Raw genomic sequence first — 144,179 nt, 5'->3', positions numbered from 1 at the left:
GAGCGGCTCTCCACATGCTAACATCTTAGAACTGAATGTGTGTCGAAGCCTTCATGCATGTAGCATGTTGGGAACAGCGTTTCATGGTGAGGGGAGCTATATAACTTACATATATAAGGGGAAGACCTCACTCCAACAGGCTTTCCCTGCGCAAACTGCCTTTATTTCGAAATTGGCTCTTGCTGAGAAATCTTGGTAAGTGTTCCTAGGTGTAACCATGCCCATTATGCTTGATGAAAGAGCGGCTCTACACTTGTTCACATCTCAGAAATGAATGTGTGTTGAAGCCATCATTCATGTAGTGTGTTGGGAACACAGAGATTCGTGGTGAGAAGAACTATGTAAATTACATGTCTATGATGAAGCACTCGCTCGAACTGGGTATTCCAGCGCATACTGCCTTTATTTCGAAACTGGGTTCTCAGAAGACCTGTGGTCTCCACTGCAGGTCTGTCTCCAAGCCCAGGGCCAGCATGGTGACTCTGCTCCCCCTGTCTATTCTGGAGGTCTAGGTGTCCTCCATGGCCTTTCCACCATTGTTTCTTTTGGAAACACCCCGCAGATGAAATGGGCCTGAGAACAGGAGAGCTGGATGCCAACAGCCAGTGCCCAGTGTGTGGCTCCTGGGAGGGGCATCTCCTCTCCGTGGGCTCTGATCTCCCCTCCTCTATCCCGCATATGCACCCCTCTCCTCCTGCATTTCCCGATTGATCCCTGGATAATAGTCCATACCAGGAATGACCTGGGAGAGGTTTTATGAGTCTTTAAGGGAAAAAAAAAAAAAAGAAATCTTTAGACAAATTACTGAAAGTAACTTCCAGCTTTCCCGGGAAAGTCCTCTTTCCAATGTTTAAGGCTAGTTGACAAAGTGTCAAATTGCCTAACCACTCACATCTGAGCAAGTGCTACCTCTCTCTCCAGCTCCCCGCAGCATCCACCTGTGGCAACTTGGCCTCAAGAGGGCAAGAAAGCTCTTTCCCCACGCCAGCGCCAGCCTGGCTTTGGAGGCAGTGGAGGCTGAAAGGGCCCCGCCCTGAGGTTTGGGGGGCCTCCAGCCACAGCCAGAGGAGCGGGGGTTTTCAGAGTGGCCCAGCAGGGAAACCAGGCAAGGCCACCTGGCCCAAGTCTTCCCTGCCCAGAGAGCCCTATGAACTGCTTTGGGCCCCACTCCCCATTTGGGCCCCCTGCAAAAAGGTACCACGGAATCCACACCTGAGAAGGCAGAAGGACGGCCCTTTGGCCTGGGGTCCCAGCAGGTGTATCCTGAGATACCTGTGGCCACATATCTTCCTTGTCTCTCCAGGACAGTGAAGGGTCTGTGCTGAGCACCTTGGTGCTCAGGAACATGGGAACAACTCTAAACTCTGAAGAAGGACAGAGAGGCTCTTTCTGGAAGCAAGGATTCCAGGGAGACGCCTTGCCCAGAACTGGGGGACTGTGTCCTGAGTAGACCCCTGGGAGGCAGTGTGGGGCTGTGGGGTCCTCTTCAGACAAGGGAGCAGGTGTGCTTTTCGGGGGTGGGGTCCTGCTTTGTCCAGGCGTGTCCTTGTGTAAGACTCATTTACAAACACCTCCCAGTCCACCTAGGGGTAGCCCCAGGGGTGGGGGTAGAGGAGGAGAGTGAGGGGTGCAGACTTAAGGCCCCCTGAACCACCCAGGGAGCCAAGGGTCAGTGGGAACATCTTGGGAGTCTAGTGCAGGGGTGGAGGACGAGCACTAAGAACATGCCAAGTCATGCAATAAAGTGACCCGTGACCACGAGACACAGGTGGCTGTACACCAAAGGAGGGAGATAGAAATTTAGACCCAGGCGCTGAGAACCTTGAGAGGGGCTGGAGGGTCCCAGGAGCCCTCAGGAGCAGCTGTCCTGGGGGCACAGATATCCCAATACACACATTTCTCATGGATGCTTTTTGGGGTGCATAGTGAGTTACCAGGATCCTGAACTTATTATGGAATCCCACCCCCTTGTTCATCACGGTTCCTGGCAATAAATTGCTGTCATTTGTCCCTGGACATGCATGGGGAAGTTGACTGCTGTGGGGGTCACTGCAGGACTAGAATCTTCTGGTGTGGGCTCTGTGACCACAGAAACCCAGGGGGACTTCTTAACGTGGGTACCTGGAGGCCATGTCTGCAAGGACCACCCTCATGGGATGGCCAAGGAGCCTGTGGTACCCAGGTCACCAAGTGACGAAGTTGTGAGGTTGCCTGGGGTATCCTGGGGGCATGTAGATTTCTGTGGTCTGCACGTGGGCCCAGCACTGCGGGATGGTCTGCACAAAGAGGGGCCTGCCCTCCTGATGTGGCTCCTAACACCTGCAGGGAAACTGCTCCCTGGGCTCCTGGAGGTCCATATTGGAAGTGTCCTGCCAGCCATGTGGGGTCACCTTCCCCTGATGCAGAGGCAGACCTCTCCCCCTTGAGGCCCAGGGGACACCTGGCTCAGGTCCCACCTGTGTGCCCTGGACATGCAGAGCCCCAGAGCTCTGGCACATGTGGTCATGTCGGGGCAGGAAAGGCCCAGGGAAGGGGCTCATTCAGGGACAGAGGCCACTCTGCAGGGATGCTGGACCTGGCAGCGATGCACTGCTTCAGAACTCCCCTGGGCTGGGTTTCCAAGCTGTGGGATGGAAGGGCCTCTCCTTCCTGGGATGCAGTGGGGTGAACTAGATCCATCATCAATGTCATCCCTGAAAATGGAGGCTGCGCTACTTCCATTCTTGGGAATAAAAATCAGGCCCCTCCAGTCCAGGTGACTCAGAAAGTCATTCAGCAATGTTCGGGGCCCCCAGTTTAGGTTTTGAATTAGAGCTGAGCGGCTCAGGAGGCCAGATCCCTGTCCGTGGCTCCAGAAGTAGGCTTTCTGCTGGGGGACAGGATCCTCACAAACACCTGTGTCTTTGTGGGACACTCCCCTCTGACCATCTGGGAGGCAGGGTACAGTTGTGGGAAATCGTGTTTCCATGAGCAGAGGGCCACCAAGTGGTGGGGGCACAGGAGACTGTGAGAATGAGTCCCAAAGCCTTTCTGGAATCAAAAAACTGGCAAATGTGAAAAAGTGCATAATTTGTTTTATTGAACAGTCTGCTTATGTACGTTTGGAGGGCTAGGTTCAAGGACTCTGCATCCCTCCAGGACAATAGCCTCAAGAGAAGAACTAACAGAGCAGAAGGAGATGTGGGGTTTCTCCCAGGAATGAGGCAGAACAGGGATTTCTGCAGATTTGCAAGGAGTCCCCGACCACTGAGCACGGGGTTACAACCCCACGTGACCCCTGTCATGTTTGGCTTGGGCTCTGGGTCTGGCCTGCTCATATATTCTTCCAGCTGAGTTCCAGAAACTCAGAGGGTGGACATAGAGGGGCTGCGTTTGGAACCTAGTGAGGAGGTGGCGGGTCCTTTATCCTGAGTCCCCTCAGCCTAATCACTGTAGCTGAGTTCCAACACCACCCAGGCCCCCAGGGTGGCCGTGGAGGGAGAGCAAGCCTGGCAGGCAACCTTGGGGTCCCACTGCTGTGTCCCTCCCTTGTCTTCATTCCCTTTCACCCTGGAAGGTGTGATTGTCTCGTGTCATGGTGGCCATTGCAGTGTCCCTCCCAGCAATCTCTCTAATCCATCAGGTGGGGTTCCCACCCCCGCTCACCCTTCTCTCTGCATGGATGCAGAAGGACCAGGCCCACCTGAAGTTCTGAGCTTGAGCAGTAAGGTGGAAACAAAGAAACCATCAGAAACAAAGAAGCAAGTGATTGTGGCAAAGCTCCTCACCACAGAGAAGCTGCCCTGAGTGGAAGAGAGGATGTGGGCATGCCCATTTGTTTCCTGTCTCCCAGTGCTCTTAGCTTTCTTATTGCAGACCTGCATGGTTACAACAAAATGATCTGTAAAACTGAAAATATTTACTCTCTCGCTTTTACAGAAAAGACTGACCAACCTCTGGTCCCGGTACCTGGCTAGTGATTGGAGTTCCTTTCCAGTTTGGAAACATCTTGGCAGGCCCAGGTTTGCAAAGGTCTTTAAGAGTAGTTACGGAGTTTTGCTTTTAAACTGTTTTACGGCTGTATATACTTGTGAGATGCGGTTGTGCTGTGTAATTCTGTGCCGGGATTTTCTCAAACTGTTTCTCACTTCTTATACCAGACATTCTTAAATTCCAAGGGGAACTGCATATTAAGGAAGCCATGGAATTTAGGAAAAGGATACAGATCTCATTTCCTTTTAAGCATCGATGTACCTCCATCATGGCAGTATTGGTTATGTGTTATTGATAGGGGAACTAAGTAGTAACTAGATTAATAGAAAATAGGGGATTTTAGGTACACAGGTTCATCTTTTCAACATTTTTTTGGTAATATTTGCAGTTTAAGATGACCATTCCTGAGAAAAAGGCAGCCTCTTAGAATGAAATAGCATTTCCTCTGAACCATACTTAATTTTTATTTTGTAGACAGCAGGAAGGGCAATCACACATCACACATTTGGGGACGTCAAAGAGAAAATGTAACTTTCTGGGAGCGCATTCCCCCATCTCCCCCTGCCCTTTTCACTGTCCCATTCTCCCTGGAAGGCTCTTTCTTATCTACTGCTCATGGCTCCAGTAACTCTTTCTTCCTCCTCGTTCCTCCGCTGGTAAGGTTACTTTTCTACTTTGAACAAGCAAACAAGCCAACAGAAGAGAAATTTCACAAGCAACTCCCAGCACATCCGCTCGCCTTCTGATGTCTGTGACCTCACTCTCGGTGCCCCACCGCTTATTACAAGTGACATCGAAAGCTAGTTCCTCCAAAAGTCCCCGAGGCCCCATCCCTCCCATCTTCTCTGGGTTGTCACTCCCAAAACCATCCTCTCTGTCACTACCTCATCTATTTTGTTCTCCTGCTAGTTGGCTCCCATCAGTATATAAAGGTCCATCCTCTTAAAAGAAACGAACAGCACTCCTTGACCCTAACTCACCCCCACCAATTGCCACCCTGTGTCTTTGCAGCAAATCTTTAAGGAGTTGTTTAAACCCACTGTCTGCATCTTCTCTTGAGCCATCCCTTTTTACACCCACTCTGGCTTTTCGCCTTATCCCTTGCTCTATGGAAACTGCCCTGTCAAGGCCATCAGTGACCCCATGTAGCTAAATATAGTGGTCAATTTTGAGTCCTCATCATGCGTGGCCCCTCAGCAGCATTTGACCCAGCTCGTCCATCCCTCCTACCCCGTGTTCCTGCTTCACTCAACCTCCAGCCCATCGCTCTGTCTGTTTCTGCTTTTGGCCTGCTGGCTGGTCCTTTGCCAATGTCTCCTGTTTTTTTCCCAAACATATACTGTGGGTGTGCCCCAGGGTTGGTTACTGGGCCTCTCCTCTCTCTCTCTGCTATTCCATTGGTGGAAGCAACCCAGCCTTGGAAATTGGCATGCCATCAATTTCTCGATTTCTCCAAAACTCCCTGATTTGCCCTTTCCATCTGGACCTTTATCCCTGAGGCTCACATTCTTTTTCTTTCATTCATCTTGCTTTCACATTCATACATATGTTCTATTATGTAATTACTTTTCCAAATTTTGAATCAGTAAATATATGTATCATGTAAAATGCTCAAATCTGTATTATTTCCACTAAGATGCTTATTCTACCTTAGAACCTTTCTGCATTTCTGTATTTATGTGAATAAAGCAAATAGTGTTTCTACAAGCCTCAGAGTTAAACAGTGTGTTTGTTTGGGGCTATTATGTAATATGAAATAATAATGCATCAACATAGTCCTTTTTCATTTACTTTTATGTAACACCGAGATGAGGTTTTTGCACTGAAAACTGGTTTTATTGAAATTTTACCTACGTTACGGACAGTCAGCTTATGTGAAAGCCATTATTTCTCCCCTTTTCTGATATATTTTCCATTTGGCTATACATAACATATACCTTGGCATGAAACAAAATTCCCAAATCATTCATATAATACAATTAAACATTTAAATTATATTTTTTAAATGTTAAAAAGAAAAAGAAAACAGACTCCTCTATCTATTAGGCATTTCTGTGGCAATATGTATTACATCCCTTAACCATGACATTGAAGAACTGAGCTGATACCAGCCCCTTTCCATCTGCTCAGCCCCACCTTGTCCCATCCCCTGTGGATGGAGAGGACATCCCTCCCATTTTCCAGGTCCAGATTTTGGAACCATGTCCTTTCTCTTTCTTTAACACACAGACAGCAAATCCAGCTTGTTAGAAAATTCTGGATACTCTGTCTTCATTAACCACCTGCTCCCTGCTCCCCGCCCTCCTAAGGGCCACCTTCAGCCCTTCCTGGACACCAATAGCTTCCTGTTTCCATCTTTGCTTTCCTACAATCTCTCATCCACAGCGAGTCAGAGGGAGCCTGTAAAAACATACATTGGGGGGTGGGTGTAGCTCAGTGGTAGGGCACATGCTTAGCATGCATGAGATCCTGGGTTCAATCCCCAGCACCTTCATTAAAATAAATAAATTACCTCCCCCCAGAAAACACAAACACAAAAGCATAAGTTGGACTACATCACTTCTCCCCTCAAAACTCATTAAACGGGTCACCATTTCATTAGGGGCCAAAGTCGTCACAAAGGCCTCAGGATCCGGCATGCTCTGCCTCTCCGCCCACACTCTCCCCATCACTCTGGGGGCCTCTGGCTCCGGCTCTTCCTTCTTCCTCCGGATCTATTCTGCTTCAAGTTCGTTACTCCGTGAGATCTGCCAGGATTGCCTTATTCCCTCCTGCCTGACTCCCACCCCGCCGCCATCACCCGAGTTTGCTCATATCACTCTTTTTTTAAAAATTTTTCCAAACTCTTGCTACCCCCAACATGCTGCCTGTTTCCTCTGCTAAAACTCTGAGCCCCCAGTGATGGGGAGTCATGTCTATTTTGTTGACTGATAAAGCCCGAGAGCCTTGGAAACGGGTCTAGTTAGGAAATTCCCCTACGTAGTAGGAGCTTATACACATTTGCTGAATGAATGTACATGCCCTGGTCCAATCCGATGGAGCACTTCTGTGTTCTGCTCAAAGAATAACTCTCCTTTCCACCTGAGAGGGTGTGACAACTTCCTTGGTGATCAAAGGCAAGAATTTTTTGCTTTATGCTGTTAACCTTAGATGGGGAGACTGGGGGATCTTCATATATATTTTTAAATTTGGTTCACTCTGCAGTTGGTCTTTGGTCTCTGTATAATTTTGAGAAACTCTTTATGAGTGATCATTCTTTCATCAGATTGAACAGGTTCCAGGGGGAAGGACCAAGCCTGTCCCATTGGCCATCCTGTGTATCATGTCCTGGGACCCAGTGGATGCTCAGCATGTAAGTGAACCGACAGGAGTTAGTGAAGAGATGGGAGCATCTCCTTATTGTGGTGGCTGCTCTCTGTCCGATGCCTTGAGATTTGGGGAAGGGTTTACGAGTGCAGAGGGGAGTGGTCATGTCCTCTGTGCTTTTCCTGAGTGCCCTGGCCTTACCCATTCCCCCAGCCCCCTCTGGGCAGCCAAGCTGAGGAGCTGGGCCACCAGGGGTTGTGCTGATCAATAATCCACTTTCACCCCAAGTCCGGGGGGTAGGTACACCTGGTTGTAGACTCTGGAGTCAGGTCCTAGGAGGAATTCCTCACCGAACTATGTTTTTGACTTTTATTTTTCTCTATAACCTCCAGCTGAAGAAGAAGATTGTCTTAGACACATGAACGGTGAGGACGCCTACTGTCCCCTCGGAACCCAGGTGGGTCTGGGAGTCTGCTGTTTGTATAGCCGGTGGGCTCGTGTTGCTTTGGGCATCCCTGTGCCTGAATTCCTGCAGTACACTCGGTGGTAAGGTCGGGGTTGCCTGGCAGGGAGGGAAGCGGGCCGGGAGACTGCACAGCTGGGGAGATGTTAACCTGGGGTGAGCAGTAGCCTGCTGATGCATGACATGTCAGTGCAGGGAATTCTCCACACTCAGAGGGGTTCCCACTCCCGCAGGGGCCCTTTGATCAGGGTGCTGAGTGGTCAGGGTACTGCAGAGGTCCCAGTAGGGATTACGGTGCCTTCAGGCAATGGGAAGTGAGGGGTCCAGTGGCACTTAAATTAACTGTGCACCCAAACCCAGCCCCCACCTCTTTCAGCCCGTTTCTTAATCTGCAAAACTGGAATGATATTAACCATCCCACGGGGTCGTTGATGGGCTGGGACAGACTAGACAGTCAGGAGCTGGAACTCCTCTGTCCCCTGATTGTTTGCCTTCTTTCTGATTATTTGCTCTCACAAGCTCAGTCTCTCTGTCTCTCTCTCTTTCACTTCTAACTTTCTCTCATGCTCTGGTTTCATTTGATTTCCAACCACCGCCCTTCCCCCTCACCAATCCCCAGATGAATGAACTTGATTTCTGTGTGTGAGTTCCAAATTCCCAGGAAAGATGCTCTGTCTCCCTCTGGATCTGTTGTCCAACCCGTCAGTTGTGGCCAGAGGAGTGAGTCCCTCTGGGACCAGCGGAGGGTCTCCGCCCAGCCCCGAGCCACTACTGTGGAGCACATAGCTCTCCGAGGAGGAGGTGCTGGCTGTGACCTTGTGTCAGTCAGTATGAATTTATGTCTCCTCTTGCCCCACCTTCATCCTCCTAAACAAAGATGAAAATTAAACACTCCGGGGATTTGTGTCATGGAACACTCAGGGTGGGGGCTAAGGGGGCTGGAATCTCTGCTGCATTTAAGGGGCTACAGTTAATCCCCAATGACAGCCTGCAAAGGGAACACCACCAGCCCCACCCGGCACTTAGGGTGCTGAGTCTGCGTGATGTTGAGCCAGGCTTCTGACCACAGATCAGGGGTCTGGTCTGACCAGTTAGCCTTTGAAACCAACCAGCTTTGGATTCCTCAATCCCTCCCTGAGGTTTTACTGAACCACCAGCTTCTGCATCTCTGAAGACAGATGATGAGGACCCTTCACGTAAGCCGTTCGCACAGCCCTGTGCAGGCCTTTGTGCTGCACGGTCTGCCCGGCGAGCTGACTGAGGTTGGTATTTTACTGATGTTAGAAATAGTCTGGTTTCCCGATGTACTGTTTCACTGAACAAGCAACAGAAGCCACTTCTCGCTGATAAAAGCAAAAAAGGGACTTAAATCAAAGATACTGGGAGGGTGTGTGGAGTGGCCAGGACCGGAGCCAACCCAGGAGCTGTGGGAGGTGTTAGGGAGCCCCAGGCACCAGGCCGGGTGGGGTGCTCCCAGGCCCCCTGCCACCCCAGAAGGGACCCCCCTCCATCCGACCCTCCACCTCACTCACTGCAGGTTCATGTCCAGGCAGGGCCAGGTCACACTGAAGCCACCAGCACACACCTCAATGGGGGAGCTGGCCCCGTCTCAGCTGAGGGCGTGCCCGGTGTGGGGAGAGGCCCAGTTAGAGGTAGGCGGGTCCCCTACTGTTCCGAATTAAGGTGAAAGTCAGTGCCCATCACTCAGGAGAGCCAGGCTGGTCGGACCTCATTGTGGTGACTATGCCGTCTGAGTTCACTTATTACTTTCTACGTTTGAAGGCCCTGGAGGGAGAAATAGTGAAGGTTCTAGTACTTATTTTGTGTTTCCCACGTACCAGGTGCGGTAAGCAAGCCACTTCAGACAAGGCCCAGAACAACCACCTTAATAGGCCACGGAGCAAGTCGTGCAGTCAGGCCTCTGTGGTCCCGAAACCCGTGTCCCCATCGGCTCCGTAGTTCCCAGTGGAAACTGGGGGGATTTATGGGACTGTGTGCTCCTGTGGGGGCTGGGATGTGTGTGTTTAAATCCACATCTTCAGAAACTCGGCTAGAACCACAGCCACTGATTGCATGGAGGCAGAGGAGGGGAGGCTTCCAGCCTCTGGTCCAGCTCATGTGGAGCTCAGAAGTTGCATCTTCTGTCCTGAAAACAACACCAGATCTGAGGGAGCTGCAAACCCACTGCTCTTCTTAGATCCCAGAAAACTGGGGAAAAGCTGCTCCCAAACCAGAGAGGCAATCGGGCGGGCTTGGAGAGTCACAGCTCCCAGGGCAGAACCTGCTTTTGTAAGAATCCCGGGGGCAGGCAGATTTAACAGGTCCCTGAGGCCAGCGGGAGGCTCAGCGTGGGGAAGTCTGAGTGTGACAACTCCAGGGGGCCAGTCAGAGGGGCCCCATGCTCTTTTTCATGCATTTTACCTCCAGGACTGTGTCCTGTTCTCAGAATGAAGGTCAGAGAAAAACTCCTCATGCTTCCTGCCTGGAAAGGAGAAAGTAACTCTATTGAAATACACCCAGAACATTCTGTTTCATTGGGGGAAGTTGTTTTTGTTTGTTTGTTTTTTTAATGAGAAATTATTTTACCAGAGCCTAACCAACCTGGCGTAAGGGAAATACCTTCTGTGTCACCCAAATTGGGGTGGGGGGAAAGAGACACACTTGTGGAAGTCACAGCTCAGGGCACAGGCTCAATGAGAACTAATCACAGGACTACAGATGCCCTGCTCTGTCCCGCTCCCCCAACACCTTACCTCCATGACAGTAGGGCCTCTGTGTAATGACAGGAATAAAATTAAAAGAAGTAAAGGTCTCAGGAGTGTCTAGGGAAAACCCAAAGACAGCAGGGAGATGAAAACAAGGACACACAGGCGGCTTTAACCTCTCGCACGAATAGCTGTAGCAAACTACACGCAGCCCAGCCCCAGTAGATAAACAGAAAACCTCACAGAAGAAAGTATTTATTTTGGTTCTCTTACCCAGTGCATTCCATGGTGCATCCTCGCCTAGAATTGATTGGAAGCAAGTCCATCTCAGAAGGGACATAACTGAAGAGGGATGGCTTTCCAGACTCTGAAGGGCAGAGAGAGCACCAGCCTGAGTGAGAGCACGCTGAGGGGTGGGGTAGGGGGTGGGCTGCCTTCTTCCCCAAATAAGGAAACTTCCTGAGGCCAGTACAGTGGGAGGGAGGGCCATGAGGTGGAAGCAGCCAGACTTCTTCCTGAGAACTGATGGGATGCCTCCAAGGGAACATTCAGGTGCCCAAAATGGGCCCTGAGGGTGGGAGCCAGTCGGTTTGCTTCAGAGCCCAGGACTGAGGTAGGTGCACAAAATGCCGGTCTTACTTGGCCGGGTCCATTTCACTTCCCCAAGCCCTGTGTAAAACATGAAACGTGGACGGCCTGGTGAGCACAGCTCTGCCCTCAAGACCGGTTTCAACTCCTCTCTTCCCGGAAAACAGCATCTCTGAGCCCATCCTGGATGACCTCACAGAGACCACTCTAGTGGCCCAGGCTAGTGACCAGGAACATGTACCTTCCTGCAGCCAACCACAGACGTCCACTGATGCATCATATACTGGCAAAGATGTGAATTCCTGTGCATTGATCTAACAGCAGAGACTCTGCCACAGGCCCAAGAGGTGGTGTGTGGGACATGCAGGGGTGCAGGAGTGTAGGCAGTGCAAAAGTGTAAGTGGTAGCAGGGGTGCAGGGGCTGTGGAGGGCGCAGGCAGTTCAGGGGATGCGGGGGTGTAGGGGTGCAGAAGTGCCGGGAGTGCAGAAGTGCAGGGAGTGTAGGGGTGCAGGGAGGTGCTCAGGCACTTGGGTAGGATCAGAAGGCAAGTGCACATCCTCGCAGTCAGCGTGACCCTGCGAGGCTGGTGGAATGGTTTGGGGCGGCGGCGGCGGCGGCGGCGGCGGCGGCGGCGGCGGCGGCGGCGGCGGCGGCGGCGGCGGCGGCGGCGGCGGCGGCGGCGGCGGCGGCGGCGGCGGCGGCGGCGGCGGCGGCGGGTGGGAGGCTGCCCGGGCAAGCCGGTCGATTTCCTCTCTTCCCTGCAGCCTGGCCTGGGGGGGTCTTGGCCGCCAGAGATTCGCCAGATGTTGGACTCCAGGTAAGCTTGCTCCTGGGAGGTGGGGTGGTTAGGTCAGGGGGCGGCGGCAGCGGCAGTGGGGCGGAGCGGGGCTGCCCCTGGCGAACTGGTGGAATAGCTGCCTTGTCCCGGCTGCCGGGCGTGGGAGCGGCCTCTGCTGCCCCAGGTCGCTGGACACGCTTGTCCCACTCAGCTTGCTGAGTGCGGAGTGGGAACGGTGCCAAAAAGGTGCGGGACCCACGGGGGTAAGGGGGCTGCCGCGCGGAAGCCGGTCAATTCGCTCCGCTCTCCCCCGCGGCGAGCCTGGGAGCGGCCTCCGCTGTCCTAGAGGCGGGACGCGGGTCTCCAGGTGAGCTTGCTCCTGGGAGGCGGCGGCGGCGGCGCCAGGGGGAGGGGGACCGTTCCAGGTAGCTGCTCCATTTCTTCTCTCCCCCGCGGCCTGGCCTGGGGGCGACCTCTGCCACCGGAGATTTGCCTGAGGTCTGTCTCCAGGAGAGCTTGCTCCTGGGAGATGGGTGCGGTGCGGTCAGGGGGCTGGTAAGGTGATGGCTGCGGGGATAGGGAGGCTGCCCCGGGGGAGCCTGTGGACTAGCTCCCATGTCTGTGTAGCGTGGCCTGCAGGCGGCCTCTGCTGCGCCAGGTCCCGGAACACCCCTGTCCCACTTTGCCTGCTGGGGGCGGGAGGCAGGGTAATCAGGGTGCAGGGGTGGCGGGGGTCGGGGGCCTGCAGCGGGGGAGCGGGCCCATTTGCTCCCATCTTCCCCGCGGCTTGTCCTGGGGGCGGTTTCTGTTGCCCTGGGTTACAAGACACGTGTATCCTAGTCGGCCTGATCCCGGGAGGCGGGCGTGGTACGTTGGGGTTGGTGGCAGCAGTGGCAGGTTTTCCTATGGAGCCAGTCCATTTGCTCCCATTTCCCCCCATGGTTTGTCCTGGGGGCGGTCCCTGTTGTCCCAAGTTCGCCGGACGTCAATCTCCAGGTCAGCCTGCCCCTTAGAGGAGACCACCATGAGGTCAAGGGGCAAAAATGGTGGCTGCTGCGGGGGTAGGGGGCTGCCTTGGGGAGCTGGTGAATTGGCTCCCTTCTCCCCTATGGCCTGGTGTGGGAGTGGCCTCTCCTGCCCTAGGTCACCAGACACACCTGTCCCATTCAGCCTGCTGGGGGAGGGGCGCCCTAGGCGGTGCCTTTAAGGTGCGGGGGGTGGCGACTGCAGAGGTAGAGGACCTGCAGCGCGGGGCCTGTCAATTTGCTCTCCTCTTCCCTGCGGCCAAACCTGGGGGCGTCCTCTGCTGCCCAAGAAGCCGGAGGCCCGTCTCCAGGTCAGCTTGCTCCTGGGAGGCGGGCGCGATGCGGTCGAGGGACAGAGGCAGCTGCCACGGCCAGCATCCCCGCCTAATGGGGCCACTTCTCCTCTCCCCTGACCTGGCCTGGGGACGGCCCCTCCCGCCCAAGTTTCGCCTGACACCCCACACCCGGTCAGGTTGCTCCTGGGAGGTGGGCTCGGTGAGATCAGAGGGTGGAGAGGAGAGGCGGGCTGCCCCTGGCGAACTGGAGGATAAGCTCCTATCTCTCTGGAGGCCTAACATGGGGGCGGCTTCTGCTGCCTCTCATTCCCAGGTCACCCTTCTCCGGGTCATATTGCCCCAGGGGTGCGGTAGGGTGCGGGGGCGGTGCGGTGTTGGTGGGGGTATGGAGCCTGTTGCTTGGGAGCTGGTGGTTTAGCTCCCATCTCTTCCGCAGCTTGGCCTGGGGGCAGCCTCTGTTGCCCCAGGTCGCAAAGCACAGTTTCCCTGACAGCTTAGCCACCGGAGGTGGGCAGGATGTGCTGAGGGGTCGGAGGCAGCTGCCAAGGCAGCGACGAAGGGGGCTGTCCCTGGCCAGCTGGTCAATTTGTTCCCATCTCAACCTTTGCTCCCCCAGTTTCGCAGAACGCCCTTCTCCAGTTTATCCTTCTCCTGGGAGGTGGGCGCAGTGCATGCAGCCCAAGGTCTGGGCTCACCCCTGGGGAGGGGCAGAACTCTCTTGTTCTCCTTTGTCTTTATTATTCAGCCAAGTGGTTACTGGACGCAATTCTTAATCCTGAGAAAGTGTAGGCTGTGTCACGGAAGAGCTGCTGGACAGTGAGTTTTCTGGGTGGATTTTCACATCAGCTGATGCCCCAGGCAGGCAGGAAAGCTATTACTCAGAGCTTCTTAGTCTGGAGTTGGGGGATGTTCCCCCGCCATCCTCACTATGCTTTTTAAAAATGTGTTACTCCCCTGTTTTTCCTAGGTGACATTTTAGGTTATTGGGTCACAGATTGCTGGCACACTCATCCCTATTCTCAAACATCTTTTAAACTTGGGTGAAGTGATAAGTAGGAGAAGATGATTTACTGAAAGGTAAGAATACTTAAATTTGCATTAAAGCTGCATTCTGTCAATCTTTCTCAAATGATTTTTCTCTGATTCTAAATCCACAACCTAGTGAATGTTGTACTCCTTTGTAAATCATTGATCCTCACATTACATTTGTTAAATGGTCAATGAGATTTGTTAATTAGATTATTCCTGAAAGGAAAAGCTCAGGCTTTTGAGAATTCCTTGTCTGATGTCACCCAGGCAGTCACAGTAGAAGACAGAGCTGATATAAAAATCCCTCAGCTGCCTGAACTGCAAAGCTTCTGGGATTACTGATCCCTGAAATGCAGGTGACCCTTGATGATAATCTGGGGGATGGTTTACATGATGAGATTCTTCCAGTCCTGTAAATGGGTTCCGTGGCCCCAGTCCCAGGAGAACTGGTCATAAGGGCCATATCGTGAAGGGTGGGATGGGAAGGCAAGGTGTAAGAGCTGGAATCACTGAGATTCCACACTCGCTAAACACAGACTCCAGAGCCTAATTGTTGTCAGGTTCTGTTCTGAATTTGAGACTGTGTTCATACATGATTCTTGTCCTTCAGGAGTCACTGCCTGGGTGGAAGTAACCTTTACATAGATCTGGGGAGGATGGCAATTAAGTAACCTCCTAGAAGCCAAGTGATTCTCTGATGGTTAGAATGAGTGACAGCCAGTGCTGGAGTGTTCGAGTGGACTTGGTGCTTGCAGAGTTCTCCACCACCTACAGCTAAGGGGATTACCGTGTACTTTTACTTTTTTTTATGGCGTTGCTTTTATTTTTACTTATTATATAAAATTATTTTTTATTGAAGTGTAGTCAATTTACCATGTTAGCTTCAGATGTACAGCAGAGATTCAGTTATAAGCATATGCATATGTATATACATGTCTTTCAGAATGTTTTTAGTACAACTCATTACAAGAAATTGAATATAGTACCCTGTGCTATATAGTAGGTCCTTTTCATTTATTTTATATTTATTAATGTGTATCTGTTAATCCTCCCTTTCCTGCCTGCTAACCACAGTTTGCTTTCTATGTCCATGAGTCTATTTCTAGCAGCACCATTCTTGCTATTAATATATGCTGGTTGGCTGCTTTTGGTTTCAGTAATTCCATCTTATCTGTGGGCATTTTTCTTCTGGTGGGCCTGTGTGTGGTCTGCACACGTGATAATAGAAATCTGTATTTGGGAGAACTCCAGGCCTCGTGTAGTCCCTGGTACAGAGTGCCCACTGAGTTGATGTTTGAACTGGGAAACAAGCACAGTAAATGTTGGAATTTCCACTATGGTTGAGAATTCCAGGTTTCTATAACCTGTTTAGCCCACCTTAATATTGGCTGCACCCATACTGGATAATTTGGTGGAATTTCATGGTATGGTGGTGTAGAGACAGGCCTTTTATGCTTCTTCTCTTTCTTTCTCTAACACTCATTCTCCTGGGCCTCCCAGATCCGCCCCCAGAAGGGCCCAGGGCTGGCTTGGTGCTGCCCTGAGGCGATATTTGTTAATAAGTCCCTTTCCTCATCTCTTCAGAGACTCTGTTTCCTTCTCTGCACAATGAGGGCTTAGACTAGATAAGTGCTTTTCAGTTTCTTTTAAAGCCATGTTTCCTTTGAGAAACAGAAAATGCAAATCTCTCCTCCCATCCCAACCCTTTAGATTTTGACAAGTCCTCCAAGGAGTGACATAGCTCTTTGTGGTAAATTGATGTGCTTGTGATTCCAGGTGGCACAGAAAAGACTCTTCAGAGATTTATTGCAGGGAGTGGGCAGGAAGGGGGCAGTATGTCACACTTTCTAGTGTGAGCACTGGAGCAAAGGCTTGGGTTTAAATACGGTGTCTGAGGTGACCTCTCTCTAATCTTGCACAATGTGATAAACCTCTCTCCCTAGTTTCCTAATGTGTCAAATTGGCGTGATAATATTTTAAGGCTTTTGTGAAACATTATATACATAAGCCATTTGTGTCTCGGTAGATAAAAGACCTGCTAGAGAGTCAGGGATTTCTTTAAAAAAAATATATATATATATTGTCCACAACACTATGTCTGTGTGTATTTTGAAGTTCCTGGAGGGTGAGGGTTGAGTCTAAAGTCCATCATGGGACAGGTGGCCCATGGGTTTGTGTGCCTCAGATTGCCCCCTCCTCCCCAGTCCTCTTCCTCTCAGTCCAGGATGAAGTTCCCTAGTAGATTTACACAGAGGTCTTGTGGGAATGGCTTTTCATTTTATTGTTTCACCAAGGAGAGTTGCCATCATGATCTCTGTGGTCAGATTTTGGTGACCTGAAGGCTATGCAATTGGGGATTTCTATTTAATAAAAAGAAAAAAATTACAAATACAAAGTTAGACCTAGTGTGATTGCATGGGCTATTGAAAGTGGGGACCATTAGCTTTGTTAGCTTCAGGTGCAGTGGCCTCTGACCACGAGGACACTTCCTCGTGCTCTGAAGTTGGAGGGACCAGTGGGTTCAGTGGGAATATATACTGAGTGTATTTCATGGGCTGCACATTGCTTATTTGTACTGTGTGTTCCTTATTTGAGACAGTGAGCTCATTTAACCTCAATAGCCTCTTTAAAAAATTAGACTTTTTATTTTTAGATGTAATGTAGATTCCCATGTAGTTGTAAGAGATAATACGGAGAGGGCCTATGGGCTCTTTGCCCAATTTTCTTTAATAGTTCCATCTTCCAAAGTTGGGGTACTATTAATTCGTGACACACTAACCCTTTTATGTTTGTGTTATTGCCCTCATTTCTATTTATGAATAAACTGGTGTTTAGAGAAGCACACAGGCCTGCCCAGGTCACCCACGTGGTTAGTGTAGAGTCGGGTGGAACGTGGGCTTGGCATTTCCAGGCAGTACCATTATAATGGTCTGTGGCAGGGAGCAGCATTCACTTTGCTTGTTTATTCATTCATTCAACAAACATTTATTGAATAAACTCTGTGGGTCAGATGCTTTCGTAGGGTTATCTGATTCTTCAGCAGTATGGAGAATCAGGTAATGCTTTCTTTTTTTTTTTTAATATGAGAAAAATATCTCTGAGAACTTATAATCTCCCCAAAGGAAAAATAGCTCATAAATGAGGGATAGTACATTTGTACAGTTCCTTCTTCTTATGCAGGTGGTACCCTAGGCATTTTACATTTGCAAACTTCCATAATCCAGATATAGTCTTGTAAGGCAAGGATTTTTTTTTTAATTTTTGTATAGTCAAGTTTACAATGTTGTGTCAATTGCAGGGTGTTATTTTTTTAAAATTTTGAATTGAAAAAATATTTTTTGAGGGGGGTAATTAGGTTTACTTATTTGTTTCATTTTTTAAAATGAGGTACTGAGGATTGAGCCAAGGTCCTCATACATGCTAAGCACGTGCTCTACCACTGAACTGTACCCTCCTCCCCAAAGCAAGTTTTCTTACCCATTATTCTGCACCTTAGGAGTTCAAATAAATTTGAGTTGAAATCCAGATCTTTTGATCCCACTATGGTTCTTTGCATTATATCCTGCTGAGAGGTGGGGAAGCAGTTCCTTTATTCATTCCTTTATTCAGCAGTTTTGAGCACTGACTTTGCATCAGGGCCTGCCTAGGTGCTTGGAATCAGAAAACAAGAAATGACCCTTTTCAGCAGGGGATGGAAGCCTAGACCAAAAGCTGGGTAATGTGATCTGAACTACAGTATCCATGTGCAGACGCTGAGAACAAACTTACCTCCGATTTTCTTGGGCTTCCCTTGCCTTCTGTCTGGTACACACCAGGTTGCTGCAACCCAGTGAGGCCCGAAGCCCACAGCACAGTATGTACATCGGTTCACTCTCCCCTCTCGGCAGGGCCTGCAACATGAGCGCCCCTGACTACGTGCAGTGTGCTGAGGACCACCAGACTCTTCCCGTTGTGGTCCAACCCGTGGGGATCATCTTAGAGGAGAATTTCTTTTGCATCTATAATGGAATCTCCTTGGTGAGCCAGATCAGCCCGTGCGGCTCCCAGTGGGCACCCTGTATCTACTATAGGTATCACTATGCACCCGAGAATGGATGGAGTGACTTCCAGACCCACCGCAATGTCGTGGGCCTTGTCATCATTACCGACTGCCTCTTGGCCAAGACCTTCTAGAAGCTCCACGCCCAGAGGAGCTGTATGGCACCACGCTCTACGACTCTCAGCTCTTTGTCTCTGTGCTGTATGGGGAGGTGGCCGAGCAGCCGCGCGCTGACGTGGCCTTCAATCTACAAGGACTGCAGGGTGGTGGAGAAGAGGATCGAGGACTTCACTGAGTCACTCTTCATCTTGCCCAAGTCCAAGTGCCTGGATGGGGACCCCCAAAATTCTCAGGAGAAGACTCCCTTCCTCTACATCCTGTTTGAGAAGGAGGACTTCGTGGGACTGGACACAGACAGCAGGCAAGTCAACCTGGAGGCCGGGCCACCCTGGCTGTGTGAAAGGTTGCTTCCCTATGTCCTGAATGGGATCAGCATGGAGGAGGGCTGTCTTGTAGCCAAGGCGGGAAAGAGGTGCAGCCCGCCGGTTTTCAGACGTTTAAAAGTGAATCCGCCTTTGTTTCAGAGAGATCCTTTTAGGGTTAGTGTGGACACTTACTCCCCCTTTTCAGCCAGAACACTTGGTGGGACCCCTGGAGTTGCTGTCCAATAGAGTAGCCACAGCCACTGATGCTAGAAGCGCAGGGGAGGAGGCTGGTCTGAGCTGAGATGTGCTGTAGGTCAAATGCACATCAGACGCTGAAACTTGTCTAGTAAAAAGAATTTAAACTATCTTGTTACTTTCTATATTGATTACATGTCAAAATGATAGTGTTTTACATACAGTAGAATAAGTAAGATCTGTTCTTAAAATCAGTTTCTAGTATTTTTTTCTTTTTTTTTTACTTTTTAAACGTGGCAACTGGGAAATGTTATTTACATGACTCTCATTTCATTCCTGTTGGACAGCCTGTCCTTGGACAGTTTCATCCCTTTGCTTATAAATGAGACTCTGAATCCTGAGATGCAGAATGAGGAGTTGGTTGAGCTGGGGGTGGAGCCGGTGTCTCCTGCCTCCCAGGCCCAGCACCAGCAAGGCTCAGGCCCTCTACCCTGCCTGAAAGCCGCCATGCCAAGTTAGGACATCAGAAACACTGACAGGTGCTTCCAAAATAGCTCCTTACAAAGGGAAATGCGTGTCACGGAGAATGGGACAGAGCAGGGAAAAATTCATCCTCACTTTGTCCCTGTGATTAGGTCAAAGGCCCCACTCTGCCTTGGAAGTGCAGATGAGCTCTTCTGGGCTGCCTACCTCCTCACCCTCTACTATGTTTCCCTGTGTATCTTTCAAGTTGTCCCTCGGGCAGAAGAGGGTGAGATGTCTTTGCCGATGAGTGGTCCCCCTTTACTCGGGAGATTGAGGGGAGCTGTGTCCCCCCAGCCTACGGCCTCAGGCCTTGAGTCTGGAGAGCGCTCATGGCGGTACCACAGGTGATGGTTGGAGGACATGGCACGTGCTGCCGGGCCCGCTGTGGAGGGGGTGCTCTGTGATTCTAACGTCAGATTTTACTTTCTGGTTGTTGGTAAGTTGGAGGAGAAGATGCCAGAGAATTGATAAAAAGAAAGTCCACACCAGTCCTGTGAATGACAGGCACAGGGGAACTGTGTCCCACCTGCATGTGGTGCCTGGCGGGCTCTGGATTAATTTTCACTTCCTCCCCGGACATGCCACTGCGGCTTCAGGAAGGGGAGAGGCATGTCGTGGCCATGATCTGTACTTGTCCTCGCAGGGCCCTGTGATCTATGCGCCCGCACTCCCCTTCTGCTCCTTGTAGATGAGCTGGCAGGTTTAGTGGCCTGGGCAAAGCTGAGGGCACAGCTGCCAGCTCCGGCCACTGGCAGGCTGGCTCCGTTCACCTCACCTGTCACCTCCTGCTGAGCCCCCAGGCGTTAGTCAATGTAGGTGCATCGGTGCAACGTAAGCAGGGACCACCTTCTCCCCCTGGACAGACTGGTGAGTGAGCAGTGGAAGCCCGGATTCCTGCCCCAGCCCCCAGGCCAGTGCCTCCTCTTTTGTCATAGGAGACACTGGTGACATTTTTGCTCAGCAACTGTTTGGCTCTGAGACTGCAGACCCACCAGGGAATTCCAGCTTGTTTTTGCCTTTTGAAGTCTGTCCTTGGGATTTGGCGGAGTAGCTGGATGTGTGCTTAGCCAATAGTGGAAGACACTGTCACCATTGTTTACCCAAAACCTCGTGTACCAGGTATGGCTCCAGGCATCGAAATACAGCAGCGCATTAAACCTCCCTCCTTGTGGGTCTGTCTGTTTTGGTACCATAAGGGCTTAGCCAGCATCTGAACGTCAGTGAGTTAACGCGGCCAGTGAGCTTGGGTCAAGCACGTTCTCTTCCAGTCACTTTTACTCCATTGTTGCTTTTACTATTCCACAGTCATTAATTGTTAAAACAATGCTTTGGTGCAGGAGCAGAGCCTAATTCTCCCCTGTTTCTCTTGGTGGGAGTGAGTAAAATTGTCCAGCTTGTAATGCGACCACATTTTGTAGCTCAAAAGTTGTCTACACGCATCTAGGTGAAGTTTTGGTTTGGGGCGCTGACCACGTTGGGTCCCCCGTTAGCGCCGCTCCCCTCAGGCCCCTGCCTTCCCTGGATCAGGAGGTGAGGGTGGGTCTCACCGTCCCCACGTCCCTGTCCTCATCACACTCTCGTAAATTCTTGTAAATGCTCTCAGTTATTTCTGTTCTCGTGTGTTTCTAATTTTCGCTGTTCCTCTTTTCCTTTTTCTCTTATACCACCCTGTGAGCATGTTGTTGGGTCTGAAAATGTGGGCTGTGCACACCCTGCATTGGAAATAGCCAGATCGCCCTCTGTGCTGTCTCCATCGCTTTAAAAAGTAAAAACTTAACAGTTGCCTTGATCCATATATTATCCTAGTCATCTTCTTATTTTCTAGTTTTTTGGAATTTTTGCTCTGTTAGTGCATCATCCACTGGAGTTTGATACCTGTTAAAGTCCTTGCTTTGAGGAACCTGTTTGTTCCTCCTTATATTTGGTGACAAATGCGCTCTTACTAATTTTGTTTATTTGTTTTGAAGAAGTGAGATGCGAATTGATTTAGGCGGTGACTTAGGGATTTTTTTCATGGATTATTTAAAGTTGGAAAGTCAAAATCTGCAGCACCTTGCTTGATTCTGGCTTTTACACAAACGTGCTCGGCACACGGTTCCTGGCTGTCGCTGTGTGACGTGCGTGACGGCGCTTCCTGGCCGGCGGTCACTGGTGAGGAAGTGGCCGGCTCGGGGGTGAGCAGCTGCAGGTGACGCTGTTGGAGGAAGCAGTCACCGGTTTTTTGTTTTTTGTTTTTATTTTTGCATTCACTTTCCCAGTGCCACTTACTTTACTTTGCATTCATAGAGGGGCAGGAGCGGGTCTAAAATACATGCCACTCTTTTGTTCCCTTTATGAGGCTGGTTTTTCTAAGTATCAGGACAACATGGCCTTCTCCTAAGTAGCTGGTTCACTTGGATCTGGTGGACACAGGGACCGCTAAAGGGGACCATAGCTTCCACTCTGCTTCAGCCAGTGGGCATTAAGAGCCGGGTCTGTGGTTTGCCTCAGCAGCCGTGCAGGCCTCCCTGCGCCGGCCTTTACTTTTACCCCTTTTTGGCAGTTAATATCTGACTCTGTGTCTGTTGCAGCTGATTCCACCACTGACGGCCATGTCGTTATTTTGCTGTAGTGAGTCTACAACACCCCTGTCAGTCGTGAAGGGACCTTGCATTCTCACCCCCACCCTGGTTCATCTCACCCAGGGGAAGGGTTTGGCCACCACCGTCATGCTGGCCATGAGGCCTTGTTTCTCCTTTCATGCTCTGGTCCAAATGTGGACACTTCATCCTTCACTGACTTGGTCTCGCTTGAGACAGGCCAGACTTTCTGAAAGAGTCCATCACATTCTGGGGGGCGAACAGAACAGAAGTAAGAGTCGCAAGTAGGAGTCTAGGCTGTCTGAGTTGGCAAATGCAGGCTGGGATCTGTGATGGCCGGGCTGTGCCAAGGAAACAGGCCTTTCCCGTGGCTCCCGAGAGACCAGGGGTCGGAGCGAGAGCAGCCTTGCCTGGGATCCCCCATCCTCATCTGCTCACTGGCAGGAGTGTCAGCTAACTAGGAGCTCCCCCAGACCTCGGGCCCTTCAAAGCTCAGACCATGGGAGATCCTTTAGTCCCTTCTCCTGGTCCTCCTTTGTGAGAATCCAGTGCCTTCTGAGGTGACCGGCGGAAGGAGATGCCTCCTCCTCCAGGGAGCTCCCTTCGGAGGACTGTGACTCAGTGCACCTTGCTATGAGCTTGTGGGTTTCCGTCCGTGGTCCCTGCAGATCCAGACTTGAGACTGGCTTAGCGACAGAAATGACAAGACTGATTCCAGGGCAGGGCCAGTTGGAGGGAACAGTGGAAAATGAATGTGACCTCAAACACCTAGGTGGGTGCTGGGGCTGTTACTAAAATGGGGAGCCTGGGAGGTACCTGCCAGGAATCGAAGTCTAGAGTAAATGGTGGACATAAGGCTTTTTTTTTTTTTTTTGACATAAGGCATTTTTAAGATGCCATTTGTCATCCAAGTTAGGACTTCCAAGAGGCACTCGGGTCTATGAGCCTGGGGCTCAGGTGAAGGAGCCGGACTAGAGATACACGTTGGGATTCGTCATACTTAGCTGGTGTTCAGAGCCGTGCAAGTGGATGAGGTCATCTCAAGAGGTGCAGACTGTGGCTGAGGGGGGGCAGGGCTGTGCCTGGTTTGGAGGAAAGCCCAGACCATGCAGCTTTGGTGTGTCAGTCAGCGGCGTTTGTGTTTTTCAGAGCAATGGCATTTATCCTTAAGGTTCTGGGGGGTGGGCAGGGTCACCCAGGAAGAAATCTGAAGGGAGAGTTGTGGCCAAGTGTGCACGTCTTGGGACGATCCAGAGGCTGCAGGGTCCAGGAGGGGAACCTCCTCAGAAGCTGGAGTCACAGTGGGGAGTTGGGAGAAGGTAGTCACACTCTCCTGTGAGGAAGGGAGGGAGGCCTAGGGAGTCCGCACCCTAGCGGACTCTCTTTCCCATGAACAAAAGGCAATCAGACAGAAGATTTGTGGTGAGAAGGGATGGGCGCTGGGAGAGGAGCCAACCTGGAGAAAGGTGGTTGAACAATTCTGGAATAGTCTCCCTGCAACATAGAGTTAAAAAAACCCAGACTCTTAAGAACATTGATAGTAACTGGGGAGGAGGCAGTTGTTTTTCTGGCCTCCTAAGGGTAAGGTATGTATCCGGGGATACACAGAAGAATTGGGCAGTCTGTTCCGGGGGCTTCACCCTTATCAGAGGGAACAGTGCAAGTTTAAAAGGGGAGAAGGGCAGCGGAGGGAAACTAGCCAGGCGCCGTGCCAGGTACCAGTCTGCCGCCCTTCTTGCGTGTTGCATTCACATCCATGCCTCCCAGGTGGGCGGTGGCAGCCCCGTTTTGCAGATTGGGAAGCCTTCTCAGAGGGGTTAAGGAATTGGTCCGTTTAACGGCTAGTAAATGCTGTAGCAGGATTCAAGCAGGGCCTTTTCAGACTTCAAGGGCATGTTCTCTCTTCTAATTCCGGTACCTCCCCGTTGTATCTGAAATGGTGAAGTGAGTCAGTTTCGGAGCCTTTCAGAGAAAGTACACTTTAAGTGCCTCAGGACTGTTGCACAACGCTAAGTGTTCTTTGATGGTTCGGAAGCACCGCAGTGCTTTTCGCTTCACAGATGTAAGGTCTTTCTCCTTTGATGATGGTGTGGTTGCAAATGTCGTACAGGTGGAAAACCACACTTAGCAGCTTCTGAAGGGAAATTCTCCAGTTCTCCCTTGATCGGCTTTCTTCCGCGGGATGTAACTGTGCTGCAGTGTAGGCCTAAGCTTTCCGTATGGAGTGAGGGTTTGATATCCAAATTTAGCATAAAACAGTCAGATGGAGAAAATCGTAGATGACAATATATTTTGGGGTTTCATTAGACAAGATATACTATCTGTTAATGGCCCATAAAATGAATGAAATTGAGTACAGAACATTGCATTTCTTACTTTCTACTGAGAGCTGTCTTCCTACGTAAGATTCTCTGCTTTGTAACTTCAGCTCAGCCACTACGGCGCCTGTCATTGTGTTGGTGTGGTTGCATTTACACAGTACATGTAATCTGGGATTCCTTAGCCCCAAACACTCCAGTGCAGAATCATAAGCTGTAGCCATCACTTAGTTATACAAATACTCCTAAAACTATATGATACCAAAAAAAATAAATAAAAATAAAAAGATGGAGATTGCCTTCATCAAAGTTCCTTTGGATTTTAACTGCAAAGTGTTGTTGAGCAGCTCTGGTTTCCTTTGGATATGAATATATACATTTCTTTGCATGTAACTTGGATTTTAGACTTGAACACCAAACTCTTGTTTTCCATGAGCCACAAAAATCATAGCCAAATGACACACCTATGAAACATTTTATTCTTTTTATCTGAGACAGAATCCTTTAATTTGGGACTTGGGCTGTGATTTTGCTGTTTGCTCTTCCCACCCCTCTTGTCACCTCACTCCTTTTTCCCACGTGGCCTCCAAGGGGTCATGGTCTCAAAGGAGCAGGTGGACAAATACCAGTTGGTCACCAAGCAGTGCTGCTGTAGAGGGAGCCCAGCCAAGAGCTAAAGGACATTATCAGAGAGGACTTCCTGGAAGAAATTGGCTCTACATTCAGTTCTGAAGACAGAGTAATAGTCAGCTAGGAGAAGGAATCAAGAGGGTGACTCAGGTGGCAGGAGCAGCCCGGGTAGATGCCTGGAGGCTTGTGGGGTGGGGACTCGGGGAGACTGCCCTGTGTGGTCCAGGGTGGTGGGTGCCCCTGCTGGGAAGGACACTGGAGAGGGCCTAGGGGTGTAGGGCTTTGGAGGAGCTTGGTTTTTACTAGAACTGACTCAGAGGAGGCAGTGAAGGGTGTTAGCAGGAAGTGACCCTCAGGAGAGCAGCTCTGCCTGTCCCTTTGAGCACCACCCCGTCATTCATTTATTCATAACACACGCAATTCTGAGTGTCTAGGGGAGTGGGGGTGGACCCACAGTAGTAAGCAAAATGTACTTGCTTCTTGAGAGTTTAGCAGTGTCAGAAGTTGACTTAGTGTAGAATGTTCTAGGAACACAGCAGGGCACATAACCCAAAGTGCGGAGGTTGGAGGGAAGGAAGGCTTCCTTGACAAACAGTCAAAATGAGCCTGGAGGCTAGTGGGAAGTACCAGCAGGTCACGGGGCCCCTGAGGTCACTGTGGACCTGGGTAATGTGGTGGGTCTGGCTGAGCAGGATCGGGGGTGGGGCTAGAACTCTACCCGGGAGCCTCTGAAGTGTTTGAAGTGGGGGTGATGTAATCAAATTTGTGATTTGGGAAGGCTGCCTTGGCTCTGTGTGCGTGTGTGTGTGTGTGTGTGTGTGTGTGTGTGTGTGTGTGTGTGTAGCAGGGAAGAGGGGGAGGGTGCCACCAACTGGGAGGGTCTTTAGAAGACCATTCACAGGCTGGGAGGTGACCAGTGGGAGAGGGGCTTCGGGGCTACTTGGGGACTTCAGGGGCAGTGTGGATGCCGGATTTCCTTATGGGGAGGGCTTTTTAGCGGGGTCGCTCTAGCGGCACCTTGTGGCTGGAAGAAAACAGATGGATGCCGCCAGCTGGACTTTCCTCTTCTCTCCTTCCCTGCCTTGTGTGATGATCCTAGCTCAGCCAACATGTGGAACAGAAGAGCTAAGTTCCAGGGTAGCCCAGGACTTTGTTGAGCTCGTTCGACTGAGATCTGATAGAATATAGGCTTGTGTTGAGATCTGCATGTTCACTTAGCTAGAAACGTCCCGTCTTTTGGGTTTCCATAGGGGTATTAATTCTTGATAAAATTGCTTTCTTGATGAGGGGAAATTTAATGCAACTGCTGTCTTTCTCAAAAAAAAAACTTATCTTTTAAGAAATTTAATATTAAAAAGAATCGGAATATTTAAAAATGATAAAGTAAGGCTTTGGTGTAGTTTCTTTGGTTTTCTGAGTTGATGTGTAGTTAGAGCCTTTGCATTACTTAATAGCACATTCTTGTCAGTATTTAAAGAGCTGTTAGTGAGCGCCCCAGACAGCACTTTTCAAAGCATCGTTAAAGCTTGCTCTGAAATAGTGAAGTCATATAGGTCTTATTTGCAGAAGCCAAACAGTTGGTTTATAATCTGCAGCATAGCTCCCTTTATAAAATAATAATAGGTTCAAAATTAAGAAAGTGGAAGATAATTGATTTTTTTAAAGCTGAAACATAAAGTTTCTTCTGCTAATGTTGCAACTGGAAATTTCAAAAAGAAAAATCCTACTGTAATATCATCTACGTGAAATACATATATGTCTGTCATGTTTGAAAAGTAACTGCGCAGTGGTTTCTGAAGTCAGGATCATTCCAGCTCAGATACTGGCAGTGATGGTTGCTGATTTTCAATGGAAGAGCCTAAATTTGCTTTCTTAGCTTTATTCATTTCTTTTCTTTTCTTTTTCTTTCCTTTCCTTTCTTTTTCTTTTCTTTCCTTTTCTTTTTGTTCTCTCTCTCTCTCTGTCTTTTTTTTTTTCCGGTAGTGACAGGGTTGAGTAGTGCTTTGCCAGCATGATTTTGGGGCAATTTTGGGGCAGATGTCGTGCACCAGCAGTGAGATATTTCCATGCATTTTACTTTCCGGACATCACCAGGGAACATGTGTGGTTTGTGCCTGCAGGCTGGGATGCTACAGGACTCCATGGTCCATCACCGTTATGTCTTGGAGCTGCTCCGGTCAGTGAATGATTTTCTGTCGCTTGGAGGTAATGTGGTCTGATGTAGATGATCAGATGTGTAACTAAAGTACTTTTAATTGAAATAAGAGAAAACCTAGCAAAAATGGCTCTAAAATACAGGATGAGGGAGGAGAATTGGCTGAGCTGCTTGCAGTGGGGAATATTCTCAGGTGACTCCCTCACTGTGTCTCCTGTCACTATCCCCCACAGCCCTGCACGGCAGTCCTACTGAAGCAACCATGCACTTTCTCAGGAACGCACTGAATTTCCTTGTGCCTCTGATTGTTCGCTTTTTTTTTCTGGAAAGCACATCTTGCCCTTTGCTTAAATGCCATCCGTGCTAGCCACCTCTTACACTCATTCTTCTGGACCTTGTCCATATATGGCTGCTGCATGGATGAACAAAATGTAGTATCTCTATTTAGTGGAATATTATTCAGACATAAGAGTGAATAAAAAAGAAAAAATAAATAAAGGGGAATATGAAAAATCCATCTGCTCTGGGAAGTCCACCCTGACTGCTCAACCCGCACTTTTCCCTTTGAAACCCCACCCTTTATACTCCTCTATACACTTTTTGATAGTATTAACCACCTTCAAATACAGTTTAACATTTTCAAAAAAAAAAAAGACATGCTGATACCACTTCAACATGGACGAGCCTTGATAACAGCACGTTAAGTGAAAGGAACCAGACACAAAAGACCACATATTGTTGACTTCAGTGATCTGAAAAGCCCAGAATATGCACATGCAGAGGCAGAGAGCAGGTGATGGTTGCAAGGGGCTGGATTGAGGTGGGTTGGGGAGTGGCTGCTAGTGACAGGGGTGTTCTTTTTGGGCGATGAAGTGTTCTGGATATAGATGGTGTTAAGGGCTGCACAACCGTGAGTGTGCAGAAGACTGCTGAGCGCTGTCTCTGGGAGTGCCTGTGGTTGGGGCGGCTTTATTTTGTTCTCACCCTGCAATGTGAAGTCTCATCTCGTGCTGAGGCCATTCTACTCCTGTGAGTGGTAAGGCTCAGAGACTTTGCAGAGTCATGTTTCTTTTTTCCCCCTTGCTGAGTGTAGGCAAGTAAGGTTTAAGCCTGGGAAAGTGCTCCATCTGCAGAAATGTCTTTTAGTTTTGCCTGGTGTAAAAATCTTGAGAGCTTTTTAATCATTGAGGACAGTCTGTTGGGGGAAACAGCCCGTGAAGCCTGGGTGAGACCGGGAAGAGCCGCGCTTCCCTCCCAGACACGGGTGGGGATTTCAACCCCGTTCAGGCAGTGAAGGGCCCAGACCCGTGAGCGGAGTTGACAGTCGTGAATATTTATGTGTATCCGCTGCTTCATCTTGGATATTAATTTCTAGCTGAGTCATTTTGTGGCGGCAGCCTCATCCTACATCAGGAATTTATAGTATCTGCTCTTTGAGGTGAAGACCTGACAGACTTGATTATTTAAGAGTCTCCCTTGAATTGATATCTCAGATTCCTTTCTCAATCGCAAAACAGCAGAAATACAGAGTCCCTTAATGCCATTGTGACCTGGAACGGGTTTAGTCTCTGTGCCTCAGTGGCCTTATCTGCGGGTGGGGAAGACGATAACAGTGCTTCCCTCAGAAGGGCTGGTGAGGAGAGAGTGAGAAGCACAAATGGAAGACTTACACGAGATGCTCATGAATGACAAAATTTAGTGCTGTCAGCCTGGTGAGGACTCAGGGGCAGATATGTCAGAACAGAGCAGTCCTAGCCGGAGCTCGATCCGCGTTGGTAGATTTTATGATCAGTATAACCACGGTGGGTTATCAGGTAGTTTTAAGACTTGGTAATATGAATTCATGAATAATGTTAAAACACTAGACAATTCAGATTCTGTTTACATAGTTCTCAAGATTTCCTGTGAGAAATGGATATTTTTTCCCCATCTTAAAACTGAGTTGAGTCTCTAAAAAATTCTCTAGTCCTCCATCTTTTTGCTTTAATTCTCCATTTTTTTAAAAAAAATAGTTTTTAAATGGAGTTACTGGGGACTGAACTGAGGGCCTCATGCATGCTGAGAACATACTCTCTCAACTGAGGTATAATCTCCCCCGTAAATTTTTTTAAACTTTACTTTTTTATTATTCAGAGGTTAGAGGTCTCTAATTCTTTTTCTGGAGACTTGTCCATGAACCTGTAAATCTATAATTAATGGACAAAGTTTGGTTTATTAAAAAAATCAATAGAACTTTCTTCAATCCATTCAAAAGGAAATGCTCATTGAGTTAAAATGTTTCTTCTTTATGGTGATTTCTAATTTTTGGTCTAGCTTAACTTATTAAAGTAATCCTCATCATCATAATGACCAAGCTTGCTGTGAGTGGACACCTACCAAAGGCTAAAATGCTTTCTCATGTTTTGCTTCAAAGCAGGTGTTTGCGGGTAGGTATCAGTGTCTCCTTTTTTGCAGCTGAGGGATTGAGAAGTGGGCAGCTTGTCCCAAATCAAACGCAGCTGGTGGTGGCAGGCTCAGGGCTGGAACCCAGGCTGCACAGAATGCATTCTCATTTGCTCCTCTGATCAGCCTCCCGTTGAGTGGCTTCCCGAACTCCTGTGAGTCCATAAATGACCGATTTTGGCGATCTCAGCCTGATGAGGCCTTCAAAGGAGAGACACCAGTGAGAATGTGAGACAGAGTGGCATAAATTAAAATTGTACATTTTCACATATGTTGCATTCTCAGGTAATGACTTAAATAGTTTATGGTTTTTTTATTTTAGTGTTATGTAATCACTAAAAACAAAACATTAAAAATGATTATAGTGCAAAATAGGGGTGGGCTTTGAATGTCCAAGCATTGCTAATGATGTTGCTTGTTTTTCTGTAGTGGTGCTTATTGACAGAATAATTTGCAATGACTGAATTTGTTTTATGTAATCTTAGTATGGAGAAAAATTTGTCAGTGAATATTGAAAGTAAAATCTTTACTCTTTTCTTTCCTGATGATAAAAATTTAAGTTGTTTTCAAGGCTTAAGTATATTTCCTCATTTGTAAAATTTGAGTGATGCCGTTTACCGTGTCTGACTGTGAGAGGTAGACGCCTTGTATACAAAGCATCCAAGAGCTGCTTAGTAAAAATGTGCTGTCAAAATGACAGATAGTTTAGAAGGATCAACTGTGAATACTAAAGAGGGTGGCTTGTTTCTGATGCATATTCAATATGGATATATATGAATATGGCTTAAAGTAATAAAGATTCAGGGTTTTGTGTGTGTGTGTGCGTGCAGTATGAAGTTTTAATGAAATCTGTATCATTCTAGTGAGACAGGGTCTACTTAAATTGACTTAAGCAGACGACCTTGAAGATTATTTACACAGAATGTGTATTGTTACAACTCAGTATTCATGTTGCCGTGTAACTATCTACTCAGACATTTAAATTCATAGGAATCTGACCAGAAGCATTAAGTTTAGAAAAATCCACATTGATCATTTTCAGGGAATAAGCTTCTCTCTTTTGTGATTAAAGAAAGTTTTGATTTATTTTTCTGCACTCTTAATAGGTTTTAAAATATCAAAATATTGATTTGACATGTCAACTTTTTTAATAGAAAAAAGCTCATGCTGTTTTAATATGTAAATAAATGTTTTTGCATTTCAATACACTTGTATGATTTCCTGGCTCTTTGAGAAGTATTTTGCAAGATACTTAGATTACCTACTGTTGGAAAAATACAGACATGGCTTTTATGAATATAGGCCTAGTAGAGGTCTGTTGGTTTTTGCTACAGTGCAAGACATGAGGCCTAGGAGTGCTTTGATGCCGATGGCCAGGAGGACAGATCCCAGATCTGTCTCCCCTCCTTTAAAATGAAGTGGCTGGACTGGATTCTTTCCTCTTCAAGATGAGTTTCCATGAGCCTGTGTCTTTGTATATATTCAGCAGTATTAGCAACATCAGATTAAATACTGAATACCCCTCCCTTTCCCGAAGCGAAGTGCATTATGTGCTACATATGCTTTTAGTTATCTGATTCTTGTTTCTGATCCACAGGCAATTTTTGTGTTGCATCTTTCCCGGCAACCTGGAAGGTCTTTTTAGCCATAGGTGGCGCTGTTGCACCTTCTTACAGTCTTAATATTCCTGTTTGTAAAAGAAGGCTTAAACAACTATTTTGTTTTGATTCCTTTGCTTACTGCTTCAGGATAGCACAGTGTCCACTGTGTCTGTCTACCTGGAAATAATATTCTGCTTATATCTTAGTTTTATTCTATCATCTCGCTGTGAATATTTCAGACTTCCTGTGCAAGCAATGGCAACATCGGACTTTCCTTCCAGTGTTAGAAACCAGTGAGCTGGGATTTTATAAGACAGATAGAAGCGGCCTCTGGAGAACCTTAAAGCTGAAAAGTGTACTGAGTTCCCTAAGTATTGACCCCGCCGCTGTGTGTCAATGGGTGGTAGGAGATTTGGTACATATACGATGGGGTGTAGTGTTTTGACTTGGGTTTGCGTGCACGCTCTGCCACTGAGCCACTTGAGCCTGAGTCAGTTCGTTCTGTATTTTCCCTCGTCTATGAGACGGGGACACTCATTTCTGCTTTGTAGAATTGTGAGAATTAGAAATTATGTAAATTGTTTAGCACAGTGGGTATGTCAAGAGGGCTCATAAACTTAACTGCTGTTTGGTGTGAAGCCATCATTTGATAGTCTTTGGCAATTACTGACAAACAGGAAAATAAGAAAAGCTGGTTTTATGATGAAAGATATTTGAGGAGGTTCCATAGTTCCTATACCCATAATTTAGCATCAGAAGAGTCAGGACTGTTACACAGTCGCCCTGAAACAATATTAAGCCACAAAATTTTTTGTTACTTCATATATGTTGGGGCTTAAGGGACCCAATACTTATACACATGTTGTCTCCAGCAGCCAACTGAGAGATGACAAAGAAGAACAGCAGGCGATAAATATCTCCTTTATTACTGATGAAGCCACGTTCTCCATGAAATTCAGTGCGGTGGGAGAGTCAGTGTCATGACACTATGTCCCAGAATTAGAGACTCACGCAGTCCCAGGTAACTCTGGGCCACAGCGAGCCTTCCCTTGAGAGGATCTGACCCATAATGTACAGGGCTGTCTTGCCATGGAGCTGAGCATCCCGGGTGCTTCCTAAGGGTGGCCAACACTGGAGGGAAAGGAAAGGTTTCATATGCCCTGCTTGTCTTCCCGGACTGACACCTCAATCTGTTAGTATGAGGAGGGCAAGCCGTGGGCCATGGGTGTGAAGGGAGAAGCAGTCTCCCATGGACCAGAGGAGTGGGGAGGTGGCATCCCCTCCCTCAGTTTAAACAGGTGGTGGGTTGGAAGAGAAGGGTTCTCCCCAAGAGTTTATAAGAGGGGAAATAAGGATTTCCTTTGGGTCTCAGACTAGCCATGAAACACAGAAGATGATCAGATGGGAGACTTGTAAATCACTTTCTTATTAAATTGACATTAGTTGGGTACCAAAAATGTGCTACATTCTTTTCTGAGAGTTTTACAGAAATGAATCCTTCAATCTTCACAACAAGTGAGTATGGAAGATTTGATTGTTATCCCAGGTTTACAGTGTGGAAATTGAGCACACAGAGGGTAAGAAATTTGGCCAAGGTCACAGAGCTAGTATGTGGCAAAACTGGGATTTAAACCCTGGCTGTCTGGTTTCCAGGCTCCCAGGGATGGGCTTTGGGTGTTTTGAGGTATCTGCATCCCTGTATCTCTGTACCTCTGTGCATCACTTAGCCCAGAATGGACAGGGAAAGGAGAGTTATACAGGTGCTCAGTCGTGTCTCAGCCACTGTCCACGGAGAGTGCACCGTGATTGGCGTTGTCTTCTGGGCAGCAGATCTGTTCGTATAACAGAAATTTATTCCATTGAGTTAATCTAGAAACCCTTCCTGCTCTGCTTCTGTCCACGCTTGCCATGTGACTGCCTGCCCGTGATTGGGCCGTGGAGGAGAAACTGTACTCTTGGTGGAACTCTGATATTTCAGTCTGGTTCATAGTTTCACATCTTCTGTTACATTAATAAATTATATTTCTGGTTTTTTTGCAACAGTGTGTCATAAATTTGGTTAATGTGAAACCAGTCCATGGGAACCCAGGGGTAATGACGGTATAATTTCTGAGCACGTTGTGGCATTTCCACACATGCAGACATGGCTGGAGGATGTCCACCTTCCTCACTGATTTCTCCCAACAGCAGGGTCCTCTCCCACCCCCGGATGTGAGGATGGGAGCTCTCTGAGTAGGCCAGTCAGAGGCCGAGTCCAGCAGTCAGAAAATGATGAAGTACCTGGAAGTGGGTTTAATAGAAGAAAAGGGCTTCCAGGTAGTCCGATGGGCTGTTCGATTCCATTTGGTGGAAAGCTGTCCACTGTCTGTGGTTGAGCTACTTCTTTGCTGTTTAAAAGTGTGTATTAAATGAAGGGCTTTTAAAAAGCAGAAAGGTGTGATTTCAGGTGGTACATCCGCACCGGTGAGAAGTGATGGATGACCGCCTGTGTGAGGCTTAGACAGAGTCTTACAAACTTCCTAAAACAGCTTTAAAAGCTCTTCCATCTGAGTGCACTTCATAAGGGGTCCAGTTCATCATGGCCGTGCTGAGAGGGCAAGTAAATGATGATGGCAGAAAGGGCACGGAGGCATCAAATAGGTCTCAGTCATGTTCCATGTTTAGAGGATGCGGCACAGTGTAATATATTTGAGCTGGTTTTTCACTGAACACTTTTGAGTGTTTTCTGTGACTCCCCAGTTCCCCAAGGTTCCATGCAGCTGGGTGTCCCCTCAGAGCAGCACTGTCAGCGCTTGCCCTGGGCTGATGCGGTGTCACGGGGAGCAGGACGGTCAGCGTCCCCAGCTCCTCCGAGCTCCATCTCCTCAACCGCAGAGCCTGGTTTCTCATCCGTGTCTACTTAGTAGGGTTGGTGAGAATCACACGTGATGGTTGTCAGGTGTGATTTGTGGTTGTCTCTGTGATTGGCATATAGTCAATATTTGATAGAAACAATTGTTTTTTATTATAATTGTGGCTCCTAGATTGTAGTGGTTTTTAGTCTGCATTTTTTTTATAAATTTATTCTTATTTTTAAATAAGCACTTGTGTTTATTTATTTTCATGAAGGTAATGGGGATTGAAGCCAGGAACATGTGCATGCTCAACAGGTGCTCTACAACTAAGTAATACCCACCCTCCTTGTCTGCACTTAAAAATAAATGTTTCAATACATAAAATAGTTCTTAAACACCATCATGGGACCTATTTTCTGCATAGACAATTGAATACATATGCTATTTCAATAAGAATAAATGTCGTAGGGACATACCTTTCTGAATCTGTTTACGTGTTTAAAAACGATCATAGGTAGTGATAAACACGAGTCTTGGATCCCCTACTTCTTAGGGTTTGCTTTGCCATCATGGGAAATTACTTTCTACAGAGAAGGCTAATTGGGTCTCTTTGATATTTGGATGATTTAGCAAAGTTCAAGGCTTTCAAAAGCTGACAGTTTTGTATTTTAAACTAACTACAAACTTATCTTCTAGAAGTTGGAAGTCCTTAGCTTGTGAAGTGCCCATTCATTCAGTGTGTATATGTCTGTGTCTCTGTGAACGTGTGTGTGTGTGATTTCAGGAATGTAGGAATAAGTTCCATATAGCCATCTGATACCTTTCTCCTCCAGTTCATAGTGTAGGTATATATTTACACAAGTAAATTGATACTCTTTTGTCATTTGGCATATTTGTGGGAATAAGAAGTTCTCATACTTGTTTCAGAAGGGTTGGGGAGCATGAGCTTAGAAAATGGGAGGAGATAGAGGCAGGGAGATTCTTTACACTTTGTGCAGGATGACAAACAGTCACTTTTCTTTTTTCTTCAAAAGCAAACTGGCACTGAATTGTAAAATACTAATACTCAGAATTGCTTTTCTGATCAGAGACAAGTGCCTCAGATTTTTCAATGCAACATGAATGATGAAATGTGTTTTAGCAGTTCTCTTTAAAAGTAGTTTTATTTTTCAAGTAAAAGGCTATATAGCTTGTACTTTTATGCAGCTGAACAAGAATTTCTCATTGATCCAGGTACGTGATCAATGTGTTTAGTTTCTTTGGGTTTTATTTTTAAGTGCTTGTTTCATTCTGGTGTGGATGAATGTTTAAAATTTCTGGATTTTGATCTTTAGAACATGCTGATTTATCAGAACTGTTAAAAACCTGATGTTTGGTCTTCGTTTGGTGGGGCAACCTATAGATTTATATTGTCTGTTAAAGAGGGAAATTCTTCCTCTAGCCTGCAGATAATTAAGTAAATGGTTTGCAGTGTGCCTTTAAAATTATTTGAATGCATTGAGCATGTTTGTCCAGTGAATTTTGAATTGAGTCATAATAATGACTTTGCTTTGATTCTGTGGCTTTTGTCCTCTGCACAACAATTTGAATTCTCTGTTGCATTTTGTATACGTGTTCTTAACAGGGGAAGAAATTTTGCATTTTTTACAGAGGTGGGTTTTCCTATCCCCTCTGAATGCCTTCTGTAATTGATACAGCAAAAATCTGTTATTGCAGTGATTAATTATTTCATAAACTATTTTTTGGCTTAATCAGAAACAATGACAAAGAATGATAAGAAAAAATATGAAAACCTTCCTTCCTTTGAAGAATAGAAATGAGATCGTCAGGCTCACGAATGCTTTGTGCCTTACACACTTACTCTCATGTCATTGTGTATCATGATTCGGAGATGGAGTTGCTTCAGGTTTGTAGATTTTTGTTTTAACATTTGTGTTGAATTCATTCTCTAGGCTGATGATTCCTGTTGCCTTTGTGGAAAGTGTACATTAAGGGAAACAAATGCTTTGTTTTATTTTCAGGAGGCCTGAGATGCTGATGAGAAAAGACGAGAGGGTGGGCTGAGGAAAATAGTGACAGTCCCACATCTCCAGGCTGAAATTGATGAACAAAGATATCAATTATGTGTATCAGTATTTGACCAATAGCAGTCAGACAACCCAGAATGTCTAGTTATGCCCAAAGGAAAGAACTGAATTCACCTTCAGAATTACGTGCTTTACCAAGTAGAAGCAGCTTAGAGCAATCAGAAAAATCAGTAATATGATGAGATATAAAAAGAATATAATATCTTTTATTACTGAAACTTTTCTACGTTAAGTTGTGTAGAGCTAAAATTAAGTTTCAAGCGCAAGGAGTTAAGAGTTTCGGTGGTTCTGTGGGGTCGTTATTCAGGGATGTGTCTAGACCCTGCTGAAGTGGCCGAAGCTGGCAGGAAAAGACCCAGAGCCAGGATTTGTCATCCTAGGCTGTCCTCCTTAATGGTTCCATGTGGGACCCCATGATTGCGTTAACAAATTGTAACACACCCCAGCTGCCTGTCAACTTTAATAAGAAAAAAATGTGCTTAGTAACTGCTTCTAAGCAAGCACCTGTGCATCCACACTCCTGTCTCCTTGCCATAAAAAGCAGAGACAATGCCTTGCTTGCATAGTTGTGGTTTTAGATAGCCCTCTGCTCATTGCACAGCAATGACCCAGGCCCTCAGCTATAAACGCTGGGCCTGCGTGGTGTTTGATAGTCTATTATCCCCAAAACAGGGACCTGGCTGGTCTGGTGTTCTGCTGTGTAATGAACATGTCTTAAGAATGTATCTTGTTCCCCTCTCCCCATGACTTCCCTAAAGGTACACTAAGCCTTTGTACTCATGGTGGATTCTACAATCTCTGTCTCATCCTGTCTTTCCCCAAGTTCCTGTTTACTATCACACAACTGTTAATGACTTTTTCCTTTGATTATACACAATAAATATGGGAGCATTTGAGAGACTCGTGGAGTTGGCTCCCTAATCTCTCTTGCTTTCTTTAATTTTTCCACAGTCTTGAGTAATTCATTCCGTGTACGTAAGACTTCTGCTAGCCAGAACCCACAGTTCCAGGTGAGAAGGATGCAGGTTTTATCTCTCCTAACAGAGGGAGAGAGAGAAGATAATTGAGATCTGCTACCCCGTGGTCCCTTCCTGCCCCAGTGCCACACCAGTTCACCTGCAGCCTTCTGTCCTCTGCTTTCAGGGCCTCTGTCCCAGGACTGACTGCAGCCTTTTCTTCCCTTGTCAACATTTGCTGTGCCTTTCAGAAGTTGGTCTGTTCTCTGGAATTTAACCCTGGCAGATGTGATGGTTGTCAGCGTGCTTGTGGGCAGTAACTTGTGGACTCCCAGGAGCTATCTTGATTCTCCTGAGTCTCTCATTCAGGGTTACAGAACTGTCGAGCACTGTAGGAAGCCCATTCACGTGAGGTCAACACAGCATTGCATCACTTTCATTTTATTTTTGAATTTTCAGTGGAGAAATTATTTGTAGCAAACTGTTCCAGATTTTCGGCCGCCTGCTTTCCTCACCACCATTTCCTTGTTGGCTCTGGTGTTTGTTTTAAGAACCAGGTTTCTTCTCTGGTCATTTCTAGCAGCTGGGCTTGCCGAATACTTGATTTGCATTTGAAGCAGAATGCTTCTTTGTGATGTCAAGCTGATTTTCCTTGTCATGTCTGAATATTTCGTGTACACTCAGCAACTATTTCAAGTGAAATGCTCTTGTCCAATTTCGGTTAACTCACATTTGCTGATCTCCTGCTTTCATGCTGAGGGCAGTTTTTTCTTCCTGTAATAAAAGTTAGCAATTTGCATTTACTATGGGAAGGTACTAGACCGAGGTGCTTTTGTTCTTAACAGTTTTAATACAATTCACCCATTAAAATGTACAGTGGATTTTACTCTATGCCCAGAATTGTGCATCCCAGTCAATCTTAGAATATTTTCATCCCCCCAACAGGAAACCCCATATGCATAAACAGACATTCCCAACTTCCCCATCCCCCAGCCCCAGGGAGCCACTCTTCTCTCTCTGTGGATTTGCCTGTGCTGAACATTTCATGCAAATCGAGTCACTTCATTTAAGTGGAACCGTCTATTGTGACTGACTTCTTTCACACTGAGTAATGTTTTTAATGTTTGTCCACTTAGTGGCCTGGGTCAGTACTCTATGCTTTGCTATTGCTGAATAATATTCCACTGTATGGCTGAGCCCCTCTGTTTACCCATTCATCACATGATAGACATTTGGGTTGTTTCTCTTTTTTGGCTCTGAATAGTAATGACGCCGTTAATATTCCTGTAGGATTTTTTATGTGAAAATTTGTTTTCAGTTCTCTTACTTGTGTGCCCAAGAAGCAGAATTGCTGGATCATTCAGAAACCAAATGTTCAACTCTCTGAGGACGTGCCAGGCTATTTTCCAAAGTGGCCACGCTGTGTTACATCCTCACCAGCAAGGGCTGCGCGCTCCGCTTCCTCTGTGTACTCATTAGTTCTTGTTACTCTTTTTTTGATTATAACCTATTGTAGTGAGTTTGAAGTGGTTTCTCCTAGTTGTTTTGACTTGATTTCCTTTAGAGCTAATGTTATTAAACATTGTTTCATTGTGCTTATTGGCCATTTGTATATTTTCCTTGAAAAATTTCTTTTCAGATCCTTTATTCATTTTTTAATTGAGTTGCTTTTTTATTGTTGAGCTGTGGAATTTTGTTTTTGAGATACAAATTCCTTATCAGATAAATGATTTGAAAAAATTTTCTCCTGAGTGTTGTTTTTTCACTTTCTGGATGGTGTCCTTTGAAGCAAAGTTTTAAATTTTAATGAACTCCAGTTTATCTCTGTTTTCATTTTTCCTTGTGCTTGGGGGGTAATATTTAATATCTGAGGTATTTTATTTAAACTTGTATATATAAAATAACTTAATCCTTAGGACCGTTCTAGGAGATGGGTACTGTTGTTGTCCCCAGTCTATGGGTCGGAGACTGAGATGCAGAGAATTTGACTGACATATCAGTGTCAAAGCTACCCAGTGCTGTGGGAATTCAGACCCTCATTTTTTCCCTAGCATCTGAGCTCTTCACCACCATGCTCCACTCTTTCCAGGAATCGTTAATGAAAAAGTCTTTACTTTTTTGATTTCTTGTTAGTTTTTTTCTCATTGGGGATCTCATCTCCTCATTGTCCTTACAGAGATCAGTGTTGTTTTATTTTAGGTCTCATGTAGGGAGAAGCATTGCTATCAGTTAACTTCTTTATTACACACTCTCCAGTGATGATTGTTGCTAGTTGACCTAATCAAGCCATGCTTAAGTCTTTCCTGCTCATGACACTAAAAACAGTCATGACTTACAGAATGCTCAAAGAAGAAATTACTTGATTGATTTTATTTTGCCAACCAATCAAACCAATCATATAAAAACCCCGGTGTTGACACAGACTTAAAGCCCTCCAGAATAGGGTCACTGTCTTTCTTGTGTTTCTTTTGTTGGGTCACAGTGTCTGGATAGTGCCTTGCTGTCCAGTAGTTTTGTGAGTATACGGTGCTCGTGAATCATTGTAAGGACAGAATTTTGACAACAGACTGTGCTGTTCATTTCACGAGGGAAAAGGTAATATAGAATTACTGCTCATATCTGTTTTAAAATTAAGCTTTGAATTTTGAGAATAGTTCAAGAAACCATAAGATTTTTTTCACTAATTTTAGATCTATCTTCGACACATTATGTTTACATAGCAGAGTAATTTATCAGCTAGTTTTGACAAGAGGAGTGTAATATATTGATTACTTGTTTTAGTTGAAATATTCTACCTGGGATAAAGTAATCAGTGCCCATAAATGAACAAATATGTTTGTATTTCTATGCAACATGGGAGCAGACTCCATATCTTTCTATATAATATATATGACTGTGTGTTTTAATTTTTCTGTCAGTGTTTTAATAGTTTTTCAGCAATTTTGTAACTTTAGAATTCTTCTAAGAAAATCACCCCCAATTCTAGTGCAGTTTGTACAGTGTATCCTGTCTTATGCATAGGATTCCACTCTCCCCTCAGTGAGGAATTTCCTCTCCTATTGTGTTAGGAGCAGAGTTAAAGGAACTGTGATTTCTAGGCCTTTGCTCTCCATGTGTTTGCAGTTGGCTGTCAGTCACGATTTTCCCTTTCCTGAGTTTTCATTGTTAAATTAGAGTTTCTGAAAATAACTATTAATATGTTGCATTGGTCTCCCTAGAAACTTGATGTGTTTGTGTTTTTCAGTTTTCAATTTATGAAAAATGTAAATGCACTCTTGTTTTTAATTTGTCCTTTTTCACTAGATATTTGTTTATCTCTTTATTGATAAAATATTTTTTCCCAATGAATGAATCGGTGTGCATGTTTTAAAGGATAACTTACTTTTTATTTTTCTTATTGTAACAGTTATATTCATTGTAGAGAATTTAGAAAATAAGGATAAACACAGTAATAACTTCACAATGACCTCTAATCTCACCTGGAGATATAGTTGTAAAGTTTGAAATTGAGAATTACAAGTCCTCTCAAATTGTTCTTCTTTTTCAAGTACGTTTAGGTTACAGAGATCCTCGAATTCCCAAAAGAATTGTAGCAGCAGATAGTCAGTTTCTGCAGTGGAGCCCGCTGGGATTGTGATCGAGACCAAGTTGAATATACGGATCGCTCTGGGGAGAACTGCCATTCCAAGAGCACTGTCTTTTGATAGAGGAATGTGCGTGGAGTGTCTCTCCTGATATTTAGGTCTTCTTTAAATTTTTTTTCAACAATGCTTTGAGTTTACAGAGTACTATTTTACTTTTTTTTTCTTTGCCTTTGTACTGAGGACAAGTGTGCAAGGTACCGGGATCAGAAGTGTATTTGAGCCCCGCAACTTGCTGCCACCATGGACGCTGTGCTCTTGCTTCGCCGCTGTACAATCTTGCACAGAATACGACCTCAGTAACTCTCTCTTGAATGAATGATTATATGATTGTTGGATGATGCATGAGAGTCATTGTGATGATTTTTTTCCCAGCCTTTCCCCACTTCTTAACTATGCCCTTTCTCTTCTTATACTCCAACCTGGGTTTCAGCCAGCCTGTGGCATTTATTTTCCCTGTCTGTGGACTCTTCTTTTCACTGCTTTACGATAATGTTACATGTGGGCTGTGGAAACTTACTAGATATCAAGAAAGAGCAAATCCATTTTATGCTAGTATTTTTAGAGTGTGTTATTGTTTTATCGATTGAAATTAAATGAGGCTGCCCCCTGAGCCCTCCCGTGAGCTCTTTTCACCTTCCTACAGCTGATACTGCTCTAGTTGCTGCATGTGCCCTTTCCCCAGCCTTGGTTTTGGAATTGAATAAGTCACCATCTCTGGAGCCCTCTCTTTAAAAGATGAAGAGAACATTTGCTCCTTCTCCCTGGTTGGGGACTTGGATGAGATGAGGTACCAGATAAACAATAGAGCCCCACCTCATTCTGACCCCCACCCTTTCCGTTACTTTCTTCAGGGGAAAAGAGTACAATTCAACAGTATAAAGATTGATTGTGAGCTAATGAGATAGACAAGACAACTGATCATTTATTAAATATCCTTTCATGCTAGAAACAAATGTATTATACACACAAACAACACACAAATCACGGTAGTACCGTGGTTACAAACGTGGGTCCGAGTTCGAGTCCTGCTCTGGAGTGACCAGTCCTGTGAGATGGAGAAATGGTAGGTCGGCTTAGCCTCTCCAGAACTGGTTTTCTGTCCTGCAGAGATGGGGCTCCCTAGGCGTCCCCCCCCGTAGAGGTGCTGTGGGGTGTAAATGATGCGCGTGGGCAGCCGGAGCACAGCTGCTCGTTCCTCGTAAGTGCAGGATCGCATAGCTTTTGCGGTGACTGCTTTATGACCGCCCCGTGTAGACTCTCAGTGCTCCGAAGGGATGCCTTGTGGTTTGGAGATGGGCTTCTCACTTCTGTAAATACACAAGGATAGTGTTATTGGGCCCTGCTGATTTGAATCTATTGTTTAGAAAGTACATAGTGTAGATATATTTTTCAAGCATGCGTGCTTATTTTCTTTTAGTATTTAAAGTTCTACACTCTCATCTCTTGGTGTGACTTTTCATGGAATCCAGGAAACAGTCCTAAGCTACCTGCCTCTTCACACTTCTCCGTGGTGGTTTCCTTCCCTGACTAGAAGAGTGTTTTGCATAGGAAATTTTATATGTAGCCCTGTTCTTGGAGTCTCTCTGTCTGCCCAACTCTCACCTCTCAATCTGTCCATTCCTCAACCCACTGATACTTCTGAAATGTTCCAAAACGCATTTCAGGCAGCTTACAGAAGAACCGATACCAAATAAACAGGTGAGAAAATGGGGCCAAGTTCAGACAGTGAGGCTAGGAGGCGAGCCTGTGTGAGGGTTGCAGGCGTGAGACACACGCCTCTGCCCTGTGACTTATAAGATCGACAGCAGCAGTGTGCCTGAGGCTCCCAGCAGACACAGTGAAGCAGGGTTTGTGGGAGGTGCTCACTGGCTGTGAAATAAATAAGTGGCTTAGGAGAAGCTCAGCCTTTCCAGCTACTAAGGCTCAGGAGAATATTTTGAGTCTCTTCCAAAATCAGATTATTGCATCTTTTCTTTTTTCAGAGTTCTATGTATAGTTGGTTACATTCTCTACCTGGAAATTTCTCCAAAACTCCTTCCCACGTGAGTCCCATGGCTCGGGAATGGGGTGGTTCTGCTCATTGATGGGTGTTGGCCAGAAACAGAAAATGAGAGCCTCAAAGAGCCTGGGATTTGTCAGTTATGTTTTGTCAGTGCTGTAGAGTTCAAAAAATGCTTTCACAGTTTCTCTCCATCTGAGGCGGCAGCGTGATCTCTTACCAGCATCAGGAGCTCAGGGCCACGGGATGGTGGGGGCTGAATGCACTGCCGTCAAGACAGTTGAGCTAGTCACTGCAGGTGTGGTTCTTTTACATACTGCATTTCATGTTCTTTACTAGAATGTTTCAACAGGGAGTTAATTAATTGAGTTAATTAACATTTAACAAATATCATCTTTGTTGAAAAGACAGTTATAGGCAGAATATAAGCTGTGAAGACTTTAAAAACGGTTTCATTACTGAAATTTCAGTAGGGAAGATACACAGTTTATCTTATATATGCCTCTCTTTTAAAGTAACAAAGAAACAAGACAGAAAAGGCAGAGGATGATTTCTGTTCTTCCTCTCGGCTTGCAGGTGCCCTCACCCCCAGTAGCATCAATCCAGACACCAGCACTGACACTGGCCGTGCTCAGAATTGCCTCAGCCCTGAAGACACTGCTGACAAATAGAAGGGGGCCACGCCCTGTTACAGCAGGTGCTTTCACTTTGTGGGTCCTTGTGTAACTGCGTGGTGTCAATCAGAATCGCCCGTTCTACATTGTGTGACACTGCTGCGGTGTCTCCTAGTTACTTGTTTCTCTAAGTATTCATGTATTATTCTCCAATGCGTGGTACTACACATCTAAAAATGCTTTTTTCAGATAAAAAGAATGTGCATTTAAAATAATAAGTCTGAAAAAGTGGGCAAAAGAGGCTTTCCTGATCCCGCTATTCAAAGATAATTATTAACACGTTAACTCCTTTTTTCTGTTCCTTTCGTCAGCGTGTATCACCTCTGTCATAAAAAACCAGAGAGCACTCTGTGCCTGTTTACTGTGTGGACACCTCTAGTTTCAATTCGGCTTATTACACGTTTTTCTACAATATTCTATCTCCCATGGCATGATTTTTAATGACCAGTATAGCATTCTGTCTTGTGGAGGCATCATCCATTTACCTTCAGACTTAAATAAACTTTTAAATTCCAAGTATACTTAACTGAAATACTGAAAAGAGAACTGTGGTTGTACAGGAAGGCCCTACCTCCCTTCCCTTTATTTCCTGAGTAAAAGTTGTTGAAAATTTGGTATATATATTTCATGACCTTTATGCCTCTGACATACAGATATACACACATATGCGATTTCTATGTTTATGTGTGTGTTTATATGCTTTATTTAAAAATAAGACCATACTATATGTTTATCTGCAGCTCGCTTTATTCACTCAGATGTATATCATAGACGTCCTCCCACTCCAGACTCACCTGGTCTTTTCAGATATAGTGGAGGGGTCTCCTGATGTGCAGATGTGGTGTCTTGTCACGCACACCATTTGTGAGAGAATGCTGTGAACATGGCCCTGGACCACGGCGAAACGCCGGCTCCCTCAGTGCTCGCAGCTCGCCGTGATTTACCGCATCATTGTCTTGATGGTGGACAGTTAAGTTTTCTCCATTTTCCACTGTCAGAAAGGATGTTTGACTGGCATCCTTCTTGTACAGACATTCCTGTGATCTTGTATGAGTATTCCTTTAGTTAAGGCTTCTGGAAATTTAGTCCCTGGATGTGACATTTACATTCATCACAGACTCCTTTCAAGTGACTCTAGAAATTCCTTCTCCATTGGGGAATGAAAAGATGCACAATTACTTACGTAACCAATTCTCCATTGCTGGATATGATTACACTTCAGTTTTTCTTCCCACCATTGTAAACAGTGCTGTGTAAATGCCCTGATGGGTACATCCTTCTGGACTGAATTTTTTTTTTCCTAGAGGAAACGATTCCTAGAAGTGGTGTTGAGTCAGTGTGTACGTACGTTTTTCAGAGTTTACATATCCATTGACATGTCCTCCAAAAAGATCGCTCACAGTTTGTTCTCTCAAAGATGGACACTAGCTAGAATATCTTTTAAAAATATTTGCCAATATGATGAGCAAAAGTGCTTTTCATTGTTTTAGTTTGCATTTGATGACCAGTGAAGTATTGAGCATTTTTCACTCATTAGCCATTTGACTTTTTTAAAATGAATGATTCCTTTTATCATTTGCACACATTTAAGTGAGGGACTTACTTGTTGCTTTGTGACAGCTCTTTGTATGTTATGAACATTAACTTCCTGTCTTCATCAACATGTATCACACAGCTTTTTCTTGTGATTTCTTGCCTTTCATTTTGTTCAGGAGGATTTTTATTTTTGTTGTGTCTCAAAATATTCTTATGATAGTAAATGTCTTCCTTATGGGTTTTATCTTTGACATTATTCTTAAAAATACTTTCTTATACTGGAATAAATCTCCTCTGTAGGTTCTTTTTTATCTCTAAGATGGAGATGATAATAGTACTTGTTAATGTAAGGGTAAGTTGAGTTAATAAAAGGAAAGTGTTGTATTTGCTGTTATTAGTACTTTTTAATATTTACATCACGGTCTGTAATTTATCTTGTGGTCATTATGAGTGGAATAGAATTTATTCTTTCCAGGTGGTTCTCTGATTGTCCCAGGACAATTATTGAAGTCATACTTTTCTCTTTGATTTGAAATCCCACCTGTACAAAATACTTATGTACACTACAGTCTTTTTTTGAGCTCATGGTTCCCTTCTGTCAATCTGCCTTTCTTGCACCAGCAGCATATCTTACATATTGTAAAAATTTATTTAATAATTGGCAGTCTGAATTTTTTTGATTTTTTTCTTCCATCCCAAATTTTCTTTTCTATTATTATGACTTGATTCTTCCTGAAGAATTCCAAAATATTTTGTTCAAGTTAAAAAAAAATCAGATTGGAGTTCTCATGGGATTTTTTAGTAACTTTTGAATTATTCTAATGAGAACTTACATTTTTACAAAACTGCTTTCCTCCATGCAGTTTGTTGATGTCTCTACATTCACACCTCTTACTTTACCCCTCAGTACAGTCCTGAAGTTTCTCCATTTAGAACATGGGCATTATTTTTGAATTTATTCCAGATTATTGTTTATGTTTTTGTCAATTTTGTAAGTGAGAATTTTTTGCTATTATATATTTAAATGCTTAAAACTGAAATTTAGAAAGGAAGATTCGGTTTGTAAATACTCACTTTGTAACTTATCATTTAAAATTGTAAGTATTAAGTACTTTTTCCAGAATCCTTTCTTTTTTGTTTTTAATAATTTGTGTCCAAGATTCTCAAAATGGTCATAGCTAAGTAGTATAGGTGGGGAGAAAAATGGAGAGAGGTAGTGTGGCTCATGTACAAACTGTGAGCAGTTTCATGGCTGCCTTTAGGCTGGAGAAGCCACAGAAGAGCCCAGGTTAGACAAGGAATGGCTTTGTATGCAATTGAAAGCCAGCTTTCCTGCCTGTATGGTGAAGCCTGGTGGGCGTGGCAGATAGATGATGAAGGTCTGATCATGGTCATTGGCTACACAGAGCGCTGTGTCTGTGAGAACTGGTGACCATTGCCATGGGAAATGCTTGGTGCCAGGAACACTGCAGGGGAACTTGGGAGCCTGTGTTAAGGATTTTCCAGTCCTGGGAGTGGGAAGATCAGACTCTGCATTCAGATCTGAATTTGAATTAATTCTCTTTAGTTTACTGGTCCTCTGACTTTTGTCAAGTTATACATCCTGTTTGAACTCCTGCTTTCTTGTCTCTCAAAACAGGAGAGTTACGGCCTTCTGCTAGAGTGTTTGATCAGGGTAAATGATTTGTGTCTAAAAGATGCCACATACAGTCACAAGCTCAGTGAGAAATGAGCTGTCGCCTCTTCTTCTGCAACTCAGTGCTCGGTAAGTCATCAGGGGAAAGCTAGTCCCTAATTTGTATGTGGTGCAAGGAAGAACAAAACTAACGTCTTGCCTTTCCCTGGCATTATTCTTACTTCTTTGCTTCATGTACCTCTTTCCTCCTTTTTCTCTCCCCTTTCACCTCCTCCACCAAGAGCCTGAGACTCTCTCAGAACACTAGATTCAAATTACTTTAAATGTTGGCTCATCCCCATGAAATGACAGTGACGTAAAAAAAACTACACATCCCAGACTTGATTGATTTACACACACACACGTGCACACACACACACACACACATCAGGCTACCTCTCATTTGCTGAGGGAGAAGGACCACTTTTTCTCAGTTTTAATTTACTGAGCGTGAGAGCATTGTCTTAAGCAGAATTTCGCCTGGCTTCGTGCATGGTTTTTTCAGTTGGATTTCTGCTTTGTGTCCATAGAAATATTCTCCTATTAGGAGACAGGAAGTGGAGACATAGATATTCTGCTGAGATATTGGTGCTATCATATTTGAGTTTTAAAGGACTTAAGACAGCATAGAGTCGTAACATTTTATGGGTGAGAATCCATGATGGTGTAACTTGGACAAGATGGGTCTCCTGCCATCATGTCCACGTTGGTGAAGATGCAACTGGGTGGGAGATGGCAGGGATCCTTCTTGCTTGAGTTCCAGGGTCTTGTTAGCTTTCATTGCTCAGCTGCCTTTAGTTTATGTCCATGTGGCCTCTCATGGGAAGGTCACTATGTCCTGATAGACTGAGTTACTAATCAGCAAAAAGCTCTGGACCCACTCATATTTTCCAGAGTTTTTCTGCTGACCTGCTGACACTTTATATATATGAGACCTAACAAACTACTGGATATAAAATCCTTATTGTTATCATTTGCCCTCGAGTTCCATAGGAATGGGGTGCTATCTCAGGCTGTCTAAGGCTAGATATGAACAAAGATAGGGTGATAGGCTCTGCTGCTGGACCCTCCCAGTCGAATGGGATTTCCACCTTAGTTTTTAGAATCAGGCAGATGAGTTCAAATCTTGTCTTTACCAGTTATTAGCTTTGTGACCTTGGGGAAGTAACTTTTCTTTTTTGGGTTCCAATTTTCTTTATCTGTAAATAAGTTCAGTATTTATTTTAGGGTTTTTGTTTTAGAATTGAATGAGCTAATTCCCTCATTTATTCCTAAAATACTGATCACATGGTTCTATGCTGGTGCCTTACTAGTTGTTTACTAAGGGACTCAACAGTGAGAATGGGGGTGGGCCCCCTGTATCATAGAGCTTATATTCCAGGATATGCTTGTAAAATACAGGATTGCAGTGGATTTTTAGTAAATGTCCATTCCTTTCCTAATCCCCATTGTTTGTGTATATATCTTTATACTAATATATGAACTTTTTTTTGCAATTTAAATCTTTTTGTAGTATTTAAAGAATGTAGCTATAACAAAAATACATGTAATAAAATGACTTGACTTTTATTTTCCTTTCAATAAGCAAAACAAAAAAAATAGAAAAGAAAAGAAAAAGTGTTGAAAGAGTAGAAATAATTTTATTTCTGTGGAATCAACTCCCTATGTAAGTTTTTCCGTTGTGTTGTTAAACAGCATATAAAATTGACAGGTTTTGACTTCAGTGTTGATAGCTAGGTGAGTATAGTTTCTTTTGGCAGTTGCCTTTGATGAATTATTTGCACTAGATCATAAATGATGTGCATGTTACATATTGGAAATGAGGAAACAGTGGAGACATACTACCTCCAATGCAGTCATTTTGTTATGGAGTCCAAACTCGTTCTGCTCGCTGCATGACAGGCCAATAAACCGGGAGATGAGGTGTTGGAGCAAGGAATAGTGACTTTACTTGCAACGCTGGCAGACCCAGAAGACGGCAGACTGATGTCCTGGAGAACCACCTTCCCCAAGTCAGAATTCAGTCTCCTTTTATACTAAAAGGGGCGGGGTTGTGGTTGGTTGTTGCATACTTCTTGCTTTATGAACTGCTTGTCCTTTGAATCCGCTGTTCTTGCAGCTGTCCATGTGGATCAAAGCATGGTGCCCCTGTAAAACCTCCAAAAAAACAAAGGCTATTCTCTATTATGCAACTTGCCATCTCTACAGAAGTTCAGACGAGCTAACATTTTTAAAGATCAGGGCCAGGAGAATAGGCTTTCCTGTAGATTTCAGGCTAAAGGCAACTTTCTTTTTCAAATGGTGCAGATCTACCAAGTCTGAGTCTAGAAAACAGGGCACAGGTTTAAAGCCAAAGGAACAGATCTAACATAGGGTCAAAATTGTTATTTTTTATTACAATTCCCTTTTCAGCTTCATAGGTAATTTTAGTAAGAAACATGAGCAATTTTGTATTTTTGCTTCTTAATTACCGATAAGTGGACCAACTATATTTTTGTGAGCAGGGATGCTGTATGGGCATTGGGGTGACAGCAAACTCTTGTTGGGGGTTGCCGACCCTCCAACATGTCTGATGCCCCGTGAGTGTTGGTGAGGGTCGCCCTAGCCAGGGGCTCTCTTCAGGAACCAGCATATGGGCATTGACCTCTGGAGACCTCTTTTTCGGCTGCAGGAATTTTTTTCAGATACTGCAATTGAAAAATCACTCCAGCTGGGGATAATTAGGGAAAAAAGGAAAAGAAAAAGGGTTTGGAATAGAGTAGAAGTGTAAGACATAAGATCAGGGAGCCTGAGTGCTTGGCAGGGGGGCTTCGGGAGAGAGGGGAGCACAGGTGGGGAGGGGCCTGGCTCCTGAACCAGCTCCTATAACTGTCCCTGCGCCCAAGCCACATAGGTTTTAATTGGCCTGGGCCACCTCTCTGGGCTGGATGTCACCCTGGGCAGAACCTTGAGAATCGATGGTAAGGGGTGGGCATCACTCACCTAGGGGGTCACTGAGGACTTCGTTCAAGTCCACAGTACCTTTTCTGGTCATGTGTCTTCACTTGTCCTTTATCTCAGGATCTGAGGAGGAGGAGCATGGAACTCAGGGAGAGATCCAGGAAGATATCCGACTGTGTTAAGAGAGGACAGAAAAAGTGAAACGGGGAGTGAGGACGCTTGCAGCAAAGTAAAATGACTTCACAACTATTGCACAGAGCTGCAGGTGTAAGAGAGCCTAAGCCTGTCTCAGAGTGCAGGGGACAAGCGGAAAGGAATGGCAAAATTTCCGCTGACAATTGAAATTTTGTTAAATAGCTTGCTACTGTTGTTTGTATCACTTGAATGAATGCACGCATATTTCTGTGGGCAATTATAGGTTCACTCAACCCCACCAGCCCCTCTTGCCCCCATCGGGGATGGGCTTTCTAAAGCACAGTGCCCCTCCTGCTTGGGTGGGCCACGCTGTGGGTACTTGCCTGGGGCCGGGCTGTTGCAGGGCACTGAGTCCCAGAGGCACGGCCTGTGATACACGACAGGAGCATCTCTGCCCTTGACTGGGGGCCTCCGTTTCCCCTGCAGTGTAAGAATGCCGGTGACTGAGTTAGAAGCATGCTTCCAAGCTGTCCATGTCCTTGGCATCCAGAAGCGGAGCCTGGGAGCTTCCGAATTTATCCAGAATGCGGTCTACATTCACCTTCGGCAGGTGAGTGTATGTCCTTACAAAAGTGGAGGAATTACTGCAGCTTTCCTGGAACTTTCTCACCACTAGTCCATCTGATTTTTCTGTGCTAGGATTCAGCATGGCCTGCTAAAAATTCTGGAGTGAGATCTTGAAACCCTGATGAAGAGGATTATTTATTTCATTTCTCTATATGATAGTCTTTTACATTTAAAATTCAGAATTTTTGGTTCTTTCAGGAATTTTTTGGGGGGTTGGAGAATCACCTTTGCTCTTACCATCTTTGCGACCTGTTGCTTTGTGCCTCTCACCTGTCTTCTGTCATGTGTGAGGTGGTTCCATTTGTGACCCTGTCTGTGTTGTTCATGTTATAAAACATAAAGTCTGTAAAAGTACTGTCCCTTTTCCTCCTAAGACATTCCACAAATACTCCTTTAATCTGGGTGTGGTTTTAAGAAGACAGAATTATTAGAACATATCCTTGTAGGTTGTTAGTGCAAAATCCCCAAATCAATAGTCTAGCTCAACATCTAAAATCTTCCTAATCTACCTTGGATTTGTGAGGATAAGTGAAGCAGTTTGCTAAGAACTCAAGACCAGGTTTAGAATACAGGCTGGTGTAGCTCAGCAGGTCCTCCCAATCTGATGCTCTGCCAGAGGGCAGGGCCGAGGGGGAGGGTGGGCGCTGCCCTCCCTGTGCTGACAGTTTCATGGCAAAGACTTCCACCAGGTGAAGAACTTGGAGTTTCTTCTAAGAAGAGTGGGTCTGAAAAGAGTCCAAAAAGCTCAGGAGTGACAGAATCCCATTTGTCTCAAGTAGGGGTGAGCGGCTGAGGGGCCACTTGTGAGAATTGTGAGTCCAGGTGCGCAGTGTTGGTGGCTTCCACTTGAGCGGTGGGACGGTCAGTGGGTAAAAGCGAACATATTGAAGGCATGTTTCGATGGTAAAAAGGAAAGGATGAATGCTGTCTGTGAATGTAGGATGGAGTAAGGCCCAGGTTTCTGGGTGGATTAATGAGGTAAATGATGGTCCTGCTGTGCTCTGAGGAGGGAAATCTGCAGTGGGAGCTCTGTGGGAATACTGATGCGTTCAGCTGTGGGTAAAGTGAAAGGCTGTTAGATGGGTGGTCTGGGAGCTCAGGTGAGAGCCAGTAGTTAGTAGGGGGAGGGGAGAGGGACTTTCAAATCATTTTGTCTTGTGAACATACAAATAAGTATGAGTAATGACACTTAACACCTCTATATTCTGGATTTAAAGCCCAGTAACATTTTGCTATACTGACTGCAGATGTTCTTAATTTTTTTAATAGAAATAAATAAAAACAAAATAGAGGAATTAATGAACATCTTAGAGTAGATGTGTGTCATTGTATGTATTTTCATACCTCATCTGTTTATAACCATAAGCTAGAAAAAGTTAGCTTGCGTAGCATAAGAGTTAAACAGAGGGAAGTGACACACACTTTTGGGCGTTGAAGCTGATCTTCTTGGGCTAATTATGTAGCCTCTCTGTGCCTTAGTTGCATCTTCTCTGACTGCCCCTGGGCCCCTCATCACAGCTGATTTCCTAGACTAGATGTTGGGAAGGAGGCCGCTGAAGTGAGTAATAGGTGGCAACTGCTATGGATACTGAAGAGAGAGACAAAAACTGATTAAAGCCGATATACTGAGTACAAATACCCTCAAAAGAAAAGGAATTCCGCAGTGTTTTAAGCCACTTACCGTAAGGGAAACAAAATCAAGTGGATCCAAAGCTCTTGGGCATATGAGTATTGTGGGTGGGAGGGTGTCATCAGAAAAGTGTTGAGAAAAGGCCTCTTCGTTTCCCTTGACGTTTCCAGTAAGGATGGGGAGCAGAAGCGAAACCCCTTGCTTCACAGTTGAAGATTCTGTTTTGTGCGAAACTGACCAAAGTTTGGAAACAAGTCATCAGCGGTGCTGGCAAATGAAGTGGCTTCTGAATTGGGTGGGGCACTTGCTGTGACTTCCAGGTTACCTGCTGGCTGGGGGCTGTGAGGCGGGCCGTAGGTTTGCAGGGTGGCCCGGGCATAATCCCTGGCTCTGAGGCTGGTGGTTTGACTAGCAAACCTGGGCACCCTCAGTCCTTGTGGGGCAGCTCGGGATGTGGCCTGAGACACCTGCCGTCCTGAGGGCGAGAAGAGGGCTCCCCTGAGGAGGTGTCCCTGCGGAGAGTGGAAACGTCCTCCTGCAGGGGAGGAAGAGCCTCTGAGCAGGGGGCCGGATGCACAGGCAAGACCAGCCTGAGCACGGAGGTTTCTGGGAGCCGGAAGTCATACAGTGGCCCAAACTGCCTTGTTCCTGAGAGACTGGAGGGAAAAGATGCTGAAAAGGCAGGCTAGGGTCAGACCCTGTGGTGGGTTATGAGTGACAGGAAAGGACTGTTCAGGCAGGCACTAGAGAACCCTGTGGGCGTCCCAGCTGGGGCGTCATGCCGAAGGGAAGAGCAGAGTTATAGACTTTGCCCCTTATTAGCTGTGTGACTTTGAGCAATATCACCACACCTCTCTCTATATATATCTTCATTTCTAAAGTGACACAGTGACAAGGTCTTGTCATCAGAAGTATTAATTTAGCTCTGATCCTCTTTGTCCAGTCCTGTCAGTGCTTCCCTGCAAGGTTTTGCAGCGGCTGCTCTTACCCTGAGAAAGGAGGGCGTAGAGGGACATTGTAATTCCCGAGGGCAGGAAGCGGTTGCTTTAAAAGCAGAGATTTAACTGCCTGCAGCTGCAGTCCTGCAGGCAGTTTGGTTGACAGTCCTTGAGAGGACTTTGGAGGCCTTAGCGTCGTCTTAAGTCTTGTTTCCCCTTGGGGACCAGATTTGCCTTTGCGGATTGATGTTGAAGATTTGGACTTCTGGCAAAGCTGTTTTCAGAGATGGGTATATACGTAAAATATCGTATAAAATAAAATGACTTATTTAACGTGTGCGACTTTGCAGCTGTTGGGAACAGCTCTGTTGCCCTGGTCTCCACGGAGGACACCAAGGGTCAGCAGAGCGTGCGGGAGGGCAGATGGCCTGCAGTGCTTCTGCGGGGGGTTCTCCCCAGGAGGGTGATCTGCTGAGATGACTCTTCTATGAGTTTGGTTGCCACAGGAGCAGACAGCAAATTAATGAGTTCTGGAGGCTTTGTATAATAACAGGAAGAAATAGGAACCCGGAGATTTTCCGGACTAAAACATGCTTTTGGTTCCTGATTCAGTGTGTTCCATTACAGAATTAATGAGTTGTTTCTATTCTGGGACTTCATTGAAATAAACGCTCAGCCTAAATGTTAAGGGCTTTGTTTTATTTGGCTGGAGGACTCGAGCCGGGATGACAGCCTCTCAGATCATTCTGAGGGACTGCTCCCAAGAGGTAGCGGAGGAGCTAGGATATATAGAAGCTTTACAACAAAGACCAAGTAATTGGAACAATAAAATATTGCTTGTTATCTAAAGAAATCCAGGTATCTCAAGTTCAAGTATTTAGTGCTTTTCTATGTATGGTGGGAAGCAAACATTTGGGTCATTGAATTCATTCCTTTGGCAAGCACCTGGCTATCTAGGGCCAGTATCCTGTACTTTCTTACTCTGACTCCGCTCAGAGGGCACCAACTGTGAGTGGCTGAGCGGCCGGGCTGCAGGCATGTCCTGGCTGGGGTTTGGCAGTAGCTGCTGATGACTTGGAATCCGCATTCTTTGTTTACTGACATTGTTGTAGTACTTTCATTCACATTGTAGTATATTCATTCACAGTGCTCCCCCTTGGTCCTAAATTCGACCAATATTTTGAGAGACATTTCATGACCAATTTTGTCCCACGGTGCTAGGATGGCTCATCCCTAGTTCAAGTGAAGAATCTTCTGAGTTGCCATTCAAGGTGTTAGTTTTTTTTTTTATCAGGCCCTGTTGATACTAAAAGTTCTCTGGATCACCTGTCTTACTAGTCTATTATGATCCAGGAATGTTTACCCTTCATTGCTCATTCCCATACCTAGAATCACACTATTGTATTTATTTTATTCAGGGTTATAAATTTTATCTGTTTCTTCAAGGTGTTTTGCCATCATCAATCTTGTAGGCCTAGTTACACATTGGGAAATGTAACAGACAACAATTTTATAAAATAGACAGGATATAAGTAATATAGCTAGTAACGTTAATAAAGTCACGAGTAAGAATTTAATAGTCGAGAAGTTGTATTTTTGGGTTAAAATTTTGCTTGTGTTTCTGAGTTTGATCCTATGAGAAAGTTCATATTTATGGTAAGGGTCAGAGCAGATATTAATTGGCCAAGTGAAGTTTCCCACCTTGTAAGATCAAGAGTGGCCTAAACAGAACTATAATTTCTTTTGAGAATTACGTTTCTGAGGGCTATCTAGTTAGAGCCTTGGAGTACGGAAACCCACCAAGGTAACACAGAAGTACTAGTCATAGGTAATTTATCATAAACTTAACAATTGGAGTAGTTCATAATCAAAGGTTGGAGAAATTATCAAACTAATTGGTATACAGGCCTGGTCCGGTGTCTTGGGTCAGCTGTCTACCTCAGATGTCGTCTTCTTCTCATCCTGGCCTGGTAGATTTTTCTCCATTTGGGCATTGTTTTAAGGTGAGCAGTGCTCTATAGGCCAGTGCACTGCAGGGGCTGTTTCAGATAGGAAATGAGTCCGAGAGTCCATTTCCTTCAGGTTTGGTGTGTATGGTCTAGTTAAGAGTACCTGAAAAAGGGTCCTTCCGTTCAGGTTGGAGACAGTTCTTTAAGTCATGCCTGTTCCAGTATGTATAATCCCCTGGCTGCAGGTCATGGGGCTTTGGAACTTTACCCAAGGATAGATTACTGAGCTTCAGAAACAAACCTAGTGTATCCTTTTCATAATTCAATTAAACTGTACAGCAATGTGACATAACAGCAAGGAATGATCTGGAAAGTGTCTTAGTAATTATGGACCTCAATTAACAAAACTAGAATTTAATATCAACTAAAATATAATCTTTTTTCTCTCTAAAGTTACCCTCAGTTTTCTCAAATATAGCCAAATCAAGATTAATTTCTTTACAAGTTAAGTCTGTTTATTTGATCATATAGGCTTTTTTAAATTGGCTGTGTTGGAAGTTTTAATACGGAGTCTCAGGGTAGAATGTTAATAAGGTGTGCTAAGGCCAAGAAAGCCACGTCAAGGCTTTTTCATGGGTTTCTGCCTTACAGATTTAGGTAAATTCTTTTCTCTTTAAAATCCTTAAAATACCTTTATACTCCTATATCTGTTAGGAGATGATCTCCCTAATTTGTCTGATAGAGCCACTGGGGACCTAAGTGTTTTTAGTCTCTTGAGGGATCAGATAGAGTGAAAAGATAACTGTTCCAAGTCTGTATACATAGGTATAATTTATCAAATTGCTGTGAACCATAACTAGCTTAAGGAGAAGAGATTCTTTATGTCTGGGAAACAGGTTAAAAACCAGTAGTATTTCAAACAATATCAAAAATTATAACCATATTCACCAGGTTACTCAGTCCCATGTAACTAATTCTTTTAATGAGAGTTTTCATTAGAACTTTAAAATTTCTTACCCAGTTTAGTTCAGTGCTATAGTTTGAAATTTATTAGAAATCAGTAAATCTCCTTGAAGAGAAAGCATTTTGCAAAACCATGAGAAGAAAACAATTAAGTGTCTATAAATGACAAAAGATTTAAAAGCATGTTTAAACAATGTTACACTATAATCAATAAAGAAACCTGTTCACTATACCCATAATTATCACTGGTAACATTTCAGATATACCAGAATTTTAGGGAGTCCATATAATTTCTACAATATCTATATTAATAATATTTTCTCATTCAATATAACCTTAGAAGTTTTATGATTCATTTGACAATTCCATGTTATTTAAAATGCCAAATTAAACTTACTAGTTTAAAATCTCTCTTTGGGATATTTCAGGGGCCTTCTGTTGCATTTCAAACTTAACTGGAGATTAAAAGAACTTTAATTAGAATTTGATATTTGGGGAGCTTGTTAATAGATTTCAGAACACTTGGTCAGATAAACATATAGATCACTGTAAAGTAGTACTAATTCGTTAACAAGAAAATACTTCAAAGGTAAAGGCAGAACAGATCAGCTAAGTGGTATAAGAAGTTTTACAATCTGTTACTGAAGGTGGATTAACATTTCAAGACAATTTTTTCCTCTTAACAGAGAGAAAACCAATTCTAGTCTTGTACCAGCTTACTTCTAAGATTCATTTACATTGCCCAATTTGATTCTAAACTTAGCCAATTCTGACCACGTATAAAACTGTTTCCTCAGGGTTCCTCTTCCACAAGCCTTCCACAGATTTCTATACTCATATTAGTGTGTCCCTTATTTTCTCTTCCATTCAGAAGTAACCAGCTTCAGGAGAAAGTCACTATTTTTCATTAACAAAATATAATTCCATTCTTATATCTTCCTTTACACATTTATATTACTTTCGTAGGATACTGAGATCATTCCCTTACTAATAGAGACTATTTCAGTATGGCACCAATCATTTATTAATATTTCTAAACACCTTTAGTTTCAATGTAAGAGGAAGTTAAATGTAAAGTAATTCATATTTCAATCTTATTTTATCTGAAAATGGCATAGCTATTAGTAAAATCATGTCATTTAACTTAATTTAGCACAAATCTAGAATTTAAAGATACCAAACATTAGAGATTATCTTTAGCATACATTTTAAAAATATATTTTAAATATTTACCCAAAGCTGTCATCTCACTTGCATTTAATTTCCTTAAAATTTTACCACACCACATTACTGTTTTTTTTTTTTTTGACAAATCTGCCACAGATATAACAGGATTTTATTTTACCTTCATTAAACCTAGGTACAGTACAGGTATTATAGATAATATTAATGAATTTAAAGATGTCTATTTTAATTAGAACATACTTAAACTAAACATATCAAATATTATCTTAATATTGAATATTTTCCATTTCACATGACGCTGAAAGTCAATTTGTTCAGTTTTTATTTTAAAATACTTAATTTTTAAGCTCTTATTTTTTTACGTCAATTAAGCAGAGCTCTTTGACTTTGAATTTTTTTTTTAGGAGTAGAAATATCTCACATCTATAATGTGTACGGAGGCTTATAAAGAGACAAAAGCTAGAGATCTCATAGCTTCACTTTAAAACTTACTTATAAGATAGGTATAATAATAGTTGGAGTAAGCTGAATTTGCTGGCTCAAATCACTAAGGCTTACTATTTATGAAGCAGACAGTTAAGATTTCTTCACAAATTCTGAAGGACCCGTCAGAGTTCTGAGTTCTAAAATGCCAAAAATTTCTTGGCCTTAAGTTTTATTTCATTGAGCTAATTAGGCTCAGTCCTAGGTCACTGTTTGTTGTATTTATATTTCTGATCTGCAAGACAAAGACACTCTCTTCCAGGTCCCCAGAGAACTGCTCTGTCACCCAGACCGAATTTTATCTCCTTAATTGGCATTTTTGTGTCAGTGAGAAGAGCTGTAAACAAAGAATTCCATGTTTTAAAACTTTAAGGTTTACTTTATTATGTCTTCCAAAGCTTGCATAAGGCATTTAGTAAGGTCTCTTTTCCTTGAGTTATAAGTTAAACCCAGGGTAAAACTATATTTTTTTATTAGCCACTCAATATTAGTTTTTAGTTTTACGTTATATTGGACGGCTCATGTAACTATATTGGTTTCCTTTAATTAGTTCAATTAATATTTTCAGAGGGACAGATAGTGCCCAGCCTTATAATACCAAGAAGGGGAAGCGTTTTTCCACTGAAACATTTCTATACCACAACATAAGCAAAAGGTTTATATAAAGACCATTTAAATATACCAATTTCACAAACTTTTATCTCAATTTTATTAAATCTTATACCTTTAATTTTTATATTTATTAGGTTTAATCAACAATTCTTATTTCTAGAAGGAGTGCCAGAAGCCTTTTTTTTTTTGTGCATTGTATCTAATTTTATAGAAAAGTCTCTAGGATGCCCAAGTTTCAGCCAAAGAGCTTAGGCCCTTCTCAGTTTTTAATTTCATTAATTGGTCTGTTGTCCCAATCATTCATCAAGTATTTCAGTCTATATATACATATATTTTAAACTGTGGTAAATAAAACTGGCTTGTTTGAACTTTAATGTTGAGGGGGAGTAGGTGATCTCTTTGGCCCCTTTTTTTTTAACTTTACGTAGTGTAGTGTCAAAACCTTGTATGTAAATTCAAACATGTCCATTTTATTTACCTCATTCAAAATAACCGTATAAAAATATTTATCCATTTGGGATAAGCCACTTATCTTTTCTTTTTTCGATATTTTTACAATCCTTTTTCCAGTTATTCAACCTAATTAACATTAATTATTCTAAGTTTTTATTAGCATCTCTAGAACCATTTATCGGAAAGGAAATACACAAGTGTAGCTTTTCAAACCAGTTTTATTTTTTAACTAAGTTCTTAGGTTAATCATTAGATATATTTTTCTACATTTAAACTTGATTTTAATAGGTACCAATAAAACAGCTGTTTATAATGAGATCTCTTTAAACTTTCACCAATTTAAAAGTTTTTCCAAATTAAAGATCCATCATATGGCCATCAATTTTTATATATATATATATGTATATATATATATATATATATATATATATAGTGATTTTAAACCAATAAGATGAAGAGGCTCTTCCATATGAGAGTCGGGGTGTTGCCTAAATAAAATTCAAAGGTTTACTCTCCAAAAGCTAAAGCCTTTGTGGTCCAGGCTGATGCAGCAAAGTTTAAGATGGCAAAATATGTGAAAATTGGCACAATCAAAGAATTGCTTAGAATCCCAATTTATTTGCGTGGCCACCATATGTACACAATACTTGAACCTTTTGTATGGCAGAGTCCAAGGTTTCCTTCAAAGAATAAAGTAAACATATATATATATATACACACACTTAAAACACCTAGAGAAAGATAAAACATTTACATTTCAAGGACACAGGAAGAGAAATCCAAGTTCCCCCTAAAGGGGATTTTGTTTTTATAAGTTCAGAATTTCAAAAAATATTTTTATCAGGCCTGGTTAGTTTCTTTCAGAGTGAGTTTTTTTTTTTCTTATTCCCAATTAATGTTGTAAGTTTTGTATGTACATAAACCTGACTGGGGTAATAGTTGGAGATAGGCAAACTGTCATTTCTTTTTCTTTTCTTTACTGTTTTTTTTTTTTTTTGAAAGTTCTATTCCCCAATGTAAGGTCGGGATCTCAGAATAAATTTGTTAGTAAGATTTCCCACAGGGACAAATCTGTGGCATGAAGTGTTTGTCACTACCACTCCTGGAAGATTCTCTGTCACCCGATAAATCTGTTACGAGCCAGGAGGATGGTCCGAATTTTGGAGTTGAAAGGTTCCTCATAGGAGTTTTACTTTTATCCTGAAAAATTCAATGGAGGTAACCAAATTGAGGAAATCATTAGACCAGCCTCTTACCTAACCACTCAGTCCTGAACCCAGTGTCTTTCAACTTGGACCTACTCGGGATGTCTCCACTGGGTGAGTATTTTCCTCATATGATTCCACCAGCCACACTTTGGACATCTCCTCAAGGTGGGTATTTCCTGTTATCTTTCAACCAGGCCCCAACCAGTATGTCTCCACTGGGTGGGTAATTCACCCCAATTTCTTTGACCTGGAGGGCCACGTACCTCGATACACTGCCAGATAAAACTCAGGATAATCAACCAATATGTGAGATCCGAGAACTAGGAGAGACTTGCCCAAATTCATCTGGACTCCCCTAGGAGGCGGATGGGCACAAAGGGCCACTGCTGGTACCAAGGCTCCGGTTACTCGGAGAGTCCAGGTGGAGAGAAGTCTGCCGTGGGTCCCTTCATGGTGTCCAAAACTGTTGACTGAAATACATGTGCAGCCTAAAAGTTAAGAGTTATGTTTTATTTGGCGGGAGGGCTCGAGCCAGGATGACAGCCTGTCAGATCTCTCTGAGGGACTACTCCAAAGAGGTTGCGGAGGAGCTAGGATATATAGGGGCTTTACAACAAACACCAGGTTGTTAGAACAATAAAAGATTGCTTGTTATCTAAAGAAAGCCAGGTATCTCAAGTTCAAGACTTTAGTGCTTTTCTATGTATGGGAGGAAGCAAATATTTTGGACTCACTGAATTCATCCTTTAGACAAGCACCTAGCTATCTAGGGCCAGTAGCCTGTCCTTTATTATTCTGAGTCTGCTCAGAGGACACCATTGTGAGTTGCTGTAGCTGCTGGGCTTCAGGCTTGTCCTAGCTCGGGGGTGGTGGCAGCCTTTAATGACTTGGTTTCAGTATTCTTTGTTTACTGTCATGGTTGCAGTATTCTCATTCACATTGTAGTATTTTCATTCAGAGACTGATTATGGATAATCTGCAAACTTGGAAAGCAACCGAGATGGAATTACTGCAGGTACCTTCTACTTCAGTAAGCCGTGTGCAAACATAAACATGGAGGAAGCATACACTTGGATTTGGTGGTGTAGGGAAGGGTTTCTGCACATTACAGGAGAACGCAAGTCAGAATTCCTTAAGTCCACCTTTCTTTACTGTAGTGGTTTCTGAGAACTGTTTAAGGTAATTAACCAACACTGACAAACGGTGGCACACATTGCATTTAAGAGATGGCCGGCTGCAAACTTGTGTGTTGCACCAGTGGAATTCATAAGCAAGTGGTCAGGTGGATGGGATAGAGATTGAGCCAAGGCCTGGGCCCAGATTCCAGTTTAAATCACCATTTCTTTACCATAGGGCCTTGGACTAGAATGTAAACTCTCTTAACCTGTTGGAGAATCTGTGAAATGGGCATGAAAATATTCGTTTCTTCCTGGGATTGTTATAAGTTCTAAAGAGTATTATAGCACACATGAAGCTCTTAACACACTGGCACATAACAGTGTTCACTGTGTGGCACCGCCACGCTTAGCGTGTGTCAGAGCCGTAAAGGCAGCATTTGTCTGTTGAGGATGCACTGGTAGCCCCTTGGCTAGGTTGTGAATTTGGTGATTTCCTTTAATCCTTGTAACTCTGTGTGCCATGGGCAGTTATTTTCATGGACAGATGAGGAATCTCATGATAAAGAAGACTATGTAATTTGCCCAAAGTCAGACCATAATTTTGGGTGCAGGGGCCTCGGTTCACCATGGGCCCCTGGGCCTTCTGCCCTCTCCGTTCATCACCAGAACCAGACGTGGGGTCGGCTGTTTCCCAGCCCAGAATATCCGGCAGGCCGCTAGACACACCTGGCCCTGTGCTGCTTGAGCAAAAACTCCGAAGGAGAGGCAGTTACAAAAGGAATAAACATAAATACATACGACACCAAACTGTGATCAGCTCTCAGAAGGACAGGATCACGTCTCTCCGTGCAGAGCTGGGAGCTTTCCCGTCGGGGCTGCTCTGGGGGCGTTCATCTCAGCTAAACAAACTCTGCTGCTGCACCAGGCAGGAAGGCAGGGCGCTTGTAGCCAGGGCCTCATTGATCGTACTCATTCCCCATTAAGCGGCAGTTGTCACGGGCACTTGCCTAGTAAACAGGTGTCGGGCATAATCATCACGCACTTTGCTTGGTAGTTTTATTGGCCCCACTTTTGAGATGAGGTCATTGAAGCTGGGGAGTTTGCTGCATGCCCGTGATTACCTTGCAAATACCCCCACTGGTCTTTCAACCTAGACTGGTGTGGCTGTCATGCCCCAGCCCTGTGAATGGCATCGTGTAGTTTCTCACAACTGGCCCAAATTACTGACATTGATATGCTTAATTCGTACGAAATGGTATGTGACAATAAGAAAAAGGTAGTAAGAAATTGTTTGGAAAACTAGAAAAAAACCTATTCTTCCCCAGCTGGGGGAGTGTACACTGTATCACTCACCCCACTCACTGACTGTCACCTCCTCCCTGCCGATTTCGTGTTCAGAAGCCACTCTGAGCCTTTGAGGAACATTTTGCCTCATGATAATTTTGACTAGGACCTGCGACTTCTCTGTCCCTGGTTAACTCTCTCTTCAAAGCCATTTAACTTTTTTGCAGGCTCCTCCGCTCAGATGTAAGAATAGCCTCTTTAAACTTCTTGATGCAGCTCCTTAATGAAGATATTGCGAAGGAAACCTAGCCAAAACCTGGGAGGTATGCACACAGTGACTGCAAACTCAGCACTTTGTGAAGTTCAGAATCAGAGGGGTGTGTGACCCAGGAAAGGCTATTTTAAGGTAACAAGGGGAAAGTGAAAGGACGCAGGCTATGTGAGAAAGAAACATCTCCGTCACAGCCAGCAAGGCACCTGCGTTCAGGATGGAGTGTGGCGAGTGCAGATTTCTCACAAAGAAAGAAGTGGTGTGTTGGGAGGGAGGACAGTTGGGTACTTATTGGGGAGGGAAAAAGTGGGCTGAACAATTCCTGGTTGAACAAGAGGATTGTGACATGATGTGCTTGTATTTTGGAGAGAAGGATTTTGTGAGGACAGGCCTAGGGGTACACTGTCTGGCTGGGGAGTCAGTACAACAGAGAAACACAGAGAACCGGGCAGACGCCAAGGCCCATGCTGAGGGAGAGGCTGCCCGCCAATTGGAGCCCTGGAGGCTGCTTCTGTCCCTTAGCTGGGGCCTCAGACCTCCCTTCACAGCCCAGTCCTGTTGATACAAGAATAAAAAACGTTGGGCATGAGAAAGGATATGTCCCAGGCTTTGGTTGAGCCCCTGGAATGTCCCCACCAGATTTTGTTCCTTGGCTTCATGCAGTAAAGTATTCAAGAGCAAGCCAGTCTTGAGTAAAGGTAGACTTATTCAGAGAGATACATTGAAATGCAAGAGAAACGTCACGAAGTTTGGGGGTTTGATGCTCAGATTAAAAGTAGGTACACACTCCACAGACAGAGTGTGGGTCTTCTCCAAAGAGGGAGAGAGAGTGGTGACCGCGAGGTGGCGCTGTGTTGCTTGTTTTCTTGGCCTTGGTGGTTTCTATGCTAATAAATAGAAGGACCAGCCTTAGGGCAAGGGGCTGGGATTCGCTTGGAGTTGGCCATTTCCCACCCTGTGACCTTTTGTGGCTAGCCTTGGGACTGCCATGGTGCCTGGGGCATTTTTTCACCATGTTACTATTACAATGGGTGTTTACTGAAGCTCAAGATCTGCTAGAAGTTAAATCTCTTCATCCTGAGCCTCAAGGCCTATTGGGGGTTGAATCCTTCACCATTTTGATGTTAATTGTTGTGGCCTTACTTGAATGGCTGTGCTGTGCCCCCTTCCATCCTGTCTCACTGTGATGACACAGAGACAGCAAAGGCCTGGCCCTGCCTGTTCTCCTGCATTTAAGGGCGGGAGGGGTGGGGTGGGCTTATGATGACTCTGAGTGGTGAGAAGGATGTTTCAGATTTTCCCACATGAGACATGGGTACCTGCCAGCAGCCACCACAGATTTATCTCACGGGGCATTATCGCTTGTGTTGTTATGGAAACAACAGGCCAGACAAGAAACAAGAATCACTCAGAGGGTTGGAGTACTGAGATTTTTTTACACTGGAGGGCTCAGAGGGGCTTCTGTTCCGAAGCTCTGAGCACCTCCAAGACATACACATGAGGTTTTATAGGGTTAATTACAATTAAGGTGGTATTAGCCAAAAAGACTCAAACAACAAAAAACATGGGATCAGTAAACTGAAGCTTATAAATTTGTAACAGATCACGTTATTGACAATTGTTGACATTGGATTTACGAGTAGGCTTATTAACCCAGTAAACTGACACTAAACTTCAGGTTTACCAGGTAGCCCAGCAAAACTTAGGTCAGTAAACCGACACTTATCACACTTAGATTTGTGACTTAGCTTGTTAGCCCAGCTGGGCTTTTCCTTCACAGTGTCACTTATCTTTTCTATTTTTCTTTTATTCTTTTTTTAAGTATTTAATCCAAATTTAATATCAGGGTTTTTAGGGAAAGCAATTTCTCTTTTTCTTTTCTTTGGGGCTCTTTTGGGGGGGGTAATTACATGTATATTTCTGTTAGTGGAGGCCCTGGGGCTTAAATCCAGGGCCCCGTTCACGCTAAGCACACGCTCTACCACCCGCCCCATCATCTTTTTCTTTTTGCTTTCGCTGCCAAGAATCTTACCGCTGAATTTCTAGTCGGCCTTTAACACTTGCCCTGACTTCATGGAAGCCATTTTTATGAGTTTATCTCCCCCTGGTTTCATTTAAGTATTGAATCTCCATTTTCTATTCACTCTCAGTTTTACCTTTTTGTTGTTATGGTTGTTAAGCTGTGTTTAAAAAAATTGTTTAAATTCTCTTTAAGCAAGGGGCTGAATGTAAATAAATATGTAAACAAAAGGCACAATTAAATGCTTTTATATATTCTAAGCTGTTTAGTAGTTACTTAAAAACCAAATTGAATATTAAAGTGATAACATTTTTAAATTATTTTTTAATTTTTATAAAGATATAGCTGAGTTAAAATATGATATTAGTTTCAGCTGTACAATAGATACTCCATTTATTGTTACTGTAAAACATTGTCTGTATTCCCTGTTTTGTAAGATACATCCCTCTAGCATGTTTACATTTCATGTTGCAGTTTGAATAAGAAAGTTGGGTAACGCAGAGTCTAGGACGTGGCTGTGTCTGACACAGGTTCATGCTCACCCTGCCTGTCAGAGCTCAGGTCTTCAATACTGCGTGCAGGGGAGCGAGTGGAGGCAGCTCTCATCAGCGCTGGCACCACCCTCTGAGTGGCAGTGACAGCAGTGATTGTGTGTGGATGTGCAAAATGTTGTTCCAAGAGTTTTACATGCGTTTCTGCATTTAATAATTAACGCCCTCCTGTGAGGAAGCGTTTTAAGTTTTTAATGTATCATACATTTTATTTTGATATTGATAGATTTCAGACCTCCGGAAAATTTACAGGAATAGTACAATAAACGCTTAGATACAGTTCACCTTAAAGGTCACTATTTGGCTTTTTGTGTCTGGCTTATTTTAGCGTAAAGTTTCAAGGTTCTTCCATATTGTAGCCTGAATCAGTACTTTATTCTTTTTGTTTGATAATATGCTTTTTCTTTTTTTTTTGGGTTTGGTCTATTTAAAAATATTTTCATTGAAGTCTAGTCAGTTTATAATGTTGTGTCAGTTTCTTGTGTACAGCACAACACTTCAGTTAAATAGGAACATACCTGTATTCATTTCCATACTCTTTATAAACATACGTTACTATAAGATATTAAATATATTCTCCTGTGCTATACAGTATAAACTTGCTGTTTATTCTTTACATACTCAGTATCTGCAAGCTTTGAACTCCCAATTTATTTCTTCCCACACCCTCTCCACTTTGGTAACCATAGTTTGGTTTCTATGACTCTGTGTCTGTTTCTGTTCTGTAGATAAGTTTATCTTTTTGTTTTTTGTTTTTTTGTTTTTTTAGATTCCAAATATGAGCGATCTCATATGGTATTTTCCTTTCTCTTTCTGGCTTACTTCACTTAGAATGACATTCTCCAGGTCCATTGATGTTGCTACAAATGGCATTATTTTATTATTATTTTATGGCTGAATAGTAGTCTATTGGACAAATATGCTACAACCTCTTTATCCAGTCATCTGTCAGTGGACATTTAGGTTGCTTCCATGTCTTGCTATTATAAATAGTGCTGCTGTGAACATTGGGGTGTAGGTGTCTTTTTGAATTAGGGTTCCTTCTAGATATATGCCCAGGAGTGGGATTGCTGGTTCATATGGGAGGTCAATTTTTTTGTCTTTAGAGGAACATCTATAGAGATTTCCACAATGGCTCCACCAAACTGCATTCCCTCCACAGTGTAGGAGTGTTCCCCATTCTCTGCAGCCTCTCCAGTATTTATTGTCTGTGAACGTCTGAATGATGGCTATTCTGACTGGTTAGAGGTGATACTTGATTGCAGTTTTGATTTGCATTTCTCTGAGAATGATATTGAACATTTTTTCATGTGCCTACTGGCCATTTGTACATCTTCATAGGAGAAATGTTTCTTTCTGACTTCTGCCCATTTTTGAATTGAATTGTTTGTTTTTCTTGTTTAGTGTAAAAGCTGTTTACATATTCTGGGAATTAAGCCCCTATCAGTTTAATTTATTGCAAATATTCTCTCCCATTCCATAGGTAGGTTGTCTGTTCGTTTTGCTTACTGTTTCCTGAGCTCTGAAAAAGTTTGTAAGTTTAATTAGATCCCTCTTGTATATTTTTGGTTGTTTTTCTATTGCTTGAGTAGACTGCTCTAGGAGAACATTGCTGAGATGTACGTCAGATGTTTTGCCTATGGTTGCTTCTAAGAGGTTTATAGTGTATTGTCTACATGTTCAAGTCTTTAACACATTTTGAATTCATTTTTGTGTATGTTGTGAGGGAGTAGTCTAACTTCAATGATTTACATGCAGCTGTTCAGTTTTCCCTACACCATTTGCTGAAGAGGCTGTCTTTACTCCATTGTATGTTCTCACCTCCTTTGTCGAAGTTTCAATGACCAAAATTTTGTCGGACTATTCTTGGTAATTTTGTTTATCCGTTCATTGATGGATGGATATTGTTAGTAAGTTTTGGCTACTCTGAATGATACTGCTATGAATATTGATGTGAAATTTTTTATGAGAATATGTTTTCATTCTGTTGGCTGTACAGTTGGCCCGCCATATCTGTAGTTTCCACTACATGGATCCAGATGGCTGATTTTAAAGGAACTCGAACATCCTTGGATTATGGTATCCAGGGTGTGGGGTTCCTGAAACCAACCCCACAAGGATACTGAGGGATGTCTCTATGTGTAGGAGTGGAATTGCTGAGCCATATAACTCTAAGCTTTTGTGGAAATACCAGACTTCTCCAAAGAAGCTGCACCATTGTCCCTTTCCCCTGGCCGCATATGAGGTTTCTCTGCCTCCTGAATGACATTTGTTTTTGTCCATGTTTTGATTATAACCATCCTAGTGGGTGTAAAATGAGATCTCATTTTGATTTTTATTTGGCTAGTGATGCTGAGCATCATTTCATATGCTTATTGGCCATTTGTATTTCTATGTATATTCGTGGTAAATTTAAAATTTGGGTATATTTTCTTGTATTGTTCAGTTGTAAGAATTTGTTATATATCCGGGATGCTACTCTCTTAGTAGATATATGCTTTGCAAAATTTTTCTTCTATTCTGCACATTGTCCTTTCACTATATATTTTTTTAAACATTAAAACAATTTCTTTACAGGGGAGGTAATTAGATGTATTGATTTATTTTATTTTTCTTGCTAAGCACGCACTCTATCACTTGAGATACCCATTTCCCCTGTCATTTCACTTTCTTGATGATGTCCTTTGTAAGAAAAAGGTTTTAATTTTGATGAAGTCCAGTTTATCTGCTTTTTTCTTCTATCATTTGTGTTCTTGGTATTGTATCTAGGACACCAAAGCTTATCCTAGGACCACAAAGATTTATACAGTGTCTTCTTTTAGAAAGTTTATAGGTTTAATTTTTACATTTCTGTCTGTGATCTATTTTGAATTAATTTTTATTTGTTATATAAAATATGGGTGTTCAGATTCCAGCTTGATTCTTTTGCCTGCAGATACCCAGCTGTCCCTGCACCATTTGTTGAATAGACTATTCTTTCAATGGTGTGTTGTTGGCCCCCTTGTGGAAAATTGTCTGTAAATGTAAGTTTTTTCCCCCTTGGTTTTTATTGTGTCTCATAGATTTATTTATCCAAACTTATGCCAGTACCATACTGACTTAGTACTATAGCATTTTAGTACCGTTTGAAGTGAGTCCTCCAACTTTACTCTTCTTTTTCAAGGTTGTTTTGGCTGTTCTGGGCCCATTGCATGTCCATATGAATTTTGGGATCAGTTTTTCAATTTTTGCAAAGAAGTCAGCTGGAATATTGATAGGGATTCCACTGAATATGTAGATCACTTTGAGGAGTCTTAACATTTTTAATAATATTGTCTATCATTCCATGAAAATGGGATGCCTTCCATATATGTAGATCTTTTAAAATTTATTTTGGTGATACTTCAAAAAGTTCAATGTACAAATCTTGTAAATTTTTGTTAAATGTATCTCTCACTTTATTTTTAATGCTGTTGTAAATGGAAAGGCTGAGTTTCTTGTGGGTGGGACTATATATCAATCTTCTTATTTCTAGAATTCCTTCACAACAAATACCCTAGCTATATACTTGCTACATAAATCTATCCACAACTATTCCCCGCCCTATGTTATTAGAAACCAAGGCCCAAGTTAAGCTACCTGAACACCTATGTGGATGTGAGAAATGAGACCCTTGGGTGGGGCTTTGTACAGATGATACTGAGAGCTTATTCTGGATGGCTTCTTGTTAATTACTTTTAAAGAACCCTTTCGGTGTATTTAGACAGATACATTAAGAACATGCCCTTTTGATGTGCGGAGTAGGTAAGACTATAATTTTCAAATAATTTCTAGTGAAAGTGTTGTAATTGAAACCTAATTTACATCAATCTTTGAAGATTTATGTTTCAGGAGCTTTCACTAAAGAACACCTGTCTTTATTCAATAATGACAACTAAATGCTCAAGCAACATGTAAGAGTTTGAGCAAACTGCCCCCGCCGCGTAGTGCTGGGTGGCTGCAGCCGCAACTGGAGTCAGCGCTTACCTCTCCCAGTACGCTTGTGCTGATCTGCTCAAAGGGGCTCGTCCAACAGTTTGTCAGTAGTCTGTTGGACAAAGTCATAAAACATTGGTTGAAGGTTGCTGGAATGCAATATATTCTTATTAATATTAAGTCAGCTCATATTGAGTGCTTACTGTATGATGGAATTGTCCCTCAGCCTCACATGAATATTATTTCTTTTAAAACCTCACATATTTCCTTGTTATTGGCACTTTACAGATAAGGAGCCTGAGGATAAGGTCTTCTCTCTTTTGGGCGGAGCTCATTATCAATGATGGGAAGTTGTAAGGAAAAAGATATTGATTCATCCTGAGAAAACATTTTTCTGAGAGTCAGCAATGAACAAGATAGACACTGAAGACGGTGATCATTGTTCGAGTGAGACAAGCCCTGGGTTGTGCGGAGTCAGCATCCCTGTCCTGGACACGGCACGGGTAGAGCTGCGTGGTGGGTGAGGCGGCGCGGCTGCGCAGGGAACGCGGATGCCGGGCCGTTGGGCTGTGCTCAGGCCCGGTGGGGCTTTCTCCTAAGGGCAGTGGACCGTCATTGACAGATTTCAAGTAGGGGAGTGGGGTGCTCTCGTACTTCACTTTTGTCTTGTAGAATGCTTGGAAACATTTAGAAGGCTTGGCAGGAGGTGATGTGATGAGTCAGAGTAGGGTGGCTGCGAGGTGTAGCAGTGTTCAATTTTCAAGTGGTTTTCAGGCCCAGGCTAGTGGCTCAGTAGCCGTGTCACTTTGGATGACACACTCAAGGAAGTGAAATAATTTATCTAATCAATTGAAGCAGTGATGTACCGAATTCCCAGGACTGTTGTGGAGATCCAGTGAGATAACATGTGCACAGTGTGCAGCGTGGTCTCCAGCACAGGGTCAGTGCTGAGTGAGTGCCAGTGAGTATCTGGTAGGTCAGTTGAGGGTGGTGGGACTCGGTGACTGAGGATATCTGGACCCTGAAGGAAGGGTCCATTCACATCTGTGAGTGATGGGCCTGAGTTGGAGAGGCAGGGAGACCTTACCCCCCGATCAGGTGCCCTGGGCAGGACGGCTATGGGAGGAGATCCGTGAAGTCATCTCTTTGCAGGTGGAGTTGGAGGTGCCCTTGAGACATCTTAGTGCAGTGTCACGAGCTGAAAGAGGAGGTCTGGGCCCAGGCTGTGCATTTTCCTATAATCTCAACCCCTGATGGTGCCGAAGTATTGATCTCTGAACGTGAAGTCATACTTTACAGGACAAATGAATAGTAGTATCATCTCTGTCATCAAAGCTCACGTTTCTTTATTCATCACTCACTTAGCTAATTGGGTCGTTACAGAGCTCACTTCACCGTCCTCCCTTGGGCTCAGGCTCCACAGAAAAGAGCTGATGAGCCTCCCTCTTTTCCAGAAGAAGACACATTTACCTTGTAGCCTTCTGTTCCTTGCCAGACTTAGGATATTAGTCTGTTGGTTTAACTGTATTTTCTGTTGGCCGTGTCCTGACAGGAGAGAAATTTTACCTCATGGTTATGTTTCAATTAGCTGTTACTGAGAATTGCTGATCTGATACATAGTGTATGTATTCTATTAACTTTGTAGAATAGTTATCATTTTTCTGTCTTTGCCCTTTAATTTTGTTTGCCCCTTCAATGTTCTATCCTATTTGGGGCCTTATATATTTTTTTAATTAAAAAATGTCTGTTAACAGTTAAGAAAACAAAAGCAAAGAAAAAAATGCACATGAGAGCTAAATTTAGAAAATGTCTAGTGTGTTTTCTGTCTCGGCAATGGAGGGTTCCAGAAACTCGTGAAAACCTTCATTACGCAAGTTCCTTAAAATGCTGATTACGAAATAAAACCTTCCTTCCTCATCTTTCAAGCTGCAATGCTAATTGTCATGAAAGTGAGGGGAAATTCTCAAAAGCCAAGACAAACGAGAAAGCAGGGATTCTGGGAGATACACGAGCCTTAAAAGCCCTGGGGTGCTGGTTGGATCCTAAATGATTTTCAGTTGCCTTGACGGGAGGGCAGGAGGTTAGCCCCAGGCCTCTCACACTAGGAGTTGGATGGGTGATCATATTATGGGCCAAGCCCATCCCGAGAATCTTGGTTTACTAAAGGGTGAAAGAGGAAAAAATTCCTCAAGGCAAGAAAGTAAGGAAAGTCAATTTTGTTGGAAGAGGGGAAAAATAACAAATCCAAAGTAAGGATATAGTTTAAAGCTGTTCTGGCATGAGAGTGACCACAAACTCCTGGCAGAAAAGCACAGCTACTCCTTGATTGATAAGTTGTGTTTTGAATGAATCAGTGAACAGCCATTCCGAAAAAGGCCTCCAGAGTCTTGTGGATCAAGATACTGGACAGTAATCACCTCTCTTCCAAGGTCTCATTCAAATAACCAGAAAGGTTTTAAAGGAAAGTAGCCATAATCATAGTTCTATTTATTGACATTATTATATGCTAAGAATTCAGAGGTGACTATGTAGTTGTCTCCTCTTTTATGGACCTTACTTTCTGTTTGGGGAGACAAGCTGACATAGTTGAGGAGCTTGGTGGAGGGAGGTGTTAGTCTGTTGCAATTAGCCAGGAGAGGAGATTAAGAAAACAGTGAAGGGTGGGTGAACTTTTTAGCTGAGGACAGTCTTGTTCACTTGGCTTTTAATTGCAGGCTCAATGAGCTGTCACTGGAGGGAATAGATCTTACGGAGGATGGACTTAGCTCAGGCCTCTTTGGAATGGACAAATGAACCTGGAGAAAGACAGTCAAATCTGTGCAGACATTAAAGTTCACTTGAACGTGCTCCATCCCTGAGCCAAAGATAGGACAAATATGCAGCACTTCTTGAGGACAGAGGAGTGGTTTTTAAGGTTCTCCAAGAGTGAATCCCAGGGAACTGAGATGGCAAGTTGTCAAACTGAGACTTTACTCTTTGGACGGTGTACTCAGCAAGGGTATTGGCCTTTTATATGTATCCATTTCTCTTTAATACATGTCTGTTGATGAGGACGTGGGCACAAGTGTTTGACACCTTGTCGAGGCTACTTTGGTTACCTGCCTAGAAGCACGGGCACAGTTGCGGCTGCGTCATACATCTTGCAGCCCATCCCGTTCCCCGGCTCCGTGATCACGGCAGAGTGGCTCCTTGTTGACCTGTCCATCTCCTCTGTGACATAATAACCCATGAAAAGACCGGAGCATATTAACTTGGCTTTGTTAAAATCAAAGGAACAGATCAAATATGGAGTCATATTTGCCCTCTCCTATTTCAGTAGTGCCATGGAGAAGGCAGTTTGGGCAGCTTTTTGTAGTGTCCTGGAGGCCGTGTCTCTCAGCTTCTGGGCGCCTCTATTGAAAATCCTTCATAGCTGTCTGGCCTGCTGGAATAGCACTCCGTCTGTTTTGCCCTGAAGATGTGTTCTATTTATAAGTCATCTCTACTCCTTGGAAAACAACTCAATAAAAACTCAGTTTGTTTTCCACTAGCCATGGGCAGGGGTGAGGTATACCATGTTATTATTTCATAAAATAATAGTAATAATAGTAATAGTAATAGTAATAATAATAGTAATAATAATAATAATAATAATAATAATAATAATAATAATAATAATAAAAGATGTCTTAAAACAGCACTGAGCACATTGGAGAGAGTCAGTAAGTTCTTTCGGGCTTAAATCAAAAGTGATGACTCAGTGATTCCATGGCTGCTGTATTTGCTAAGCTAGTTACTCCTTTGCTCCATTACACATATTTTTTTAACTGAAAAAGAAATACAAACAAATGGTTAAAAAAAACTCAGAGTACAAAAATACACAAGTGAAAAAAGTTTTCCCTCATCCTCTGTTCTTTCAGCCCTCTCTGGAGATGCCACTGTTTACTATCCTTTGGATGCTTTTCCAGATATGCTTTGCACATTCCCACCTATGTATGTAAATTCCTTTAACGTTTTACTTATTTTTAACTTAAAGGGATTTAAATCCTCAAGTGGCTTCTGCCCGGATAATAGAACAGAACAAATCTGACTCCATATTAGATCTGTTCCTTTGACTTTAACCATGTGCTCTGTCTCCTGGGCTTCATCTTACTTGTAAAACAATGTTGCTTAGAGCCTAAAATATACAGGAGAGCCTATTCTGAAGGCTCTGACCTTTAAGGATATTTAACACTTTTTCATTCATTAAAAGATAACAAATTGCAGAATAGAAAATAAGGTTTGTTTTGTTGGAGGTTTACAGGGATCTGACCCAGGCAGATAGCTGCAAGAACAAAGGATTCTAACAAGAAGGAATTCCTATACCAAGAAGTTTGCAACAACAAAGCACGTAGGAAAGGAGCCTGAATTGTGACTTGGGGAGATGGTTTCCCAGGACATTAGTTTGCCATCTAGGTCTACAGAAACTTGCTATTCCATGCCCCAAAACCTGGTCTCCCAACTTTTTGGCCTGTCCTGCACTGAGGAGAATGATTTTGGAATTGGTAACCCTCCTATCTACCTAGAAAGCTGGACAATGGAGCTGAGTGTTATGGAAACAGGCCAGCCAGGAAACAAGCACCACTCGGATTGTTGGAGTACTCAGATGTATTATGCCGGCGGGCTCAGAGGGGCTTCTGCTCCGAAGTTCTGAGCACCTCCAAGACGTGCACATGAGGTTTTAAAGGCTTAATTACAAGTAAGGGGGTATTAGCCAATAAGGCTCAAAGAACAAAAAGCAAGGAATCAGTACACTGGAGCTTATCAACTTGTAATAAATCACGTTACTGACCCTTGTTGAGCTTGGATTTATGTGTTAGCTTATTAGCCCAATAAACTGACACTAAACTTCAGATTTACGAGTTAGCCGAGCAGAATTTAGATCAGTTAACCGACACTTATCCCACTTAGATTTGTGACTTAGCTTGTTAACCCAGCTGGACTTTTCCTTCACATGAGGACAGCTCTCTCACACCCAGGGAACTACAATGAGCCCTTGATGTTTCCACTAGGGTGGGGTGTGGTTTACCCAGGAGGGATGGGGACTATGCACCAACACTCAGGCAGTCTGCTCTGTCTGGGGCTCTGATCTTGTACCACCCCGCTCCCTGCCAGCCCAACACCTGGGACAGTGGAGCTAAGGCTGAGATCGTGCCTGCCTGTTTCCAGGCGTGTAAAAGGGGAATATGTACTCTTCCAAAGGTAGTTCTGAGCGACAACACCTGCGGGTGCTTGGTTCCCAGAGCAACAGAAAACCCAGCTCCTTGTGGGGGCAACGGGTGTGATACGTAGGGGTTGGGCAGAAGCATCGGATGGAGGGCTGGATCAGGGAGGTAAAACTTGAGCTGCGGGCCTTGAAGGGTTACAGAAGGGTACAGAGGCAGGTCTGCCGCCTCCTTCGGGGTGCCCCAGAGGTAAAGCTTTTTCTCTCCATCTCTGCTACGACCTTCCCTTCTCCAGATCCCTCCCTTCTCTCTGCTCCTCCTGCCCATCTGTCTCCCTCCACTTTTCCCCTCCTCTCCAACCGCTCCCATCTTCTCCCTCCCTCACTGCCCCACCTTCTCTCACAGAACCCAGAGGATCGCTGGCCCTCTTGCGCATGCGCAGTCGGTGCCAGCTGGTCAGCTTGTTGGAAGCTCCATCTTCGAGCCAGGGATCAGCCCAAAGGCTTCTCAGCTCTGTCGCCCGGTAGGTCTTTGGCTCCTGCCTGGGGCCGGGGCCTCTGGCTGTGGAAGTGCAAGTTGGGGGGATCTCAAGAAAGGGTTCAGGCGGCTGCGGGAGGGCGGTCCGCCTGTCACAGACCCCCAGGGCGCCAGTCAGCCTGTGTTCAGCTGAATTGCTCTGGCCAGACCCCTCTGCCCTCGCCACCTGCACCGACGCCCCGGCCACAGCTGCCCAGGGCCAGGTGTACACCTGCCAACTCTAACCCAGCCGGGCTCCCCTCAGTCCGCGGCTGGCGTCCCCTCCCCCTCTCCAGCCCTCGAGTCCTCTCCCGGGCTTCCTTTCCTCGGCCGCCGGACCGCCCGTCCCCACCACTGGGAGGGCTGTGTCCCGGGCGGGCGGGGTCTGCGGACCTGGACGAGGCAGCTGGGGCTGGGGCTGGCCTCCAAGCGGGGCTGCAGCTCGCGTTTCCACGCCCCCCCCCCCCGCTTTCCCTGCCCCGCTACCCCGGGGCTGCACTTCTCTCCCTTTCTCGCTCCCTGAGGACCAGCTCGGCGGCGTGGGCGATGCTCCCTGGGCTGAGAGCCTCAGGCTGTGATGTCCAGCTTCTCCTGGTGGAGTCGGGAAAAGGGAGCATCAGTGCTGAGGGAGCTTATGTCTCTTTCCTCAGTGTTTCTGCCCCAGGTAAGTACCTTGAACACTTTCAGGTGTTATGATGGCGGTGCTTGTTGATGTCACGTGTTTTTATATTGCGAGGGTTTACAGTGTTGAAAGCAAGGCTTGGTTCACTTAAAAATGAACTGAAGGTATGAGGCTGTGACATCCTCCTTCCTTCCCTCTCCCAGGGTGAAACGTGTGACCGTCGATTTTAAAAAGATAGTTACAGTCCCTAACTAGCCCAGCCCAGCTAGTGTGTGTTAACAGGAACAGCACCACCTGAGGCCTTGGACATCCAGGGACATTGCAGTCCTAAAGAGCTCCTGGCACAGTTTGGCTTGTTTTGGTTTTCTGTTTTTCTTAAATTGTGGGGCAGACAAGTGGTATAAAGGGAAAAATAATTGTCAAGAAATATTTTTTCATATAACCGCTTTATAGTGATATTGTTCACACACCATGAAGTCCAGCCATTTAAATGTTACAATTCAGCAGCTTTTAGCATATTCACAGTTGTGCAACCATTATTATTCCAGAACGTTTTTATCACATCAGAAAGAACAGTGGAAATGAATGACCTATCCACCTCTCCCCAGTGGTGGTTCTAAAGAAGTTTCTTGGCTATTCCTGACCATAAATTAAGTTGTTACATTCCATGAAAAATCTGGTAGGAATTCTAATCAGAATTGCAATGAATCTGTCTATCAGAACAGGAAGAATTAATGTCTTTATGGCATAAACTTCTTCTACCCATGAATATAAGTGGGACCCTAACTTCTCATCTGTCCAGAACCTGGCCCATGGGAAGTCCTCACTATTTGTTGGGCTTGTTAATGATGAGATTCTATACATCATTAGTTGCAACTGTAGCCTTTCACAGAAAAGAAAATTAACCTCAGTGAAGCCAAGTGATTCTCTGATGGTCAAAAAGAGTGACAGCCAGTGCTGGAGTGATCCAGTGGACTTGGTGCTTGCAACCAGAATTCTCCACCACCTACAGCTAAGGGGATTTGAGAGTTCTTTTATTTTTTCTTAATGGCGTTGCTTTTATTTTTATTTATTTTTTAAAATTATTTTTTATTGAAGTGTAGTCAATTTAGAATGTTAGTTTCAGGTGTACAGCAGAGATTCAGTTATAAACATATTCACATGTATATACATATATTTTAGATTATTTTTAGTACAACTCATTACAAGAAATTGAATATAGTTCCCTGTGCTTTAGAGTAGGTCTTTCTCCTTTATTTTATATTTATTAATGTGTATGCTTTCTATGTCCATGAGTCCATTTCTAGGAGCACCATTTTTCCTAGTAATATATGCTGGTTGGCTGCTTTCAGTTTCAGTAATTCCATCTTATCTGTGGGCACTTTTCTTCTGGTGGCCTTTATGTGGTTTGCACACGTGGTAATAGACATCTGTATTTGGGAGAACTCCAGGCCTCGTGTAGTCCCTGGTACAGAGTGCCCACTGAGTTGATGTTTGAACTGGGAAACAAGCACAGTAAATGTTGGAATTTCCACTATGGTTGAGAATTCCAGGTTTCTATAACCTGTTTAGCCCACCTTAATATTGGCTGCACCCATACTGGATAATTTGGTGGAATTTCATGGTATGGTGGTGTAGAGACAGGGCCTTTTATGCTTCTTCTCTTTCTTTCCATAACACTCATTCTCCTGGGCCTCCCAGATCCTCCCCCAGAAGTGACCAGGGCTGGCTTGGTGCTGCTCTGAGGCAATATTTGTTAATAAGGCCCTTTCCTCATCTCTTCTAAGCCTCCGTTTCTTTCTCTGCACAATGAGGGCTTAGACTAGATAAGTGCTTTTCAGTTTCTTTTAAAGCCATGGTTCCTTTGAGAAACGAAAAATGCAAATCTCTCCTCTCAACACAACCCTTTAGATTTTGACAAGTCCTCCAAGGAGTGACATGGCTCTTTGTGGAAAATTGATGTGCTTGTGATTCCAGGTGGCAAAGAAAAGACTCTTCAGAGATTTATTGCAGGGAGTGGGCAGGATAGGGGCAGTATGTCACACTTTCTATTGTGAGCACTGGATCAGGGGCTTGGATTTAAATACGGTGTCTGACGTGGCCTCTCTCTAATCTTGTAGAATGTGATAAACTTCTCTACCTCAGTTTCTTGATATGTCAAGTTGGGGTGATATTATTTTAAGGCTTTTGTGAAACATTATACACATAAGCCATTTGTGTCTCGGTAGAAACAAGACCTGCTAGGGATTCAGGGATTTGTTTAAAAAAAAATCTTGTCCATAGACCTCTGTATGTATTTTGAAGTTCCTGGAAAGTGAGGGTGAGTCTAAAGTCCATCGTGGGACAGGTGGCCCTTAGTTCTCTGTGCCCCAGATTACCCCCTCCTCCCCAGTCCTCTTCCTCAGTCCAGGATGAAGTTCCCTAGTAGATTTACACAGATGTCTTAAGGAAATGGCTTTTCATTTTATTGTTTCACCAAGAAGGGCTGCCATCATGATCTCTGTGGTCAGGTTTTGAAGGGCTGCCATCATGATATCTGGTCAGGTGAAGGCTATGCAATTGGGAGTTTCTATTTAATAAAAAGAAAAAAATTACAAATAGAAATTTAGAACAAGGTTGGTGACAGGGGCTCTTGGAAGTGGGCACCATTAGCTTTGTTAGCTTCAGGTGCTGTGGCCTGTTGCCACTAGGACCCATCCTCTTGCTCTGAAGTTGGAGGTACCTGTGGGTTCAGTGGGAATGTTAGCTGAGTGTATCTCATGGGCTGGGCATTGTCCTATTTGTACTGTGTGTTCCTTATTTGAGACAGTGAGCTCACCTAACCTCAATAACCTCTTTAAAAAATTAGACTTTTTATTTTGACATATAATGTAGACTCCCATGTTGTAGTAAGAGATTATAGGGAGAGGGCCTATGGACCCTTTGCCCAGTTTTCCTTAATGGTTCCATCTTGCAATGTTGGGGTACAATTCATTACTGACTCATTAACAATCTGAGGTTTGTGTTATTGCCCTCATTTCTATTCACGATTAAACTGGGGCTTAGAGAAGCACACAGGCCTGCCCAGGTCACCCACATGGTTAGTGTAGATTCGGGTGAAACGTGGGCTTGGGATTTCCAGGCAGTACCATTATGATGGTCTGTGGCAGGGAGCAGCATTCTCTTTGCTTGTTTATTCATTCATTCAACAAACATTTATTGAGTAAACTCTGTGGGTCACATGCTTTCTTAGGGTTATCTGATTCTTCAGCAGTAATGAGAATAAGGTAAAGTTTATTTTTTTAATCTGAGAAAATTAGCTCTGAGAAGTTATAAACCCCCCAAAGGAAATATAGCTCATAAAGGAGCGATAGTAAATTTGTACAGTCACCTCCTTTTATAAAGCAGGTGGTACCCTAGGCATTTTACATTTGCAAACTTTCGTAATCCAGATATATTCTTGAAAGGCAAGGATTTTTTTTAATTGAAGTATAGTCAAGTTTACAATGTTGTGTCAATTGCAAGTTGTTTTTTGACTTTTGAATTAAAAAATATTTTTTTCAGGAGGGTAATTAGGTGTATTTATTTGTTTCATTATTTAAAATGAGATACTGGGGTTTGAACCCAGGACCTCGTACATGGTATGCACGTGCTCTACCACTGAACTCTACCCTCCTCCCCAAGGTAAGTTTTCTTATCCATTATTATGAAGCTTAGGGATTCAAATAAATTGGATAGAAATCTAGATCTTTTGATCCTACTCTAGTCCTTTTCTTTATCTTCTGCTGAAGGGGGTTGGGAAAAGCAGCTCCTTTGTTCATTTCTTTATTCAGAATTTTTGAGCAGTGACTTTGCATCAGGGCCTTGCTAGGTGCTTGGAAACAGAAAATAAGAAATGACCCTTCTCTGCAGGGGCAGGAAGCCTAGGCCAAAAGCTGGGTAATGTGATCCGAGCTACTGTAGCCATGTGCAGACTCTGAGGACAAACTGTATCCCTGGATTTATTTTGGCTTCCCTTGACTTCTGGCTGGTACACACCAGGTCACCGCAACCCAGTGAGGCCCGCAACCCAGTGAGGCCCGCAACCCACAGCACAGTATGTACCTCAATCTCCTCTCCCCTCTCAACAGGGCCTGCAACATGAACATCACTGACTACAGGCAGTGTGCTGAGGACCACCAGACTCTTCCCGTTGTGGTCCAACCCATGGGGATCATTTCAGAGGAGAATTTCTTTTGCATCTATAAGCGAATCTCCTTGGTGAGCCGTATCAGCCCGTGCGGCTCCCAGTGGGCACTGTGTATCCACTACAGGCACCACTATGTGCCCGAGAATGGGTGGAGTGGCTTCCACACCCACCGCAAGGTCGTGGGCCCTGTCACCATTACCGACTGTCTCTCAGCCAAGGCCTTCGAGAAGCTCCAAGTGCAGAGGAGCTGTATGGCACCACGCTTAATGACTCTCAGCTCTTTGTCTTTGTGCTGCATGGGGAGGTAACCGAGCAGCCACGCACCAACTTGTCCTTCAAACTACGAGGACTGCAGGGTGGTGGAGAAGAGGATCGAGGACTTCACTGAATCACTCTTCATCTTGCCCAAGTCCAAGTGGCTGGATGGGGGCCCCAAGAATTCTGGGGACAAGATCCCCCTCCTCTGCATCCCGTTTGAGAAGGAGGACTTCATGGGACTGGACACAGACAGCAGGTAAGTTTACCTGGAGGCCAGTCCACCCTGGCTGTGTGCCGGATTTCTTCCCTACATTCAGAAAGGGATCAGCAAGGAAGAGGGCTGTCTTGTAGCCAAGGAGGGAGGGAGGTGAAGCCCGCCAGTTTACAGACATTTAAAAGTGAATCCGCCTTTGTTTCAGAGAGATCCTTTTAGGGTTAGTGTGGACACTTAATCCCGCTTTTCAACCAGGACAATGTTGGGACCCCTGGAGTTGCTGTCCAATAGGTTAGCCACAGCCACTGATGCTTGGAGCGCTGGGGAGGAGGCTGGTCTGAACTGAGGTGTCCTGTAGGTCAAATGCTCATCAGACGCTGAGGCTTGTCTAGTAAAAATATATAAACTCTCTTGTCACTTCCTATATTGATTACATGTCAAAATGATAGTGTTTTACATACAGTAGATTAAGTAAAATCTGTTCTTAAAATCAGTTTCTAGTATTTGTTTTTTGTTTGTTGGTTTCTTTGTTTACCGTTTTAAATGTGTCAACTGGGAAACTTCATTTACACGGCTCTCATTTCATTTCTGTTCCTGTCCTGAGACAGTCTCATCCCTTTGCTTATAGATGAGATGCTGAATCCCGAGAGACAGAACCGGGTGCTGGTTGAGCTGAGGCTGGAGCCGGTGTCTCCTGACTCCCAGGCCCAGCACCTGTTCAGCTCAAGCCCTCTCTTCCTGCCCGACAGCCAGCATGCCATGTTAGGACATCAGAAACACCGCCAGGGACTTCCGAATGAACTCCTTATGCAGGGAAAGGTGTATCATGGAGTATGGGACAGAGCAGGGAAATGTTCATCGTCACTTTGTCCCTGTGATTAAGTCAACGTCCCCACTTTGCCTCGGAAATACAGACGAGCTCTTGTGGGCTGCCTACCCCCCCCCACCTTCTGCTCTGTTTCCTCATGTATCTATCGTGCTGTTCCTCGGGCAGAAGAGGGTGAGATGCCTTTCCCGAGAGGTGGTCCCCCTTTGCTGGGGAGAGTGAGGGAAGCTGTGTTCCCCCGGCCTACGGCCTCGGGTCTTGAGTCTGGAGAGCGCTCATGGCGGTACCACAGGTGACGGTCGGAGGACCTGGCATGTGCTGCCGGGCCTGCTGTGAAAGCGGTGCTCTGTGATTCTTGAACTTACCTAAGATCAGATCCTACTTTCTGGTTGTTGGTAAGTTGGAGGAGAAGATGCTAGAGAATTGAAAAAAAGAATGTCCAGACCAGGCCTGTGAGTGAGAGGCACAGGGTACCCGAGTCCCATCTGTGAGAGCCCACCTAGCGGGCTCTGGATGAATTTTCTGTTCCTCCCGGACATCCCTCTATGGCTTAAGGAAGGGGCAAGGCATGTCGTGGCCATGATCTGTACTTGTCCTCACAGGGCCCTGTATTCTACACGCCCGCACTCCCCTTCTGCTTCTTGGAAATGAGCTGGCATATTTAGGAGCCTGGGCACTGCTGACGGCATAGCTACCAGCACTGTGCTACACCGAGGCTGGCTCCGTTCACCTCACATGTCACCTCCTGCTGAGGCCCCAGGCATCAGTCAAGGTAGGTGCAACGGTAAAATGTAAGCAGAGACCACCTTCTCCCACTGGACAGGCTGGTGGGTGAGCAGTGGAAGCCTGGAGCCCTGCCCCAGCCCCCAGGCCAGTGCCTCTTCTTTTGTCATAGGAGGCACTGGTGACATTTTTGCTCAGCAGCTGCTTGGCTGTGAGTCTGCAGTCCCACCAGAAAATGCCAGCTTGTTTTTGCTTTTTGAAGTCGGCCCTTGGGATTTGGCGGAGTAGCTGGATGTGTGCTTAGCCCATAGTGGTTGACATTGTCACCACTGTTTACCCAGAACCTCGTGTACCAGGCATGGCTCTCGGCATCAAATACAGCAGCGCATTAAACCTCCCTCCTTGTGGGTCTGTCTGTTCTGGTTCCATAAGAGCTCAGCCAGCTTCTTAAAGTCAGTGAGATAACACGGCCAGTGAGCTCGGGTCAAGCACGTTCTCCTCCAGTCACTTTTACTTCATTGTTGCTTTTACTATTCCACAGTCATTAATTTTTTAAACAATGCTTTGTTGCAGGAGCAGAGCCTAATTCTCTCCTGCTACTCTTGGTGGAAGTGAGTAAAACTGTCCAGCCTGAAATGTGACCACATTTTGTAGCTCAAAAGCTGCCTAGACGCATGTAGGTGGAGTTTTGGTTTGGGGCGCTGACCACGTTGGGGTCCTCCGGCAGAGCCGCTCCCTTCAGGCCCTTGCCTTCCCTGGATCAGGAGGTGAGGGTGGGTCTCACCGTCCCCGCGTCCCTGGCCTCACACACTCACGTAAATTCTTGTACATGTTGTAAAAATTGTTTTTGTTCTTGCATGTTTCTAATTCTCTCTTGTTCCTCTTTTCCTTTTTCTTTATTCCTTTTTCTCTTGTACTGCCCAGTGAGCATGTTGTTGTGTCTGAAAATGTGGGCTGTTCACACCCTGCATTGGAAATAGCCAGATTGCCCTCCGTACTGTCTCCATCTCTTTAAAAAGCAAAAACTTAACGGCTGTCTTGATCCATGTATTACCCTAGTCATCATTTTATTTTCTAGTTTTTTGGAATTTTTGCTCTGTTAGCCCATCACCCACTGGAGTTTGATACCTGTTAAAATCCTTACTTTGAGGAACCTGTTTGGTCCTCCTTATATTTGGTGACAAATGCGCCCTTATTAAATTTGAGTGTTTTGAAGAAGTGAGATGCGAATTGATTTAGGCGGTTGCAGAGGTATTCTTTCCATGGAGTATTTAAACTTGTAAAGTCAAATTCTGCAGGATCTTGCTCGATTCCTGCTTTTACACAAACGTGCTCAGCACGCGGTTCCTGGCTGTTGCTGTGTGACGTGCGTGACGGAGCTTCCTGGCCGGAGGTCACTGATGAGGAAGTGGCAGGCCCGGGGGTGAGCAGCTGCAGGGGACGCTGTTGGTGGAAGCAGTCATCGTTTTGTTATTTAATTTTTTTTTTTTTGCATTCAACTTCCCCGTGCCATTTACTTTACTTTGCCTTCATAAACGGGCAGAATTGGGTCTAAAATCCATGCCACTCTTTTGTTCCCTTTACAAGGCTGGTTCTTCTGAGTATCAGGACTACGTGGCCTTCTCCTAAGTAGCTGGCTCACCTGGATCTGGTGGACACAGGGACCGCTAAAGGGGACCGTAGGTTCCTCTCTCTTTCAGCCAGTGGGCATTCAGAGCCAGGTCTGTGGTTTGCCTCAGCAGCCTTGCAGACCTCTCTGCCCCGGCCTTTACTTTTAACCCATGTTTGCAGTAAGTAGCTGACTCCGTGCCTGTTGCAGCTGATGTCCACCACTGACGGCCTTGTTGTTAGTTTGCGGTAGTGAGTCTCCCAACACCCCAGTCAGCCGTGAAGGTAGATGCTTTGGCCGACCTAGGACCTTGGATTCTCACTCCTACCCTGGTTCATCTCACCCGGGGGAAGGGTTTCGCCACCACCTTCATGCTGACCATGAGGCATTGTTTCTCCTTTCATGCTCTGGTCCAAATGTGGACACATCATTTTTCACTGAATTTGTCTCGCTTGAGACAGGTCAGAATATCTGAATGAGTCCATCACATTCTTTGTGGGGAAAAAAACAGATGTAAGTGTCGCAAGTAGATGGAGTCCAGTCTGTCCGGGTTGGCAAATGCAGGCTGGGATCTGCGATGGCTTGGCTGTGCCCTGGACACAGGCCTTTCCCGTGGCTCCCGAGAGCCCAGGGGTCGGATTGAGAACAGCCTTTCCTGGGATCCTCCATCCTCATCTGCTCACTGGCAAGTGTGTCTGCTAATTAGGAGCTCCCCTAGACCTCGGGCCCTTCAAAGCTCAGACCATGTGAGAACCTTTAGTCCCTTCTCCTGGGCCTTCTTTGTGAGAATCCAGTGCCTTCTGAGGTGACCCGTGCCAGGAGATGCCTCCCCCTCCAGGGAGCACCCTACGGAGGACTGTGACTCACTGCACCATGCTGTGAGCTTGTGGGGTTCTGGCCATGGTCCCTGCAGAACCAGAATTGAGATGGGCTTAGCGACGAAAATAATAGGACTGATTCCAGGGCAGGGCTGGGGGGAGGCAACAGGGGAAATTGAATGTGGCCTCAGACACATAGGTGGGTGCTGGGGCTGTTACTAAAATGGGGAGCCTGGGAGGTACCTGCCGGGAATCGAATTCCAGAGTAAATGGTGGACATTTGGCATTTTTAAGATGCCATTTCTCATTCAAGTTAGGACTTCAAATAGGCACTCGTGTCTATGAGACTGGGGCTCAGTTGAAGGAGCCGGACTAGAGATACACGTTGGGAGTCGTCATTCTTAGCTGGTGTTCACAGCCTTGCATGTGAATTAGATCATCTCGAGAGTTGCCGACTTAGGCTGAGGGAGGTCAGGGCTGTGCCTGTGTTGGAGGAAAGCCCAGACCATGCAACTTTGGTGTGTCAGTCAGCGGCGTTTGCGATTTTCAGAGCAATGCCATTTATCTTTAAGGGTCCGGGCGGTGGGCAGGGCCAGCCAGGAAGAAATCTGAAGGGAGGGTCATGGCCAGGTGGGTGTGTGTCTTGGGAAGATAAAGAGGCTGCAGGGTCTAGAAGGGTAGCCTTCTTAGAAGCTGGAGCTGGAGTGGGGAGTGGGGATTGGGGAGAAGGTAGTCACACTAACCTGTCAGGGAGGGGAGAGTACTTGGGAGTCCCCATCTTACCGGACTCGCTTTCCCATGAACAGAAGGCAATCATACAGAGTATCTGAGGTGAGAATGGATGGGCGCTGGCAGGGGAGCCAACCTGGAGAATGGTGCTTGGCAAGTTCTGGAATAGTCTCCCTGAAAACGAGAGATAAAAATACCCAGAATGTTAAGAACATCGATAGTGACTGGGGAGGAGGCAGTTTTTCTGGCCTCCTAAGGGTAAGGCATGTATCCGGGGATACACAGAAGATACGGGCAGTCTGTTCCGGGGGCTTGATCCTTAGCAGGGGGAACAGTGCAAGTTTAAAGGGGGAGAAGGGCAGTGGAGGGAAACTAGCAAGGCCCCGTGTCAGGTACCAGTCGGCCGCCCTACTTGCGTGTTGCATTCACATCCATGCCTCCCAGGTGGGCGGTGGCAGCCCCGTTTTGCAGATTGGGAAGCCTTCTCAGAGGGTTAAGGAATTGGTCCGTTTAGTGGCTAGTAAATGCTGTAGCAGGATTAAAGCAGGGCCTTGTCAGACTTCAAGGGCAAGTTTTCTCTACTAATTCCGGTACCTCCCTGTTATACCTGGAATGGTGAAGTGAGTCAGTTTTGGAGCCTTTCAGAAAAAGTGCGATTTAAGTGCCTCAGGACTGTTTCACAAAGCTTAGCGTTTTTTGATGCTTCTGAAGCACCGCAGTGCTTTTCGCCCCACAGAGGTAAGGTCTTACTCCTTTGACGATGACGTGGTGGCATATAACATACAGGTGCAAAGCCAGACTTAGCAGCTTCTGAAGGGAAACTGTCCAGTTTTCCCTTGATTGGCTTTCTTCCACGGGATGTAGCTGTGCTGCAGCGTAAGCCTGATCTTTACTTATGGAGTGAGGGTTTGATATCCAAAGTTAGCATAAAACGGTCAGATGAAGAAAATCGACGTTGACAATTTATATTTGGGTTTCATTAGTCAAGATATACTATCAATTAATGGCCCATATAACAAATGAAATTGAGTATAGAACATTGCATTTCTTACTTTCTATTTAGAGTTCTCTTACAACATAAGGTTGCCCGCTTTGGAACATCAGCTCCAACACGACGGCACCTATCAGTGTGCTGGTGTGATTGCATTTACACAGTGAATATGATCTGGGCTTCCTCAGCCCCAAATACTCCAGTGCAGAATCACGGGATGTAGCCACCTCTTAGTCACGCAAATACTTCTAAAGTTATATGATGCCAGAAAAGAAAGAAGAGAGAGAAAGAGAGAGATTGCCTTTATCAAAGTTCCTTTCAATTCTAACTGCAAACTGTTGTTGAGCAGCTCTGGTTTCCTTTGGATATGAATATATACATTTCTTTGCATGTAATCTGGGCTTTGGACTAGAACACAAAACTCTAGCTGTCCACAAGCCGCAAGAATAGTAGCCAAATTGCACACGTGTGAAATAGTTTATACTTTTTTCTGAGAAAGTATCCTTGAATTTGGGACTTGGGCTGTGATTTTTGCTTTTTGCTTCCCCCACCCCTCTTGTAATCTCTCACTCCTTCCCACGTGGCCCCCAAGATTTCGTGGTCTCAAAGGAGCGGGCAAACACCCTGTTGGTCACCATGTACTGGTGCTATAGATGGAGCCCAGCCAAGACCTAAAGGACATTATCAGAGAGGACTTCCTGGAAGAAATGGGCCCTACATTCAGTTGTGAGGGCAGAGTAAGTGTCAGCCAGGAGAATGAATCAAGAATGTGGCTCAGGTCACAGGTGCAGCCCGGGCAGAGGCCTGGAGGCTTTTGGCGTGGGGACCCGGGGAGAGTGCCATGTGTGGTCCAGGTTGGAGGGTGCCCCTGCTGGGGAGAGTCCGGGGTGGAGTGCTTTGGAAAAAGTTGGGTTTTAGTAGAGCTGACACAGTAGGCAGTGAAGGGTGTCATCAGAAAGTGACCCTCAGGAAAGGTATTTCTGGTTTTGCTTCTGATATTCTACAGACAGAAGGGTCGGGACCGGCGAGAGCAGGTATGTCTGTCCCTTTGAGACCCACCCCGTCATTCATTTGTTCATAACACGCGCACTTCTGTGAGTCTAGGAGAGAGAGTTTGGAGCCACATTAGTAAGCAAAATGTATTTGCTTCTTGTGAGCTTAGCAGTGTCAGAAGTTGACTTAGCCTAGAATGTTCTAGGAACAGAGGAACAAATTGTGGAGTTTGGAGGGTGGGAATGCTTCCTTGGGAAACAGTCAAAATGAGCCTGGATGCAAGTGGGAATTAGGAGCAGGTCAGGGGGTCCCTGAGGTCACTGGGGACCTGTGTACTGAGGTGAGGCTGGGCAAGCAGTCTCTGGGGTGGGGCTAGAATTCCACCAGGGAGACCCTGAAGGGTTTGAAGTGGGGGTGATGTAATCAAATTTGTGATTTGGGAAGGCTGCCCTGGCTCTCTGTGTGTGTGTGTGTGTGTGTTTGTGTGTAGCGGGGAAGAAGGCGAGGGTGCCACCAACTGGGGGTCATTAGAAGACCATTCACACGCAGGGAGGGGGGCGTCCTGGCTACTTGGGGACGGCAGGGGCAGTGTGGATGCCGGATTTCCTTATGGGGAGGGCTTGTTAGCGGGGGCCACCTTGGAGGCATCTTGTGGCTGGAAGAAAACTGATTGAGGCGGCCAGGTGGACTTTCCTCTTCTCTCCTTCCCTGCCTTGTGTGATGATCTTAGCTCAGCCAACATTTGGAACAGAAGAGCTAATTTCCAGGGTAGCCCAGGACGTTATTGAGCTTGTTCGAGTGAGATCTGATAGGATTTAGGTTTGTGTTCAGATCTGGATGTTCACTTAGCTAGAAACGTCCTGTCATTGCAATTTCCATAGGGGTTTTTATTCTTGATAAAGATTGCTTTCTTGGTGAGAGGAAATTTAATACAGCTGTTGTCTTTTTCAAAAAAAAATCATATCTTTTAAGAACTTTAATATTCAAAAGAATAGGAATATATAAAATTGTTAAAGTAAATCTTTGGTGTAGTTTCTTTGCTTTTTGAGCTACTGTGGAGTTAGAGCCTTTGCATTACTTAATAGCACATCCTTGTCAGTATTTCAAGAGCTGTTAGTTGAGCGTCCCAGGCCCCACCTCTCAAGGAATCGTTAAAGTTTGCTCTAAAATAGTGAGGTCATAAAGGTCTTGTACACAGAAATCAAACAGTAGGTTTATAATACACAGCATAGCTCCATTTATAAAATAATAATAAGTTCAAAATTAAGAGAGTGGAGGATAACTTTTTTTTAAAGCTGAAACATAAACTTTCTTGTGCTAATGCTGCAACTGGAAATTTTGAAAAGAAAAATCCTACTGTAATATCATCTACGTGGAATACATATATGAGTTTCACGTTTGAAAAGTAACTTGGCAGTGGTTTTCAAATTCAGGAGCATTACAGCTCAGATACTGGCAGTGATGGTTGCTGATTATCAATGGAAGAGCCTAAACTTGCCTTCTTACCTTTTTTTTTTGTAGTGAGAGGGTTGAGTAGTGCTTTGCCAGCATGATTTTGGGGCATTTTAAGGGCAGATTTCGTGTACCAGCAGTGAGATAATTCCATGCATTTTATTTTCCAGACATCTCCAGGGCACATGTGGGGTTTGTGCCTGCAGGCTGGGATGCTGCAGGACTCCCTGATCCATCACCGTTATGTCTTGGATCTGCTCCGGTCAGTGAATGATTTTCTGTGGCTTGGAGGTAATGTGGTCTTCTGTAGATGATCAGATGTGCAGTTAAACTGCTATTACTTGAAATAAGAGAAACCTAGAAACATGGCTGTAACAATACAGGATGAGGGAGGAGAATTGGCTGAGCTGCTTGCAGTGGGGAATATTCTCATGTGACTCCCTCACCAATATCCACCCCAGCCCTGCACGGAAGTCCTGCCGAAGCAAGCATGCACTTTGCTCAGAAACGAACTGAATTTCCTTGTGCCTCTGTTTGCTGGCTTTTTTTTGAAAGCACATCTTGCCCTTTGCTTAAATGCCATCCATGCTAGTCACCTCTTACACTCATTCTTCTGGACTTCGTCCATACATAGCTGCTGAATGGATGAACAGCATATAGTATCTCCATGTAGTGGAACATTATTCAGACGTAAGAGTGAATAAAAAAGAAAAAAAAAAAGAGGAAAATGAAAAAGGCCACCTGTTTTGGGAAGTCCACCCTGACTGTTCAAACCGCGCTTTTCCCTTTGAATCCCAATCACTTATGCTCCACTCTACTCTTTTAGATAGAAATTACCACCTTCTAATAATTTTTAACGTTTTCAAAAAAAAAAAAAAAAAGAGAGATGCTGATACCACTTCAAAATGGATAAGCCTTGATAACAGCATGTTAAGTGAAAGGAAGCAGACAAAAACGGCCACATATTGTTGATTTCAGTGATCTTAAATGCCCAGAAAAGGCACATGCGGAGGTAGAGAGCAGGTGATGGTTGCAACGTGCTGGGTGGAGGGGGGTTGGGGAGTGACTGCTAGTGACAGGGGGATTCTTTTGGGGTGATGCAGTGTTCTGGAAATAGATGGTGGTGAGGGCTGCACAACCGTGAGTGTGCAGAAGACTGCTGTTGCTGTCTCTGGGAGGGCCTGTTGTAGGGCGGCTTTATTTTGTTCTTATCCTGCAATGTGAATGGTCATCTTGTGCTGTGGCCGTTTTACTCCTGTAAGTGGTGAGGGTCAGAGGCTTTGTAGAGTCATGTTTCTTTTTTCCCCCTTGCTGAGTGTAGGCAAAAAAGATTTAAGCCTGAGAAAGTGCTCCATCTGCAGAAATGTCTTTTAGTTTTGCATGGTGTAAAAATCTTGAGAGCTTTAAATCTTTGAGGCCAGTCTGTGGGGGGAAATTGCCCGTGAAGCCTGGGTGAGACCCGGAAGAGCCGCGCTTCCCTCCCAGACATGGGTGGGGATTTGACCCCCGTTCAGGCATTGAAGGGCCCAGACCCGTGTGCGGAGTTGACAGTCGTGAATATTTATGTGTATCCGCTGCTTCATCTTGGATATTAATTTCTAGCTGAGTCAGTTTGTGGCTGCAGCCTCATCCTACATCAGGAATTTATAGTATATGCTCTTTGAGGTGAAGACCTGACAGACTTGATAATTTAACAGTCTATCTTGAATTGATATCTCAGATTCCTTTGTCAAAAGCAAAACAGCAGAAATACAGACGTCCTTTAATGTCAATGTGGCCTGGAACGGGTTTAGTCTCTGTGCCTCAGTGGCCTTATCTCTGGGTGGGGAAGATGATAACAGTGCTTCCCTCAGAGGGGCTGGTGAGGGGAGAGAGAGAAGCACAAATGGAAGACTTACACGAGATGCTCATGAATTACCGAATTTAGTGCTCTCAGCCTGGTGAGGCCTCAGGGTCAGAGATGTCAGAATAAAGCAGTACTATCCGGAGCTCGATCCGTGTTGACAGCTGTTATGATCAGTATCACCACTGTGGATTATCAGGTAGTTTTAAGACCTCGTAATATGAATTCATGAATAATGTTAGAAGACTAGACACCTCAGATCCAGTTTACATAGTTCTCAAGATTTCTTCTGAGAAATGGATGGTTTCTTCCTCATCTTAAATCTGAGATGAGTCTCTAAAAAATTCTGTATTCCTCCATCTTTTTGCTTTAATTCTCCATTTTTTAAAAAACAAAGTTTCTAAATGGAGTTATTGGGGACTGAACTGAGGGCCTCATGCATGCTAAGCACATACTCTCCCAAATGAGGTATAATCTCCCCCCTGATTTTTTTTTAAACTTTACTTTCTTAGTATTCAGAAGTTAGAGGCCTCTAATTCTTTTACTGGAGACTTGTCCATGTATATGTAAATCTATAATTAATTGACAAAACATAGTTTATTAAAAAATCAAAAGAATATTCTGCAATCCATCCAAAAAGAAATGCTCATTGACATAAAATGTTTCTCCTTTAAGGTGATTCCTCCTTTTTGGTCTATCTTAATTTATTAACAGCCATCCTCATCATCATAATGACCAAACTCACTCTGAGTGGACACCTACCTAAGGCTAAATTGCTTTCCTCATGTTTTACTTCATAGCAGGTGTTTGACGATAGGTATCACTGTCTCCTTTTTTGCAGCTGAGGGATTGAGAGATGGAGCAGCTTGTCCCGAATCACGCGCAGCTGGTGGTGGCTAGCTCGGTGCTGGAACCCAGGCTGCACAGGATGCATTCTTAATTGCTCCTCTAATCAGCCTCATGTTGAGTAGTTACCCGAACTCCTTTGACTCCATAAATGGCCGATTTTAGTGATCTTAGCCTGATGAGGCCTTCAAAGGAGAGACATCATTGAGAATGTGAGACAGAATGGCATAAATTAAAATTGTACATTTTCACAAATGTTTAATTCTCAGTTATTCACTTAAAAAGTTATTTTTTTTAATTTAGTGCTCTGTAAGCACTAAAAACAAAACATTAAAAATAATTGTAGTGCAAAAGAGAAGTGGGCTTTGAAAGTCCAAGCACTAATGATGTTACTTGTTTTTCTCTAGTGGCCGTTATTGTCAGAAATACTTACAAAGACTGAATTGGTTTTTTGTAGTCTTAATATGGAAGAAAAGATTGTCAGTGAATATTGTAAGTAAAATCTTTACTCTTTTCTTTCCTGTTGATGAATATGTAAGTTGTTTTCATGGCTTAAGTACATTTCCTCATTTGTGAAATTTGAGTAATATCGTTTACCTTGTCTGACTGTGAGAGTTAGACGCCTTGTATACAAAGAACCCAAGAAGTGCTTAATAAAACTGTGCCGTCACAATGACAGATATTTTAGAAGGATCAACTCTGAATATTAAAGAATGTCGCTTATTTCTGATGCATATTCAATATGTATATATAAAATATATTTTAATATGGTTTAAACTAACAAGGATTCATTTTTTTAGTGTAGTATGAAGTTTTAATGAAATCTGTATCATTCTAGTGAGACATGGACTAGTTAAATTACCTTAATCAGATGACCTTGAAGATTATTTACACAGAATATGTATTGTTACAACTCCGAATTCATGTTGCCGTGTAACCATCCTCTCAGAAATTTAAATTCGTGGGATTCTGACCTGATCCATTAAGTTTAGTAAAATCCACATTGATCATTTTCAGGGAATAAGCTTCTCTATTTTGTACTTAAAGAAAATTTTGATTTTTTTTCCTGCACTCTTAACAGGTTTAAAATATCAAAACATTGATTTGACATGTCACTTTTTTAATAGAGACAATAAAGCCCATGCTGTTTTATTATGTAAATAAATGTTTTTATATTTCAAGAAACTTGTATGATATCCTGGCTCTTTGAGAAGTATTTTGTAAGATACTTAGATAACCTACTGTTGGAAAAATACAAACGTGACTTTTATGAATATAGGCTTAGTATAGATCTGTTGGTTTTTGTACAGTGCAAGACATGAGACCTAGGAGAGCTTTGCTACCGATTGCCAGGAGGACAGATCCCATGTCTCTGTTTCCCCTCCTGTAAAATGAAGAGGCTCGACTGGATTCTTTCCTCTTCTAAGATGAGTTTCCATGAGCCCATGCCTTCTGTTTATGTTCAGGAGTATTAGCAATATCAGATTAAATACTGAATACCCCTCCCTTCCCCGGAAGCAAAGTGCAGTATGTGCTACATAAGCTTTTAGTTATCTGATTCTCGTTTCTGATCCTACAGGCAATTTTTGTGTTGCATCTTTCCAGGCAACCTGGAAGGTCATTTTAGCCATAGGTGGCGCTGTTGCACATTCTTAAGTCTTAATTTTCCTGTTTGTAAAAGCAGGCTTAAACAACGTTATTTTATTTTGATTTATTTGCTTAATGCTTCAGAATAGCCCAATGTCCATTATGTCTGTCTACCTGGAAAAATTATTCTGCTTATATCTTACTTTTATTCTGTCATGTCACTGTGAACATTTCAGACTTGCTGTGCAAACAATGGCAAAATTGGACTTGCACTTCCAGTGTTAGAAACCAGTGAGCCGGGACTTTATAAAACAGCTAGAAGCGGCCTCTGGAGCACCTTAAAGCTGAAAAGTGTATTGAGTTCCCTGAGTATTGACCCCGTGGCTGTGTGTTAATTGGTGGTAGGAGATTTGGCACATATACGAAGGTGTGTAGTTTTTTGACTAGGGTTTGCGTGCACGCGCTGCCACTGAGCCACGTGAGCCTGAGTCAATTCGTTTTGAGTTTTTCCCTCGTCTGTGAGATGGGGACATTCATATCTGCTTTGTAGAATTGTCAGAATTAGAAATTATGTAAAGTGTTTACCACAGTGGTTATGTGAAGAGGGTTCATAAATTTTAGCTGCTCTTTTGTGTGAAGCCATCATTTGAGCCTTTGGCAATTACTAAGAAACAGGAAAATAAGAAAAGCTGGTTTTATGATGAAAGATATTTGACGAGGTTCCATAGTTCCTATACGCATAATTAAGCATCACCAGAGTAAGAACTGTTACACAGTCGCCCTGAACCAACGTTAAGCCACAGAATTATTTGTTACTTCATATATGTTGTGGCTTAAGGAGATCCAATACTTATACACATGTTGTCTCCAACAGCCAACTGAGAGATGACACAAAAGAGTAGACAGACAATAAATGTCTTCTTTGTTACTGATGAAGCCATGTTCTCCATGAACTTCACGGCTGTGGGAAAATGTGTGTCATGATACTGTGTCCCAGAATTAGAGACTCAAGCTATCCCATGTAGCTCTGGGCCACAGCGAGCCTTCCCTTGAGAGGACCTGCCCCTTCATGCACAGGGCTGTCCTGCCATGGAGCTGAGCATGCCGGGTGCTTCCCAAGGGTGGCCAACACTGGAGGGAAAGAAAGGGTTACAAATGCCCTGCTTGTCTCCCCGGACTCACACCTCATTCTGTTAGTGTGATGAGGGCTTACTGTGGGCCAGGGGCCAGGGGTGTGAAGGTAGAAGCACTCTCCATGTCCCAGAGGAGTGGTTAGGAGGCATCCCCTCCCTTGGTTTAAACAGGTGGTGAGATGGAAGAGAAGGGTGCTCCCCAAGAGTTTATAAAAGTAGAAATAAGGATTTTCTTTGGGACTTAGGCTAGCCAGGAAACACATAAGATGATTAGAAGGGAGACTTGTAAATCACTTTGATATTAAGTTGACATTTGTTGAGCACCAAAAATGTGCTACATTCTTTTCTGAGTGTTCCTTCAATCTTCTCAACAAGCGAGTAAGGAAGGTTTGATTGTTATCCCAGTTTTACAGTGTGGAAATTGAGGCATGGAGAGGGTAAGTAAGTTGGCCAAAATCACAGAACTAGCAAGTGGCAGAGCTAGTATTTAAACCCTGGCTGTCTGGTTTTGAGGCTCCCAGAAATGGGCTTTGGGTGTTTAGCGTTATCTGCATCCCTGAATCTCTGTACCTCTGTGCATCTGTTAGCCCAGAAAGGACAGGGAAAGGAGAGTTACACAGGTTCTCATAGTCGTATCTCCGCCACTGTCCACGGAGAGTGCACCGTGATTGTCGTTAATTGTTTTCCAGGCAGTAAATCTGTTCGTATAACAGAAATTTAGTCCATTGAGTTAATCTAGAATCCCTTCCTGCTCTGTTTCTGTCCACGCTTACCATGTGACTGCCTGCCCGTGATTGGGCCGTGGAGGAGAATCTGTACTCATGGTTGAACTCTGATATTTCAGTCTGGTTCATAGTTTCACAGCTTCTGTTACATTAATAAGTTAAGTTTCTGGTTTTCTTGCATCAGTGTGTCATGAGATTGGTTAATGTGGAACCAGTCCATGGGAGCCCAGGGGTGCTGACGGTATAATTTCTGAGCAAATCGTGGCACTTCTACCCGAGCAGACCTGACTGGAGGATGTCCGCCTTCCGCACTGATTTCCCCCAACAGCAGGGTCCTCTCCCAACCCCGGATGTGAGGCTAGGAGTTCTCTGAGTTGACCAGTCAGAGGCCAAGTCCACCAATCAGAAAATGATGAAGTACCTGGAAGTGGGTTTAATAGAAGAAAAGGGCTTCCGGGTAGTCTGATGGGCTGTTCGAGTCCGTTTGGTGAAAAGCTGTCCACTGTCTGTGGTTGAGCTGCTTCTTTGCTGTTGAAAAGTCTGGATTAGATGAAGGAATTTTAAAAAGCAGAAAGGTGTGATTTCAGGTGGTACGTCCACACCGGTGAGAAGTGATGGATGACCGCCTGTGTGAGGCATAGACAGAGTCTTACAAACTTCATAAAATAACTTTAAAAGCTCTTCCATCTGAGTGCACTTCATATGGGTTCCAGTTAATCACTGGTCACGCTGAGAAGGCAAATAATTGATGATGGCAGAAAGGACACGGAGGCATCAAAAAGGTCTCAGTCATTTTCCCTTTTTAAAGGATGCGGCACAGTGTAATATATTTGATCTGGTTTTTCACTGAACAATTTTTAGTGTTTTCTGGGACTCCCCAGTGCCCCAAACTTCCGTGCAGCTGGGTGTCCCCTCAGTGCAGCTCTGTCAGCGCTTGCCCTGGGATGACGTGGTGTCACAGGGAGCAGGAGGGTCAGCGTCCCCGGCTCCTCCAAGCTCCGTCTCCTCATCCACAGTGCCGGGTTTCTCATCCGTGTCTACTTAATACGGTTGCTGAGAATCACACGTTATGGTTATCAGGTGTGATTTGTGGTTGTCTCTCAGATTGGCATATAGTCAGTATTTGATAGAAACACTTTTTTTAGTATAATTGTAGCACCTAGATTGCAGTGGTTTTTAGCCTTCTTTTTTTTTTTTTATAACTTTATTGTTATTTTTAAATATGCACTTATATTTATTTATTTTTTTGGAGGTTCTGGGGACTGAAGCCAGGACATTGTGCATGCTAAGCAGGTGCTCTACAACTGAGTAATACACACCCTCCTTGTCTGCACTTGGAAATAAATATTGCAATACACAATATAGCTCTTAAACACCATCATGGGACCTAGTCTCTGTATGGACAATTGAACACTTATGCTATATCAATAAGAATAAACGTTGTTGAGACATAAATTTCTGAATCTGTTAATGTGCTTAAAAACGATCATAGGTTGTGATAAACACGAATCTTTGATCCAGTAATTTTTAGGGTCTGTTTTGCCATCAAGGGAAATTACATTCTACAGAGAAGGCTAATTGGGTCTCTTTGGTATTTGGATGGTTTAGCAGATGATCAAGGCTTTCAAAAGCTGACAGTTTTGTATTTTAAACTAACTAGAAAGTTATCTTCTAGAAGTTGTATGTACTAAGCTTGTGAAGTGCCCAGAAATCCAGGGGTAAATGTGTCTGTGTGAACGTTTGTGTGTGTGATTTCAGGAAGGTAGAAATAAGTTCCATGTAGACTTCGGATACCTTTCTCCTCCAGTTCGAGGTGTAGGCCTATATTTACACAAATAAATTGATATTCTTTTGTCATTTGTCATGTTGGAGGGAATAAGTGGTCTCATACTTGTTTCAGAAGGGTTGGGGAGCATGAGCTAAAAAATGGGAGGAGAAAGAGGCAAGGAGGCACTTCACACTTTGTGCAGGATATGAGAAACAGTAGCTTTTCTTTTCTCTTTTCTTCTAAAGCAAACTGGCACTGAATTGTAACCTACTATTACTCAGAATTGCTTTTCTGATCAGATACAAGTGCCTCAGATTTTTCAAGGCAACATGAATGATGAAATGTGTTTTAGCAGTTATCTTTAAAAGTAGTTTTATTTTTCAAGTAAAAGGCTATTGCCTGTTCTTTCTTCCAGCGGTAAAAGAAATTCTCATTGATCTATGTACATGATCTATGGGCTTAGTTCCTATGGCTTTTTTTTTTTTTAAGGGCTTGTTTTATTGTGGTTTGAATGAAAGTTTAAAATTTCTGGATTTTGATCTTTAGAACATGCTGATATATCAGAATTGTTAAAAATCTGATTTTTCTTTGGTCCTTGTTTTTTGCGGCACCCTATTGATTTCTGTTGTCTGTTAAAGAGGGAAATTCTTCCTCTAGCCTGCAGATCATTAAGTGAATGGTTAGCAGTGTGCCTTTAATATTATTTAAATGCATTAAGCATGTTTGTCCAGTGAATTTTGAATCGACTCACTGTAATGACTTTGCTTTGGTTCTGTTGCTTTTGTTCCTCTGCACAAGAATTTGAATTCTCTGTTGCATTTTGTATACGTGTTCTTCACAGGGGAAGAAATTTTGCATTTTTTACAGAGGTGGGTTTTCCTATCCCCTCTGAATGCCTTCTGTAATTGATACAATAAAAGTCTGTTATTGCAGTGCATAATTATTTTATAAACTATTTTCTGACATAATCAGAAACAATGTCAAAGAATGATAATAAAAAATACGAAAACCTTCCTTCCTTTGAAGAATAGAAATGAGGTGGTCAGACTCACGCAAGCTTTGTGCCTGACACACTTACTCTCATGTCTGTGTGTATCATGATTCGGAGATGGAGTTGCTTCAGGTTTATAAATTTTTGTTTTAACATTTGTGTTGAATTCTTTCTCCAGGCTGATGTTTCCTGCTGGGTTTGTGGAAAGAGTGGAAGGGAAACAAATTCTTTGTTTTGTTTTCAGGAGGTCTGAGTTGATGAGAAAAGTGTTGAGGTTGGGCTGAGGAAAAGTGTGACACTCCCTCTCCTCCCGGCTGAAATTGATAAACAAAGAAATCAATTAAGTTTATCGGTATTTGACTAATAGGAGTTAGCGAGCCCAAGCTGACTAGATATGCCCAAAGGAAATTACTGAATTCACCTGCAGAATTAGGTGCTTTACCAAGTAGAAACAGCTTAGAGCAATCAGAAAAATCAGTAATATGATGAGATATAAAGGGATTATAATAACTTTTATTTCTGAAACTTTTCTACGGTATGTTGTGTAGAGCTAATATTAAGCTTCAAGCACCAGGAGTTATGAGTGTGGGTGGTTCAGTAGGATCGTTATTCACAGATGTGTCTGGTCCCTGCTAGAGTGGCTGAAGCTGGCAGGAAAAGACCGACAGCCAGGATTTGTCATCCTAGGCTGTCCTCCATAATGGTTCCATGTGGGAGCCCATGATTGCGTTAACAAATTGTAACACACCCCAGCCGCCTGTGAACTTTAAGAAGAAAAAAATATGCTTAGAAACTGCTTTGCAAACAAGTCCCTGTGCATCCTCACTCCAGTCTCCTTGCCTTAAAAAGCAGAGAGAATGATTTGCTTGCATAGTTGATGTTTTAGATAGCACTCTGCTGGTTGCAAAGCAAGGACCGAGGTCCTTAGCTATAAACGCTGGGCTTGTGTGCTGTTAGAAAGTCTATTATCCCCAAAACAAGGACCTGGCTTGTCTGGTGGTCTGCTTTGTAATTCACATATCTAAAAATCTATCTTGTTCCCCTCACCCCATTACTTCCTTAAAATTAAACAAATCCTTTGTAGTCATTGTCTATTCTACAATCCCTGCCTCACCCTGTCTTTCCTAAAGTTCCTACTTACTATCACACAACTGTTAATGAATTTTTCCTTTGATTACACACAATAAATATGGGAGCATTTGAGAGGCTCTTGGAGTTGGCTTCCTGGTCCCTCTCGATTTCTTGACTTTTTCCACAGAGTGTTGAATAATCATTCCGTATCGGTAAGACTTCTGCCAGCCAGAACCCACAGTTCCAGGTGAGAACGATGCAGGCTTTATCTCTCCTACCAGATGGAGAGAGAGAAGAGAATTGAGGTCTGCTCCCTAGTGGTCCCTTCCTGCCCCAGGGCCACTGCAGTTCAACTGCAGCCTTCTGGCCTCTGCTCAGAGGGCCTCTGTCCCAGGACTGAATGCAGCCTTTTATTCCCTTGTCAACATTTGCTGTGCCTTTCAGAAGTTGGTCTCTTCTCTGCAATACAATACTGACAGATTTGATGGTGGTCAGCATGTTGGTGGGCAGACTTTGGGGACACCCAGGAGCCATGCTGATTGTCCTGAGTCTCTCAATCGGGGTTACAGTACAGTCTAGCACCGGAGGAAGCCCATTCAAGTGATGTCAACAGAGCGTTTCATCAGTTTCATTTATTTTTAAATTTTCAGTGGAGAAATTATTTGTAGCAAACTGTTCCAGATTTTCGGCCGCCTGCTTTCCTCACCACGATTTCCTTGTTGGCTCTGGTACTTGTTTTAAGAACCAAGTTTCTTCTCTGTTCTTTTATAGCTGCTGGGCTTGCCCAATACTTGATCTGCATTTGAAGCAGAATGCTTCTTCGTGATGTCAAGCTGATTTTCGTATTTCTGAATATTACGTGTACACTCAGCAACTGTTTCAAGTCAAATGCTCTTGTCCAATTCCGGTTAACTCACATTTGCTGATCTCCTGCTTTCATGCTGAGGACAGTTTCTTCTTCCTCTAACAAAAGTTTGCAATTTGCATTTACTATGAAAGGTACTGGCCCGAGGTGCTTTTTTTCTTAACAGTTTTAATACAATTCACCCATTAAAATGTACAGCGGTTTTTACTCTATGCCCAGAATTGTGCATCCCATTCAATCTTAGAACATTTTCATCCCCCCAACAGGAAGCCCTGTACGCATAAGCAGTCATTGCCATCTTCCCCATCCTCCCCCAGCCCCAAGGAGCCACTTTTCTCTCTGTGGATTTGCCTGTGCTGGACATTTCATGTAAATCGAGTCACTTCATGTAAGTGGAACCGTCTATTGTGACTGACTTCTTTCACACTGAGTAGCGTTTTCAATGTTTGTCCAGGTTGTGGCCTAGGTCAGTGCTCTATGCTTCGCTATTGCTGAATAATATTCCACTGTATGGCTGGGCCCCACTGTTTACCCATTCATCACGTGATAGGCATTTGGGTTGTTGCTGCTTTTTGGCTGTGATGAGTAGTGTTGCCGTGAATATTCCTTTAGGAGTTTTTATGTGGACATTTGTTTTCAGTTCTCTTACGTGTGTGCCCAGACAGCAGAATTGCTGGGTCATTCAGAAACCAAGTGTTCAACTCTCTGAGGACCTGCCAGGCTGTTTTCCAAAGTGGCCACGCTGTGTTACGTTCTCACCAGCAAGGGCTGTGTGCTCCGCTTCCTCTGTGTCCTCATTAGTGCTTGTTACACTTTTTCTTATTATAACCTATTGTAGTGAGTGTGAAGCGGTTTCTCCTAGTGGTTTTGACTTCATTTCCCTAAAAGCTACTGATATTGAATATTGTTTCATTGTGCTTATTGGACATTTGTATATTTTCCTTGAAAAATACCATTTCAGATCCTTTATTCAGCTTTTATTTGAGTTGCCTTTTTAGTGTTGAGATGTAGGAGTTTTTTGTTTGTTTGTTTGTTTGTTTTTCATTTGGAGATACAAATTGTTAATCAGAGAAATGATTTGAAAAAATTTTCTCCTGTGTGTTGTTTTTTCACTTTCTAGATGGTGCCCTTTGAAGCAAAGTTTAAATTTTGCTGAACTCCAATTTATCTCTGTTTTCTTTGTTCCTTGTGCTTTTGGGGTATTATTTAAAATCTGAGTTATTTTATTTAAACTTGTGTATATAAAATAACATAATTCGTAGGACCGTTCTAGGAGATGGGTGCGGTTGCTCTCCCCAGTCTATGGATAGGAGACTGAGATGCAGAAAATTTCACTGAAATATCAGTGTCACAGCTACCCAGTGCTGTGGGAGTTCAGACCCTCATGTTTGTCCCCAGCATCTGTGCTCTTCACCACCATGCTCCACTACTGCCTGGAATCGTTAATGAAAACGTCTTTCCTTTTTTGATATCTTGTTAGTTTGTTTTCTCATTGGGGACCTCATCTCCTCATTGTCCCTTCGGAAATCGGTGTAGATTTATTTCAGGTCTCATGTAGGCAGAAGCATTGCTATCAGTTAACTTCTTTATTACTCACTCTCCAGTAATGATTGTTGCTAGTTGACCTAATCAAGTCATGCTTAAGTCTTTCCTGCTTATGACACTAAAAACAGTCATGACTTACAGAATGCTCAAAGAAGGAAGTATTTGATTGATTTTATTTTGCTACCCAATGAAACCAATCAAATAAAAACCCCGGTGTTGACACAGATTATAAGCCCTCCAGAATAGGGTCACTGTCTTCATTGTGTTTCATTGATTTGGTCACAGTGTCTGGATAGTGCCTTTCTGTCCAGCAGTTTTGTGAGGATACGGTGCTCGTGAATCATTGTAAGGACAGAATTTAGACAACAGACTGTGTTGTTCATTTCATAAGGGAATAGATAATATAGAAATACTGCTCAGATCTATTTTAAAATTAAGCTTGGAATTTTGAGACGTATTCAAGGAACCATGCAAAGATCTTTTTCAATAATTTTAGATCTATCTTAGACACTTTGTGGTTATATAGCAGAAAAAATAATCAAGTAGATTTGACAAGAGGAGTGTAGTATTGTTTTTGTTGAAATATTCTACCTGGGATAAAGTAATCAGTGCCTATAAATGAACAAATATGTTTGTATTTCTATGCAACATGGGAGCAGACTTCATATGTTTCTATATAATATATATGGCTGTGTGTTTTAATCTGTCTGACAGTGTTTTTATAGTTTTTCAGCAATGTTGTAACTTTAGAATTCTTCTAAGAAATTCACTCCCCATAATACTGCAGTTTGTACTGTGTATCCTGTCTTACACATGGGATTCCACTGTCCCCTCAGTGAGGAATTTCCTCTCCTATTGAGTGAGTAGCAGAGTTAAAGGAGCTGTGATTTCTAGGCCTTTGCTCTCCATGTGTTTGCAATTGGCTGACAATTAGGATTTTGCCTTTCTTGTGATTTCATTGTTCAATTAGAATTTTTGAAAATAACTATTATTTTGTTTCACCGGTCTCCCTAGAAACTTGCTGTGTTTGTGCTTTTCAGTTTTCAAATTATGAAAATTGTATATGCACACTTGTTTTGAAGTAGTCCTTTTTCACTAGATATTTGTTTACCTCTTTATAGTTAAAATAATTTTTTTCCCAATGAATAAATCGGTGTGCATGTTTTAAAATATACCTTACTTTTTATTTTTCTTATTCTAATAGGTATATTCATGGTACAGAATTTAGAAAATAAGGATAAACTCAGTAATAACTTAAAAATGGCCTCTAATCTCAACTGGAGATACAGTTGTAAGGTTTGAAATTGAGAATTACAAGTCCTCTCACCTTGTTCTTCTTTTTCAAGTACGTTTTGGTTACTGAGACCCTCGAATTCCCATATGAATTGTAGCAGCAGCTAGTCAGTTACTGCAGAGGAGCCCGCTGGGATTGTGATCGAGACCACGTTGAGTATACGGATCGCTCTGGGGAGCATTCCCATCCCAAGAGCGCTGTCATTTTATCCAGGAATGTGCATTGTGTGTCTGTCCAGATATTTAGGTCTTCTTTAATTTTGTTTCAAAAATGTGTAGAGTTTACATAGTATTATTTTACTTTATTTTTTTGCCTTTATACTGAGTACAAGTGTGCAAGGTACCGGGATCAGAATTGTATTATTGCCCCACCACTTGCTGCCACCATGGACGCTGCGGTCTTTCTTTGCCCTCTGTAAAATCTTGCACACAATAGGACGTCAGTAACTCTCTCTTGATTGAATGATTATATGATTGTTGGATGATGCTTGAGAGTCCTTGTGATAATGTCTTTTTCCCAAACTTTCCCCTCTTCTTAACTATGCCCTTTCTCTTCCTTTCCTCCAGGCTGGGTTTCAGCCTGCCTGTGGCATTGATTTTCCCTGTCTGTGGACTCTTCCTTTCACTAGTTCACTATAATGTTACATGTGGGCTTTGGAAACATTTTAGATGTTAAGAAAGAGCAAATACATTGCATACTAGTATTTTTAGATTGTGGTATTCTTTTATCAAATGAAATTAAATCAGGCTGACCCCCTGGACCCTCCCCTGAGCTCTTTTTGCCTTCCTGCAGGTGATACTGCTCTGGTTGCTGCATGTGCCTTTCCCCAGCCTTGGTTTTTGAGTTAAGTCACCATCACTGGAGCCCTCTCTTTAAAAGATGAAGAGAACATTTGCTCCTTCTCCCTGGTTGGGGACTTGGATGAGATGAGGTACCAGATAAACAATAGAGCCCCACTTCATTCTGACCCCCGCCCTTTCCGTTACTTTCTCCAGGGGAAAAGAGTACAATTCAACAGTATAAAGATTGATTGTGAGCTAATGAGATAGACAAGACAACCGATCATTTATTAAATATCTTTTCATGCTAGAAACAAATGTATTATACACACAAACAGCACACAAATCACGGTAGTACCGTAGTTACAAACGTGGGTCTGAGTTCGAGTCCTGCTCTGGAGTGACCAGTCCTGTGAGATGGAGAAATGGTAGGTCGGCTTAGCCTCTCCCGGACTTGTTTTCTGTCCTGCAGAGAGGGGGCTCGCTAGGCTTCCCCCCGTAGAGGTGCTGTGGGGTGTAAATGATGCACGTGGGCAGCCCGAGCACAGCTGCTCGTTCCTCATAAGTGCAGGATAGCATAGCTTTTGTGGTGACGGCTTTATGACCGCCCCGTTTTGACTCTCTGCTCCAAAGGGATGCCTTGTGGTTTGGAGATGGGATTCTCACTTCTGTAAATACCCAATGATTGTATTATTGGGCCCTGCTGATTTGAATCTATTCTTTATAACGTACAGATTGTAGATATATTTTTCATCCATGGATGCTATTTTTCTTTTATTATTTATAATTCTACCCTCTCATCTCTTGGTGTGACTTTTCATGGAATCCAGGAAACAGTCCTAAGCTACCTGCCTCTTCACACTTCTCCGTGGTGGTTTTCTTCCCTGACTAGAAGAGGGTTTTGCATAGGAAATTTTCTTTGTTTCCTTTTCTTTCTTCTTTCTGTTCACCTTTCCATCTGTCCATTTATCTTCCCACTGATTCTTCTGACTCAGGCAGCTTACAGAAGAACAGATACCAAAATAAACAGGTGAGAAAATTGGGCCAAGTTCAGACAGTGAGTCTAGGAGGCGACCCTGTGTGAGGGTTGCAGGCGTGAGACACACGCCTCTGCCCTGTGACTTATAAGATCGACAGCAGCAGTGTGCCTCAGGCTCCCATGAGACACAGGGAAATAGGGTTTGTGGGAGATGCTCACTGGCTGTGAAATAAATAAGTGGCTGAGGAGAAGCCCAGCCTTTCCATCTACTAAGGCTTAGGAGAATATTTTGAGTGTCTTCCAAAACCAGAGTATTGCGTCTTTGCTTTTGTGAGAGATCTACGTATAGTTGGTTTCATTCTATACCTGGAAATTTCTCCAAAACTGCTTACCACGTGAGTCCCATGGCTCGGGAATGGGGTGGTTCTGCTCATTGACGGGTGTTGGCCAGAAGCAGAGAATGACAGCCTCCAAGGAGCCTGGGATTTTTCAGTTATGTTTTGTCAGTGCTGTAGATTTCAGAAAATGCTTTCACCGTTTCTCTCCATCTGAGGCGGCAGAGTGATCTCTTACCAGCATCAGGAGCTCAGGGCCACGGGATGGTGGGGGCTGACTGCACTGCCGTCAAGACAGCTGAGCTAGTCACTGCAGGCGTGGTGGTTTTACATAGTGCATTTCATGTTCTTTAATGGGTTTCAACAGGTAGTTAATTAACTGAGTTAATTAACATTTAATAAATATGATGCTTTGTAGAAAATACAGTTATAGGCAGAATATAAGTTGTGAACACTTTAAAAACGGTTTCGTTACTGAAATTTCAGTAGGGAAGATTGTCTATCTTATTTACGCCTCTCTTTCAAAGTAACAAAGAAACAAGACAGAAAAAGCAGAGGATGATTTCTGTTCTTCCTCTCGGCTTGCAGGTGCCCTCACCTCTAGTGGCATCCATCCAGACACCAGCACTGACACTGGCCGTGCTCAGAACTGCCCCAGGTCTGAAGACACTGCTGACAAATAGAAGGGGGCCATACCCTGTTACAGCAGGTGCTGTCACTTTGTGGGTCCTTATGTAACTGCATGGTGTTATTCAGGATCGCCGTTCTACATTGTGTGACGCTGCTGCGGTTTCTCCTAGTTATTTGTTTCGGTAAGCACTCGTGCATTTTTATCAATGTGTTTTACTAGACATCTAAAAATGCTTTTTTCAGATGAAAAATAATGTGTATTTAATAAAAGAGTCTGAAAAAAGGGGCAAAAGTGTCTATCCTGGTCCCACTACTCAGAGATATTAATTAACAGTTTAACATCTATTTTCCGTTCTTTTCGTCAGTGTGTATCAGCTCTGTCATAAAAACCAGCGAGCACTCTCTGCCTGTTTACTATGTGGAGACCTCCATTTTCCATTCGGCTTATTACACGTTTTTCTACAATATTCTATCTACCCTGGCATGATTTTTAATGACCAGTATAGCATTCTGTCTTGTGGACGCATCTTCCATTTTATTTCGGACTTAAATAAACTTTTAAATTCCAAGTATACTTAACTGATATACTGAAAAGAGAACTGTGGTTGTACCGAAAGGCCCCTACATCCCTTCCACTTTTTTCCTGAGAGTAAAAACTGCTGACAATGTGGAGTATATATTTCATGACTTTTATGCCTATGTCATATATATATACACATACATACAGACACGTATATGAGAAATCTATGTATATGTGTGTGTATATATACTTTATTGAAAAATAAGGCCATACTATATGTTTTCTGCAGCTCGGTTTATTCACTCAGGTGTATATCATAGACGTCTTCCCACTCCAGACTCACCCGGTCCTTTCAGATAGAGGGGTTTCCTGATGTGCAGGTTTGGTCTCTTGTGCAAGGACAAGTTTGGTGGGAGAGTGCTGTGGACAAGGCCTTGGGCCACGCCGAAACGCCGGCCCCTTAGTGCCCACAGCTCGCCTTCATTTGCCGCATCATTGTCTTGATGGTGGACACTTAAGTTTTCTCCAATTTCCACTGTCAGAAAGGATGTTTGACTGGCATCCTTCTGCTACAAACATTCCTGTGATCTTGTATGAGTATTCGTTTAGTTAAGTATTTTGAAAATTTAGTCCCTGGATGTGACAATTACATCCATCACAGGTTCCTTTCAAGTGACTCTAGAAATTCCTTCTCCAGTGGGGAATGAAACGATGTAAAATAACTTATGTAAACAATTCTCTATTGCTGGATATGATTTCACTTCAGCTTTTCTTCCCACCATTGTATACAGTGCTGTGTAAATGCTCTGATGAGTACATCTTTTTGAACTGATTTTTTTTCTAAACGAAACGATTCCTAAAAGTGGAGTTGAGTCTGTGTGTACACAAGTTTTTCAGAGTTTACATATCCACTGACATGTCATCCTCCAAAAAGATCTCTCACAGTTTTTTCTCCCACAGATGGACACTAGCTAGGATATCTTTGAAAAATGTTTGGCAATATGATGAGCCAAAGTGCTTTTTCATTGTTTTAGTTTGCATTTGATGACCAGTGAAATATTGAGCATTTTCCACTCATTAGCCATCTGACTTTTAAAAAGTGAATGACCCCTTTTGTCCTTTGCAAACATTTAAGTGAGGGAGCGTCTTGTTGCTTTGTGACAGCTCTTTGTATGTTATGAACATTAACCCCTTGTCTTCATCAACATGTATCACAGAGCTTTTCCTTGTCATTTCTTGACTTTCATTTTGTTCAGTAGATTTATTTTTGTTGTGGCCCAAAATAATCTTAAGATAGTAAATATCTTCTTTTTGGTTTTATCTTTGATATTATTCTTAGAAATATTTTCTCTAATGGTATAAATCTCTTCTGTAGGTTTTTTAGTCTCTAAGATGGAGATGATAACAGTGCTTGTCATAGTGAGGAGAAGTTGAATTTATATGAGCGAAGAGTTGTATTTGCTGTTATTAGTACTTTCTAACATTTACATCAATATCTGGAATTTTTCTTGTGGTCATTGTGACTGGAATAGAATTTGTTTTTCCAGGTGATTCTCTGATTGTCCCAGGATAATTATTTAATTCGTACTTTGCTCTTTGATTAGAAATCCCACCTATAAAAAATTCTTATGTATACTACATTCTCTTTTTGAGCTCATTGTTTACTTCTGTCAGTCTTACTTTCTTACTCCAGTGCTATATCTTACATATTGTAAAAATTTATTTAATATCTGACAGTGCGATTTTTTTTGATTCTTTCTTCCATCCCTAATATTCTTGGCTAGTATTATGACTTTATTATTCCTGAAGAATTCTAAAATACTTTTTCCAAGTTAAAAAAAAAACGGATAAGGGTTATCATAGGATATTTTAGTAAGTTTTGAATTATCTTTAGGAGAACATACATCTTTACAAAACTGGTTTCCTCCATAAAATATGTTGATGTCTCTACATTCACACCTCTTACTTTACCCCGCAGTACAGTCCTGTACTTTCTCCATGTACAACATGGGCATTGTTTTTGAGTTTATTCCAGATTACTGCTGATGTTTTTGTTAATTTTGTAAGTGAGAATTTTTTGCTATTATATTTTGTAACTGTTAAAACTGACACCTAGGAAGGCAGAATCGGTTTGTAAATACTCACTTTGTAACTTGTCCTTTAAAGTTGCAAATATTAAGTAATTGTTACAGAATCCTTTCTTTTCTGTTTTTAAAAATTTGTTTCCAACATTCTCAAAATGGTCATAGCTTAGTAGTATAGGTGGGGAGAGAGATGGAGAGAGGTACTGTGGCTCTTGTACAAACTGTGAGCAGTTTTATAGCTGCCTTTATGCTGGAAAAGCCGCGGAAGTTCCCAAGTCAGACCAGGGGTGGTTTTGTATGCACTTGAAAGCCAGCTTTCCTGTCTGTATGGTGAAACCTGGTGGGCGAGGCAGGTAGATGATCAAGGTCAAATGGAGGTTATTGGCTGCAAAAAGTGCTGTGTCTGAGAACTGGAGACCATCGCCATGGGAAATTCTTGGTGCCGGGAACAATGCAGGGGAGCTGGGGAGCCTGTGTGTTAAGGATTTTTGAGCCCTGGGAGTGGGAAGTTCAGACTCTGCATTCAGATCTGAGTTTGAATTCATCCTCTTTAGTTTACTGGTCCTCTGACTTTTGTTAAGTTATATACCCTCTTTCAATTCCTGTTTTCTTGTCTCTCAAAATAGGAGAATTATGGCCTGCTGCTAGAGTGTTTGATCAGGGTAAATAATTTGTGTCTATAAGATGCCACGTACTTTCACAATCTCAGTGAGAAATGGGCTATCGCCTCTTCTTCTGCAAGTTAGTGCTTGACAAGACATGGGGGAATGCCAGTCCCTAATTTGTGTGTGATGCAAGTAGGAACAAAATTAATCTCTTGCCTTTCCTTAACAATATTCTTACTCCTTTGCTTCATTTACCTCTTTCCTTCCTTCCTTTCCCCTTTCCCCTCCTCCACCAAAAGATACTGAGACTCTCAGAACACTAGATTCAAATTACTTTAAATGTTGGCTCATCCCCATGAAATGACAGTGACATTAAAAAAAATCTGTACACATCCCAGACTTGATTGTATTTGATTTACACACACACAATCAGGCTACTTCCCACTTGCAGAGGGAGAAGGACTACTTTTTCTGAGTTTTCATTCACTGAGCGTGAGGACAAAGTCTCTTAAGCAGACTTTCACCAGGCTTCGTGCATGGTGTTTTTAATTGGATTTCTGCTTTGTGGCCATATATATAGTCTCCTAATAGAAAAGAGAAAGTGGAGACATAGAGATTCTGGTGAGATATAGGTGTCATCATATTTGAGTTTGAAAGGACTTAAGAGAGCATGGAGTCGTAAGTATATATGGGTGAGAATCCATGATGGTGTAACTTGGACTAGAACTTGGGTCTTTTGCCATTGTGTCCACGTGGGTGAAGAGGCAACTGGGCAGGGGATGGCAGGGATCCTTCTTGCTTGAGTTCCATGGTCTTGCTACTTTTCATTGCTCAGCTGCCTTTAGTTTATGTCCATGAGGCCTCTCATGGGAAGGCCACTCTGTCCTGATAGAATGAGTTTCTTATCAACAAAAAGCTCTGGACCCACTCATATTTCCCAGAGTTTTCTGCTGACCTGCTGACACTTTATATAAATGAGAACTAAGAAACTACTGAATATAAAATCCTTATTGTTATCGGTTGCCCTCAAGTTCCATAAGAATGGGGTGCTGTCTTAGGGTGTCTAAAGCTAGATCTGAACAAGGATAGGGTAATAGGCTGTGCTGCTGGACCTCCACAGTCGAAGGGCTTTCCACCTTAGTTTTTAGAATCAGGCAGATGAGTTCAAATCTTGCCTTTAGCAGTTATTATCTTTATGAGGTGGGGGAGAAACTGTTCTTTTTTGTGTCCAATTTTCTTTATCTGTAAATAAGTTCAGTATGTATTTTAAGATTTCTGATTTAGAACTGAATGAGCTAATTCCCTCATTTATACCTAAAATAGTGATCGCGTGGTTCTATGCTGGTGCTTTGGTAGTTGATTACTAAGGGACTCGGCAGTGAAAATGGGGTGGGAGACCCCTGGATAATAGAGCTTATATTCCAGGATATGCTTATAGAAAATGGATGTGCAGTGGATTTTTAGTAAATATCAACTCGTTTCCTAATCTGCATTGATTGTGTATATATCTTTATACTAATATATGAACAATTTTTATTGCATTTTAAATCTTATTAGTATTTACAATATGTAGCTATAAAAATATGTGAAATAAAATGATTTGACTTTTATTTTCTTTTCAATAAGCAACAAAATGAAATAGTAAAAAATGTTTTGAAGGAGTAGAAATAATTTTATTTCCGTGGAATCAATTCCATATAATAGGTTTTTTGGTCGTGTCGTTAAACAGCATGTAAAATTGATAGGTTGTGACATACTGGAAATGAGGAAACAGTGGAGACATACTACCTCCAATGCAGTCATTTTGTTACCAAGTCCAAACTCGTTCTGCTTGCTGCATGACAGGCCAATAAATCGGGAGATGAGATGTTGGAGTAAGAAATAGTGACTTTAGTTGAAAAGCTGGCAAACCCAGATGATGGCATACTGATATCCAGTAAAACTCTCTTCCCCAAGTCAGAATTCAGTCTCCTTTTATAGTAAAAAGCTGCGGGGGTGTTGTTGGTTGTTGCAAACTTCTTGCTGTACGAAGCTTTTGTCCTTGAAATCCTTTGTTCTTGCAGCTGTCCATGTGGGTCAAATCATGGTGTCCCCGTAAAACCTCCAAAAAAATAAAGGTTATTCTCTATTTTGCAACTTGCCATCTCTACATAAGTGTAGAGGAGCTAACATCCTTAAATATCAGAGCTCGGAGAATAGGCTCTCCTGTATATTTCAGGCTGAAGGCAGCTTTCTTTTACAAAAGGTGCAGAGATAGCAAGTCTGAGCCTAGAAATCAGGGTACAGATTTAAAACCAAATGAACACATCTAACATGGAGTCAAATTTGTTCTTTTCTATTACAACTTCTTTTTCTACCTCATAAATAATTTTAGTAAGAAACATGAGCAATTTTTTTGTTTTTGCTTCTTAATAACGGATGAGTGGGCCAACTACAGTTTTGTGAGCAGGGATGCTGTGCGTGCCTTGGGGTCACAGCAAACTCTTAGGGGTGGCTGACCCTGCAACATGTCTGATGCCCCGTGAGTGTTGGTGAGGGTTCCCCTAGCCAAGGGCTCTCTAAGGTACCAGCATATGGGCACTGACCTCTGGAGACCTATTTTTCAGCTGCAGGAAATTTTTTCAGATACTGTGATGGAAAAATCACTCCAGCTGGGGATAATCAGGGAAAAAAGGAAGAGGAAAAGGGCTGGGAGTAGAGTAGATGAGAAGGACAGAAGATCAGAGAGCCTTGGGGCCTGGCAGCTGGGCCTCGGGAGAGAGAGGAGCAGAGGTGGGGAGGGGCCCGGCTCCGGAACCAGCTACTGCACCTTTCCCCGCACCCAAACCACTCAGCTTTTAAATGGGCCCAAGACTCTCTCCGGTCTGGATGTCATCCTGGGCAGAACCTTGAGAATCGAAGGTAAGGGGTGGGCAGCACTCACCTAGGGGGTCACTGAGGACTTTGGTCAAGTCCACGGTGCCTTTTCTAGTCATGTGCCTTCACCGGTTCTTTATCTCAGGATCTGAGAAACAGGAGCAAGGAACTCTTGGAGATATCTCGGAAGACGTCTGACTGTGATAAGAGACGACAGTCACAGCGACACGGGTAGTGAAAACACTTGCAGCAAAGTAAAATAACTTCACAACTATTGCATCAGAGCTGCAGGTGTGAGAGAGCCTAAGCCTGTCTCAGAGTGCAGGGGACAAGAGGAAAGAAATGGTAAAATTAACACTGACAATTGAAATTTTGTTTGATAGCCTGCTACTGTTAAATGTATCACTTGAATGTATGCAGGTGTATTTAAATGAGCATTTATAGAGTCACACAACCCCACCAGCCCCTCTTGCTCCCATCGGAGATGGGATTTCTAAAGCACAGTGCCCCTCCTGCTTGGGTGGGCCACGCTGCGGGTCCTCGCCTGGTGCCAGGCTGCTGCAGGATACTGAGTCCCCGAGGCGCGGCCTGGGAGACATGACAGGAACATCTCTGCTCTTGAATGGGGGCCTCCTTTTCCCCCTGCAGTGCAAGAATCCCAGTGAGTCAGTTAGAAGCATGCTTCCAAGCCGTCCTACCGTGTCATCACCATTTTGAAGCGGTGACTGAATCTTCTGAATTTCTCCAGAATGTGGTATACAATCACCTTCATCAAGTGAGTGTGTGTCCCCTTACAAATGGAGGAATTACTGCCGTTTCCCTGGAACATACTCACCACTAGTCCATCTGATTTTTCTGTGCTAGGATTCAGTATGGCTTGCTAAAAATTATTCAGTCAGATCTTGAAACCCTGATGAAGAGGATTATTTATTTCATTTCATTATATGATAGAATTTTACTTTCAAAATCCAGAGTTTTCTGTTCTTGGAGGAATTTTTTGGGGGGTTGGTGAAACAACATTGCTCTTACCATCTTTGTGACCTGTTGCTGTATGCCTCTCACTTGTCTTCGGTCACTTGTGAGGCTGTTCCATTTGTGACCCTGTCCGTGTTGTTCATGTTATAAAACATAAAGTTTGTAAAATACAGTCCCTTTTACTTGGAAGATATTCCACAAATACTCCTTAAATCTGGGTGTGGTTTTAAGAAGACAGAATCATTAGAACATGTCCTTGCAGGTTGCTAGTGCAAAATCCCCAAATTAATAATCTAGCTTATCATCTAAAATCTTTCTAATCTACTTTGGATTTGTATGGATAAGTGAAGCAGTTTGCTAAGAACTAAAGACCAGGTTTAGAATACAGGCAGGTGTAGCTCAGCAGGTCCTCTCAAGCTGATGGTCTGCCAGACGGCGGGGCCGAGGGAAGACGGCGTGTCCTGCCCTCCCTGAGCTGACAGTTTCATAGCAAAGACCTTCACCAGGTGAAGAAATTAGAGTTTCTTCTAAGAAGAGTGGGTTTGAAAACAGTCCAAAAAGCGCGGGAGTGACACATTCCCACTTGCCTCAAGTAGAGGAGAGCGGCTGTGGGGCCACTTGGGAGACTCGTGAGTCCAGGTGGGCAGTGTTGGTGGCTTCATCTTGAGAGGTGGGACGGTCAGTGGGTAAAAGCGAACAGATTGAAGGCATGTTTAGATGGTAAAAAGGAAAGAATGAATGCTGTCTCTGAAGGTAGGATGGAGTAAGACCCAGGTTTCTGTGTGGACTAATGAGGTAAATGATGGTCCTGCTGTACTCTGAGGAGGGAAAGCTGCAGAGGGATTTCTGGGGGAAAACTGATGGGTTCAGGTGTGGGTAAAGTGAAAGGTTGTTAAATGTGTGGTCTAGGAGCTCTGGTGAGAGCCAGTAGTGAGTAGGGGGAGGGGAGAGAGATCTTCAAATCATTTTGTCTTGTGAACATACAAATAAGGATGAGTAATGACACACTTAACACTTCTCTATTTTGGATTAAAACCCAGTAACTTTTTACTATATTGACTGCAGAAGTTCTTAACTATTTTTAATAGAAATAAATAGAAACAAAATATTGGAGTTAATGAACATCTTAGTGTTGATGTGTGTCCTTGTATTTATTTTGATACCTCATCTGTTTATAACCATAATCTACAAAAAGTTAGCTTGCTTAGCATAAGAGTTAAACAGAGGGAAGTGACACACAGTGTTGGGGGTTGAAGATGATCTTCTTCGGCAAATTATGTAGCCTCTCTGTGCCTTAGTTGCATCTTCTGTGACTGCCCCCGGGCCCCTCATCACAGGTGATTTCCTAGACTAGATGTTGGGAGGGAAGCTGCTGAAGGGAGTAAGAATAGGTAACTGCTAGGGATACTGAAGAGAGAGACAAAAACAGATTAAAGCCGAGAAACTGAGTACAAATACCCTCAAAAAAGAAAAAATCCCGCAGTTCTTTGAGCCACTTAGCGTAAGGGAAACAAAACCACGTGGACCCAGAGCTCTTGAGCATGTGAGTATTGTGGGTGGGAGGGTGTCATCAGAAAATTGTTGAGAAAAGGACTTTTGATTTCCCTTGACGTTTCCAGTAAGGATGGGGAGCAGAAGCGAAAACCCCCGGTTCACAGTAGAAGGTGCTGTTTTTTGCAAAACTGACCAAAGTTTGGAGACCTGTCATCAGCGGTGCTGGCAAATGAAGAGGCTTCTGGATTGGGTGGGGCACTTGCTGTGACTTCCAGGTGACCTGCTGGCTGGGGGCTGTGAGGCGGGCAGTAGGTTTACAGGGTCGCCCTAGCATAATCCCTGGCTCTGAGGCTGCTAGTCTGATTAGCAGACCTGGGCACCCCCATTCCTAATGGGGCAGCTCGGGATGTGGCCTGGCACACCTGCCATGCTGAGAGAGAGAGGAGGGCTCCCCTGAGGGGGTGTCCCTCCTGCAGGGGAGGAAGAGCCTCTGAGCAGGGGGCCGGATGCACAGGCAAGACCAGCCTGAGCACGAAGGTTTTGGGAAGCCGGAAGTCATACAGTGGCCCGAGCAGCCTTGTTCCTGCCAGACTGGAGGGAAAAGATGACGAAAAGTCAGGCTAGTATCAGACCCTGTGGTGGGTTATGAGTGACAGGAAAGGACTGGTCAGGCAAGCATGAGAGAAACCTGTGGGCCTCCCATCTGGGGCGTCACGCCGGAGGGAGGACAGAGTTATAGACTTTGCCACTTATTATCTGTGTGACTTTGAGCAATATCACCCCACCTCTCTCTATATATATATCTTCATCTGTAAATTGACAGAGTGACAAGCTCATGTCATAAGAAGGCTTAGTTTAGCTCTGATCCTTTTGTCCAGTCCTGTCAGTGCTGCCCTGCAAGGTTCTGCTGCGGCTGCTCTTACCCTGAGAAGGGAGGGCGTAGAGGGACATTGTAGCACCCGAGGGCAGGAGGGGGGTGCTTTAAAAATTGACATGTAACCGCCTGCAGCTGCAGACCTGCAGTCAGTTTTGTTTACAGTCGTGGAGAGGACTTTGGAGGCATTAGCATCCTCTTAAGACTTGTTTTCCCTTGGGGACCGGATTTGACTTTGCAGATTAATGTTGAAGATTTGGGCTTCTGGCAAAGCTGTTTTCAGAAATGGGTATATACGTAACATATCCTATAAAATAAAATGCTTTTATTTAATGTGTGGGACTTTGCAGCTGTTGGAGCAGTTCTGTTGGCCCTGTCTCCATGGAGGACACTAGGGGTCAGCAGAGCGTGCGGGAGGGCAGGCAGCCCGCTGTGCTGCTGCGGGGGGTTCTCCCCAGCAGGGCGCTCTGCTGAGGTGACTCTTCTCTGAGTTTGGTTGCCAACTGAGCAAACAGCAAATTAATGAGTTCTGGTGAGATTGTACAATGACAGGAAGAAAGAGGAAACCGTAGTTTTTCTGGACTAGAACACGCTTTTGGTTCTTGATTCAGTGTGTTCCATTACAGAATTGATGAGCTGTGTCTATTCTGGGACTCCATTGAAATAATCTTTCAGACTAAAATTTAATAGTTATGTTTTATTTGGCGGGAGGGCTCGAGCCTGGATGGCAGCCCCTCAGATCACTCTGAGGGACTGCTCCCAAGAGGTATGGGAGGAGCTAGGATAAATAGTAGCTTTACAACAATGACCAGATACTTGGAACAATAAAAGATTGCTTGTAATCTAAAGAAAGCCAGATATCTCAAGTTCAAGTATTTAGTGCTTTTCTATGTATGGGATGAAGCAAACATATGGGTCATTGAATTCATTTGTTTGGCAAGCACCTAACTGTCTACGGACATTATCCTGTCCTTCCTTATTCTGAGTCCACTCAGAGGGCACCATTGTGAGTTGCTGAGAGGCTGGGCTGCAGGCATGTCCTCGCTGTGGGTTGACAGCAGCCGCTGATGACTTGGTTTCAGCATTCTTTGTTTACTGACATTGTTGTAGTACTTTCATTCACAATGTAGTATATTCATTCACAGTGCTCCCCCTTTTTCCTAAATTCGACCAATATTTTGAGAGACATTTCATGACGAATTTTGTCCCACGGTGCTAGGATGGCTCATTCCTAGTTCAGGTGAAGAATCTTCTGAGTTGCCATTCAAGGTGTTAGTTTTTTTTATCAGGCCCTGTTGATATTAAAAGTTCTCTGGTTCGCCTGTCTTACTAGTCTATTATGATCCAGGAAATGTTTACCCTTCGTTGCTAATTCCCATACCTAGAATTACACTATTAAAATTATTTTATGCAGGGTTATAAATTTTTTCTATTTCTTCAAGATATTTAGCCATCATCAATCTTGTAGGCCTAGTTACACATTGGGAAATGTAACAGACAACAATTTTATAAAATAGACAGGATATAAGTAACATAGCTAGTAACGTTAATGAAGTCACGAGTAAGAATTTAATAGTTGAGAAGCTGTATTTTTGGGTTAAAATTTTGCATGTATTTCTGATTGAGTTTGAGTGATCTTATGAGAAATTTCGTATTTATGGTCAGGGTTAGAGCAGGTATTAATTGGCCAGGTGAGGTCTCTCACCTTGTAAGATCAACAGTTGCCCAAACATAACTATAATTTTTTTAAAATAACTTTTCTGAGGGCTATCTAGTTTGAGCGCTGGAGTAAGGAAACCCACCAAGGTAACACAGAAGTACTAGACATAGGTAATTTACCATAAACTTAACAATTGGGGTAGTTCTTAATCAAAGTTAGGAGAATTTGCAAACTAATTGTTATACAAGCTTGGTCTGGTGTCTTGGGTCAGCTGTCTACCTCAGATCTCATCTCCTTCTGATCCTGGCCTGGTAGCTTTTTCTCCATTTGGGCATTGTTTTAAGGTGAGCAGTGCTCTATAGGCCAGTGCACTGCAGGGGCTGTTTCAGATAGGGAATGAGTCCGAGAGTCCGTTTCCTTCAGCTTTTGTGTGTATGGTCTAGTTAAGAGTACTTGATAAAAGTTCCTTCCATTCAGGTTGGACACAGTTGTTTAAGTAATGCCTGTTCCAGTGTGTATAATCCCCTGGCTGCAGGTCTTGGGGCATTGGAACTTTACCCAAGGATAGATTACTGAGCTTCACAAACAAACCTACTGTATCCTTTTCATAATTCAATTAAACTGTACAGCAATGTGACATAACAGCAAGGAATGATTTGGGAAGTGTCTCAGTAAATATAGACCTCGATTAACAGAACTAGAATTTAATATCCACCAAAATAAAGTCTTTTTTTCTCTCTAAAGTTACACTCATTTTTCTCAAATATCAAACCAAGATTAATTTCTTTACATGTTAAGTCTGATTATTTGATCATATAGGGGTTTTTAAATTGGCTGTGTTGGAAGTTTTAATACAGTGTCTCAGGGTAGAATGTTAATAAGTTTTGCTAAGGCCAGGAAAGCCATGTCAAGGGCTTGTCATGGATTTCTGCCTTACAGATTTAGGTAAATTCTTTTCTCTTAAAAATCCTTAAAATACCTTGAGATTCCTATATCTGTTAGGAGATGATCTTCCTCATTTGTCTCATAGAGCCACTGGGGACCTAAGAGTTTTTAGTCTCTTGAGCGATCATATAGAGAGAAAAGATAACTGTTTCAAGTCTCCTCACATAGGTATAATTTATCAAATTTCTGTGATTCATAACTAGCCAAAGAGGAAGAGTTTATTTATGACTGGGAAACAGGGTAAAACCAGTAGTATTTCAAACAAAATAAAAAATTATAACCATGTTCATCAGTTTACTCAGTCCCACATAACTAATTCTTTTAATCAGAATTTTCATTACACATTAAAAATTTCTTACCCTGTTTAGTTCAGTGCTATAGTTTGAAATTTATTAGAAATCAGTGAATCTCCTAGAAGAGCAAGTTTTTTCAAAATCATCAGAAGAAAACAATTAACTGTCTATATATGACAAAAGATTTAAAAGCATGGTTAAACACCGTTACACAATAATCTATAAAGAAACCTGGTCACTATACCCAGAATTATCACTGGTAACATTTCAGATATACCAGAATTTTAGGGAGTCCATATAATTTCTACAATATCTATATTAATAATATTTTCTCATTCAATATAACCTTAGAAGTTTTATGATTCATTTGACAATACCATGATATTTAACATGGCAAATGAAACTTACTATTTCAAAATCTCTCCTTGGGATGTTTCAGGGGCCCTGTGTAGCATCCGAAACTTAACTGGAGATTAAAAGAACTTTAATTAGAAATTGATACTTGGGGAGCTTTTTAAAAGATTTCAGAACACTTGATCAGATAAACATATAGATCACTGTAAAGTAGTACTAATTCATTAACAAGAAAATACTTCAAAGGTAAAGGCAGAACAGATCAGATACGTGGTATAAGAAGTTTTACAATCTGTTACTGAAGGTGGACTAACATTTTAAGAAAATTTTTTCCTCTTAACAGAGAGAAAAACAAATCTAATCTTGTACCAGCTTACTTCTAAGATTCATTTACTTTGCCCAGTTTGATTCTAAACTTACCAATTGTAACCACGTACAAAACTCTTTCCTCAGGTTTCCTCTTCCACAAGCCTTCCACAGATTTCTATACTCATATTAGTGTGTCCCTTATTTTCTCTTCCATTCAGAAGTAACCAGCTTCAGGAGAAAGTCACTATTTTTCATTAACAAAATATAATTCAATTCTTATGTCTTCCTTTACATATTTATATTACTTTCGTAGGATACTGAGATCATTCCCTTACTAATAGAGACAATTTCAGGGTGGCACCAAACATTTATTAATATTTCTAAACACCTTTAGTTTCACTGTAAGAGGAAGTTAAATGTTAAGTAATTCATATTTCAATCTTATTTTATCTGAAAATGACATAGCTATTTAATAAAATCCTATCATTTAACTTAATTTAGCACAAATCTAGAATTTAAAGATAGCAAACATTTACAGATTATCTTAAGCATACATTTTAAAAATATATTTTAAAAATTTACCCAAAACTCTCATTTCATTTGCATTTAATTTCCTTAAAATTTTACCACACCACATTACTGTTATTTTTTTTTTGACAAATCTGCAACAGATATAACAGGATCTTATTTGACTTTCATTAAACCTAGGTACAGTAAAGGTATTATACTTAATATTGATGACTTTAAAGATGTCTATATTAATTAGAACATACTTAAACTAAACAATATCAAATATTACCATAATATTGAATATTTTCCATTTCACGTGATGCTGAAAATCAATTTGTTCAGTTTTTATTTTAAAAATAATTTTTAAGCTCTTATTTTATACATCAGTTAAGCAGAGCTCTTTGACTTTGATTTTTTTTTTTTAGCAGTAGAAATATCTCACGTCTATAATGTGTACGCAGGCTTATAAACAGACAAAAGCTAGAGATCTCATAGCTTCACTTTAAAACTTACTTATAAGAAAGGTATAATAATAGTTGGAGTAAGCTGAATTTGCTGGCTCAAATCACTAAGGCTTACTATTTATGAAATAGACAGTTAAGATTGCTTGAGAAAGTCTGAAGGACACGTTAGAGTTCTGAGTTCTAAAATGCCAAATATTTCTTGGCCCTAAGTTCTATTTCATTGAGGTAATTAATTAGGCTCAGTCCTAGGTCACTGTTTGCTGTATTTACATTTCTGATCGGCTAGACAAAGACACACTCTTCCAGGTCCCCAGAAAACTGCTCTGTCACACAGACCCAATTTTATGTCCTTAATTGGCATGTGTTTATCAAAGAGAAGAGCTGTAAACAAAGAATTCCATGTTTTAAAACTTTAAGGTTTACTTTATCATGTCTTCCAAAGCTTGCATTAGGCATTTAGTAAGGTCTCATTTCCTTGAGTTGTAAGTTAAACCCAGGGTAACCTGTATTTTTTTATTAGCCACTGAATATTAGTTTTCAGTTTTACGTTATATTGGACGGCTCATGTAACTCTACTGGTTTCCTTTACTTTGTTCAATTAATATTTTCTGAGGGACAGATATTTGCCCAGCCTTATTATACCAAGAAGGGGAAGCGTTTTTCCATTGAAACATATCTATCCCACAACATAATTAAGCAAAAGTTTATATAAAGACCATTTAAATATACCAATTTTACTAACTTTTATCTCAATTTTATTAAATCTTATACCTTTAATTTTTATATTTATTTGGTTTAATCAATAATTATTTCTAGAAGGAGTGCCAGAAGCCTTTTTTTTTTTTTGTGCATTGTATCTAATTTTATAGGAAAGTCTGTAGGATGCACAAGTTTCAGCCAAAGAGCTTAGGCCCTTCTCGATTTTTAATTTCATTAATTGGTCTGTTGTCCCAATCCTTGATCAAGTATTTCAGTCTACATATAAATATATTTTAAACTGTGGTAAATAAAACGGACTTGTTTGAACTTTAATGTTGGGGGGCAGTAGGTGATCTCTTTGGCCCTTTTTTTTAAACTTTACGTAGTGTAGTATCAAAACCTTGTATCTAAATCCAAAAATATCCAATTTATTTACCTCATTCAAAATAAACATATAAAAATATTTATGCATTTGGGATAAGCCCTGATCTTTTCTTTTTTCAACATTTTTACGATTCGTTTTCCAGTTATTCAAACTAATTAACATTAATTATCCTAAGTTTTTATTAGCATCTCTAGAACCATTTATCGGAAAGGAAAAACACAAATGTAGCTTTTCAAACCAGTTTTACTTTTTTAACTAAGTTCGTAGGTTAATCATTAGATATATTTTTCTACATTTAAACTTGATTTCAATAGGTACCAATAAATCAGCTGTTTATAATGAGATCTCTTTCAACTTTCACAAATTTAAAAGTTTTTCCAAATTAAAGATCCATCATATGGCCATCAATTTATATATATATATATATTATATATATATATATATTATATATATATATAAATATTTATATATATATATAATATATATGCAGTGATTTTAAAGCAATCAGTTGAAGAAGCCGTTCCACATGAGAGTGGGGGTGTTGCCTAAATAAATTTCAAAGGTTTACTCTCCAAAAGCTAAAGGCCTTTGTGGTCCAGGCTGATGCAACATAGTTTAAGATGGTAAAATATCTGAATATTGGTACAAAGAATTGCTTAGAATCCGATTTATTTGCGTGGCCACCATATGTACAAAATACTTCTACCTTTTGTATGGCAGAGTCCAAGGTTTCCTTTAAAAAAAAAAGTACACATATATACACATACATACACACACTTAAAACACCCAGAGAAAGATAAAACATTTACATTTCAAGGACACAGGAAGAGAAATCCAAGTTCCCCCTAAAGGGGATTTTGTTTTTATAAGTTCAGAATTCAAAAAAGATGTTTTTATCAGTCCTGTTTAGTTACTTTCAGAGTGAGTTTTTTTTTTCTAATTCCCAATTAATGTTGTAAGTTTTGTACGTATATAAACCTGGCTGGGGTAACAGTTGAAGGTTGGCATTCTGTCATTTCTTTTTATTTATTTTCTGTTTTTTCTTTTTTTTGAAAGTTCTATTCCCCATTGTAAGGTCGGGTTCTCAGAATAAATTTGCTAGTATGATTTCCCACAGGGACAACTCTAATGGCATGAAGTCTTTGCATCTACCACTCCTGCAAGATTCTCTGTCACCCGAGAAAGCTGTTACCAGCCAGGAGGAGGGCCTCATTTTTGGAGTTGAAATGTTCCTCATAAGAGTTTTACTTTTATCCTGAAAAATTCAACGGAGGTAACCAAATTGAGGAAAACATTAGACCAGCCTCTTACCTAACTACTCATTCCTGAACCCAGTGTCTTTCAACTTGGTCCCACTCGGGATGTCTCCACTGGGTGAGTATTTTCCTCACATGTTTCCACCAGCCCCACTTCAGACATCTCCTCAAGGTGGGTTTTTCCCGTTATCTTTCAACCAGGCCCCACCCAGTATGTCTCCACTGGGTGGGTATTTCACCCCAGTTTCTTTCAACTGGAGGGCCACGTACCTGGATACACCGCCAGATAAAACTCAGGATCATCAGCCAGTATGTGAGATCCGAGAAACAGGAGAGACTCACCCAAATTCATCTGGACTCCCCGAGGAGGCTGATGGGCACAAAGGGCCACTGCTGGAACCAAGGCTTCGGTTACTCGGAGAGTCCAGGTGGAGAGAAATCTGCCGTGGGTCCCTTCATGGTGTCCAAAACTGTTGACTGAAATACATGTGCAGCCTAAAAGTTAAGAGTTATGTTTTATTTGGTGGGAGGACTCGAGCCAGGATGACAGCCTGTCAGATCTCTCTGAGGGACTACTCCAAATAGGTTGCGGAGGAGCTAGGATATATAGGAGCTTTACAACAAACACCAGGTTGTTAGAACAATAAAAGATTGCTTGTTATCTAAAGAAAGCCAGGTATCTCAAGTTCAAGACTTTAGTGCTTTTCTATGTATGGGAGGAAGCAAATATTTTGGACTCACTGAATTCATTCTTTAGACAAGCACCTAGCTATCTAGGGCAAGTATCCTGTCCTTTCTTATTCTGAGTCTGCCCAGAGGGCACCATTGTGAGTGGGTGAGAAGCTGGGCTGCAGACCTGTCCTCGCTGGGGTGTGGCGGCAGCCGCTAATGACTTGGTTTCAGCATTCTTTGTTTGCTGATATGGTTGCAGTATTTTCATTCACATTGTGGTATTTTTGTTCATGGGCTGATTATGGATAATCTGCAAACTTGGAAAGCAACCGAGATGGAATTACTGCAGGTACCTTCTGCTTTAATAAGCCGTGTGCAAACATAAACATGGAGGAAGCATACACTTGGATTTGGTGGTGTAGGGAAGGGTTTCTGCACATTACAGGAGAACGCAATGCAGAATTCCTTTCTTTTCTGTAGTGGTTTCTGAGAACAGTTTATGGTCATTAACAAACATTTACAAACGGTGGCACACATTGCATTTAAGAGCTGGCCGGCTGCAAACTTGTGTATTGGACAGGTGGATTTCATAGGCAAGTGGTCAGGTGGATGGGAGAGAGATGAATCCAAGGCCTGGGCCCAGATTCCGGTTTAAATTGCCATTTCATCCCCATAGGGCCTTGGACTAGAATGTAACCTCTCTTAACCTGTTGGTGAATATGTGAAATGGGCGCGATAATATTCGTTTCTTCCTGGGATTGTTGTAAGTTCTAAAGAGTATTATAGCACACATGAAGCTCTTAACACACTGGCACATAACAGTGTTCACTGTGTGGCACCGCCACGCTTAGCGTGTGTCAGAGCCGTAAAGGCAGCATTTGTCTATTGAGGACGCACTGGTAGCCCCTTGGCTAGGTTGTGAATTTGGTGATTTCCTTTAATCCTTGAAACTCTACGTGCCATGGGCAGTGATTTTCATGGACAGATAAGGAATCTCCCGGTAAAAAACACTGCGCTATTTGCCCAAAGTCAGACCATAATTTTGGGTGCAGGGGCCTCGGTTCACCATGGGCCCCTGGGCCTTCTGCCCTCTCCGTTCATCACCAGAGCCAGATGTGGGGTCGGCTGTTTCCCAGCCCAGAATATCCGGCAGGCCGCTAGACACACCTGGCCCTGTGCTGCTTGAGAAAAACTCCGGAGGAGAGGCAGTTACAAAAGGGATAAACATAAAAACAGACGACTGCAAACTGTGATCAACTCTGAGAAGGAAAGGAACAGGCCTCGCCGTGCAGAGCTGGGAGCTTTCCCGTCGGGGCTGCTCTGGGGGCGTTCATCTCAGCTATACAAGCTCTGCTGCTGCACCAAGGCAGGAAGGCAGGGCGCGAGTGGCCAGGTAGTCAGGACCTTGTTAATCTTACTCACTCCCCATTCAGCTGCAGCTGTCACGGGCAATTACCTAGCAAAAAGGTGTTGGCCATAATCATCACGCACTTTGCTTGGTAGTTTTATTGGCCCCACCTTTGAGATGAGGTCATTGAAACTGGGGAGTTTGCTGCATGCCCGTGATTTCCTTGGAAATACCCCACTGGTCTTTCCACCTAGACTGGTGTGGCTGTCATATCCCAGCCACGTGAATGGCATCGTGTAGCTTCTCCGAAGCGGCCCAAATGACTGACATTGATATTCTTAATTCGTAGGAAATGGTATGTGACAAGAGAAAAAGGTAGTAAGAAATTGTTTTGAAAGCTAGAAAAAAATCCAATTCTTCCCCAGCTGGGGGAGCGTACCCTGTGTCCCTCACCCCACTCACTTCCTGGCATCTCCTCCCTGCCAACTCCGCGTTCAGAAACCACTCTGAGCGTTTGAAGAACATTTTGCCTCATGACACTGTTGACAACGACCTGCGACCTCTCTGTTCCTGGTTAACTCTCTCTTCAAAACCATTTTAATTTTATGCAGGCTCCTCCGCTCAGATGTAAGACTAGCCTCTTTAAACTTCTTCATGCAGCTCCTTAATGAAGATCTTGGGAAGGAAACCCAGCCAAAACCTGGGAGGTATTTACAAAGTGACTGCAACCTCAGTACTTTGTGAAAGTCAAATCAGAGGAGTGGGTGACTCAGGAAAGGCTTTTTTAAGGTAGAAAGGGGAAAGTGAAAGGACACAGGGTGTGTGAGAATGAAGAATCTCGGGTCCAGCTAGCAAGGCACCTGCGTTCAGGATGGTGTGTGGAGAGTGCAGAATTCTCACAAAGAAAGAAGTGGTGGGATGGGAGGGAGGACAGTTGGGTACTTTACTGGGGAGGGAAAAAGTGGGTTGAACATTTCCTGGTTGAACAAAAGGATTGTGACATGTTATGCTTGTATTTTGGAGAGAAGGGTTTTGTGAGGACAGGCCTAGGAGAACGCTCTCTGGCTGGGGTGTCATCACAACAAACACAGAGAACCGGGCCGATCCCCAAGTCCCCTGTCGGGGGAGAGGCTGCCCGCCAATTGGAGCCCTGTTGGCTGCTTCTGTCCCTTAGCTGGGGCCTGAGAGCTCCCTTCACAACCCAGTCCTTTTGATACAAGAAAAAAAAAGTGGGGCAATAGAAGGGCTGTGTCCCAGGCTTTGGTTGAGCCCCTGGGATGTGCCTCACCAGATTTTGTTCCTTGGCTTCCTGCAGTAAAGTATTCAAGAGCAAGCCAGTGTTGATTAAAGGTAGATTTATTCAGAGAGAGACATTGAAAGGCAAGAGAAACGTCACGAAGTTTGGGGGTTTGATGCTCAAATTAAAAGTAGGTACACACTCCACAGACAGAGTATGGGCCTTCTCCGAAGAGGGAGACAGAGGGGTGACCGCGAGGTGGCGCTGTTTTGCTCGTTTTCTTGGGCTTGGTGGCTTCATATGCTAATAAGTAGAAGGACCAGCCTTAGGGCAAGGGGCTGGGATTCCCAGGGAGTTGGCCATTTCCCACACTGTGACCTTTTGTGGATAGCCTTGGAATTGCCTTGGTGCCTGGGGCCAGGTTATTCACCATGTTACTATTACAATGGGTGTTTAATGAAGCTCAAGCTCTGCTAGAAGTTAAATCTCTTCATCCTGAGCCTCAAGGCCTATTGGGGGTTGAATCCTTCACCATTTTGATGTTAATTGCTGTGGCCTACCTTGAATGGCTGTGCTCTGACCCCTTCCAACCTGTCTCACTGTGATGACACAGAGAGAGCAAAGGCCGGACCATGCCTGTGCTCCTGCATTTAACAGCGGGAGGGGTGGGGTGGGCTTATGATGACTCTCAGTGTTGAGAAGGATGTTTCAGATTTTCCCACGTGAGAAATGGGGACCTGCCAGCAGCCACCGCAGATTTATGTCACGGGCATTATCGCTTGTGTTGTTACGGAAACTACAGGCCAGCCAAGAATCAAGCACCACACAGAAGGTGGGAGTACTGAGATTTATTACGCCTGCGGGCTCAGAGGGGCTACTTTTCCGAAGCTCTGAGTACCTCCAAGTCCTGCACATGAGGTTTTATATGGTTAAATAAAAGTATGGGGCTTTTAGCCAATTGGGCACAAACAACAAAAAGCAAGAAATCAGTACACTGAAGCTTATCAATTTGGAACAGATCACGTTACTGACAATTGTTGACCTTGGATTTACGAGTAGGCTTATTAGCCCAGTAAACTGACACTAAACTTCAGGATTACCAGGTAGCCCAGCAAAACTTATATCAGTAAACCGACACTTACCAAACTTAGATTTGTGACTTAGCTTGTTAGCCCAGCTGGGCTTTTCCTTCACAGTGTCACTTATCTTTTCTATTTTTCTTTTTATTTTTTTAAGTATTTAATCCAAATTTAATATCAGGGTTTTTTGGGAATGGAATTTCTTTTTCTTTTCTTTGGGGCTCTTTTCGGGCGGTAGGTAATTAGATGTATTTATCTGTTAGTGGAGGCCCTGGGGCTTGAACCCAGGACCCCGTGCACGGTAATCATACGCTCTACCACCTGCCCCATCAACATTTTCTTTTTGCTTTAGCTGCCAAGAATCTTACAGCTGAATTTCTAGTCGGACTTTAACACTTGCCCTGACTTCATGGAATCCATTTTTATGAATTTATCTTCCCCTAGTTTCATTTAAGTATTGAATCTACATTTTCTATTCACTGTCAGTTTTACCTTTTTGTTGTTATGGTTGTTAAGCTGTGTTTAAAAAAATTGTTTAAATTCTCTTTTAGTAAGAGGCTGAATGTAAATAAATATGTAAACAAACAACACACTTAAATGCTTTTATACATTCTAAGCTGTTTAATAGTTACTTAAAAACCGAATTGAATATTACAGTGATAACATTTTTAAATTATTTTTTAAATTTTTCTAAAGATATAGCTGATTTAAATTATGATATGTTTCAGGTGTACAATAGATGCTCCAATTATTGTTACTGTAAAACATTGTCTGTATTCCCTGTGTTGTAAGATGCATCCCTCTAGCGTGTTTACATTACATGTCGCAGTTTGTATAAGAAAGTTGGGTAACGCAGAGTCTGGGACGTGGCTGATTCTGCCCCAGGTTCATGCTCACCCTGCCTGTCAGAGCTCAGGCCCTCACTACTGTCTGCAGGGGAGCGAGTGGAGGCAGCTCTCATCAGCGCTGGCACCACCCTCTGAGTGGCAGTGACAGCAGTGATTGTGTGTGGACTTGCAAAGTGTTGTTCCAAGAGCTTTACATGCATTTCTGCATTTAATATTTAAAGCCCTATTGTGAGGAAGCGTTTTATGTTTTTAATGAATAATACATTTTATTTTGATATTGATAGACTTCAAACCTCCGGAAAATTTACAGGAATAGTACAATAAACGCTTAGATACAGTTCACCTTAAAGAACACTATTTGGCCTTTTGTGTCTGGCTTATTTTAGCATAAAGTTTCAATGTTCATCCATATTGTATCCTGAATCAGTACTTTATTCTTTTTGTTTGATAATATCCTTTTTCTTTTTTTTGTTTTTGGTCTATTTAAAAATATTTTCATTGAAGTCTTGTCAGTTTATAATATTATGTCAGTTTCTTGTGTACAGCACAACACTTCAGTTAAATAGGAACATACCTATATTAATTTACATACTCTATTTAAACATGTTACTATAAGATATTAAATATATTCTCCTGTGCTATAAAGTATAAACTTGCTGTTTATTCTTTACATACTCAGTATCTGCAAATCTTGAACTCCCAAATTATTGCTTCCCACACCCTCCCCACTCTGGTAACCATAGTTTGGTTTCTATGCCCCTGTGTCTGTTTCTGTTCTGTAGATAAATTTATCTTATTGTTTCTTTCTTTTTTTTTTTTTTAGATTCCACATGTGAGCAATCTCTTATAGTATTTTCCTTTCTCTTTCTGGCTTACTTCACTTAGAATGACATTCTCCAGGTCCATTGATGTGGCAAATGGCATTATTTTATTATTATTTTATGGCTGAATAGTAGTCTATTGGACAAATACGCTATAACCTCTTTATCCAGTCATCTGTCAGTGGACATTTGGGTTGTTTCCATGTCTTGCTATTTTAAATATTCCTGCTGTGTACATTGGGGTGCAAGTGTCTTTTTGAATTATGTATCCTTTTGGATATATGCCCAGGAGTGGGATTGCTGGGTCATATGGGAGGTCAATTTTTTGTCTTTTGAGGAATCTCTATACAGTTTCCCACAATGGCTCCACCAAACTGCATTCCCACCACAGTGTAGGAGGGTTCCCAATTCTCCAATGTCTCTCCAGTATTTATTGTCTGTGAACGTCTGAATGATGGCTATTCTGACTGGTGAGAGTTGATACTTGATTGCAGTTTTGATTTGCATTTCTCTGAGAATGATATTGAACATTTTTACATGTGCCTACTGGCCAATTTTATGTCTTCATTGGAGAAATGTTTCTTTAGGACTTCTGCCCATTTTTGAATTGAATTTTTGTTTTTCTTTCTTATTAAATGTAACAGCTGCTTACATATTCTGGGAATTAAGCCCCTATCAGTTTCATTTATTGGAAATATTCTCTCCCATTCCATAGGTAGTTTGTCTTTTTGTTTTGCTTACTGTTTCCTTAGCTGTGAAAAGTTTGTAAGTTTAATTAGATCCCACTTGTATATTTTTGGTTGTTTTTCTATTGCCTGAGTAGACTGCTCTTGGAGAACATTGCTGAGATGTATGTCAGATGTTTTACCTATGGTTGCTTCTAAGAGGTTTATAGTGTCTTGTCTACATGTTTAAGTCTTTAACACATTTTGAATTCATTTTTGTGTATGCTGTGAGGGAGTAGTCTAACTTCAATGATTTACATGCAGCTGTTCAGTTTTCCCTACACCATTTGCTGAAGATGCTGCCTTTACTCCATTGTATTTTCTCACCTCCTTTGTCAAAGTTTCAATGACCAAAATTTTGTGGGCCTATTCTTGGTAATTTTGTTTATCTGTTCATTGATGGATGGATATTGTTAGTAACTTTTGGCTACTCTGAATGATACTGCTATGGATATTGATGTGAATGTTTTTGTGAGAATAGGTTTTCATTCTGTTGGCTGTACAGTTGGCCCGCCATATCTGCAGTTTCCACTTCATGGATCCAGATGGCTGATTGTAAAGGGACTCGAACATCTTTGGATTATGGTATCCAGGGTGGGGGGTTCCTGAAACCAACCCCCCGAGGATACTGAGAGATGACTCTATATGTAGGAGTGGAATTGCTGAGCCATATAACTCTAACCTTTTGAGGAAACGCCAGTCTTTTCCGAAGAAGCTGCACCATTGTCCCTTTCCACTGGCCGCATATGAGAATCCTCTGCCTCCTGAACGACACTTGTTATTGTCCATGTTTTGATTATAACCATCCTATTGGGTGTAAAATGAGATCGCATTTTGATTTAGATTTCGCTAGTGATGCTGAGAATCTTTTCATATGCTTATTGGCCAATTGTGTATCTATTTAATTCCTTGGCAAATTTAAAAATTGTGTCGACTTTCTTTGTATTGTCCATTTGTAAGCATTTGTTTTATATCCTGGATAGTAGTCTCTTATTAGATATATGCTTTGCAAAATTTTTCTTGTATACTGCAGATTGTCGTTTCACTTTACTTTTTTTAAACATTAAAACAATTTCTTTATAGGGGAGGTAATTAGATTTATTCATTTTTTTTTTTTTGGCAAGCACACACTCTATCACTTGAGCTACCCCCTTCCCCTTTCATTTCACTTTCTTGATGAAGTCCTTTGTAACAAATGGTTTTAATTTTGATGAAGTCCATTTTACCTGGTTTTTTTTTGTTTATCACTTGTGCTCTTGGTATTGTATCTAGGAAGCCATAGCCTATCCTAAGACCACAAAGATTTATACTATGTCTTCTCTTAGAAAGTTTATCCATTTAGATTTTACGTTTCTGTCTGTGATCCATTTTGAATTAATATTTATTTGTTATAGAAAATACGGGGGTCCAGATTCCAGATTCATTCGTTTGCCTGCAGATACCCAGATGTCTCTGCACCATTTGTTGTGTAGACTATTCTTTCAATGGAGTGTTGTTGGCACATTTGTGGAAAACTGACTGTAAATGTAAGTTTCCCCACTGGATTTTTTATTGTGTCTCATAGATTTATGCATCCAAACTTATGCCAGTACCATAATGACTTGAGTACTATAGATTTGTAGTAACCTCTGAGTGAGTCCTCCAACTTTGCTCTTCTTTTTCAAGATTGTTTTGGCTGACCTGGGTCCCTTGCACTTCCATATGAGTTTTGGGATCAGTTTTTCAATTTTTGGAAAGAAGTCAGCTGGAATTTTGATAGAGATTCCATTAAATTTTTGGATCACTTTGGGGAGTCTTAACATTTTTAACAATATTGTCTACCATTCCATGAACATGGAATGCCTTCTATATATGTAGATATTTTAAATATTTTTTGGTAATACTTCAAATTTTTCAATGTACAAATCTTGTAAAATTTTGTTAAATGTATCTCTCATTTTATTTTTAATGCTGTTGTAAATGAAAATGCTGAGCTTCCTAAGTGTGGGACTATATATCAATTTATTTATTTCTAGGAATCCTACACAGCAAATACCCTAGGTTTATATTTGCTACATAAATCTATCCACAATTCTTCCCACCCCAGTGTTATAAGAAACCAAGACCCAGGTTAAGCTACCTGAACACCTATGTGGAAGGGAGAAATGAGACCCTTGGTTGGGGCTTTGTACAGATGTTACTGAGTGCTTATTCAGGATGGCTTCATCTTAATTTCTTTAAAACAATCCTTTCAGTGTATATAGTCAGATGCATTAAGAACATTCCCTTTTGATGTTCAGAGGAGCTAAGACTATAATTTTCAAATAATTTCTACTGAGAGTGTTGCACTTGAAATCTAATTTGCATCAATATTTGAAGATTTATGTTCAAGAGCTTTGACTAAATAATACCTGTCTTTATTCAATAACTACAACTAAATGCTCAAGCAACATGAGAGAGTTTGATCAAACTGCCCCCGCCCCGTAGTGCTGGGTGGCTGCAGCTGTAACTGGAGTCCGCGCTTACCTCTCCCAGTACGCTTGTTCTGATCTGCTCAAAGGGGTTTGTCCAACAGTTTGTCAGTAGTCTTTTGGACAAAGCCATAAAGCATTGATTTAAGGTTGCTGGAATAGGATCTATTCTTATTAATATTAAGTAAGCACATATTGAGTGCTTACTGTATGTTGGGGATTGTCCCTCAACCTCACATGAATATTATTTCTCTTAAAACCTTTCATAGTTCCTTGTTATTCACACTTTACAGATAAGGAGACTGAGGATAAGGTCTTCTCTCTTTTGGGCGGAGCTCATTATCAATGATGGGAAGTCGTAAGGAAAAAGATATTTATTCATTCTTAGAAAACATTTTTCTGAGAGTCAGCAATGAAGAGGGTGAACAATGAATAGGGTGATCCTTATTTGAGCGAGACGAGCCCCGGGTTGTATGGAGTCAGCATCCTTGTCCTGGACACGGCACGTGTAGAGCTGCTTGGTGGGTGAGGAGGCGCAACCGGGTCGGGTTCGAGGATGCCGGGCCATTGGGCTGTGCTCAAGCCCGGTGGGGCTTTCTCCTAAGTGCAGTGGACCATCATTGACAGATTTTAAGTAGGGGATGGGGGTGCTCTCTTAGATCTCTTTTGTCTTGCAGAATGCTTGGAAACATTTAGAAGGCTTGGCAGGAGGTGATGTGATGAGTCTGAGTAGGGTGGCTGCGAGGTGTAGCATTGTTCAATTTTCAAGTGATTTTCAGTCCCAGGTTTGTGGCTCAGTAGCCGTGTCAATTTTGATGACGCACTGAAGGAAGTGAAACAATTTATCTAATCAATTAGAGAAGTGATGTACTGACTTCCCAGGACTGCTCTGGAGATCCATTGAGATAACGTGTGCACAGTGTGCAGCGTGGTCCCCAGCTCAGCGTCAGTGCTGAGTGAGGGCCAGTGAGTACCTGGTAGGACTGGTGAGGGTGGTGGGACTCGGTGACGGAGGAAATCTGGGCCCTGAAGGAGGGGTCCATTCACATCTGTGAGTGATGGGCCTGAGCTGAGAGAGGCAGGGAGACCTTGACCCCCGCCCAGATGCCCTGGGCAGGACGGCTATGGGAGGAGATCCGTGAAGTCAGCTCATTGCAGGTGGAGTTGGAGGTGCCCTTGAGACATCTAAGTGCAGTGTCACAATCACAGAGGTCGTCTGGGCCTGGGCTGTGCATTTTCCTATAATCTCAATCCCTGAGAATGCCGAGGTATTGATCACTGAACGTGAAGACATACTTTTCAGGACAAGTGAATAGTAGTATCATCGCTGTCATCAAGCTCACGTCTCTTTATTCATCAGTCACTTTGCTAATTGGGGACTTACAGAGCTCACTTCACCGCCCTTCCCTGGGCTCAGGCTCCACAGAAAAGAGCTGGTGAGACTCCCTCTTTTCCAGAAGAAGACACATTTAGCTGGTAGAGTTCTAAACCCTGCCAGACTTAGAATTTTAGTTAGTTGTTTTAATTCTATTTTCTGTTGGCCATCTCCTGACAGGAGAGACGTTTTACCTCATGGTCATGTTTCAGTTAGCTGTTACTGAGAATTGCTGTTCTGATTCATAGTGTATGTATTCTATTAAATTTGTAGAGTACTTATCATTTTTCTATCTTTGCACTTTAACTTTGTTTGCTCCTTCAAATTTCTATCCTACTTGTGGCCTTACATTATTTTTTAATTAAAAAATGTCTGTTAGCAGTTAAGAAAACAAAAGGAAAGAAAAAATGCACATGAGAGCTAAATTTAGAAAATATGTAGTATGTTTTCTGTCTTGGCAATGGAGGGTTCTAGAAATTCGTGAAAACCTTCATTACATAAGTTCCTTAAAATGCAGATTAAGAAATAAAGCCTTCCTTCCTCATCTTTCAAGCTGCAATGCTAATTGTCAAGAAAGTGAGTGGAAATCCTCAGTAGCCAAGACAAACCAGAAAGCAGGGATTCTGGGAGATACGTGAGCCTTAGAAGCCCTGGGGTGCTTGTTGGCTCCTGAACTGTGTTTCGGTTGCCCTAGCAGGAGGACAGGAGGTGAGCCCGAGACCTCTCACACTGGGAGTTGGATGGCTGTTTTTATGTAAGGCCAAGCACATCCTGAGACTCCTGCTTTACAAAAGGAAAAAGCATTCCTCAAAGCAAGGAAGTAAGGAAAGTCAATTTTTTGCAAGCGGGGAAAAATAACATATCCAAAGTAAGGATTTAGTTTAAAGCTGTTATGGCATGAGAGTGACCACAAACTCCTGGCAGAAAATCAAAGCTCCTCCCGGAAAGAGAAGTTGTGTTTTGAATGAATCAGTGGACAGCCATTCCGGAAAAGGCCTCCCGAGTCTTCTGGATCAAGATACTGGACCCAAACACCTCCCTTCCATAGTCTCATTTAAATAACCAGAAAGGTTTTAAAGGAAAGAAGCAATAATCATAGTTCTATTTATTGACATTACTATATGCTAGGAATTCAGAGGTGACTATGAAGTTGTCTCCTCTTTTATGGACCTTACTTTCTATTTGACATATTCGGGGAACTTGGTGGAGGGTGGTGTTGGTCTGTTGCAATCAGCCAGGAGAGGAGATTAAGAAATCAGTGAAGGGTGGGTGACATTTTTAGCTGAGGACAGTCCTGTTCAGTTGGCTTGTAATTGCAGGCTCATTGAGTTGTCACTGGAGGGAATTGATCTTATGGAAGATGGACTTAACTCAGGCCTCTTCAGAATGGACAAGTGAACCTGGAGAAAGACAGTCAAATCTGTGCAGACATTAAAGTCCACGTGAACGTGCTGTATCCCTGAGCCAAATATAGGACAAGTAGGTAGCACTTCTTGAGGACAGAGGAGTGGCTTTTAAGTTTCTCCAAGAATGAATCCCAGGGAACCGGGTTGACCAGTTGTCAAACTGTGACTTTGCTCTTTGGACGGTGTACTCACCAAGGGTATTGGCCTTTTATATGTTTTCATTTCTCTTTAATACATGTCAGGTGATGAGGACGTGGGCATAAACGTTTGATACCTTGTTGAGGTGAGTCTTGGTACCTGCCTAGAAGCGCGGGCATAGCTACTGCTGCGTCATATATCTTGCCGCCCATCGCGCTCCCAGGCTCCGTGATCACGGCAGAGTGGTTCCTAATTGAGCTGTCCGTCTCCTCTGTGACATCGTAGCCAAACTAAAGACTGGAGCATATTAGCTTGGCTTTGCTCTTTTCCATCCTTCTCTTCGAATGATGATGACTGATAGTGGACCCAGTTACGTTTGCAGATGATTTACAAGTAGGGCTGTCAGTACAAACCTTGTAATCCCCGCTGTGTGATCTAGAGAAAAAGTTACATTCTTTGCAAATTGTTTTGATGCACTAATGTGGGAAAATGATGTACGTTTGAATGTGTATTTCCTCTCTGAATCATCATGGCTAGAGATGAATATTTGTAGACATGGAATGAGTTTTCTGTATTTGAACAGTATGGTCACCTAAATTCTCCACAGCTTTTTAAAGTCATCACTGGAGTGCAACCTCCAGAGTGCCCCAAAGCATCCACCACTGCCTGCTTTTCGGACACTGTGAGTTTCCAACTTGGAGAAGGCTGCTGGCTGGTGAGGCATTCTCTGGCACATCTCTGGTTGGCTGATGTGAGCTTAGCACACAAGAATTGGCAGACAGTAACTAACCACGATCACGTCCATTTCTGGAACACTTATGGAGGATTTTACACCTATGCTAGTGGAATACGTTATTTCATTTAGTTTTCCCAACAATCATAATTAGATTTTATCACCTGTATTAAAAAGGAAACTGTCAAAGCGAGTGACGTGCAGACTTTGGACTGGAACACGGGTCTTTCTGATCCCTGTCTCTGTTCCCTCCCCAGCCTATCTTTCCAAATGGCCAGGAGACTCTTTCTCAGTCTTGAGTTTAGCGCTGATGTTACTACTCTCTTTGTTTCTGGAGAGGAAAACAAGTCTAAACTTCCTTTCCAGTTGGAAATTGAATGGAGAGTTAGCGTTGGAAGCCTGGAGAGTCTGTCCTGTGATGAAGTGGTCTCCGAGCCACTTCCACTGGGACGTCACGTCACTGTCTGGGCCCCTTGCACAGCCTGTGCACAGGTGACAGCACAGATGTGCCGAGCAGTCCTCCCGGACAGGGCAGTGGGTTGGAAAAGAGTTTGGGGATTTGGTTTCATTACATAGCTTCCTGACGGTCTTGGCCCGGCTCTTCGAGTTTGAGCATTCCCTGTCCCACATCCTCGTGCTCTGGGCCCTTGCAGACCTGACGTGGCCTCAGACTGAGGCTCAGGGCCCGTGGTGATGAGGAGCATTTTAGTACAGCGTCTGCCGGCTCTGACAATTCTGGGCTTTGGGACTTTGTCCAGGATGATAATAATTCCTCCCCGAGTTTCAGATTTCCTTGCCAGTGAGCCGGGGTAGTAATAGTTTCTGAGATGATTATAATGATTCAGTAACGGGTGCAGCGTGTGCTGGCAGGTAGCTGGTGTTTAAGGAGCAGAAGTCGCAGTAACTCTGTCAGCCTCTCACTGTGTGCTCTGTGCTTTGAGAGGTTGTGTGTTTGGTGAAAGTCCCGCCCAAACCCTAGGGTCTAGATGAACTGTTGTTCCTTTAATTTCCCTTCCTGTTCCTCTTTCCCTTCTCGGTGTCCCATGTTTAGGTAGCAGATTCCTCTATTTCAGGGAATAGGGGCCTTTCTAGTAAAAGGACAGGCGGAACGCGGACAGGTGGGGCCCGGAGGGGGTCTGGAGCGTCTGCACAGCGGTGCTTCCCTGCGTTTCTGCATCCGGTCCCATCAGTGCACTAAGTCAGCCTTCCTGTTCCTTCCTATGTCATCGGGTCTTTGTTTTAAGGGAAAACCTTTTTTACGGGTCTTTTTTCACTGACATGTTTCTTTCAGATGCTTGTTGCTTTCCTCCCTGTGCTTCAGCGTTCCGAGGAGAGAATTCAGCAGTGCAGCCTCCTCTCCGAGCTCTACGAGTTGATCTGCTTCCACTGCAAGTCCGCCTCCTTCAAGAGGGTGGCCTCCGTGCGGCGCGAGACCCCCGGCATCCCAGAGCCTGGCAGGAAGGCCTGCTCCCGACTCCTCCTGCAGACGCTTCCTGGCTAGTCTGTCGCTGGACCTGCAGGACTTCAGCAAAGGTGTTGCAACTAAAACATTGCTTCAGTCCCATTAACCATGCCTGGTTTGGGCCCTGCTGTCCTGTCTCAACAGGGTGAATTTTGATTCGTGTAGAACAGGGCTCAGCAGACTTTTTCTGTCAAGGGTTTGGGAGTAAATATTTCAGGGTCTGCAAACCTCCTGATCTCTGGTGCAGCTGCTCAGCTCTGCTGTTCAGACGCCAGAGCAGCCGGACAGTCCACACACCCACAGAGCTTTATTAACAGCGGTGGCTGGGGCTGGATTGGGTGTATGAACTGCAGTTTGTCCCCACAGCCTCCTCACTATTGACACCTGCACCAGAGCGTGCATTTGTGACAATGGTTGAACCTACACTGACACGTCATCATCACCCAGAGCCCATATTTGACACACGGATTTACACTTGGTGTTGCGCACTCTGTGGGTTTGGACAGATGTGCAATGATATGTATCCACCATCACAGCATCATACAGAGTCGTCTGTCTTAGTGACCTTAAAATACTGCGTGCTGCACCTCATTCATTGCTCCTTCCCCTCTAGCCTCTGATAGCCACTGATCTTTTAGTCTCTGTGGTATTCCCTTTCCCAGAACACCAGTTGCAATCAGACAGTTGCAGAACCTTCCCAGATTGGCTTCTTTCACTTAGTAATATGCATAAAAGGTTCCTCCGTGTCTTTCCATGCCTTGATAACTAATTTCATTTTAGCACCCAATAATAGTCCATTTTCTGCCTGGACCACAATTTATCCATTCATCTACTGAAGAACAGCTTAGTTGCTTCTGAGTTCTGGTGATTATGAATAAAGCTGCTATTTACATCTGTATGCAGATTTGTGTGTGGACATAAGTTTCCACTTCGTCGAGTAAACACCAAGGAGCACAGTTGCCGGATCATATGTTAGGAGTACGTTTAATTTTGTAAAAAATTGCCAGACCGTCTTCCAAAGTATCTGGGATATTTTACATTCCCACCAACAATGTATGAGAATTCCTGTCGCTCCACATCCTCACCAGCATTTGGTGCTGTCAGTGTTCTGCGTTTTGGCAGTTCTGACTGGGGTGCAGTGATACCTCGCTGTTTCAGTCTGCATCCCCTTGATAAAAGATGCTGTGGAGCATCTTTCCATAGACTTCTTTGGCATCTAGATTTCTTCTTTGATGAGGTGTGTGTTCAGGCATTTTGGTCATTTTTTAATCAGGTTACTCATCCTTCTTGTTGAGTTTAAAGAAATTTTGGTATATTTGGGATATTAGCCCTTTATCAGTGTGTCCCTTCCCTTCACCTGCAGCACCGGAGTTGTCCTTTGGGTCTCAGTGGAGTGTCAGCTCTTCAAAGAGGTTCCCTGTCTTCCCTCAGCCTAAATACTGTCCTTGTATTTTTCACTTTCATTGACTCATTTTGTTCTTTTTAAATAGCATTTCCAATAACTTGTAAGTATATTAAAGAGAAAAGGGCAATGATTGAACACCGCCTGCCCCACCAGGCTGTGTGCCCTGTGAGAGCAGAGGCCCTGTCCCCACTCACCGTTTCCCATGACAGCACAAGGCACATGTCCATGTAAAAGTGTGTAACGTGGGGCCAAATCTGATGAGCAGGTATAACGACATGTGTTGGCTGCCATTTATTGAGTAGATTTTGTTTCTAATCTTAATTATTAAATCACATGAATGAAACTTGTTTGTTCTGAAAAATAAAACAAAAAGCTCACCTCCATGTGATTGGTACTTTCTACTTAGCCTTCTGACCCAGGAGGGGATGTTCACCATCATTTTGTGGAGGAGGTTGGGGAGGTAAAGTAAGAGAGTGAGATCAAATAAAGTAAAAATGATAACTATCAGGTGGCATTATTTTCACTAAGACATAAAAGTTACTTTAAACCCTATCTCAGCTGTTGTTCTGTTGTTTCAAACATTTCTCAGAATTAAATGGAAGCCCACTAAACCCTGAAAGGGAAATTGTGTGCTCAGGTCCTGAAAACGGTTTATGTCTATTTCTTGAAATGCACATTTTCCCTGCTGGTTACAGAAATTCGATGCAGGAACACAGCCATGCGCTTTGTGTGTCTGCCGGCTTCACGGGCTGCTCACTGTCATTTTCATTTTCTTGTGTTGCAGTTTATGACGGTTTTCCATGAGATATATTGCTCAGCCTTTTCCTGAATGAAGGATTGAATTTTCCACAGAAAGTCTTATGAAAGAGAGTGACAAGGCACATGGGTTTCCCAAAAAGGAATAGTTGATGTAATAAACTCTCACTATGGTGAACTTTTTTAATACAAGCCAGTTAAAAATTTTATTACAAGGTCATATGCCACAAATCTGTCTTAAGAATAAAAAGATTCAAATTTTATAGAAGAAGCAGTTTGAATCAAGTAGAAATTATGATTTGTACACTATTTGTTGTTAGAACTTATACTCAGTCTTATTATAATTGCCTGTGGTAGGAACAGGATCATTATTTATTTATTAAAAAAAATCCACTACGTGCTATTTGCCCCATTATTGATGCGACAGGGCTGAGATTAGTTAAGTTGGGCCATTTAGGATTCTTAGCTAGGTTTTCTGGACATTAATTTCAGCCTCTTTATCTTTTCTACAATCTCTTCTTTTGTGTCGGCCTTTGGTCTTTTACAACGTGGAAATACTGCACGGATCTGCCGTTCCATTTTTTCCTGTCTTTGTGGGAATAGATTTCTGTAAGACAGACTACTAGGATATTAAGGATTTTGTGTGGGCTAAGTTTGGTCAGTTCTAAGGGTTTCAATTAATATGTATTGAGACTTGCTTTTCAGCTAATGACAGTAAGATTATAAACTAACTTAAGTATACACCAGTAAGTATAGTACAATAAGCCCATCACCCAGATTAAGGAATTCACAAACTTTTCCATATTTCCTTTATTCAGACCTTTGTTCTTTTATTTGTCCTTTGTTGAAGTATTTGACAGCAAATCCGAGAAAACATGTCATTTTACCCTTTGTACTCAAGTAGGCATGTCTGAAATATGAGGGCCTTTTCTTTGATCAGGTTTTTCCATTTGACCGATGTGCTCGTTAAGTACCAGCTGTATCAGGCATCTCACTAGGCATTAGGGATCCTTGGGGCAATGAGACAGTCCTGGCTCCCAAGGAAGTTAATGGCTGATGGAAGAAACCAATACAGGAGCTTGGGTGCCTCACTTAAGGTCCCTGCTGGATGACACCAATTGGACAAAATTTGGGCACAATACAGTAGGATTCACAGAAGGAAGGGACTTGTCAGACTTGTAGGGCAGGCCGTGAGAGAGGTGGTCAGCAGGGCTACAAGAGGAGGAATCACTTGATCAGAATCTGAAATCCTTTCTGCCAACCTTTCTACCAAGCCCCCAGGGCCCATCACACACAACCCTGTGCTGTAACTGTTTTTTATTTCAGTTACCACATCTCCTTCAGGAAGGATTTTAAGGTGGAAAATATTTAAAATCCGTAATTGTTGCCAGAAGGGACATAGAACAAGGCACATTGAAACAACACAAATGTCCATCAGCACATGACTGGATAAAGATGAGGAGATACATATATACAATGGAATACTACTCAGCCATAAAAGATGCCATTTGCAGCAACATGGATGGACCTGAAGACTGTTATTCTAAGTGAAGTGGGGTGGAAAGAGAAAGAAAAATGCCATATGACTTCATTTATGGGGAATCTAAAATTAATAGCAATAATAATATGACCACAAATGAACTAAATATTATTTTCATTTCTTGAATATATGTAAGCACATCTGACTGTCCTTTGTGATTGGATTGCAATATTCTGTTTATTATTCTTTTCTAGATGTCCTTATTCTTCTGGTAACTGTAATTTGAAAAATCTAAAGCTCTAATCTGTTCTTAGAAACAATAATTAGTACATATATGTAAACTAAAAAATGCAGTATACTCTATACATGTATTTACATGCAATATGTGTATGTGAAGTTGAACTGTAATAATTCTACCTAATAAAACTGAAAAAGGAAAAAAATAAATAATTTATTTAAAAAAAACCCTCTTTAGATATTAAAACGTTCATTTCTGAGATTCTGTGAAACACAGCATGGAAGTATTTTTTTCTTTTAAGATTTTCTCCTTGCTCCTCAGTGAGCAGCCTGGGCTGCACAGCTTGGCCACCACAGGCACCCAGGACTTGCCGGCTTGCTCCTCACTACTTGGGAGGAAGGTTAGCTTCTTCAAGAATATTTATGCTCTTAGAAGTTGCTGAAAACCCCACAGAGCTTCTGTTTACATGGAGAGTGTCTGTCAATATACCCCATTTTAGAAATTAGAACAGAAAATTTAAACCCAAAAACTGACAAGCACACGCTGTCCCAGCACGTGGTCAAAGCAGCGCTGCCACGCTGGGGTTGTTTTGGTTCTAGAAAAAATGCACCGTACACTCAAGAATGAGTGTGAACCCACAGATCTCATCTCATCAATGCTATGAAGAAGTGGGACCCAATGCCCCTAAAACAGTGCTGAAGTCCCCAGATGTCTCAGAACACACAGGGCCATGGGATCAAGAATCCAGTGTCTCTCGGATCATCAGCCGTGGAGACCGCGTCCTGGATCAGGAGGAGCAGAAGTAGGGATGGCAGGCACACAGTCCTATTGACAGCAAAGCTTTAAAGGTTTTGAACTGACTGAAAGTTTGACAAAGATTTGCATTTAGACTACAACATTTCCTCTCCTGGACACGTTAGAAGGATAACACTGATTAATAGAGGATGATTGTAATGGATTAATTATGATACTGATGACATGGGCTGCGAACACTAACCCTGCATTCAGTGTAGACTAAACCTTTTATGTACACACTTCATTAGGTCTGTACACCCCTGCAATGTGGCATTAGCACTCATACAACCATGAAACCAGTGACTATAAAACAGTCACAAGCCTTCCTCTCCAGCATGAGGTAGCAAAACCAGCAAGGATTTTCAATGACAAAAGCCAAATTCATATATTTTTGGGAAAGAAAGCAAATGAAACACTGAAGAACAGTAAACCAAAAGAGCAGATGGAATGGAAACTTTTATTGAAGAAAGCAATGTTTGATTCAATTAAACAGCTAATGTCCCTGATATAATTGAACCATCAATCCAAATTTTTGGAAAAGTGGGTTGTGAAATTACTGTCTCATTTAATATTGGAATTCCTAGTTGGACCAATTTGATATGCATCACTGGTGTGAGGTTAGATATTTAGGCAAATAACAACATTCCTATTTTTTAAGTTAACAGGAAACAGAACACAGGACTCCAGATTTAGGGAGAGAATGCAAACAACTACTATCATACTCCATCAAGTAAGGACACGTGTCCCTGCGTCACCAAAGCAATGAGAATTTGCACAAAGAAAACACAGTTCTCCAATTGTGACAAATATGAGACCGTGAGCCATGAATTACGAGAACAAGCAACTGTTTAAATGCCATGGGCAAATTTTTTTTTATCATCTTGAAAACATCACTGATGTTCTTGGTAAGAAAAAGAATTGTTTTACTAACAAATCCAACTGACACAGGGGTTTTTCCAAGTGAGAAGGTGATTCCAAAAAGTCCAGTAAAATGAGTAAAGATGATCTGCGCAGTGACGGAGATGGTCTTAGACTGGCCAGCATCACGATTCCTGGTTTTACACTTGCTCTCTGCTCGTCACTTCTGACACAAGATGATTTTTTTCTTTAGAAAAAAAAGATAAATAAAATCTACAAGATGTGGTATGTAAAGCGATAATGAATTTGTCTAACCTTATAATGCAGCCAGTGTAACGTAGCACTTATTCGGGCACTAGAATTTTTAATTCATTATTTCTTTTATACCCTAGTTCTATCCTAAATGAGTCACTTAAAGTTTTCTACTTTATTCAACATATCTTGTGAGGGTTGTGATATACTCTGGTATGGCAGTTTTCAGAGATTTAAAATCGCCTCTGTTGTTGTGGTCAGGAAAGACAAGGCTCCCTCACAGCTGCGACGGAGAATGAATCCCCGGAGTCCGCCTCCGGGCAGCTTCCGAACCGCATCTGCTTGCATTTGGCACGGGACACCATCAGCAAGTGTAACTGTGACAAGGAGATTTCCCCGGGGCCTGGAAGGTGCTCTAACATTGTGAAGCCACTTGTTTCCCAGTTAGGTAAGGCTTGGAAAAATAGTTTATTAGAAGTGACTCCCTTTGTATGTGCCTTTTGTCCTGAGAGGTTACTAATTAGCATAGAATATAAAATACCCCATAATATAAGAATTTAGGTACCACATCTTTACATCTACCTGTGTATTTGTTTATCATATTTATAGTTAGGTTACATTTTATATGACGTTCACTTCTGGGCACCAGAAAAGAAAGGTTACAAAATATTTACTATAAACAGGGGGGACTGGGTCTAAGGGTTAAAAACCACTACTGCTAACAATAAAGACAGTATAATAATTTTAATCTCAGTTGCATCAGACATTCCAGAATTATTCCCTCAATTTCACTGTTAAAACAGTAATCGAATCTCGTTCTTCCAAGACTCGGTCCTGATCGCCACCCATCCAGACATCTGTCTGTGGGTCCCTACTTTTCCTCGACGCCCACAAACACACCTTATGGGGTGAACATTCTTCAGTGCCCCTATTGTAGGGGAAACCTGGAAGTCCCAGGCACTGTCCAGGAGTCACACCTACCTGCAAAAATCAAAGTTATGTGACTGAAACGGGACAACCCAGGTGGTGTGATAGGGCTGAAAGCTCATCAAAAACAGGTTTTGGGCCTAACCCAAGCCCTCCGGCTCCTCACATGAAGAAGGACAGGGAGGCCCAATTAGCCACAAGACTGGGGGGCTTCATTACTCCATGAATAAAGGATTTGTGCCAGTGCCACCTTTAGACAGGGAACCCCAAAACCCAGACTTGGAAGCACCCTGTCCCCTCCCCTCTGAACAAATATTCTCTCAAGACACATAGTGAGAGATGGGAGACCCGGTGAGCTCTGGAATAAGATGCAACCTGAAAGACTGCTGATAACAAATGGTGCGGAGCTCGGGCAGCCCCCAGGGCCACCAGCCCTTCTGGTACCACTGATGCCCACAATTCCATCCACAACAGTTTCTTCAGGACACTTATGCACACATAACCATCACACAAAAATGATTGCTTAGACATATTATAAGAGAAATAACATTATGAGAGTGCCAAATTCATGACAAGTCTGAGTCAAGACCCCAGAGTATTTACTGGATGAGATCTCACATGTGCTCCGCAGTGAGCTTTAAACCCTTAGGACACATTCATGGAACAGTAGGCATTTTCTTTCTTTCCTCCAAGTTGGCTTTACTGGAGAACTCCGTAGACATAGAAAGACTCTGAATCCCACCTCTACTACTTACACAAAGGGCTCAACACGTGGAGAGGGATCAGTGCTGTTGCGACCGGCTCCAATGTGAGCACCCCCGTGCCCAGCTCCCCGAGGAGCAGAGCTCCCACCACAGGAGCAGAGCTGCCCCCACGGGCACTGCAGTGCCTGCAAGAATCAGGAGTCTGATGAGTGAGCCTGGGGCGGGCAAGACAGGAAGCAAGCACCGCTCCCTGAAGCTCTGCAGGTGATCTCTGTGTCATCTTGAATAAATACAGTCAGCATTAAAGATATTTGACAAGAGGGTAAAAGGTAAGGCCTCCCCAAATCTCCATGCATTCCTTTTGTGGGAGTCCTGTTAGAACACATGGTGACAAGAGACACTGGCTTTACATGCGCAAGTTGCCCTGAGGGTTGCAGGGGAGGCCATGGTGCTGCCTCTGCCCCACCTCCTGCCCTCGTCCCCCAGACCTCACAGGGGCCGCTGACACGTTTCTCTGACTTTCTTCCCTTGGTATTGCTGCTCTTCCAGCTTTTAAGAGCTCATAAGAACCTCGCCAGAAAATCTTTAACAATGAACCCAAATCAAGTGAAATCAACCACAGAAACACACTACCTTCATCATTACTTTACATTTTAGGAAGAAATTCTTGAAGACGACTCTCTGACCTGAAGGGATTAATGGAGGAGAAAAGAAAAGAAGACAAGCATTTTTGGCCCACAAAAAATGAGAGGTAACCAGATGGTGGCTAGTTTTCATCGCACCTCCCTGCCCGCCCCAATTTCACATGCCCCTCCCAACTCAACTCATCAGAACTCGACTGAAGGAGACGGCTGTGCAAATTTATTGGAAGCCAAAGAAATCGCTCCAGAAACAGTCTCCCAAACCCAGCGAGAACACTGAAAGCTGACCAGTGCAGGATCTGAATACTAAAACACACAGATTCAAACTCTGACAACCTCCCTGGTGGGTGTACTTACAGTGGGGGTGTCGCCATGCCATTTGTCATCATCCAACATATAAAAATGAAAGGGACACCAGTTTGCAACATCACTGTCCCTCTGAAACAACTGGTTGTCAATTAGCGTTTGTCGGCAGCAAAAGTCGATTTTCTCCCCTGCACGTGGAGGTCAACACACAGAAGAGACTGATGATCCCCGCTGCGAGTGTAGCTAAGTGTGTCTAAGCAAACTGGCTCCATCAGCCTCCTGATGAGCAGGGAAGTGTGTGAGCCGCGGGGCTCTGCAGACTAATGGCCAGGCAAGGAGGGCGCTTCCTTGCTTTGGGGAGAAAAACGCGGAAGCAACACTCGCTGGAAATAAATTCTAATTAAAATTTCAGGTGGGGTTCCTGCAGCGTAACCCACGCCAATAGATGAGGATCCCTCCGTGCTGCCCAGTCATGTGAGCCAGGCTCGTTATTATACCTGTGTGTTTGGTTTAGCAGGTGAATCATGTCTGTTTTCTGGAAATTACAAGAGGGTCGAAAACCTTCAAAACATGTTCTTTTATTTGCTGTGGAATTTGTTTAATCCTCTTAAGAGCACTTACAATGACAACCTTCTTAAATACAATGACAACCTTCTTAAATAAGCATCTTTGCCGAGAGACCTTTCCAGGCACATTTGCCGAAACCTAGGACTACCCAGAAGCAAAATCAAAACCGTTTCAGCTGCACAGCACCGCAGAATGTGTCCAGTTTGAAAATCAAGGATTTTTTCCTCCACACCCTTTTACTCTTCTGCCCAAATTAATCAGCCACTGCTGCTCATGTATACTGAGTATCGTATGACTCATCTTCTCTTCCTGTAAAATGGAAATGGGAGATACTTTTACCCAATAAAATGTCATAGAACTAACCACCGAAATTATATATATT

At 43.3% G+C, this 144,179-nt stretch overlaps 1 protein-coding gene and 1 long non-coding RNA gene across 2 annotated transcripts; both read left to right on the top strand.

The window, feature by feature from the left end:
* The first annotated feature begins 7,239 nt into the window (after nt 1-7,239).
* Nucleotides 7,240-10,273, top strand: LOC140699616 (uncharacterized). The gene is made up of 4 exons (XR_012077831.1): nt 7,240-7,324; nt 7,671-7,735; nt 8,881-9,003; nt 9,583-10,273. It is a non-coding gene; the product is annotated as an uncharacterized lncRNA (long non-coding RNA).
* Nucleotides 10,274-27,055: 16,782 nt separating this feature from the next.
* Nucleotides 27,056-138,583, top strand: LOC116278117 (trafficking protein particle complex subunit 9-like). Its single transcript, XM_072948334.1, has 5 exons — nt 27,056-27,079; nt 46,442-46,567; nt 50,039-50,162; nt 134,698-134,939; nt 138,356-138,583. Exons 2-4 carry the CDS (start codon nt 46,500-46,502, stop codon nt 134,905-134,907), a joined length of 402 nt encoding a protein of 133 aa, XP_072804435.1. The 5' UTR covers nt 27,056-27,079; nt 46,442-46,499; the 3' UTR covers nt 134,908-134,939; nt 138,356-138,583.
* Nucleotides 138,584-144,179: the final 5,596 nt, after the last annotated feature.

This window comes from Vicugna pacos, chromosome 2 (genome assembly GCF_048564905.1).
Source record: "Vicugna pacos chromosome 2, VicPac4, whole genome shotgun sequence".
NCBI lineage: Eukaryota > Metazoa > Chordata > Mammalia > Artiodactyla > Camelidae > Vicugna > Vicugna pacos.
Note: the sequence above shows the minus strand (reverse complement) of the source record. Positions and strands in the feature narration are given on the sequence as shown.

What these genes read in the sequence shown, in the direction of transcription:
- LOC116278117 (XM_072948334.1), top strand. Translation starts at nt 46,500, where the DNA reads ATGCCACATACAGTCACAAGCTCAGTGAGAAATGAGCTGTCGCCTCTT. An exon ending in CTTCTGCAACTCAGTGCTCG is followed by an intron (nt 46,568 to 50,038) that starts GTAAGTCATCAG and finishes TTTCCCCTGCAG; the next exon opens with TGTAAGAATGCCGGTGACTG. An exon ending in TCTACATTCACCTTCGGCAG is followed by an intron (nt 50,163 to 134,697) that starts GTGAGTGTATGT and finishes TGTTTCTTTCAG; the next exon opens with ATGCTTGTTGCTTTCCTCCC.